This window comes from Leptinotarsa decemlineata, unplaced genomic scaffold (genome assembly GCF_025532065.1).
Source record: "Leptinotarsa decemlineata unplaced genomic scaffold, Ldec_3_MD MMD2_P_RNA_scaffold_9, whole genome shotgun sequence".
Taxonomy (NCBI): domain Eukaryota; kingdom Metazoa; phylum Arthropoda; class Insecta; order Coleoptera; family Chrysomelidae; genus Leptinotarsa; species Leptinotarsa decemlineata.
Window position 1 is genome coordinate 2,769,965 of NW_027412536.1, and position 144,179 is coordinate 2,914,143.

Here is a 144,179-nt window from a genome sequence, read left to right on the forward strand (position 1 = left end):
CACGTTTTGGAAGCCATGCTTTAAAAGGAGTATCACTTTCCTCATCCAATAAAACTACTTGAATTGATTTACCATATCGTGTGGACATTTTTTCAATTTTATATTCTTTATCAATAACCAGAGCGTTTATAGGTTTCTGCTCTAAAGCTTCACTTTGTTGAATTATAGAAAAATTAATTTTTTCAATGTCAAATTTCAAATTATCCATATTCATAAATATAGTGAAATTACGGTTAATTAAAATAAAATATATATTCACCTCACTGACGAAAACGCCCTCTCGGATGGGTTGATACTCGTTGTCTTCACTTTGGAATTCGACAAATACTTCTGTTTACCTATTTGGGTATTTTAGAGTGTCTAAACTGAATGTGGAAGCATGATATTCTGAAGTTATATAGGAATTACCAACAAGGGAGGGGGCAACGCCGAACCCCACTGTTCAAGGTTATATTCTGTGCACGTCACGATTTCATTCAAGGTCAACATGCAATGCCACAGAGCAAGCTCAAGGTAGTCGAAGTGTCGAACGTCAAGGTCAAACCCCACACTCAAGGTCAAACACCGCATTCAATCTCATACTATGTGTACGACGTTCAAGGTTAGGTGACATCATACGATATTCTGAACTTATATAGGAATTACCAACAAGGGAGGGGACAACGCCGAACGACCACTGTTTAAGGTTATATTCTGTACACGTCACGATTTCATTCAAGGTCAACATTCAATGCCATGGAGCAAGTTCAAGGTAGTCGAAGTGTCGAACGTCAAGGTCACCCCCCACACTCAAGGTCAAACACCGCATTCAAGCTCATACTACGTGTACGACGTTCAAGGTTAGGCGACGTCATTCAAGGTCGTGTGACGTCTCAAGGTCAAAAGGGGTGGGGGGAAGCGTTCAGTCGGCATTAGCACCCTACTTTTGGCCCTTCTACGCTTTCGTAGTTTTAATATTTGATAAACGGGTTATTTGGGCTACTTTATTTATTGTTACACAGAACCCACGACAGAAAGTTCCGTACACCACAGTAGCGACGAGGTGTATAATAATAAACTGAACGGAATCACATGATAGGTTAAACAGAAACTCATTGAACAAGACGTCTGTTTACACATAAAATGGCGATGTCGTATATAGGCTGTTTAACCTTTCAGTAGTCGCGCGATTTTTTGTAACAAGTTTATTCGCGCAGTGTCTCTGAGACCGGGGTCCGTAATTTTTTTTTCAACAGTTTTTTTTTCATGTGAATGTTCAATGAGGCATAAATAACTTAATTAAATGATGTTTAATGAGTTTTGAGTTGATTTTTTTTTCTCGTGTGTTAAAGGACAACTGAAAAAAGGATCTGAAAAATATAACATTTTATTGAAATACATAAATGAAAGAAAATAAAAAAAAATCTAAGAAAATATAAAAAGAAACGAATATTCTTAATCACATTTGACACGTGTAGCACTAAAACATGCAATTATTCAACCTCCATCGGGGGTTGTTTACACCCTGAACATAGTGGTGTAACATGTTCCAAACATATATATTTCCTACAAAGATAACAAAAAAATCTTGTTTTTCTATTTTTTCGCCATCCACATTCCTCACATTGACCTGGTGGAATATTGACTTCAACAGCAGTTGATTCTACGCCTGTGATTTCTTGCGTAGGCGAAGCTTCAGTATCCGTGGAAGACCTGTCAAACATGCCCGTGCAGCTGAATGAGGTTTAATCAGATCATTTGCTAAATCGCGTAAAAAATTTCTTCTCAAAATGTTGATGGTCGGATTATTTGCACAAAAAAATACTTGGGAATTAATGTCCCCTATATTCAGCATCAAATAATAAACGACCATCGGCCATCGCCTGGTCCCTCTAGCACAATTGTACGAAGCACAGAGTTTGTCCACGGTATCTACGCCTCCTTTGGTCTTGTTATAGTCTGTTATCATAACTGGTTTATTTAGATTATTTGTACTTTCATCGATCTCATATTCTTTATGATAACTAGAAACCAGTAGTATATTTTTATTCTTTATGGGTAAATAGGAGACTAAAGTACAGTTTGGTCTGAATCCAAACATACTGGAGTGTGGTGGTCTAGGAACTGGTTTTGTAAATTGCAATGGCAGGCCTCTTCTATTTTTCTTTATTGTACCATATGAAGTTAATTTGAAATTTATTTGTAACTTGTCAACAAGAGGAATCGACATAAACCAGTTGTCCATAGTTACGTTTCTTCCACTGCCTGATATGTGACTGCACATCCTGGTAACTACATCTTCTGAAGCATTGGATACTTTATATATTCCCTCAGGTTGTGTACCAACGTAAACCTCCAGATTGCTTGTGTAAAACATTTTTGCATCGCACAAGGCAAATAATTTTATACCATATTTTGTTGGTTTTTTTGGCATATATTGGCGAAAGTCACATCTTCCGCGAAAAGCTGGAAGCATTTCATCTATAGTTACGAACTCAGAATGCTGATACCCTTTTACACAATGGGATACAAAGAGGTCAAATATCTTACGAATTGGTGGCAATTTATCCAACGCTCTTCTCTCTAGTCTAGTCTCAACATTGTCAAAATTTATATTTCTCAATAAAAATCTAAATCTTTGTAAAGACATCGTCAAATAAAAGATTTCAATTCCGTATCCATCTTTTCTCCTTAGATCTTCTAGGTTCAATTTATTTCCTTTCATAATTCCAGCCATATAAATTAATCCCAACAAAGCACGAATTTCAGTGACATCAGTTTCATTTGCATCTCTTTCCCTCGTATATTTAGTTTTTATTTTTTCTATAAAAAGGTTAATGCACATAACAGTTTCCGAAAGAATTTCTTCAGTGAAAAAGTGGTTCCACATTTCTGAGGGTCGCTTTAAAAGCCTTGTTGATTGTGTGGGGCCAGGTAGACGTTTTATAATATTTTCTTGTCGTGTTCTAATTGCTGTCCTTGGAGGTTTATGCTTTTTCCAATAAGTGTTGTCTTTAGCTGTAACAAAAAGTACCAAACGTAAGATAAAAAAAATATAGTTAATTTTTGTTACCTATAAAAGATGGACCTGTCATCTGGTAGTTATCATTATTTTCATCAGCATTGTCAATATCTTGTTCGGAGTCACTACTATGTTCAGTGACTTCCTCGTGATCGGATTCATCTATGTCAGATTCATCGAATGGGACTTCAGCATCATTAGTTTCCAAATCATCTGATAATGTTTCCTCCAATAACCGTTGCAAACGTTCCTGTTCTTTTTCATAAGAGGCCATGGCTAGAAAAGTGAAACAATGAAATAAATAACAAAAAAATAAAGATTTCAGTTACTTACTTCACCCGTAAAAATTGTCACGCGAGTGGTCGCGCCGGACTGGGACACCGGTTTAATTTTTGTAGTCCGATACACAAACTCCACAACGATCAAACTTATACTGTTGATTCGTTCCTTCCGTCGCTACAGCTACTGCGAAAGATGCGCCGGTTCTCCCACCATCTCCCTCGAATTGCTCAAATAGCTCAAAACCCGGTCTCGTAGACAGGTACGCGACTACTGGAAGGTTAAGGGTTTTTAATCCAAGTGAATGTGATTGGAGAATCTATAAAGGACAATTAGAGCAATATTTTTCAATAAACGGAATAAAGAAGGAAGAAAGACAACGTAGGCTATTGTTAAATATTTGCAACGAAACGGCATATCAGCTAATAAATAGTTTATGTTTTCCGAACAAACCGTCAGAGAAACCATTCAAAGAATTGATAGCGCTATTTGACAAGTATTTCACACCAGCTAAGTTAGTTTTTCCAGATCGAGAAATATTTTATTACGCTTCGAAAAATAAAGATAAAACGGTACCAGAATGGGCAGTCCGAATAAGACAGCAGGAAAATGCGACTTCAAAGATGAACTCTCAGTTGTAATGCGAGATTCACAGGGGACAGGCTTTTTGAAGAAAAAAGGGAAAATTTCACATTCGAGAAAGCCATCGAAATAGCTTTGGTGCAGTCAAAGAAGTCAAAAGGTAGTCATTAAAAGTGAAGCCCGCCCAGAGCAGGAAGTTTATCACTTAGGGAGTAGGAAGTATTCAGGTTCAACAGGAGAAAGGAGGTTGGAAAGCAGTAGCCGTCCTCCGCAGCGAGGTAGGAGCAACTTCAGCAAGACGTCCGTCCCGACGGCAGCAGGAACAGAAAGAAGTGTGTGGTAAAGTACATCCACCACCATGCAGGTACAGAAATTGTACAGAAATTGTACATATATTGCAGTAAAATGTCCTAAGTTTAAAAGTAGTTCTATATCTGGATTTAGAAATAATAGAAATAATTATTTAGAATCATCTGATGAAGTTTTTGATTTATACAATCTCAATCAGAATTTGAAAAATTTTCAACCCATTATGGTAGATGTTATTATTAATGATATTTATTTTGAATATGAGTTAGATACTGGCGCCTCTGTGTCGGTGATTTCAAAAGAATTCAAAAATGCTCATTTTTTCAATATTCCATCAGAAAACACTCAGAAAGTATCAAGATCTTATGATGGAAAAATTATTAACCCTTTGGGAAAAATACTTGTATATATTATCTATAAAAACAAGAGTCAGAACTATTCTCCTGGAAAACTGTTTTAATAGTAGGTACTCAGGATTATTTAAGTACTTCAATTAAGCCGATTTAGATCTGATTTTATTTCATCTGATATGTGAAGCTCATGTTAATACATAATATTTGTTTTTTGACTGATTATTGTAATGTTCAAAATTATCTTTCATTTTATTCACAATTTATGATTCAATATTTTTAACTTGTGACTAGTTTTTTTTTCTATGTATATTTTAACTGACTTGCAACAAACGTTCAAATGTAAAATTGTCAAATAAATATATCTATCTATCAATCTATCATGAATGACAATTTATATTTATACGTTGTAGATAAAGGAGGGCCCCCATTGTTAGGTAGAGACTTTTTCAGTAAATTTCAATTGTCAGTTAATAATTTAGAAACAGATTATGCAGAGTATTTTCAAAAATAATTTCCATCCGTCCTGAATTCAGAGATAGGTTGTTTCAATAAGGGTTGTATTAGCTTAACTTTGAAAAAGGGAGCTCAGCCGAAATTTTTCAAAGCACGTACGCTGCTATTCGCACTAAAAGAAAAAGTTGAGGCTGAAATTGATAGACTAGTTGAAACACAAATTTTATCACCGGTAGAATACAGTGAATATGGAACACTAATAGTTCCCATAATAAAACCAAATGGATCAATTAGGTTATGCGGTGATTACAAAATAACATTAAATCCAGATCTAGAAATCGACAAATTTCCTTTACCACGTATAGAAGAGTTATTTGCTAAATTACTCGATATTGAAAAAACGGTAAAAATTGCAAATCGTGTTCATGTTTAAGAAATAATCCCCCTAAAGCCAAATTGATAAATTGGAAACACCCAAATAATTGTTGAGAAAGAATCCATATAGATTATCTAGGCCCAACAAAAAATATATTTTTGTGGCAAAAGATGCTTTTTCAAAATGGTGTGAAGCTTTCATCGTGAGTGAAATAACTTCAACGTGTAAAATACAAATTTTAAGGAGTCTTTTGCACGATTTGGCATTCCTCGCATTTTAATTTCAGATAACGCGTCATATTCCGTTTCTTCAAAATTTCAAAATTCAAAGTAATGGTGAAATAAAACAAAGTCCACTTTTTCATCCCGCTACGAATGGCCTGGCTGAAAATTCAGTAAAAACGATTAAAAAAATCTTCAGTAAAAAGTGTACATTCAGGTATTTCCGATTTGGATTTATTGTTGAATCGATTTTTGATGGATTACAGAAATACTCCACACTGTACTACTGGTATAAGTCCCGCGGAGATAATGATTGGTCGTAAAACTCGTACTAAGCTAGATTTGTTATTGCCAGAAACGAAAAAGGGGAAAGACGAAAAGAAGTTTTCTTAGAAAAGTGGTTGAAAGTTTGAAACGTCAAAAAAAGTATTATGGGGGAAAAAGAGTAAAAACTTTCTGTAGAGGAGATATAGTATCAGTTGAAGATTATAGAGAAGTGAAAACAAAATGGATTAAAGGAAATATTGAGAAGAAAATTGGTCCCCGAACATATTTAGTTTGTATACCAGATATAAAAAAAAACTTGGCACCGGCATCTGAATCAAATTTTAGAGTATAGTGGAATGAGTAGTGAGAGTGAACGTTTAGAAACTAATCATAATAACGATCATCTGGAAAGTGATGAAAATGAACAATTAGCTTTATCAGATTTCTTTAGATCACCTGAAACCCAAACTGAAACTGAAAATGACACAACAGAAACTATGATCCGTAGGGGTACTCGTCAACGTGAACCTCCAGAAAGATTGGAACATTAGTTGTATCATTTTCAAGATCAAAAAGGGGGAGAAATACAATATATATATATATATATATATATATATATATATATATATATATATATATATATATATATATATATATATATATATATATATATATATGTATATGTATATATATATATATATATATTTATATATTTATATATATATATATATATATATATATATATATATATATATATATATATATATATATATATATAAAATCGAGAAAGGTTAATGCAGTCAAGCTGCTGGAAAATAATTCCATAAAAATCAAAATATGAATAGATAAGTACTCTCTGATCATTCCCATATTGATTTCAATTTAAGAACCACCACATAGTTAAAAATAAGATTTGGAAATTCCGAATGACTGCGATGCCTAGAAAAAAATGTATTCGAGGTCAAAGGTCAAAAATCTCCTGGTATTTCGCGATTTTCAGAAAAACGGTGAGTTTTATCATAAAATAACCTCCTATAAAAATTGTAGATCATAAAATTCTCTACAAAAAATGTATCAATACTTTTTTTCTCAAAGCCACCGTTTCGGAAATTCGACGAGTCAAAAAGTTGTAGAAGTTGTAATCGTCATTATATGCATAAGTATGCCACGTATATACATCTCTGAAGTTGTAATTTAAGTAAAAATAGTTTTCTATTGGTATACATAAGTATAAATATAAGAATATCAGGTAGAAAGAAATCCAGTCCCTTAATTTGTACGCTAGTGTAACCTTGAGCCAACATCTGTCTCCCTGTTCAATTGTGCTGCTGTAGAACAACGTCGTCGAATTTTAGCAACATCTTCATCTTCCGATATTCTATTTGATGAACTTAGGACAGTTTCTACCAGTCAACAGAAATTTCTTGCAAATTCTCACAACAAATCTCGGATCATTTCAATGTTGAAGGATAAATTTATTGGTGAAAATATATTGGTTAAACAGGCTAATAACGATACCGACGTACTGATTATTGAAACAGCTATAGAGCAATTTAATTTGACAAATACAACTATCATTGTTGGTGTGAAGATGTAGACTTACTCTTACTTCTTACTGCTCGAACTCCACCAGAAAAAACTATTTTCTTTCTAAAGCCAGGAAAAGCTCAAAATCAAACCGAAATATATTCGTCAAAAAGTTTATCTACTTTTGCAAAGAATCAAAATCTTGTACTATTTTTACACGCAATAACTGGCTGTGATACGACGTCTGCATTTTACGGGAGGGGTAAAACAACAGTCTTCAAAATGTTTGAAAAACAAAATTTAGTTCAATGTGCTGAAGTTTTCAAAAAAAGTAATTCGACTCAACAAGAAATTATCACCAACGGGATTCAGTTTCTTCTTTCTATGTACAAAGCTCCGAAAAAAACTACCTGCTTAGATAAGTATCGATATGCATGTTTCGTAAAAAACACTGAAAGTAAGAAACAGGTGCAATTAGCTTGTCTTCCTCCAACCTTAGTTGTTGCTCATCAACATCTTTTCTGGGTATATTACCATGTTCAAATGTGGCTTGGTTATCAGCTAGACCCAAAAGACTGGGGTTGGAAGTTGGTCGACAATGCATGAGAACCTATTCAGACTTTACTCCTACCTGCGCCGGAAAAACTGCTGAACACAATTTTTTGCAACTGTAAAAAGGGATGCAGGGCTAAATGTGGTTGTGAAAAAGTTGGACTGTTGTGTTCTCTGGCATGTACACATTGTCAAGGCCAGTCATGTTCTAATGTTGAATCACCAATAGTGGAGGATTCATTTGATACCAACGAGGAAACATCATCACTCTTGACGCAGTTTACCTACACCCAGGATGAATATCAACAAGAAGAAGACCAAGAAGAAGAACGACAAGAAAAAGTATTTGAAGGTTGTGACTCAGATGAATACATTTTTAATTTTTTTTAATTTCAATCGCTTTTATAATTTCCAACCCTTCCTAATATATTTTATTATGAAAGTTTTCAATTTGACAGAATCACAACAGACATGTGGAATAGGCCTACCGGGGAAACCACGTTAAAAAAAACGCGCTAAGTACACTACCTCATAGGTGGCGTGGAAACGTGTGCATATAATGACGATTACAACTTTTACAACTTTTTGACTCGTCGTATCTCAGAAATGGTGGATCTAAGAAAAAAAAGTAATGATACATTTTTGTAGAGAATTTTATGATCTACAATTTTTATCTAAAGTTATTTTATGATAAAACTTACCGTTTTCCTGAAAATCGCGAAAAACCAATTCGAGATTTTTGACCTTTGACCTCGAATAATTTTTTTTCCAGGCATCGCAATCTTTCGGAATTTTAAAATCTTATGTTTGACTATGTTTTGAACAATTACACGTGTTTGCAGCTTTTTGTAAATGTATGTACCTTCCAATGTCTAGATTGACCGGATTATCATTGATCGATCCATTCATGAATTAATTCTCATCTCAGATCACCACAATTTGTTTTATCTGTACAAATTAGCCTATTCATTATATTTGTTCGAATTTATTTATATTTTCTTATTAAAATATTTTGCCCGTGCTTTCTTCAATATTTTCATAGTCCGAAACACTAACATTCACCAAGAACCACAATCGTACAAAAGTTCACATTTTTTATGTATCGTTATAACCTGCACCATCCCTCAGGTCTTGGATGACACATTACTACTCTTCGCGAGTCTATTTGTTTCCCAATAATACGATTTTTTATCTTAAAATTTCCTTAATTTTCTCTAAGTTTCTGCAAATGCCCTGATTTTCTATTGTTGTTACAACGCTATTCTGTGAAAAGCCCTCTATTATCAACCCTAGATCCTAAAGACGATTTGATCGCGTTTATAGAGTTTCTCTCCAGTTCCTCCTATAGTGATTGTGATATTATGTATAGCGCAGTCATCTATGCAGTGTTTATCATTACTTGCCTACTCCCAATAACTACATTTGAGAGTACGTAACACCGTCCATGCAGGTCTATATTCAAGTCTATTTAACAAATTTTTTGGGGATTGGAGATGACCCATATAGTTTTCTGGGTTAACATATTTGAGTGCATGTTTCTTTCACCAGTGAATTTCTTTAGGTCATACTTCCATTGTCTAATACATAAAATGATTTGAAATCACTGAAAAAACCAATACAATTGAGAATTAAAATGGGTAGCTGGAAAATAACATTTTATCAAGCAAAAAACCTGAAATGAACTTACAATAATATGATATGCTTAATATGATTAATATTTCTCAGCTAATCATTTTAATTTTCAATTTTATTGATTTTTTCAGGGATTTCCAATCATTTTATATCATATTAGAGAGAATGTAAGTAATTAAATTCACCATGAAACATTGTCAATAACCTTCAAACAAACCGTTCTTTCACCATTAATAAACTGATAAATTAACAAACTGCTTATTACGTGTGCAACTCAACTTAAAAAGTGTTATCCTGAGAGACATCACCTACTTTCTCAGAAATTGAATTTCATTCCAAATTATTTCATATTATTATACCAGTATTGAATATTTTGGTATGAAAAAAATTGAATTGACATATAAAATAAAATGGATATTTGGAACGTTACAATTTTCTTAATTTGGTTATGTACAGTTTCTTCACGTAGTGAGCATTCTTCTACTACCGTTGATAAGTGAATGACTGCAGTTATTTGTAGCTTGTTTGTATATTTTGTTTTAACATCTTATTGAACACTCAACACCCTTTATAATTTCACAGAGTATGAACACTTTTGAAAGGTGAGAAACGTGTCACTGTCAACTAATCATCTCATTTTTTTGTTACTTTTTCTTTAATTTTTGTTGATGCTCAACGATAAACAAGATATCACCTCTGCCCAATCTCGATTTACTGAATCTGTGAAGAAAGATAGTCAAACGATTATCAGAAAATTTATCACTTCAGCCATCTATGTCGAAAAACCAATAATGCCTCCTTTGAGGAAGAAAAGTCCGATTTCTACTACAAATTTTGGTGATGGAGACTATACTTCTAGAACAGTCGTCACAGATAGGTCAGTGAAAAGGTGTACTTGCATATCTTCCCCAAAAAACTGCCCTTGCCATTTTTTCGATGAGAAATCCGCCCCAGATGCTTCTTGTGATTCGTCATCTTCAAGTAGTGATGTAGGTAGTCAAATAACAGTAAAATCAAAAAAAAATGTAAATGATAGTGAGATGAAACTTTCCCTGACATCCCTGCACACAAACAGAACCGACCGAACAGTCGATATTGACCCAAAGGAGAAAGAAGAGATAATAAAAAACTGGCTTAAGAAGAAAGACCTTGAGAAAAGAAAAAAAGATTTGGAGAAAGCTAAACTCATAGAAGCTAAAGAGAAAGAGAAGGAGCAAATGTTAGAAAAAGAGAGGGGGAATTTTAAAAAATGGTTGACCAGAAAAAAACTCGAAGAAGAAAAAATTGAAAGAGAAAAAATGCGGAAGGAGGAGGAGAAGAAGATGAAAGAGGCTGAAAATGAAAAGAAAAAAATAGTAAACGAGAATTCATACCAAGCATGGTTGAGAAAAAAGAAAAGAGCTGAACTAGGTACGTTCAATCAAATCAAATACTATTTCAATGAAACGGGGTTTTATCTTTATTATCATGGCAACATATATCTAGGAATAGGAATGAATTAATCCAATTTAACAATGAAAAATTAAAGGAATTTCTAAATTTCTCAAGAGAGAGCTGTTATCTTGAAAACCTTTTAAAATATTATTCTATAGGGCGCATCATAGCTGTTAACTTGACTTGACTTGAATGTGATACTTTTATATCGTTTTGTAACATGTATCACATGTTAAGTAATACAAGCTACAATCGAATGGAATTTTAAAAAATCTGGAAAATATTTTTTTATTCTGTTATAAAATTTATAAGAGTTACTAAACATCTTTAATAACAACGTGCATTAGCATTTTTGACAGAGTTATTGAAAGTGACAAAAGTGGCACAAGCATTTACGTGGAGATGGAAAAAATAAAGATCAACTATGGATTTTCAAATATTGCTACATTTCTGGTTTTGAAAATAAGTGATAAACTTTTTGGTTGCCTTCCTTCTTAAAATCATGCTTTTAATAATTGACATAAATAAAACACAACATGAAAATGTTTCAACATGATACCTGTATTAGATTATTCAGAATTGTCGTATATTTCACCAGATATCTCCTTTATATAGAGTTTCGAATGTTCCAGTATTAATGCTAGAAGGGTAGAAAATAATCGAAGGCGGATTTATTGGGTGTAATTAAACCCTCGACATCAACTCTCTTTGTTAACCTAATCTCCAAGAATTTTTATCGACATATCATTATTTTATCACAGATATTCTCAATCAACATAATTTATAATTCTCAGTAGTTGTTTACAGCTGATTCTCGGCCTCCCCCCACCACTATGACGTATTAATTGCTTTTTTTATTGGTTGTTGTTTGGTGAAGTTTTTTTGTTGTGCAGTGAAGTCAAGGCATTGTGACCTTGAAGTGTCTGGTGCATGGATCGTTCAGATTTTTTTTTCATATGAGATTTTGTGTGTTTATGTGTGTGTGTAGGAGAATGCACGGTACAGGGTTTCATCATGTGCTTGTTTGTCTATGTACAAACATACGTCTGCATACTTCGAAGATCCTCCAAGTAATAAATGCTCCATCGGTGTTAGGGCACCAAGTTAGTAGTGGAGTGACGTCACAGCAATAACCGTTCAACGGCTAGAGAGCGACATGTTCACTCCACGACGTGTGGCAGAGTAATGCGTATTCATCGGTCTGCCCTCACCTCTCCTGAAGCGATGAAGGTTCGCTCTAGCCCCGCTATCGATGGTGACACAACGGCAGCCGAGGACTGTTTGCCTAGCGTCTACCCTCTCCGAGACCGCAACGACCACTGCTTGCTCGTACCGGCAACTGTTATCGCATCAAGTTGGGAGATGGGCTTGGCTGTGACGTCAGGCATCTCTAGTGGATAGCAACTAGCAATGTGAATCTTTCACGGTTTCATGGTGGGGGTGACTCACACTGTTTAATATAAAAGAAATGCCTGGCACACTATGAAATCAGTAGACGAATATATCTGCAGCAGTTAGCAATTGGTAGAGTGTTATTCAGTTCGTAATAGAAGGAAGACGGTGAGTGTATTTGTCTGTTGGAAATTGTTTATATTTTCATATATATTTTCATCATGTCCGTTTCAAAAGTAGACTTGAATAAAATTAATAATTTGATTGTACAGGAGGTTGAAATACTAGAGCAAAAGGCCTTATCATCATTGCCAATTGATGAAGTGTACATAATTAAAAATATGTCAACTTATTCTACACGATTTGGTAAATCAATTTTATTAACTTTGCAAGATGTGAGCAATGATAAATTATTTAAAACATGGCTACCAAAACGTATTTCGTTGCAATTCAGTGATGACGATATATCTTGTATCAACTCATCAGGTGGTAAATATACGATGATGTATTTAGGACAGAGCCAACAAAGTTTTGCTGGCATGAAAACGCGATCTCTAGTCAAATTCAATATGATTGAATAATAGTAATAATTTATAGTGAATTTCTTTAGGTCATAGCTTACAAAGTTTTTTTTTGGTGTGAAAACGATAACTCTAGTCAAATTCAATATGATTGAATAATAATAGTAATTATAATGAATTTCTTATTGTTTTATTAATATTCATATATTAGATGATAATTATATGGAAATATAAACATTACTAACTTAGTTGAATACACTCACTTTGTAACTACAAGTAAAATGGGAATGTGAGTATTATATCACTGAAAAATTGGAGGTTGCTTATTGTTTTTTTTTTGTTCGATTTCAGTTCCACCATTTAAAGATGTGGATGCAGTACGCAAGTCAAGATTGGGTCGATATTGTAGATCTCAAATCATCGGTTCAACATTTGTCGTCTAAATTGAAGGTGTTGGGTGATGGAGCCGAACATGCAAGCGTTTATGATATGAGTGTATGCTATGATGAAAAACAAATCGAATTATGCCTTCGTGATGCTGAGAACTATTGGAGTGGTGCAGAAGTTTGCAACAAATTTTTGGATAATGAATTGGAATTGTGGCAACTTTGTGAGGTTATGATTGAACTGAACCTAAGAAGATTCCTGTATAGCCTCCAACCATACTTGCCAGAATGGATTATTCATCACTTTGAATTGAATGATGAAAATCGAGAGGAAATTGAAGATGGTCGCGAAAATGATGATTATGAGGAAGAAGTTATTTTAGATAGTCTGTATGTTCCTGTGAATCATAAATAATGTCAAATAAAAAACTTTGTATTATTTTCATGTTTTATTTATTTAAATCTGATGAAATACAATAGAAAATGATTACAAAACAATAAATATGATATAAAATACAATACATGATATAAGTCAGTTACAAATAAAAAAAAAAGATCATAAAACAGTACATGATAGAGTAAAAAAAAGTGTCAATATCTGCTATGAACTGAACCATCCAATGCATTGTATGTTAAAACTGTATCATGCAAAATTAATGCATATACTTTAGTGTTGTCTGGAAACTTGGTCTTCCTCGTCTCAAACTCAATCTTTATATCAATAGTTGATGATTTTGTTGCATTCGGTTGATGGGAACAATCGATGACGAATAGTGGATTCTCTCTAAATTGTCCAATGTCCATCAGAGGTTCACTCATATCTTTATCATAATAACTTCGCTGGAAACTCTCAAAAGCATAATAAGCAGGAGCATCAAGTTTTTTATCGAAATTCAAATTCCAACGCTCATATGGATAAACTTCAGAATTCAAGTATACTCGAATACTATTGATATCAGCAGTTGTGAATTTTGTAATATCTTGTGTTCTATCTTCAGATGTGGTAGTACTTTGGAATGCGATGATGACAAAACGAGGAGTTTCCAATGCGTTAGTTGTTTTGATGGCCCATATGTCTGAAGAAGTCCCACGTAATGATGGTAGTTCATAGAGGTCCCACATACGATACGCCAACTTGATTTTGGCATTCAGACCGCTTTTGTTTATTCTACTCAAAAGTTTGAGCTTGTGTTTATCATCTGGTACAATATGCCTTATTTTCCATTCGATTTTATTTATTTCCAAATCAGCATCAACCTCACCTATATATGAGTTTTTGAATGATCGAGCGATAATCAAAATCAATTCCTGTTTGGCATTCAAGATACTTTTGTTGTAATCTTCAGCAAAACCCATCAAATATTTCAGTGGTAGTTTTCCACTAAAAACATGACTGTTTGTATCCAAGATATCTTGCTTCAATTGTGAAAGTCCCCAACCAGATGTCAATAATGTGTTAGCATGAGATTGTCCAAATGATATCATGGTTTTCATTGTAGATGTTATCCCAGGTTTTCTAACAACAGCCACTTGTTCACCTCCCATTTCATAACGAATTTCGTCAAAGAGAAATGCAATTGCATTATTCGAGAGATAGCATGTTTTCGCTACATCTTTGGGGGTGAATTTACCTTCTATGTAAATGAAGCTCTCGGCAATATCTAGTATAACATCTTGATTATTGATTGCAATTCTGATTTCATCCGAATTCCTGAATAGCGGTGATCCATAGGGCTTATATGTGTGCTCATGTAAACTTATGAGAGAATGATCGAGCACTGGTTCATTGAATATATTCAACTTTTCATTGTTTGTTTCGAGCACCATTGTTATTTTCTCACTTTCAATCCAATCGATTTCAAAAATTTAAGATCACTCACAGACAGAGCGTTATGTGCTAACTGTTTAGCATACACTTGTGGAATGAGCTTCTTTTTATGCACACCTTTCTTTTTGATAGTGCAACTCGTTTGGGATTGTTCAATGCGATTTTGTCTATTATAAATGAAACCCATAACAACAGTTATTCGATTTTCTTCAATTCCAAAATAATGAAAATCTCTTCTTCACTTCCAAAATCGATAAGGTTATTTTTTTCATCCAAAATACGCACTGTAATGTTGTGAATCAATTGACGACCTTCTGGACTGACAGGCATATATATAATACTGTGTGGTTCTTTAGTAAGATTGTAGCCAGGTTCAACATCAATATCGAATGAGAAAAGAATGTGGGATTCTTCACCATTTATATATGAACCAGATATTATATTGCAATCTAAGCGGATAAGTCTCACAGTTGTAATGTTTATTGGTAATGATGATTCATGTATCTGATTTGGTGGAAATATTTCATGAGCGAACCCCATCATTTCTGCTATTGAATTTGGATGTGTCAGATCAATTTCATATTTGGATCGCATTTCACATTTGAATGTATTATTATTGGCGTGAAGATAGAAAATATCATCTGCAACGACATCATTTGGTTTTTTATCATGAAACAATCTGAACATGATATGTTTCTGTATGACGGCATTGATCTCTTCTATTTCATAAGCACCACATGGAATTTCAATTGTCAACTTTTGGGGTATCGATGAGTTGTCATTACTGATTCTAAAACTAACTAAGTTATTAGCTTCAGTTATATTATTGATTGTATTGCATCCATAGAATCCCAAAAGTCCTAATCCATAACGACTGTTCCTATCCAATTCAATTGGTGGAAAAAAATCCGCACTCAAGACACTTGTCCCGACAGCTTGTAGCTCGAACTTTCGTGACATGACTGATGAATATTTTGAAACACATTTCAATTTATTATTGTACACAGCAACAGCACATTTGAGACAATTTACACTTTTTGGAAGGTGTTGTATTGTAATAAGTATCATTTTTATTGATACCAATATTCACATCCTCTATATTACAAATACAACACATAGATTTCCGAGGTATAGGACCGTCATTAACATCCGATTCTGAATTTTGATCGTGGTGGTGGTGCTCATAACAATATCTATGTTTCATTATATCGATGTCATCTTGCAGATGCTTAGGCAACTTTTCCCAAACATATGCAATCTCATGTGCAACACATGCAAGTATCACTTCCTTAGGCATATTTGCAAGCATCACTTTATCCATTTTTTTCAAGGTACCATATTTTGAAAACATTCTAAGTGAAAACCCCATTCCCTTGATAGCCTCCCGATCCAGTTTTGGTGTTGAATCCATTTTTATTTGGAAAATTATTTAGAGAGAAACTGCAAGCACAAGTGACCACAGAGAACTGTATTAAATTTCTGTTGTCGATCATAGTTATATTTGATTTTTACATTCGAACATTTTCGAAAGAATCGAGTCAATTCCAATGGTGGGGGTAGATCTCCAAAACTATCGAAATATGTGACTTCTTTCCCACATTTTTTATATGCCACCCAATGTGTTCCTGGTCCACTTATTCCATCTAAATTAACAATAGCTGTCTCGTTTTGTTTTGGACCTGAAGATGGTAATCTATCACGCATAAAAACACCACGAAAATGTGGAATTTTCATTTTTTGTGCATAATAACTGAGATCGAGATCAGTAAGAGGCCTCTGAGGTAGGGGTTCAATTAGTTTTTTGTTTTGTTTGTGGCTTTGTATGGTTTTAAATATAGTCCTAAACCTTTACGGTATGGTTTGAGATATATTCCACTTCCGCGTTTGCCTAATGCTACAGCCTCCATGGTTTTATTGTGACGATTGGCTTCCATTAAAGCCGCTCTGCTGGCTTTTGCCGAATTCACGGCCTTGGTAATACCAGCAGCAGCTCCCGCCAAACTTCCTAGTGCGGATAGTCCAGCAAAAATTGGTATCAATGGTAAAAGTCCACCGATCTTGGGAACAGGAATTATGCGTGGTGTGCGGATTTTCTTCTTTCCACCGGCAGCTTTAAGGTATTTACGTGCCGCCTGCAATGCCACAGTGATAGCTTTTTTGCTATTATTCGTCACAAATTGATTCCCACCAGCTTTCTTCAATACATTTCGCACTTTATGGACTATCCCAGCACCAAATGCAACTTTTTTAATTTTATTTTTCTTCGTTTGTTTCCTCTTACATTTTTTCTTATTGGTACTACAACCCATGCCCATATGTCTTTTCGCTTTCATAATGTTCTTTGTCGGCTAAATGTCTTGCTGCAAGATCGGATGGATGCTTAGAATATTGAATATCGTGTTTTTTGCATTCAATATCTAATTTATTGATTCCAGGGTCGTTACGAGCTAAACGTTGTTTCAATTTTGTACCCGGTCCACAGTATTGATAACCTCCGGTAGATGTAATTCGAAAGGAAGTTTGTTTATTAAATCATTAACAAAACCACAACCTCTTTTAATTTTACGATCACTTTCAATACGTCCGTATCGTTTGATGGTACACATTGAAATGAATAAGCTAATAACATTTATATAGTCTCCAACCACGGCACGATGCGCATTGTAAAACAGAAAGAAAAGTTTGCTGTAGATAATCTAGATGAGAAATTTGGTTGTGGATTGAATGGACAAAGGGTATTCAGACATGGTCCACTACTTCCATCATCAGTTCGAGGACTCATTATAGGACCTTCAAATTGTGGAAAGACGAATGCAATGATATCACTATTAACACATCCACAAGGACTGAGATTTAGAAATGTGTATCTCTATTCGAAATCACTCAATCAACCTAAATATCAGTACTTGCGAAGTGTTTTGGAACCTATAAAAGGATTAGGTTTTTATACATTCAGCAATAATGCAGAAATAGTGGAACCCTCCGACGCTAAGCCTAATTCTGTTTTCATTTTCGATGATGTGATATGTGAAAAGCAAGATATTATTAGATCATATTTCTGTATGGGACGTCATAAGGATGTTGATTGTTTTTATCTAGCACAGACATATTCACGGGTACCCAAACAGTTAGTGCGTGACAATACCAATTTCATTATAATGTTCAAACAAGATGAGACGAATTTACATCACATTTATTCAGATCATGTTTCACCCGATGTAACATTCAAACAATTCCAATTGATGTGTGTTAAATGCTGGGAGGACCAATATGGATTTCTAGTCATTGATAAGGATAGAAAAATAGATGAAGGTAGATATCGCAAAGGATTCGATAGTTTTATATACCCATGATCTTGTTTTTGGAACTTATTCGATCACTGAATATTGTAGTGGTCACTTCACCAACGAATTAAGCTTTAATTCAAAAAAAAAGGGCATTATGAATACAAAAAAAGATCCTGAAAATAAAAACAATGAAATAAATTTGAAACGTCAACTAGTAGAGACAACAGAAGCTGTCAGGCAGAAATTCAACTCTATCAAGAATGATAATATTGAAAATCGTACGACACTTGAAAGATTGTATGAGCCCATAATGAAACCATTGAATGTTTTATCATCAAACGCTACTTCTAAATCACCAGTGTTATCACCAAATCATGGAACTGTTCAATCTACTTCAAATTATCCCATGAGTACTCCAATAGGAAGAAAACAATCTTTTGGTAGTGTATCATCTGTGAATAGTGACACGAGCACACTTCAAGACGATATGAGAACAACTCTATTCGAAACACCATCATCGTCCCACATCGATTCCTCGGATCCTGACATCTCACCTGTTATGAATGAAAGTGGTGAAGATGTTTTGATGAAACATTTGAATAATATAAAATCTAGAAATCCAGCATATGATGGAACATTTGGCGTACGTATGGATCCAATTACACAAAAGCTGAAAATGGGAAGTCTAGTGGTAAATTTCAAAGATGGAAACATTTCATTTTGGGATGCTAATAAAGTGAAAAAATATGAATGCGCAGGTAGTCCAGAATTGTATGATATGATTTTTTTGAAGAATCCACAAGATGTTGATAATGAAGAAACTCGTCAAGTATATTCCAAAATATTGAAAATAACGAATGCTCCATATAAACAATATCATCTGAAGAATGGTTTTAAAAATACAAATTCTAAAAAATTTCGTGAAGTTATCAAACCTCTATTAGACTCACGACAATATCCAATAAGAAGTAGAAGTAAAATTGGTGGAGCACTCAAACGAGTGAAAATGGAGAAAATATATAATTCTAAACCTGTGAATTATGTGTACTGGAATTCACCGAAAGAGTTAGTTGCTCGCCTACGACTATTGGTAGCTTCAAAGTCAGCCGGACATACCGGACATGATAATGAAATAATTTCAATAATTGAAGAATTACGTGAAGAAGGTATAATATATTAACATATTCACATGTAATGATCACTGTCACATCATCATTCAATGCAGTAACATTATCACCTTTTCTCTTTAATCATATTGAAATAGAATGACTAATGAAATAAGTGATGTCAAACGACAAGTTGTTAATGAATTACATAAACCTGCAAGACGTAATTTTCGTAGAAGAATAACCACCATCAAAGGTTTTGCAGATCTATGGCAAATAGATTTAGCTGAACTGCAACCTTATGCAAAAAGTAATGAAGGATACCGATATATACTTGTAGTGATAGATTGTTACTCCAAATATCTGTGGACTGTAGCAGTTAAAGATAAAACAGGTAGTACAGTAACTAATGCAATGAAACATGTACTGAAAGAAGCCAAATACTCCCCCAAACACATACAAAGCGATCAAGGGAAAGAATTTTTCAATAAAAGCTTCTCATCTCTCATGCGAGAATATAATATCAATCATTATTCAACATTTAGCACAAAGAAGGCAGCTATAGCAGAAAGAGTGATTCGTACAATAAAGGCATGGCTCTACAAGGAATTTTCGATGAGAGGTCACCACAAATGGCTTGATATTCTTCCAATTATAACTAGTAGATATAATAATAAAGTTCATCGTACAATAGGTATGGCACCCATCAATGTTGATTCAACAACAAAATTAAAATTCAAGGGTATCAATGGAATTGGAGGAAGACAAAGTAAACCCAAATTCCAATTAAATGATATTGTACGTATAAGTAAATACAAACATATTTTTGAAAAGTCTTACACTGCGAATTTTACCACGGAGCTATTCAAGATTGTTAAAATTAATAAAACCATCCCAACGACTTATAATCTTGAAGATATGAATGAACAGCCGATTAGAGGATGTTTTTACGAAGAAGAGTTATTACGAACCGAGAATCCTGACGTATATCTGATTGAGAAGGTGTTGAAGAGAAGAAAAAATAAAGTATATGTAAAGTGGTTAGGCCTTCCTAGCGAACAAAATTCTTGGATTGATGAATCAAATATGGTTTAAATGTATATAATAGTGACTTTTATGAATAAAGTAATATTAAAGTTCATTATTGTTTTCATTTCAATTATAAGTATGTGAACTGAAAAATATTGCAGCGGTAAACATTGCCCCAGCCATTCGCAATGTTCTGTGTATACCAAACCAAATTAATTGTATACTCCATTCCCGCTTATATTTTTCAACTCACGATATTGAAAACACATTATCATTCCCAAAACTAATCGCCGTCACTTTGAAATGCAGTATCCAACTCTTTTTGCCAATTATCTCTCACTGATAATGCTGTCTCATAAAGCTTAGTCGACTCCTCAAGCTCAGCCTGAGCTTGCATTCTCGAACGTTGATGGAATTGCTTATCTTTACCAATTTTTGAACGGAGTTCATCAGCATCTTTAGACATTCTAGCCAATTCAACCTTCGCTAATGCAATCTTGGCATCTAATGCTTCAAGAGTTTCATTATTAGCATTAATAGCTCGCTCACTCTTTTCAAGTTCAGCAATAGTCATCTGTGCCTTTACAAGACGGCATTTTGCTTTCCTTTTCATTTCCCCAAACCGATGGAGGGGGCTGAAAGAAGATAGCGGTTCAGCTTTCAAATCACTCTTCATTTCTTTAGGAGTACCTTTTGGCTTCCTCTTCGATCTGTCACTTTTCGTTGCGGGTTTTTTCTGTCGCACAACACTTTTGGATTCTTTCTTTTCTTTAAAGTCAGTGACAATCGATGAAGATGCCTTAGTAACCTTCCTCTTGATTGTTCTAGATTTCTTATCAACACCAAGAGGAAGGGTAGATGAAGAGTGTTTGAGTGATGATAATTGCGAAACGATCGGATTTTCAATAATAATTTGCTCATTTGGTTCTGGCACATCTGCAAAGTTAACGAAGTCGTTAATATCAAAATCATTTATCGAATCTTGACTCGATAAATGTAATACTGGAATATTTTCAAAATCAGTCTGATCGATATCAACAAGTGGTGAACCATCTTCAGCAATCAATAGCGGCATAGAGCTCATGATTATTAAGGTCTGAGGAATGATATGTGATAGCAATAGAATGTGGATAGGAAAGGTGATGATGTTACTGAGACCTCACCATTTATAGAAGAAAATAAACTAGCGCATGCGCTCTTTCATCAACTGGCACATGCGCTCTCTCACTAAACTATTCACGCATGTAACAATCTTTGTCATTTAAGAGGAAAACTTTGTGTTGCATGCATGTATTTTTAAATGTTAGAAAATAATACAAATAAATTCAAAATATATATATTTATTAATAATAGAGGACAATAACGATAATAAAAAATGAAAAATGTTAATATGTCTCTGTGGATGTGGAACGTTCTTTGACTCTATTCCTCAATAGTTGTTGCTCGTGCGTCAAACACCAACATTGAAAAAAATGGATTCTCCTATTGGGGTAGAGTTGACCAACCTTCTCACACAGATCCCAAGTACTTCTACATGCATTGCATACATGATTCCAACAATTCATGGAATATGTATCACAACGCAATCAACGTTGCAGTGGAGTTGGAACGGCAGCACAGGTACCACAAATATTTCTACAGATACCTATATTGTTAAATATTATAGGTTCGGAACACTTCAGACACTGTAACTGTTGTTGACGATAATCCGATTTTGTTCGCTTCGGTGGATGAGAAGGAGGCGATAGTTGAATCCGCAACACGCAATCACTACACATACCAGTACATGGATTGATTGAATCCTTAGGTCTACTTATTTGACAAAAGTAGCACACAATAGCCCCTGCAATCATCATTGGGTAGACACACACTTTTGGTTTTTCATTCCACTCTTTTGGAAACGGCATTTTACTAATTCGATTAGAAATATTAAGAGATGACTTACAGAAACTCTGAATGCTCTCTCCTATACCTACGATCTCTATTTATACGAATCAACATCATGTGGAAGTATAGTGGGATAACTTCTCCTACTATTCCACTCTAAACGAGTCAAGTGGGAGTCGCATCACCTCCTATATAAGTTGACTTGCAAACCTAGAGTTCATTCATTCACTCTCTACAACTGTGAGCAAACAACAACAAGATGAATTCTGCAAAAATAAATGCTGCATTAAATAGAATAGCTGCTGTTGATGAAAACAATTGGATAGACGAATCAGATGATGAGGATGTCAATGTTCCGCTAGAGGAAGTGATAGTTGAAGCAGAAGATGTTGGAGTCGATGAAGATGAGATAGACGAAGTTGAAAACGAGGCCAACCAAAGCGACGAAGATGATGACGTGATGGAGTTTGAGAGGGTCATGGATGAAGAAGGAGATGATGAAGGGATAGAAGCTGACACAACTGAAGGTGATGGTGCTATGAGGATCGGTATGCGAACACTCAATGTCAGTGAGACACTGGAAGATCCCTTGGATTTGTATTGTGCATTGGATGCATACGTATTGATCAGCACAATAGATGGAGAGAACAAAAAACTATGTTGGTGCTGCTTTCGGTTTTATTCGCATAGAAACAATAATGGAGGGTGGTATGCCCATGTCAACACCCACAACACTGTCTCAATTATGGAAATGGGACAGAATTGGTGTGAAGCTTGCGAGAGGCCACTAACAAACTTCACCCGAGTATCTACATGTATTATATGTAATAATGTCCAACCTGTGGCACAATAACCGTGGACCTACTGGTCAAAAAAAAAACAACAGCCCTTTTCAGGGCTACATTATTCACACAAACAGTAGTTAGTTGTATTAGTATTCATAGATTATGTGACAAATGAATACTTTGACTAATAAAAGTCTAAGTTGGAAATTTGTTAGTCTTTGAATATCTATACATTATATGACAAATAAATTACTACTTTGACTGAAAAGTCGAAATTTGGAATTTGATAGCCATTGAATATCTATGCATATGATGAGTACTACTTTAAATGAAAGTTGAAGTTGGCATTTGTCAATCATTCATATGCATATAATGATGAATACTTTCACATACATATATTTCGTTTGAGATTATAATGTTAACATAATGTTAACAATGGTATGAATCTGTTTCTGTTTGAAAGTATAATGGTAGCTCTGAAAAGAGCTATTTTTTTTATTGTTTCAGTCTTTAATTGTAGCCCTGAAAAGGGCTGTTATTTTTTTATTAATCCATGCAATGATATGGACTAACGCTCCTCATCATCAGAAACAATAATTATGGTATCGTCATCTGAATCAGATGATATACTAATGATATCATCCTCATAGTAGTCATCTGAATCAGATGATATACTCATGATGTCGTCGTCGTCATAATCAGCTGAATCAGATGATATACTAATCACATCATCCGCATTATTATCGTCAACAGCATCTATGTCGTCCTGAATACCTTGTTCCACTCGTTCTGCGAAATCATCAGGAAGATCATAGATTCGCTGCAGAAATTGAGCGAAGGTTGTACTCAAATGATCAGACGTTGAATCTATTTCATGTACTTGGATGGGTCCTGTACTCGACATTGTGGAAGAATGATATAGAACTGGGATTGTTGCTATATTTATATTGGAAGAAATGAAATGGAGGGGGTGAAATGTAGAACAGTGTTTGAGATTCGAAAACATCAAGAATGAAACTCTGAGCGATTATTAGGAGAAATTCTAGTGATTATTATGGAAAAAAAAACTAATAAGAGGGAGAGGAAGGGAGGAAGACACTGCCCCAGCCTCGCAGTGCCTCGTGTACACCAACCAAAAAGTGTGTACTCCGTGGAAGGAAAGGAAAGGAAATGATGGACGAGTAGATGATTATATGTCATCATCGGAATTGAGGACATCATCATCGATTAGGATTGGGGATGGCGGAGGACTATCCTCGATGAGGATAGGGGATGGTGGAGGACGTCTAACGTCAAGCTCGTCATCAGCATCATCACCAGAGTCGTCGTCGTCATCATCATCGTCGTCGCTACTCATTGGGACAATGTCATCATAAGCAGGGTCCCACCATCCGTCAGGATCTGGATATTCCGAGTCATCCAAGTGTCCTTCGTCACTGCCAGTGACATGTTGAACTTGCATCCTGATGTCGTGATCCCGGTATTCGTATGGCGGACTGTGGGGTTCCGTGGTGGAAGAGACTACCTGTACCTGGCTGTTATCCCAGTAATTGAAGTTGTACCCCTGATCCGGGCAGCTATAGGGTTCGGAGGTTGAATCGGGTTCCATCTCGATGCTAGCTGATCAACTGAATGTTTCATCAGATGATTTCTACTTTTATACTTTCGAGAGGGAGTGGGAGAGGAGTGGAACATTGAGTAGGGGTAAATTGTAGTGTGACATAAGACATATTCAATGAGTAGGGGTAAATTGCAAAGTGACATAAGACATATTCAATGAAAGAGATACTTGAATGGATAAAATACAAATGAAATATACTTGTCGATTTCACTATGAAACATGTCTATTTTTTATTTTTTAAATTTTCTTCACATGAAATTATTTACAAGTGATTAGAGGACACAAAAATTGATGTGAGGTATTTGTCTAGAAGAACTTGGAATTGAAATAAAAAAAATAATAATAATAATAAGAGGAAGTGAAGAAAAATGCTCCAACCATCGCATTGTTCAATGTGTACCAAACCAAAAAACAGTGTACACCCTTTATTTCACTTCCTTTTCCTTTATTCAATATAAACTTAACAAATATAAACTTAAAACTACCATAATTAAATACTCCTAACTAACCTAAAACTAATCTTACATTTACACTTCATCTACAAAAAGAGTGTCCATAACTGTCACTATTTTTTTGTACAGCTTTATCGAAGAGGTCTCTGCTTTACACCTTTCCTGCAGAGATGCATAATTGGATTTCCCTCCGTCGGTTATCCATTTCAGCCATTTGTCGCTTCATGGTAACCAACGCGGCCTCGCTAGATCGGGCAGCTCGTTCTGCTTTCTTGCATCTCTGCAGAAAAACACTCATCTTTTCACTAACCTCTCCGATAGGCTGTGGCACCAACACCTCAGGATCCGCCGGTGTCGCTGGCAGCGGTGGTAGTCGCGTCACCAACGGCGACAATATCACCAACTCCGGAGAAGGACTCCTCGGAATTTCCACTGCTGCTGGTGCTGCTGCTGGTGTGGAGGCCCTCTTACGAGAGGTCGAAAAACTACCTGCATAAGGATTAGTCCTATTGCAAGTAGCTCGGTACTTTGAAATAGGACCAACCTTTGCTGCAGGTCGTTGGCAAACCTTCTTCACAGCCCTGACTTCCTCCTCCTCCTCGAATAAGTCAGGGCTAGAAGATCTGCACCTAACTCGCGAACGCGAAGTGGTTGGCTGGTCAACCGTCACCGCTCTCGAAGATGCTGCCTCCTCCTGGTCAGCGGACACCGGCAGAATAGACGCCACAGCATTATTCACCTCCTGTGTATTGGTTGCCATTCTGAAAAAGAAGAAATAATACAAAGTTAGTTGATATAAAAAATAACATTCCTAATTTACTTACTCAAATATCAAGTTGGTCGTTGGAACGTACTGCCTTGTTGTGGAGTGGACTGCTCTCGATGAGATGACTTCTCGAACTGAATGTTGTGGAGTGCTCTCCGGAGGGTATCGACTTCGATGCGTGAGCGGTGGGAAAATGGTGGGAGCGCACATGCGCGATGAGGGTAGGGGTGTACATGCGCAAATGTTGGGAGTCGGGGGGCGGGGCTTCGGGGAGGGGAGGGGCGGGGCTTCGGAAAGGGGCGGGGCTTCGGAAAGGGGCGGGGTATCCGAAAAGTTGGTGGCGACGGGGGGGGGCGTGGCCCTAACGGGCCCCGCCCACTGCCTGGGCTCCGCCCAGGTGGGTGGGGCCTCCGGCCCCAGGTAGGCGGGACATCTGGAGAGACATCTACGCCCTCTTCGCGCGCGCGTTCGTAACATAATATGCAACCGAACACCTAACCTAACGTATTAACGTATTAACGTAACCTAACCTAGTACGCTAACCTACCGCTATGCAACCGAACACCTAACCTATCGTATGTATTAACGTAACCTAACCTAGTACGCTAACCTACCGCTATGCAACCGAACACCTAACCTAACCTAACCTAACCTAACCTAACCTAACCTAACCTAACCTAACCTACAGTAACTATTAACCTAACCTAACGAGGGAATACTAACCTAACACCTAACCTAACGTAAGTATGCAGCTAACCTAACGTAGCTATTAACCTAACCTAACGAGGGAATACATTCACCATGTTGGTTCCATTAATACATCATCAGTTGGTTTTGGTTTTGGTTGTATTATTCTATGATTTGGATTAATGTTCAGTCCTGGATATCCCAGTCCACCTGATGATGATGGCCTGACTTTATAGTTTCTCTCCAAAACTTCTTTATGGTTTTTCTCCAATACTTCAACTCTCTGTTCCAGTACATCATACTTTTTCATTGTAGTCCCTGTTATGTTTGACATAGCATCAAATTTTTTATTTGTAGACGCTGTTATGTCAGACATTTTTATGTCTACATCACTTGTAAGTTTGTCAAATTTACGAGTGAAAGTTATCCGAGCCTCTGCAATTTTATCGTCAAATGCTTGCCGGGCGTCCCGAGCAATATTGCCTATTGTGGATTGTATTGCAGCTTGTAGGGCTAGAAGTATAACTTCCTTTGCTCCATTAATTTCCCCCTCAAGATATGATACAGTTACACAATCACTCTTGTCAATTGGTTCACTTGTATTTTTCAATATTTTCCTTTGCATGTCATAATGACCATCTTTTGTTAATTTAAAACCATTCCCAGGAGGACCTCGAATGACATTACCACCCCATTTTCTTTTTCTACCAAACTTATCGATTGTTTTAGACATTGTGCACTCTACGATGATTCTCTTCAAACTGATATTTCTGTCATTTACATTATACTATATATTGCAGTAATTGATTAGGGAAATAGAAATAATACAAATAAAATTTTAATCATTTTATATTCATTACAGTAATACATATACATACATACATAATACATTAATATCACATTACTTCTATCATATATTATTAATTATAAATGGCTACATAAATATCAATATTGAATTTTCCGGTTTTGAAGATATTGAATGATATTTCAATCATTGATCTCGGCAGATAATAAATTAATCAATTGATCCAATGGAGTCTCCTGAGATTGTGATTGTTGAATAATATTACTTATCCAACGAATGTTCTCATTTGGATCGTTTTCATAAAATTCAATATCATTATGACCCCAAGGAAGAGTGTGGGTAGTATTCGGAATGATAAATCGTTTATCATCGTGATATGATAATGCAACTTTATTTTTTAATTCAGTATACATATCATGTAACACGCTTCTAAATGAATTCATCTTTCTGAATATCATACCACCTTGTTCGACGATTTTTTGATAATCTTCGCATGTCAATTCATTCTTTATTACAGATCGTTTAACCCCTTTGGCTTTCTTAAATTCACCATCAACAGATTTCACATAATATGCTTTAGCACCTGTACCATAAAAACTCATGATTGGATCATTTGGAAATTCATCTTTGAAGTTACCCAAGACTGAACTTGTTACTGGAATATTGAATTGGTTAACTATACTGTAATTGGATGTATCAAATCTACTTATGTTAGTTTTTATGAATTCATAAAAATTTTCTGTGTTTACTTTAAGAATGAGCGAGTCGGTATCTGTGTAAAGTAAAGAGACATTTTCATCAAAGTGTTGTTTGATGCATCCATAGAAAAAGTCATACATGACTGTTTTAGATAATTCTAATATGGAAAATCCCAAATATAATGGTTTATCGTAATGAACCTTCACTCTACCCAATTGAATGGCAACGAAATTATCAGTGAAAATTGAACAATTTTTGAAATTTGGTTTGGCTATGAGAGTGCTGGCACCTATATTTTTCTTTATATTTTCCCAATGTGTAACGAGTCTAACATCAATTCGATTATCTACATTCTCCATTGTCTTTCCATACACCGCATTATTCATTAGTTTATAGAAATCTTTAACAGATTTGTTGTTAGACCTATTACGCATTTCAGTATTAAGATCTATATAGGGTTTCATCCAGCATGATTGTTTGAATTTCAATACTCTATGTGTATTCATTACAATCAATCCATTTTTGACAGCTTGCTGTAGATTCCTATAATGAACAATATATTTTCTTTTATCATTCAAATTTGGAATTAATTTGGGAATTTTCGATTGTGTACGAGGTGGTATTATTTTTTCGACTAAAAATGGAAGGTCAGAATGTTTATCATGCAACTCTTGTGGATAATGAATGTCCACTTCAAATACATACCCATACGGACTATCAGTACTCACATCCATCACATCGAGATTAAGAATTTCATTTGGTGTCAACCATGTAAATTCACTTGTTGGTAGAGGTTGTGACATACTGTGACCGTATAGATTTGTTGCACTAAATATGTAATGAATGTGGAAGGTTCGTTGGGATTATAATTGGGTAAAAATCTATTATTTGCTATATGTTTCCTCTCGCTACATTGACTAATTCCACCTCGTATACCTTTTTGAAAAAAGTGAATCATATCAATGTCAGTTAGTAATTCCAATTCAACATTAGTGAACTTCAACATGGCATCCCATGATAATCCAGGTGCAGTGTAATATTGTGCCGGATCTAAGTTATATATCTCTAAACTTGTGGTGCGGAAGTTTTCAAAAATATCACATAGTAGCAATACATCCGACTTCAAATACAAATCAGAGTATTCCCCCAAATTCTGACACTCGAATAAATTCCAAACTTTTCTAGCCCTATCATAATCAGTTTCCGATATATGTTCACAATTGAGTGTGTCATAAAACTGATTTTTTGTCGGAAGTAATGGATAATTCAATTTGTCAATGTCATCAACAAAACTATATGGAAATACACCTTTCTGTCTCATCAAATTGAATTTCTCAATTTGTGGGAAATGTTTGTGCATCTCCAAACATTGATCGGAGGTCAAGTTTGCACCCAACTTCTCCAACGAATTAGTCATAAATTTATAACTATCGATAAATCTCATTTTGAGATAATTCTTCCTAACCACACCATCTTTATCGGTATAGCTGTGTGTAAAGAGATGCTTCGTGAAAGATATATATTTCTCTTTAGTTTGCGGGATAACATCAACTTTCTCTTTATTCCTATACAATTCTTTTATGAATAAATGACAATCATAACCACTTAAATTATGAAAAATGATAGGTATGAAGTTTGGTATTTTGAAATTTAAATTACATTTCGAGTGAGCGGCATGTGATCTTTTCTTTCCTGTGACATGACAATGATCTCTTACTTTGACGTCACCATCAGTAAATGCTTTATTACATATACCACAAGTTCTGGCTGCAACAAACTGTTCTTCTTCTTCGACAGTTTGTGTATCCATTGGTTTAGGGTTTCTGAGATGATTTTCATGTATCTCTTTCAAATCATCTTCAATGCTACTCACAAATTTCTGAGCTGCATCTACACCCCTATATGTAACAAATTTTGTCAAATCATCATTATATGAACACTTTATCAAATAAGCAAATGAATATGGGGCATGTTTGAATGTTTTAATCGTGTATGAACTTCCAGGATTTGGCTCATTCACATGAATCGGTTTAAGCACTGATTCAAAATCAGCATACACTACAAATGGCACCCTCATTTGCCTCTCAAAGTTTTCAAACATTAGTTTATTTTCCGCAACCATTCTACCATATTTATTGATCTTTAAATTAGTAGTTGGTGTTGTGGTACTAATGTGATTACAATCATACATATTATGACGTAAAAGCAATCTCTCATCAGAAAAATATATCAAACATCCGTCACAAAAATATTTTTTCTGTCTATGAGCTGATAGTTGATTAGAAACTAATCTTGAAAGATCTTTGATCCAACAATAGTGACCATTACCGGAGTCATCAGTTATAAACAACAAATTGACATGTCTCCGGAGTCTTCTCTGTGAGTATCGCAATGGACCAATCACTTCATACTTCATTTTACTCTTCTCAAATGTACTCTCTAAACCGTAAACATTAATTGAAATATCATTCCTATCTTCGAATATTTCGATACTCTTATTATTAACTTTAACCGGAAAATCCATACCTGTGACATCTAAAACAGTGGAAAAATGTGGATATGACGTAAGTTCGGACACTCGACTATCTGCAGGATATAATGCTGATGTTATAGCCCAAGCAAAACAATATTGATCTTCATTACGAACATTCACAACAGCTTTCTTCCATTGAATACATTGAGGCAGCTTCACATATGAACGTCCTTCCAGTGGACTGTATTTATTAATGTTGACCTCGAGAAACAATATTTTTTCACAAGTCCAACCTGAATTATAAAAAAAAAAATATTACTATTCAATCTTATTGAAATTTTTAAAAAATAAATACCTGAGTCACGATCCTGGAACTCAGTCGTTTGAGCCACAATTACATCACGGAATCCATCAAAAACAGCATTCAAATCTGAAGATTGGTCCACTATTTTATTTTGGGAATTAAATGACTTCGTGTCCCTCGAATCATCAGTCTGAAGAATATAATTCCCAAAAACTTCCATATTCACCTTGATGCTTTTATGGATCCTGATGGCTGATTCCAGTAATTCAATGACCTTCTGCCTAATCTTATTGAAAAATGACATGTAGTCACTGGTTACAATCGAACTCTCCACCCTGTATGTAGCAATGCGGCAATTGAATGCATTCGTTATAATTTGAACACCGTCAGACAATTGAACACATGCATTATTTTTATGACTCATGGTTCTTCGGTGAGAATTCACTTGGCTCATAGGAATTGTCACATTACAACAATTGCACGTATACATAGGTGTTGCATTATCCACTCTCACCCGTTTCACTGCAGGCCCTCCTTGGCAACTCTGGAGCTGATGCCGACGAAGATTATCACTACGAGTGAAAGATTTACCACAGTCACAGGAATACATTTTATATAATAGTTCTCACTAACTCACTTGATGTAAACTGACATAGCCAACACTCGTACGCTTCTTAAATACACTCTGATAGGACCCGTCAAGACGTCATAGCCAACCCCACTTCTCAACTACATGCGCCAAGATTACCTCCCAACTGAATGCGATAACAGATGTCGATATACGAGCAAGCAGTGGTCGTTGCGGTCTCGGAGAGGGTAGACGCTAGGCAAACAGTCCTCGGCTGCCGTTGTGTCACCATCGATAGCGGGGCTAGAGCGAACCTTCATCGCTTCAGGAGAGGTGAGGGCAGACCGATGAATACGCATTACTCTGCCACACGTCGTGGAGTGAACATGTCGCTCTCTAGCCGTTGAACGGTTATTGCTGTGACGTCACTCCACTACTAACTTGGTGCCCTAACACCGATGGAGCATTTATTACTTGGAGGATCTTCGAAGTATGCAGACGTATGTTTGTACATAGACAAACAAGCACATGATGAAACCCTGTACCGTGCATTCTCCTACACACACACATAAACACACAAAATCTCATATGAAAAAAAAATCTGAACGATCCATGCACCAGACACTTCAAGGTCACAATGCCTTGACTTCACTGCACAACAAAAAAACTTCACCAAACAACAACCAATAAAAAAAGCAATTAATACGTCATAGTGGTGGGGGGAGGCCGAGAATCAGCTGTAAACAACTACTATTCTCGACATTCCTTTTTTATCAATATATAGCCATAAGAGGACCAGAAAAGTAAAGACGACCGAAATCGACCGCCGAATGGGATTCGTTCTGTCTTTCACTGCAATTTTTAGAGTAGGGTGAACGCGAACAAAACTCGGGCAATGGGAAGCACGATATCTTCTCCGGCTAGGAAAATGAGGATTTCTGAAAGGGAGATCGACTGGCAACCGCGGTATGATACACCGAAGGCTCACTTGGATCTCGCACGCATCGCAAATGCAAGTTCTAAGATACAAAAGCGGATTTGAAATTTGTAACCCTCAATGAACAGAAAATCGAAACCCGACCTTAAGAACAAGGCAATCTACAACACGAAATTCAAGCCTGTATCATCTATGTTTCAGGCATGTGGGAGAGATTTCAAAATAAAGTACTAAGGATAATAGTAAATGCTCCGAGGTTCGTGCAAAATGAAGCTACCTTCAGAGATTTGTAGCTGCCTTCAATTTAGCAGTCCATCCAGTCAAGGAATCGGCAAATTCTCGATAACGCGGAAACTCACGATGGTTTGTTAGTCAGGGAAGCTATAGATCAAGCTGAAGACGACTCCTCCCGTTATAGAAGGCCCCGACACTCAGCCGTGCGAGGCCCTCATATCCTCCGTTAATGGTTGAAAACACCCCAGTCAGGAAGGGGTGCACCGTGATGGGCGGTGCGGATGTCCAAGGACTTTCTTACCGTAACATAAGCTACAGTTCGGCCTCGTTTGTCCTTCTGACAAACAGCACGCCAAAAGGGTAGGGGAGTTAGGCTCCATCCTGAACTAACTCAAGATTACAATCGGAGAAAACATTCGTGAATACTGACACCACAAATAAGACCCTATGGGAAACAGTGCTGTCTGGTCTTAAATCACGGATTATTTTTGTTTCAGCTCTGGTTTCAATGAGCGAACCACTCATAAAATCAATAGAATATCCATGGCGTGATTGCTCAGACCCCTTCTATGTAAAATATTTTGTTGAAAACTCTCAACCTACCGCACTCTTGATGAAGAAATGATGGAAATATCCGAAAAAGTTCAGCTTTCAATTCACATTGGTGCTGAGTACACCTCAAGTGACAATGCTTGACATTGTTAAGTTAAATTGAAAATATTTATTATAATTGGGAATAAATTCATATTAGGTGAGAGATTTTCTTACATTATGGTCCATGAATTAAATATCTGAACAAAATACGCGCGAATAATTTTAATTTTTGCATCACCCATCAACATGTGTACAAAGTTGGGACAATCTATTTCTCACTTTGAGAGTTTTTGACAAAACAAAAACGAACCGGGAAAAATACTGGGGTTTCTACGCATCTTGGTTGTGTATATTGTAACGAATCTGAAGCCGCCCCTGACCGATATGCCGGTCAGCGAACAAACACATATGACATCACCGCAAAAGAATGCAGTCGGCAACCGCCGGTAAAACTCTAGTCGAGTACCGAATCGACTACAGATTTCTAGAAAGAACCGTTACATTATAAAAGCCCGGCTTTCCGACCCAAGGGAACAGTTCAGAAAGCGAATCGAGCGGCTAAACAAGAAATTCTGATAGTGGAAATAAATTAAGCATTAGTTGCTAAGTGTTGTAAATAAATTAGTTTGTGATGAGTGAAATATTGTTGGAAATAAATTTTTTCAAGGCAGTTGATTCTTTAATTTGTTACAATATGTATTTTCCAGTAATCGCTCAAGTTTCATCTATTTATTACAGGTAGTTTTAACGAGTTTTGTATATTTTATACAGGGGTGCGCCAAAGTCCGGAATAAAATTAATATCTTTTTAACCAGTATTTTAAGGAAAAAAACGCTGAAACACGTCAGTTGATTTCACGTTGTACGCATTGGCAATAAAATGAATTTTTTTTTCAACCCCTTAGCTGCAACCCTCCACAACTTTTTTTTTCAAATGCAAACCTATGTCGTGTAAGGGCTCATTGAAAAGCTCGTAAAAAATGGATTCTGACCATATCCTTTTTCGTTGGTTACAACGAAATGAGAAAAAACTCTTTTGAAAAGTTACAAATACCTAACTTAGTGCTATCTACGGATGAATTAACGTAACAGATACTGAAATTTGCCTCCACCTTCTACTTGGTAGGCTCCTAGGCGATGGTAAAACCCGTCAACAGAATTCCGAATGGCCTCAGCCGGTATGTTATGTGATTCCATTATAATTCTGCTTTTTAGATCTTCAATATTAGCCGCCCTATTTTGATAAACATTGTCTTTCATATATCCCCAATAAAAATAATCTAATGGCGTCAAGTCTGGGGATCTTGTCGGCCATTCAATTGTACCACGTCGTCCAATCCAGCGTCCTGCAAATATGTCATTGAGATATTCTCTGACATTAATACCAAAATATGGGGGAGCGCTGTTCTATTGGAAACAAAGTGTTTCAGTGGGGATATCTGGATCTGCTTCATTGGGAAACATAACATCTATAGCAGGAACTAATTCAAAGCGTAAAAAGTCTAAGTAGCGTGCAGCTGTGAGGTTTCCCTCAAAAAAGTATGGCCCTAATATTCTGTTGTTGATGATGCCTGCCCATACATTTACTTTCTGAGGACGCTGCGTACAAGTTTCGCATATCCAGTGTGGGTTTTCCTAACTACAGAATCGATAGTTGTGCCTGTTAACTACTCCATGTAAATAAAAAGTAGCTTCGTCCGAAAAGAGTATGTTGAGTGGAAAACCCATTATTCTCGTCACATCGCCTCATTATTTCCTCACAAAATTGCAAACGCCTGTTACAGTCATCTTCCAAGAGCTCTTGGACAAGACATACCTTATATGGGTGTATTTTTCTGTTTTCAAAAATCTCCCAATCGTACGTCTAGACGCAGGATTGTTTTGGGCTAATGAAACCGTTGACAAATGTGAATCATTCTGCAGAGATACGGCAATGTCCAATTTTTGATCTTCGTCTAAAACATGTGGCCGGCCACTTCTGAGCAAGTCCTTCACTGTACCTTGTTCTTCAAATTTGTGTAAGATATTACTCACAGTAGCCTGGGAAATGTGATTTTCCGGATATTTTGCATTAAATAAAGTACACTCCTCACTTTGACTCCGCATTCTATCCCCACATCCCAACAATATCAAGACTTCGATACGCTGCCTCTCTGACAATATCATTTTTGTTTAGCAAATTAAAAAAGAATACTTTGAAGGTACCCAATTAATAAACTGAACATACATATTTTCAATTTCACCCAGAAATGCCACAATTTCAAAACTGAGTCATCAGGGCATTCATTTTGGTACAAAAAATGCAACAACCTTTTTCTCTTTTTGAGGTACACTGGTCAACAATTTCTTGGGATGGAATTATTTTATGTGTAAGTTTTTGGTGAAAAAATAAAATCCACAGAATGTTGATGCTACATTACGTTATCAGTTTTACACATAAATCAATAAAATTTGTTGTGATGCCTGGCCCGGTTGGTCTGTTCTGAAAATTTGTAAACTTTTAGAAAGTAGAAAGTAGGTACTGGTGATCCTTAGCATTTGTTGAGCAATGTACATCATCACCACTTATTTGTTTTTTGCAACGTTAATTCACCCGTAGATAGCACTAAGTAGGTATTTCTAACTTTTTTGGTTTTAAAAGAGTTTTTTTCTCATTTCGTGGTAACCGCATGAGTAAAAAAATAAAGGGTATGGTCAGATTCCATTTTTTACGAGCTTTTCAATGAGCCCATACACGACATAGGTTTGCATTTGAAAAAAAAAAGTTGGGGAGGGTTGCAGCTAATATTTCATTTTATTGTCAAACAATGCGTACAACGTGAAATCAACTGACGTGTTTCAGCGTTTTTTTTCCTAAAGTACTGGTTAAAAAGATATTAATTTTATTCCGGACTTTTGCGCACCCCTGTATAACAGGCTGGTTTCAGTCAAGACAAGCTCAGTTGGTGTTGACTCGGCTTGTTTTGACTCAGTTTGTTAATTAATATTATTAAGCTTAGTCATTTTTATTGTCAGACAGCTAATCATTTGTCACTATGAAAGTACCTACTTTAGTTATTTAAGTAATGCTTCATAGTAAGATTTTCAATTAACAGGTTCACAGGTTCATACTGTAGGAAAAAGCTCAAGAAAGTGGTGTATTGTGAAACACGTGTTGCGATTTTGTGTTCATGATAAATGAGAAATAAATATTTCTATGATTTTTTACCGCTTGAAGGTACTCAACAGGTAAACATAACTCAGGTACTCAACTTAATTGAGTGCCTGAGTTTTGTTTACCTGTGACAATGCACGGGTACGCTAATTTGAAAACCGATGAGAAAATTAGATCGACTTTATCATTTTGCAGGTTATATCCGCAATGCTTATGAATTTCCAAGGATTCCCAAATAATTGAGTTTCCAACCATTGCTTGCATAGTGCAAAATTTCCGTATCATTTAGATTCAGGAACTAGTCATTGCATTTTAAGATGAAATGGTTTGAAAACGTTCTTTCATGTTCAGCGTACTGTCTTGAGGAATTTCGGCCACATTGTCCCACATAAAAACACTATTACACTCCGGACACTTAAGCATATAAAATCCAGATTTTTCCATCTTGTCTACTACATCTTTGAATTTCTTAGAATTCCAAATAATTGAGTTTCCAACACTTGCTTGTATAGTGCAGAATCGTTATGACTGCCATCATCCGAAGACGATTGTGGATACTAACAATCGAAACGTCGTGAAGTAAGCTGGCTTGAAATGTTTTAATTTGTAATAATTTTTAATTGTTAAATTTTCAATTGTTGCTTGTATTTTAATTCATTCTAATTTCTTTTAGGGTTTTTTGCTTAATATAATTATTATTTTCAGGGATTTCAAATCTTTTTATATCATAATAGGCAATGAAAACTCGCGTGATAAAGATTTAAGCCACATATTTACATTTCAAATAGTTTACCAAATTCGTATTATTCTCAATTGTCTTTTCAACAATTCTACGTATAGAAACATTGCAGGTTTATTAAACTGATATACCTCGACCTAATTATGTATTACTGCAACTGATTGCAGTTCAGATATATAACAAATAGATAATAAGTTATACCAATTTGGTATAACTCCGATTCTAACGAGATCATTAGTGTGCATGTACTGAAGTTCGATGTAAGATGTCAACTTTGATAGGAATAAAACGGAACTCTTGGTAATGACTGGTTTCAATTAAACTACCTGGAAAACTCAACATTTCATCCGAATTAATGAAATGATTCTCGGGGTTTCAATCGGGAAAATTACAAAGAAATTTCTGCATAGAGCGACAGCTCTGTACACTCGTGTCGTTCACAGTTTCAGCTGTTTAGCATGTTTAGTATGTTGGTGAGAGGCATACAAGTCAGAAATATTTGGCGTGTTCGACGATTTTCTGCTATTGAAAAATGGATCAAATAATTTGCATCAAATTTTGTGAAAAAAATGGAATGGTGACAGTGGCATACGGTGATTGTGCTCCGAGTCAGAGGTACAAGCTTTTCACAAAATGTCGAGAAGATATGAATGACTACGCTCGCCCTGGACGCCCCAGAACATCAACAACTGAGGAAAATGTTGGGAAAGTGAAGAAAATTAATATGGAGAACCGTCGAAAAATTATTAGAGAAGTTGCTGAGGATGTCGGCATATGGGTTGGCTTATGTCATGTATTTTTTTGTAATTTTGGGCATGAAGCGTGTGGCAGCGAAGTTTCTTCCAAAATTGCTGAGTTTCAACCAAAACAAAACCGGCGCATGATCATCGCTCAGGAATTGTTGAATGACGAAACGGCGATCCAGATTTGCTTAAAAGGATCATACTTCAGCCACCGTATTCACTAGATTTAGCCTCCTAAGACTTTTTCCTGTTCTCAAGTTTTAAGAGACCCGTGAATGGACGGCGTTTCGTGAATGTTGCACATCAGAAATGCTTCGAGGATTAGAAAAAACGCTGACAAAAGTGTATTATATCTGAGGACTACTTTGAAAGGGACGAAATAGAAATTGATGAATAAATGTTTTTTTAGAAAAAAGAAAATTCATCTTATTTTTTTAACAGACTAGGTTCAGTTTTTCATATCGATATAGATATACTCACCTGCGATTTATTTCATTCTACAGAGTGTTCACTAAGTTATTATATCTGAAAACACTTTTTATTTTATTTAAGTAATACAAAATCGCAAAACATGTTTCGCTACACGTTTTCATAATAATAAGTTAGTATGTGTTGCGGTTTTGTGAACTGTCTAGTTGAAATATCACAATGAAGTGTTACTTGAATAAGTTACAAATGTTTATCAAGTACCGGCCAATTCCATCAGATAATTCTTATTTGTTTTTCATTAACCTTCCACATTTTGAAAAAAATAGGAACTAAACAACGATATCCTCCACAAAAAATGTATTTTCTTCAATTTTTATTTGTTTATGCTCGTTCAATATTTTTGTAAATAATATAATAGTTTTATTTACTTCTATTCAGTACAGTTCAAATGAGTACTATAATTTATACAAGCATATAGTTTGAAGTACTCATAAGCATACATTCAGAATCAAATCCCCCCCTTGAAAATTGTGGAATATATCTCAAAAAAGTTTTCTTCTGGAATTACAGGCTTGTAATATTTATCGTTTCACATTAATTTTATTTCATATCTCATTTGTTTGTAAATCAACTCAAGTATTTCACCATCCATCTTAATCCCCTGGTCAAATTCTATCACATATAACTTAGATGACGAATTTCATGACAAACTGAAGAGTCATACTTTTTTCAGCACTTTATCGGTAACTGAAAACACTATTTCTAACGAGACTTTCAGACACCTCAGCAAATTTGAGTGCTTTATAAAGCTCAAATTAACCATTCTTTTCAATATAAAAAATATATAAGAGTAATGAATATTACTGGAGTTTTTTCCCAACACCAAACCGTTATTTTACCACCTCGACACGTGTTTCGATCACCAAGTGATAATCTTCAAGAGGAAGATCAAACTAATCATACTTACAAAGCTATATAGTTACCTATTCTAGGTTTTGAATGTCTTTAATTAATTTTACAATTTGCCTTATCTACTTGTCCTAAATTATTTTTACAATGTGACCTTATGTAATAATCAAGTAAATCTAATAATTAAAATAATTATATAAATAATTATAAAATTATTTTCATATATTGCCTTACCTACTGGTGTTAAATAAATATTACAATGTGTCCATATGTAATAGTAAGGTGAATCTAATAATTGAAATATTATAAGCTTTATTAAATTAATTTCACAAATCGCCTTATCTAATAGTTAGGTAAATCTAATGAATGAAATATTATTTTAACAAGCTATATAGTATTGGTTCACCATCATTATTCATATTATTATGTTTACTTATTTCTACACTCTCATAGGCATCTAGATGCCTGTGGTTGTTAACTTGGAATGGTTTTGTTACAAAATATGATGGGCGACTGCTGATTTTTCAGGTCTTCCATATTTAAAGTGTGCTAAGTGTTCCTGATATCTTATTTTAATAGATCTTTTTGTATGTCCATAATATTTTGCATCGCAGTCCTTATACTTAATTTCATAAATTCCAGACTTTTCCGAATTCTCGACTTTGTCTTTTGGACTTCCTGAAAGGCTCTGTAGCTCTGCTTCAAAAACCACCTTCTTACCTAGTTCCTTAAAAATCTTTCCAAAATTCTTCATGTATTGGTGGTATGGAACTGAGATATATTTATCTTGGTTTTTGTCCTTTCTAAAAATCGAGATTTCGTTTATTCTTAACCTAAACTTCTTGCTTATTATGTCATCTACAATAACCCTCGAGAAACCGTTAGTGGCAGCTATTTCATGAATTGTACGTTTTTTCTTTGTGAACCTCTCATGTGTCAGAGGAAGAGTCAAAAGACGATGCACTAGAAAAGTCTAGTGCATCTTCTTGTCATCTACAATACCCCTCGAGAAACTGTTAGTGGCTGCTATTTCCTGTATTGTATGTTTTTCTTTTGTGAACCTCTCATGTGTCAGAGGAAAAGTCAAAATACGAAGCACTAGATAATTCTAGTGCATCTTCTTTTGACGTTTCAATTGATGTGCTAGTGTACTAGCAAATTTTATTGCATCTTCTTTTGACTTTCCACTAGATGCACTAGTGTACTAGAAAAGTCTAGTGCATCGTCTTTTAACTTTTCCTCTGACACATGAGAGGTTCACAAAAGAAAAGCGTACATTACAGGAAATAACAGCCACTAACTTTCGTTAATTCATTTTATTTTCAATGCGTTGCTAGCATTACATAATGTATATTGAGTTGCGGTGTAAGTTAGAGAGCACCTAATTTTTGACTTCGGTACCTAAAAAGCTACCTGTTTTACTTCTAATTTGTTATTCATTTCCTCTATGTTAGTGATTATCTCTAATATTTATCGTTTTTTTATTTAGAATTATTACATATAAGACCAAACAAATGAGTGTTCGAAATAGAACCTGTGTCGCTATTCATACAAATCATTCCGCACTTTTTGATTTCTAAGCTTTCAAAGGCATCCAGAAACCTTTTGTCATGTACCGGTCTCAACATTTTAAACATTTCTCAATTATTCTATGGTCGTTCTCTATGGCATGTTGAGCGACACTAGAATTCTCCCATCTATGAAACCAAATATGCGAAACATGTTCTTTGTAGGGATTGACCAACATGTTTCTCATCACAATTCTTGCAGCTTATTTCGTAAATCCCAGACTTTTCTTTTTCCAATGTTTTGTCTTTCGGACAATGTCTTTGTCTTGTAGTGTATGTGCAGTTTTGAAAGCCACTCTTATATTCAATTTTTTCAATGTTCGGACCAACCCATTTGTGTATTTATGTTCATATGGAGGCACTATGAATTTTGAATCTCTCTTTTCGAATATTCGAGGCTTTACAAAGATACTCCCTAAATTTTTGTTTTCTAATTAATTTATCCCGTATGTTTGATGGATATCCACTACTGTCTGCCACCTCCCTAACAACTTTTTTCTCAATCTCGTACATTTCTTTGCTCAAGGGAAATGTGAGCAGTCTATGGAAAAGAGATTGTAGTCCCCCATTTTTTGTTGTGGGCAACGATGAGAGCTGTCAGGTATATATGTGAAAGAGCTTATATTCTTTCTATATACATTGAACTCTAGACTTAATAACTAGTACATCCGAGAATGGTAGTTCTACTCCCATTTGTATTGATAAATTGCAAATACATCATCCACGTATCGGATCCAGGTTTGTAGAAAGTAATCCAACTCTTTCCTTGCTTCCATTTCAAATCTGCTCATGAACAGATTAGCCATGAAAGGAGACAACAGGTTTCCCATTGCCATAACCTCATGATGCCCCTAAAAACAGTTAGCTAAATGTAAGCAATTTTGTTCCATGCAAATTTTGGTAAGCTAGATGTACTCTTTGACTACTTCACCACTTATTTGTTGGGAACGTGTTTTCAATAGATTCATTTTACACCAGAGGTTCCAGTACTTGTTCATGTTCGTAAAAAAAGTAGTGAGTGAAAGAAAAATATGCATCTTCAATTGATTCTATTTCAATTGTGTAAGCAAACCATTTAAAAGAGCTCAATCCAAATTTATATTACTTTCGACAGAAAAGAAGATAAAGGAAAAACTAGCACTGCTTCAACTTTACGAAGAAAAACAGAAACGTATGGAAGAAAATGAAAAAGCCTTCATGGACTGGTTGGAACACTCAAAAAACAGACCTAAACCTGTTCCCCTGAATCAAGGACTAAAAAGTAATAACTTATACAAATACTTAAAAATTAGGACATTTAAAGAATCCTTCGATTTTTTCAGGTTTGTGTTCATCTATGTCAATCACATATATAAATCCTGTTCCTTGGGTTCCAAATTTGGAAGAATCACATAAACCAGCATCTCAATAAAAACCCATGCAATTTTCTGTTACTTATCCTAGATAGTAAAGAAAACACCATTAAATGGGATAATAAAACAATGCTTGCATTTTATTGTCAATAATATGCATTGACTAATACCTAAACTTAAAGTTGTATATAGGGTTATTCCATGAGAAAATATTTTATAAAAATTACACATTCATACCGAAATTGGAAATTCTAATAACTTGTCACTAATTAAATTTTCATTTTAACATTTATTTGTTGATTATTTCTAATACAAAGATTCAGTTGCATTGGATGTTCTAGGTTTTTTGATTTTGTCAAGGTTCTTCAGTACAATGTCATGTAGAGCGCAATATCTATTGCGGATCTCAGACATAACCAACCATAAGCTTAGGTACTCCTTCTCATCAAGTTCCTGAACGGCTCTCCTGTAGTCGTCTATATGGGGATATTTTGCCACTTTAGAAATCAGTTTTCCTACAAAAGAAAAGTAATGATATTTGAAAAAACTATAGGTAATGATTTCATTAAGTTTTATGCACAATAATTCTATTAATCATATGTGATCGCAGCCAAAGATAGTAAAATGAGTCGAGCGAATTAAGACGCCATGGCACAAAAAAAATGTGTCTAAATTATTATGAATGAATTGGCCATCTTAATCGAAAAATGTGAACTCTCTTGGCCGGAGATAACTGTTTGAAGGCTATTTTCCGGGTTTTCTGGCCGTGGTCTGCAGGTTTTTATGACGTTTGGTCTACTGCTGCGGTAAACATTTTCAAATGCGATATGGTAACGGTCTCAATACCCGAGCTGGTGCTCCGGTTCTGGTTCCTATTGTATCCAACGCATTAACTACTATTTACGTACTGGGCGCTCTATTTATATCGTTCTTAATTGTATTACCTTACTAGGCGCTCTATTTATATCGTTCTTAATTGTATTACCGGTTCGTGTTTGTGTACCTCTAAGGACAGGTAGCCAGCTTTTATTAATATTCGTTGTCCATTCTTTTCTATTGAAATTATCCCTATTGCCTCTCTATATATTCTTGGGTAGTAATTTTGGGTACTGTCAAGTATTTTTGTGTCTTCGAATGAGATAATGTGGGTACCTTCTGCAGACCACGGCTAGAAAATAGAAAACCCGGAAAATAGCCTTCATATAGGTAATCTTAGTTCACTAATATAAAGTAATAATAATTGAAAGAAGTGTAGTGCTGAATGGGTATCTACAGTATGCTGTGTAATCCCCACTTTAAGTGGTTCCACTGTTAATCAATACTGCATAAAGAATATATCGACCAAGTGGCTATTTGCTGCATAATTCATTCCTAAAATTTCAGGAAGGATGTCGATGGTAACATTTAGCTTACCCCAGAAACTTTCTGTTGGAGATGATATTTCTACGTGTATTACTAAATTTTAAGGAAAAATTATGAATAGATAAAGATTCTTTTGTCTTCACAAATCGATCACGTCAGTTTTTCGTCTCCTTCCAGAATCTCTTTTGTAAAGAAATCCAAGCATTGTGAGTTAGTTTCAGTTTGTTAGTAATTTATGGTATGGAAAGAGACAAATTCCTGGGGCCTAATTCATGTGTCTAGGTAACCTTTTCCAATAGAAACTGACGTCATATTCTCCAATAATCAACATCCAATTACTGTATCCACAACATGTGCAGTCAATTTTTCGTCGAGACTTGATTTAGTGTTTGAGACAGTTAAATCAAGCATCAAATACCAAAAGGTATTTGAGGAACTTCTGTACATATTTCATCTTACCTGGAATAGGAGAGGTTCTATTCTTGAAATGTACATGTGACCACAATAATGACTGTGGATTAGATACTACAGATTCTTGTATAGCATTGAAATAACTATCTTATGCAGCTTTGATTTGGTTTTTGATGACAAGTCTAAGGCTCTTAAATTCACAAGTGTACTTCATATTACCAGTTTGCTTGTACTCCTCGCGTAGAAATTATTGACAGCTAAATTCACATCATAACATTTCTGAAGTAAAGGGCCATTCATGGAAAGTAGCAAATTATATTTAAACTTATTTTTTTATTTAATTGATATACAAAGATACAGATAAGAATAAAAACACTAACAAAGAGACAGGTATAAACAGTAATTGCTGTACATAAAGTAAATGTTGTTTATCATCTAAGTGTCTCAACACCTGTGTTGTGCTACAAAGTATTACTAATTAATATAAAATACAGTTGTGTACAGAGAGTAAGGAAACAATTTAGTGAAACTGTTTCTATGGGTATTCTAATATTTTGATAAATTCAAAGTAATTTTCGAATATGAATTTTTTTGATACTATAGAGGTTTCATAATTTTTTATATGTTTTATTCTTAGGGGTAGAATATTACAAAGTTTAGTTAGTGTGTAAGTTAAAAAGCAATGACAAATATTTTTATTGAATTTTGGAGTGGGTAGCAATTTGCTTGTTGTACTTCTAGTAATAAAAACTGTGGGAACATAATTATGAAATGTTTTGTTTTTGAATGCATACATACATAAACTGTGAAATTATAATGTTCAAATATTGCTAAGATCTTCTGAATATATAAGATTAGTGTGATATGTTCTTCTTTTTCTTTGAAATTATTTTCAGGATATAGTTCTGTATTACGTTCAGTTTGTGCAAGGATCTCTCTCTTATACATTGCTCCCCTCACCGGAATACCATAACAAAAAAGTGATTCAGCTGTAAAATTTATATAGTAGCTTTTTCACTTTTTTTTGTCAGATAATCAACATGATTGTTCCATTTCAACTTATTGTCAATAATTATGCCCAAATATTTGACTTCGTTTATTTCTTTGATTTTCTCCCTGGAACTTTAATATTATAAAAATTAATTCTGTTTGCTAATGTAATAAAGAAAACAATATGTGGGTTTTACTAGTGTTTAATGAAAGACGATACATACTCAACCATTTATGAATTTTTTTCTATGCTTGACTATACAGAATTTTTGGTTTCAGACCATGTAATTTCGTTGAAATGACAATACATTTTTTTTCATTGAGTCCCTCTAATATACCTCTGATAACATTATACATAGCATTAGTAGTAGCTATACCAGAACGAAAACCATTCTGGTAATCATGTATGAAATAATTTTCATCAAAAAATTCTACTAATTAAGTTTTTAGACATTCCTCAAAGATATGACCAAAACTGTTTATTACGCTGATAGGTCTGTAACGAGCCTTTTTCCTGAGAATAGTACAGCGAACATGTCACGAGAGGCAGCACTAGCAGTAGGGACAAACATAAACTATTCACACGTAAAACAGTGTTACTTAAGTAATATTAATTCATTATTTAAAAATATAAAATTGATATAAAAAATTATTTTGTGCTAGTATAATGCCAAAAAAGCATTGCTGTTTTGCGAATTGTACGTCGGATAATCGATATCCGGAAGAAAACGTGTTTTTTATACCATTTATAAAACCTCATATTAATGAGGTTAGATAAAAGAAATTGATACATGCTTCGAGGAGAGTGGGTTTAACAGTGCAGAAAATAAATAAATATTCATATGTATGCTCTAAACATGAAATGAATAGTAAACTTTCCATAGTTAATTACCATTGATTAGAATGAGAGATAACCTCAATCGTTTATTAAATTATATTCATTTATTATATTCAATTAAATTTATTTCATTACCATCTATATTTGATTCATATTTCACTCGGAAATAAATCTTAAATTCATAATTATTTTAAATTTCTTTCATTACAGTTTGAATCTACTGCTACTCTTTTACTAGAGTCTGTATAGTAACCTGTCTATTAATTCACTTTTTTTCCAGTTACTTTTCAATTACGGCATGCAAGCTAACGTTTTAATGTTACAACACTGTTATCCTTTACAGTTGCGAATTTTAGTTTTGCTCCAGAAACATTTTCTTCTTGGGAAAGAAAGTCTTTGGCTTTCTACTACTCCATCTTGATACAAAAAAAGGGATGAGGAAATCTTCCAAAGAAAGGAAGGAAGTAATCAATTTGAAAATAAGTAACTCTATACATGGATGTGTAGATCATGCAAACAAGTAACGTTCAGACACAAACTGAAAGAAAGTCCTCCTGAAACAGCTACTTAAGAACTACAAATCTACAAATCAAAACACAACAGGACCTAATATTCAGTATATTGAACAAATCAATATACACTCCTAGAAGCAATGAACCTGGAGAAGATTTACGGTTTATTCTGAACACTATGTAACTTTCGGAAAAATATTCATTAGTGGAGACGTCAGATGATAAATTAGATTCGCATAAAGCAATAGTATCGAATTCCCCTTGACTCGCGGCAGAATACAAAGCTTTACATTTTGAATGAATTGAAAATCTACACATTTTGAAAATAGCAGGTGACTCTATGGATACTGTTGGGCAGTTTTAATTTTTTGCTACAATTACAAGAATATTATTTTTAAACCTTAATATCAGGTACGATTCGCCAGGCTGTATACATTCATTTAGTTTGTCACGAGTTTTCTTGTACAATTCCTATTGGTGTGTGGTTTTATCTAGGGATGATCTGTTTTATTCTTGAATGTAGACTTTACAAGATTTTTTATTATCCTGATTAGTCTGCGCTCTAAGTTCAGATCCGTGTTAAATGGACATACTTTTAGTAAAATTTAGTGGTTAGGCTGATTCGCTCCGGAATATTGTCTAGATCATCGTGGAAAAAAAGTAAATTATTTCATAAAAAAAACTAAAAGTTATAAACAATTAAAGACCCTAAAAAGCAGTGTTCGGTTTTGTTATTTTTGAATTTTGAAGAAAAGATCCTTAAAGAGGAGGAAATTTACTAAAAAAAGTTCCAACTCCCGAAACGGTATCTCCATTATTTATAATTTTAATTTAACGCGCCATTTTTAGGTTGCGCGCACGGGCCTCTAAGCGAGTACGTAACTTGAAAATAATTTTTTTAAGGTACTTAAAGTAAATAGAAAAATTTAAAAAAAATTATGATATAATCTAAATACCATAGAGAAGAAAAACCACAATAATGTTGTAAAAAAAGTTTTTTCTTTATTTATCATTATTTTATCGGTTTTATGTCAATAAAAGACATTTATAAACTAAAACAAATAATTTTTATCTCCATTTGTTTATAAATTTGATATTAACAAATGGACTATTTCAATATAAAAAAAATACAACTTTATAGAGAACTGTCAATTATGCTTGAAAAAAAATCTCAATAATAATATTTAATTGTTTATAATATGTTTTTTATATATCTACTGTTTAAATTATTAGTTAAGGCATTTTTTTCTTTCCTAAAATCATAATTAACAGTTAACTACAAATTTACAAAATGAAACATTTTTTTTATTAGCAATTTCATTGTTTATTAACTTAACAATTTGTTATAAACAAATTCTCTACTTAGCTTTATTTTTTTCTTGAAAGTTATAAAAATTAGAAAAACTACCAGGAGATAAAAATACCAAAAAAAAATTTTTTACATTATTTATTCAATTTTAAAAATACACGTGCTACAAAAGTTACAGCAGCTGATCCATTTGTTGACTTCAATGCTTATATAACTTTTAAACTGACAATAAACATTCAGGTCATTTTTATAGATAATTCAATTATCCTCCAAATGTCATCTTGCATATATTTTTTAGTTATTGTTAATTTGTTATTTTGGGCATTTGTTGATAAAAATTAACGATTTGCTCGAGTTTTTTCAACTTTTCAGGCTTACAGCTCAGTAAATAATGCGAATTCGGATATTGAACTTCAGAGCAATTTTGTTAAACTATAAATTATCTTAAAGTTGCAGTTGGTTATTTGTTTATTTGTTCATTTTTTTTATGAGCTATTAATGAATTTTACTAATACATCTCCGAAAAGTTCATAGATTATTTTTTTTCTTCTACTTCCACATGATTTTATAATATCCTTTTCTTACAAATCATTACAATGTACCCAAATTTTCGAGATCAAGAAGAAGAAGAAGATGAAGCAGAAGAGAAAGAAGAACAAAAAATCGAAAACCCCCGGGTAACAAAGGAAAAAGAATAGCACGTTCGTTTCCAAACCTAGATATTGCAAGTACTTCAAAAACGTCTTCCCCTCTAGAAAACGAAGGAAAAGACAAAATTAACAAAATAAATTGACTGCTTCATTATTCTTGATATTATAATAATAACGAATATTATCGACGCTAATTGTAATATTACGATTAAAATTTTGTATTTTAAAGAAATAAACTACTTTCAGTTATATAAATATCATATCTGCTCAACAATATTATTCTAACCTCGTGTCCTTATATTTTTTAATGAAATGATTGCATGTTTAAAGCATTTTTTACAAACTAGAATACAGTGAAATAGTAGTAAGCAATTAGGTAGGAATATAATATATCGCAAAATTTAGCGAAATTCATCAATAGCTCATTAAAAAATGAACAAATAAACAAACAACCAAATGCAACTGTAAGATAATTTATAGTTTAACAAAAGTGCTTTGAAGTTCTATATCCGAATTCGCATTATCTACTGAGCTGTAAGCCTGAAAAGTTGAAAAAGCCCAAGGATGTCGTTAATTTTCATTAACAAATGCCCAAAAGAACAAATTAATAATAACTAAAAAATATATGCAAGATGACATTTGGAAGATAATTGAATTATCTATAAAAATGACCTGAATGTTTATTGTCTGTTTATTGTTGTATCTCTAACAGTTTAAAAGTTATATAAGCATTAAAGTCAACAAATGGATCAGCTGCTGTAACTTTTGTAGCACGTGTATTTTTAAAATTGAATAAATAATGTAAATAATTTTTTTTTTGTATTTTTATCTCCTGGTTGTTTTTCTAATTTTTATAACTTTCAAGAAAAAAATTAAGCTAAGTTGAGAATTTGTTTATAACAAATTGGTAAGTTAATAAACAATGAAATTGTTAATAAAAAAAATGTTTCATGTTGTTAATTTGTAGTTAACTGTTAATTATGATTTTAGAAAAGAAAAATTGTCTTAACTAATATTTTAAACAGTAGATATATAAAAAAACCGATGATAATCAATTAAATATTATTATTGAGAATTTTTATTTATCATAATTGACAGTTCTCCATAAAGTTGTAATTTTTTTAATATTGAAATAGTCCATGTGTTAATAAAAAAATTATAAACAAATGGAGATACAAATTACTTGTTTTAGTTCATGAATGTCTTTTGTTGACATAAAAACGATAAAATAATGATAAATAAAGAAAAAAAATTTTACAACATTATTGTGGTTTTTCTTTTTTTGTTTACTTTAAAAAATTATTATAAACAAAGTATTAAAATTTTCATAAGTTTTATAATGCAATCTTCTTTTGTATGTATCTAACGAAGCGAAAAATGTTTACGGTAATTATTTAAATATTTATTTTACTTTGAAACGATAAAGGAGGTTTAAGAAAATTTTGTTAATTAACAGTTGTCTAGATTGTTGAAAAAATAACTTTAATGAAAAATTGCAACGGGAATCAGTTCTCTATGGTATTAAGATTATATCATAAATTTTTAAAATTTTTCTATTTACTTTAAGTACCTTTAAAAAAATTTTTAAGTTACTTATTCGCTTAGAGGCCGTACGTACAACCTAAAAATGGCGCGCGGACGGCTATTTTCAGCGTTAAATGAAAATTATAAATAATGGAGATACCGTTTCGTCAGTCGGAACTTTTTTTTAGTAAATTTCCTCCCATTCAAGGATCTTTTTTTTAAATTCAAAAATATTTATGGCTTACGAACTATAGACAACAAAACCGAACACTGCTTCTTAGGGTCTTCAATTGTTTATAACTTTTAGAATTTTTTATGAACTAATTTACTTTTTTTTTTCACAATGATCTAGACAATATTCCGGAGCGAATGAGCGTAACCACTAAATTTTATTAAAAGTATGTCCATATAACACGAATCTAAACTTATAGCCTAGACTAGATATCCTGAACAAGCTTTTCATTTGCAAGACTAATTCTAACAGCCCTTTTTCTTGCAGAATCAAATCATTCCAGACGAATAGGTCTTAACGATGAGATTGGAACCTTTGGTGTGAAAGTTGAATAACTCTTTTCGAGATCAATTGCCCTAACACCAAACTGATTATTTCTTCTCCTGAGGATGCTAACTTTGTTGGCGAAACGCGCGTCGAGTGCAGTTAGGTGTTAGGTCAATTGATCTCGAAAAAAGTTATTCGAATAGGTCTTAGTTCGGATATATCAATGTTAGGTTGAACAATTTTAATGATCTCCGACCTTTCAACTTTGACACTGTCTCTATGATTCCCTCCTTGTTCATTTTGATCATGTTCGTCCAAACCAAAAATGATTAGATTAGAGGGACGCTTTGCCTCTTTCTTCTACTTCAGCTACACTTTTCTCTAAGGTTTGACAACCCAAATCTACTTGAACAGGATTATTCATCCTTTAATGCCTTGAATTCATCTTGAAAGGCACTTAACTGTCTCAAGATTGCAGGAGAACTTTTCATTGCAGTACGACAATCTTTGCATAAAAACATTGATGATTGATTCTGTAGAATGACAGCCTGATATTCGATTTAACCAAGATTGGTACATTTTTTTGCTGCTATGCAATGTTAAAGACAACAATCACAACAAACAAGTTTATCATCGTCTTTGAATTCTTCTTACAGTGAATTTGAAATTATTATTGAAAAAAAAACCATCAGTTTATTTATTTTAAAGACATACTACCACTCTTTTTAATTTGATTGTCATGTGGAGTCCCTACATCGACACATACTGTGGAAAAATAAAAACATTTTGGTAAAATTAATTACTATTCCTGTGGAAAATAATCTTCACAACATGCTGAATAAAAGTATTCACAGGCAGAACTTTCTAGTAATTGATGGTAACTATGATAACTAGTAACTAGTGATTGATGATAACTATAGACCACTCGCTTTGCTATCAGTGATATCAAAAAATCATGGAGAAAGTCGTAAACCATATCCTCAATTATTTGGAAAGCTTCAACATCTTGAGTGGTCACCAATATGGCTTTCGGAAACAAAGATCAACAGGTGACCTACTATCGTATGTCATGAATAACGCAATCGAGAATCATGGAGAATCAAAATCTGTTGCACTTGATATTTCTAAGGCTTTCGACCTTGAGTGGCATAAGGGGTTTGCTGACCAAACCCTCTTTTTATTGTATATCAACGACTTATTGAAAAAACCAAAAATCCCATATATTGGGTTGCTGAAGACAGCACATTTGTCTCATCATTCCATTTGGATTCCAGGACATCGGCTACGGAGGCACATCTTCACCAGCAGCAGGAGGTTGCATATCTTAATGAGGATCTAGAAGTGATTTCAAATTGGTGTGAAAGTAACTAGGTTCAATTCAATGCCACAAAAACCCAGGAAGATGAATGTCTCCGAAACGGATATAATAATGTCAGATCAGACAATTCCGCTTTCTGCTTGAACACCAATATGTTTTGGCACAATCATGTCGCTGGAATTGCAAAGGCTGCTTCTCAAAAGCTTGGAATACTATTCCGAAATAGAAAACCGTACACACCTCAGCACCTTTCGATACTTTATAAAGCTCAGATCAGACCTTCTTTGGAGTATTGTTCTCATGTATGGAGCTATGTCCCCAAAAATACTCTGAAGTTGCTGGATTCCATCCAGAAAAGAGCCATCCGGTTGATTCGAGACGCGAACATCACGTGCAACTTTGATAGCCTGAAACATCGAAGAAGGGTTGGAGATTTGTCTTTCTTCTATAGATACTTTCACGGGAAGTGTTCAAGTGACTTGGCAAATTTGATTCCACCAAGAGCGGTACACATACTCCTTATATATCACCTTGCAGTTGTTGAATCTTTTTACTTATTTCTTTTAGGAAGATTTCTTGTGCTTCAAATAACCTTCTTTCTACCAATTGTTATATTCTTCTAGCTGTTCTAATATTTTGCTTTCTTGTTATTTATTTTTTTTGTCTCGATGACTTAAAGAGTGGAAGATATATGCCATCTCCGCCATAAGATCTTTCAAAAATAACTTTATGTCTGTGATTTCACCATACACCATCAATGTTGAATTTTTTCAAATAAGTTCCTCATTCGGGAATCACTTTTGGTTTTCTAGTCGCTTGTTTTGCTCACGATGTCTACATCAAAACTGATCATTTAACATATAAAAGCTTTGAGATTAGTTTTGAGCACATCCATCATTACCTGTACAATCATCTGGAATCTTATTGGGTAAAAATGTTTCTGATATGAGAGGAGCTATACTTGCCCATTAGCAAAAATAACATTGGTCTTCTGATATTATTCTCAATGAAAATAAAGTTTACTATTTTCGTCGATGAAATACATGAAGAAATAATGATATACCAACCTTCTTTGGGTTATCTAATGTTTAATTGGTGTCTATGTGCCTTGTATTACACAGACCAAAAAAATTAAATAGCAGAAAGTTTTTACATTATTTTGAAGATCACAGGTACAATAATAATTCTACCAACTCTTCCAACATCTTAAAAGTGAATAAATCAACACAAAAATAAGAAATACAAATACTGTAAAATACTATGAAACCCTGTTTCTATATTATATCAAAATTAAAAATAGTAATGAAAAATACTTTGAGGAAAAGTTTCAAATTATTTTATTCTGACTTATAGATAATAAAGGTAGGTGTTTTATTAATACCCATGAAAACTCAAAGTGGAACTGTTTGTAGTCAAGGATTGGTAACCTCTGAAGAAATTATTATTTCAAAGCCAGAAAAAACACTGTAAGATGAAAATTTAGAAAGAAAATGAATAACACTGTTGTTTGATCCAATACAAATAATCAAATACAAAACTAAAGCTCCTTATTTACTATCAATTCAATTGTGAAATATGGTAGAGCTATAAACATGGGTTTAACAGTATTACTATTATACTCATGTAAAAATTAACATTTGAAAATTTTACTATTCTATTTTCTCTAAAGGTTATTGCTCACCTCTTGATATAAAATAACGGGAAATTTGGTCAAAAAAAGCTGCAGCTTCTGATTCAACAGACTGTACTTCAGCCAGTGTATCTTCTTGAATGGATACCCCAAAATTATTACCATCTTCAATCTTTGGAATCATGAATGAAATCCACATTTTCATCTAAAAAACAAAGTGATACATTATAAAACATTTATTGACATAATAACATTGGATCATGTGGTGTACAATCAACTAAGTCATATTCAACACTAGTACTACAATCCACTAGAATCATAAAGTTTTCTCGACTCAAGTTTCATCTACCAAGTTAATCATAAATTGATAGATGAAGACGTTAGTTACTACGTATTAGGAGATCATCATAAAAAATAAAACTTTCTATGTTTTTTTACCACAGTTTCGTCTTAAAAAGACATTTTCAAACGAAAACTGAAAATAATTGATGTTAGCCCTTATATATCTAAACAGCATTGTAGGTAATAACAGAAGGTAGTTGAAGGTATCTGAATTTTGTTCACCTGTGACAATGTGGGAACACTAATTTGAAAACCGGTGATTAAACTAGATCGTATCAGCCTCTCGAAAACCAGGCCACCAAATTAATGAAATACACCATGAAACATTGTTAACCACCTTCAAATAAAAATATATCGATTTGATCATTTAGTAGGTTACATTTGCAATGCTTATGAATTTCCAAAGATTCCAAATAATTGAGTTTCCAACCCTTTCTTGCATAGTGCAAAATTTCCATATCGTTTAGATTCTATCCACATGATTGGTAAAATTCACTTCAAGGAGGGTGTTGTTCTGGTATGTGGAGAAAGTATCAGTGTCAGATTAATTCTGTCAGAGGTTGCAGTACTAGCTTTCAACTAAAAAGACAGTTGCAAGGATATGATGGGTGGATTGATCAGTTAAGCATTCAAGTATATTTTTGAAAGATTTGTTTGTACTGAAAAATACATATCCTATTCTTAAACCTGCATATGAAGAAGCTACGAAAAAACACCATTTATTGATGAAAGAAAAGAAGAAACACTATTATCAAAACAAAATATTCAATTCATTGAATAAAAGTTGCTCTTTGTGGAAAGTTGTATCTGAGACCACAAATAAAAATAAAACACAAGTGGATATTACACTAAATATAGGTGATCATATAATTGAAAACCGTAATACAATCATATCTGAATTTGATAATTTTTTAATTCAAGCTCCCATTGATTTGGTAAGTCAAATCCCTTTCAATACAAACTTTTATTTTAAAAGTGCCTTCAATCCCTTTACTTTATTTTTGAATCATTTCACTGAGAGTGATTAACAAACTTAAAAATAAAAAATCCAGATGACATTCCAATGTTTATATTAAAAAGAGTTCTTCCTTTATTATTATTATTACGCCTTGGTCAAAGACAAAACGTACTGGTTTAAGTTTGACGATAGTCGTGTCACTAAGTGTTCATGTCACTAAGTGGCAATGTATTGAATTTATTGGAGCCTCTGGAGACACCCTACATTTTGTTTTATGAGAGAGAGCATTGGCAGATCAAGATCTTCAGATGATGTGGTGCTGCAGGTTTTTCCAGGTTTTCCTGCAGATGAAAAAGCAAATGCGCCACTGGAATCAATGAAGTCGCCCCGGAGCGCCAAATAATTTTTGGTGTTGTTATATAATTCCATGATTTGTATTTTGGAAGTGTTATTATTCCTACCTATTCAATATAAGTTGTAAAATACAACCATTAACATATTTAATCAATGTATTAATGCAAGTAAGTGTCTGGCAGTACTTCTGTGTGACTTGAGCCGTGCATTTCACTGTGTCAATCATGAGAAACTGGCTTCAAGATTGAAATATTATGATATAAGACGTGTTTCACTCAGTTGGATAAATTCATTTCTAGAACTGGGATCAATTTATGTCATTGCAAATGATGAGGATTCAATGATTGAACACATTTTTTTTCTCATTTTTGTTAAGGAAACATGATATTTTATCCATTTCAACCTGCGAAGTTTTGACTTCCGAGTATTGATGTTCATAAGAATTCAGCTGGTTAATAGAAAAACAGATTTTTCCTACATAGAATCGATCTTTATGAAATCAAGATTGAGTATCCTGCAAACAGTCATTACAAAAAGCTGATCTCCTAGAGATATAATAATTTATTTTGAATTCATCTTACTTTGAAATTTCTTTCTTGAAGTTATTGATCAAGAAGTTTAATGTTGTAACTGTTTTTGTTATAACTTTTGAACCTCTATATTTTTACCTATAAAACACCATTTTTGAAAAAGGATTTTTGAAAATGAATCAAATTTCGAATCAGATATTGAACGTCCAGTTGAAATGATTATGAGAAATTTATTTTGGAATTTCAACACAGTTTTATAAGAAAAAGACACTCCATATGGGTTTTCAATGAAAATGAAATACACCACAACGGAGACCAAAATTGACCAAAAATTTAAATTTTCAAACACTTTCTACAAAGCAAGTAGAGTTCTTTCTGACCAATAAGATGAAAGAATGTAACCTCCTAACTTGTTACAAAAAATGTGTGTTCTCGAAATATACCTAATTTTTAGTTTTGTTGAAAATTGTTGAAAAAGTGTTGGTATTGTTGAAAAAAAAGAATTATCTGAATGCTAAAATTACCAACTCAGTTAACATCCATCATGATGACCATTTAAATTATTATTTTTACAAAGCATCATCCCAAGTATTTTCAATGAGAAATTTAAAGGAAACTACACATGATGAGATTTTCACAAGACATTTTACAAAATGTCCACAAGTGTTTCACTTAACAATAGCTTATTCAAGCATGTTCAATATCAACGCCTGATGAAGATATTGTTTAGTGAAAAACATGTCGCAGTTTTGTATACCTTGGAAAATCTAACAATGAAGTGTAATTCAAATATAGTAATGATGGATTTTTACCTAGTATCAACCAGTTTCATCAAATAAATAAAGGAAACAAATATCAGTATCTGTTAACTATTGGTCTTCAATAGATATAGTTGAATTAGTCAAAATAATGAATATAAAATTATTTCTTGATTTTTTTTATCAATGATAACATCAATGCAAAAATATCAGTATATTTACAAGTGATCAAATGAATTATCAAATGAAAGTTAAAACATTCAACCGTAAAACTTACCAAATTAGAATCCTCTACAAGCTTTCTTATATGAGGCTTCACTTGTTCTATCAGGTCTACCAGGTGCTTATTTGTGGAAACAGCTCCAGTTGGTAAAACCATAACTTTGGTTCCATCTTGAGATAAACGGTTATCAAGTTTTGTCTTCTTTGCTGGTGGCAATTCAGTGTGACTATTCAGAACAATTGGCTCTGGCACTGGTATGTTCAAGTCTTGATGTACCTCTGAAAACTGTCTGTTTTTGAATTGAGCAGTTTCCAGAATGCTATTCAAACTAACGATGGTTTCGGGAAAACCTTTAAGTACTAATTGTTCTGCTTGTTTCTTAACTTCTTCTTTATAATCCTGGACCTGTAAATGAAGTCTGGACTTTATCATTGAATGAGATGAATAAAAATATTGTAAACCTGATTAGAGTTGGCTTGGTTTGAACTATCAAATGAATAAGTTGAGGAGAACATAACAAATTTGTGTATTCTAGTTATTATTTATTATAGACAATCATAAATTCATTGAGACAGTTACTGTCAATTTCAGAAACATGGTTCACATAAAATTTGTAAAGTGTGCTTCTTTTATTGGAATATCAACAATTTCTATACAACTCATAAGGAATATAAGCGGTACGTACCTTTGCCGAATCTGCCATAATAATTTAGTAAAAAAAACTTCAAATTGCTTTCAAACCAAAAATGTGAGGAAACTATGAAATAGAAGCAAACTTAACCTAAAACTATTATGTTCCATTCAGATCGAACAAAGCGGTTCTATGAATGCGGTCAGCAGACAAGTTGGACACATTAGGGCACAGAATATCGGAACTGGTAGTTCCGATATTCTGTGATTAGGGTTAGAAATCCGGACCGTCCTGGAACCGTCAAAAGAAGTCACAGAATAGTTTTTCATGAGTTCATTCTCAACAGCTGTGTGACTATTTCAAACCGTCCTAGAATCGTCCCAACTGCGAATTCGAATACGCCTATGAATAAATACTTTATCATAAAAATATATATATATATTTATCAGTTAGGCGACTAAACAAACAATTTTCAAGAATTGATCCTTATACATAGCATAAACCCAAAAACCACCTCGTGGAAAAAAATCAAATTTATTTTTACCAATGGTTATTAATAGGTTTTTCATTCTGACTTCAAACTTTTAGGAAATTGATGTATCTACAAGATGTGCGGTTGAGGTACAGATCGGATTGAATTTTGGATTAATCGAGTTTAACTCGAAACTCTAGTATTTCCTAGTTCGATACCAAGAACTGGGGCAATATTCTTGAATCATTCGAAGTTCTGAAATCGTTCGTGCTAACGCTTTCTCAAATCTCAAATGAATACGAATCTACGAATGTTAAGGATACCAATTTCTCAAAAATCGTTCGATGTGGCGTCCCCTGGCATTTATAGTGTGAACTTATTCATAACAATTTTTGTTGGAAGAAATATTTTTTTTAACAACACATACTTTATCAAAGATTTAGATGAAGTTCAAGTTCTTGTGGAAAATCTCATCCCATTGTCAATGGAAAGAATGTAAAAATTTATAACTTTCATTATTCTTCACAAATGTATCTAGGTTTGTTACATATAATATATATTACCTACTAACTTGCTAGTTTTTTCAAAAGTAAAATTTTCATATTGATAGTCGATAAATAACTTATAAGTCAGTTCATTTCTTGAAATACCTAATATTGAATATAAACATCTGAATATTCATTTCAAAACGTCACTTCATCAAAATTCAGTTCTTTCAAAAAATACAAATATTCGAAAGCATGCACGAATCTTCAACTCTTCGACACAGTTGTTTTTGGTTGATTCAATGTAATTCAAATAAAATATTTGAACTTGAATTTATTCTGAATTATCGATCCATTTGTATATTTTTCAATTTCTACTAGATGTTCTAACTGTTTTGTGGATGTAATAAAAACACTTTTTCCAATGACGTTTCCGTCAATAATAATTTGAAAACTATTCTCATTTTTCAACATCGAAAGAAAGTTGAACTAGAATGGATTTTTCCCTTAACCAATCAGAAACTTTTCTGCTCTTGTCCGAATACTGTTCGCAACGCTGCTCTATAGTCAAAAATAAAATTTTCTTCTACAATTATGTCTCACATTATAGTTTCTCTCTATATATTATTATAATTCACTCACGATCTGAAGGTCGTGGGATCGATTGCTGCCTCGACCAGATATTTTTCTCGAGAGAATTAATCTGGTTGAAGCTGGGATGATTTTGCAACCGTGTTAGAAATCACACGTTAAAAGGTACGACCTCGTTAGTCCTCAGCTCGCACAAGTTTCCTAACTTCTGGGAGTTGTCGTTCGTATGGGGGCGACAGCTGATAAAGGATAACGGGAAAAACAGATTTTTTAAACAGAATTCTAATCCAAATTTCATAATCTAGCCGAGTTCCTGAACTCAACAAAAAGATTTCAATGGATTGCCTGAACAAATAGAAATACGATATTTCGATTGTACTAACATCAGATGAAAACATCGGAGCAATCGAAAGACTCCCTGATGAACTCGATAACAGGCTATCTACTTTTCCGGTCCCAAAAGGTTCACCATCGCGCCGTCTGTCCAGCCATGTTACCAAACTTTTTACCCACTATCCACAACAATAACTCATAATTTTTTTTTGTTAAAAGGGTGAACTCTCCAAGTAACCGATGAACTTTTCCACTTCGCCTATTCTATCCTACCTCCACAGATTGCACATGTACAGGATTTGCATCTACTACTGAAAGTTTGTTGCTACAATCCAACGAATATTCTTAGTGCACATCGCGCGACGCTATGCATTTTGAGTAATAGTAGTACGGGAAGTTGCTGAAGGTTTTCTTTTTACTACTTGGGAGCCGCCTGACTTGTTCATTTTTTCCAAATGTCCGATTAACACTGCAGCCTCATAGGCTTATTGCATTTTCCTCCCATATTTTTCATGACACCCATTTCAACATTTTTTTATACTGGTTGGTACATGACTCTTGCTGGATGTAACGTCATATTCTCTTGGGCATAAGTGGAGTTCTTCATAAACTGTTTGCCTCCTGTGATCCAGTGCCTTACATTCGAATAAAATGACAAACTATTTCTGCCCCTTTGTTTCATTTCTTACAGCTTCGGTCTTCATTGTACAGCTCTCTTTTGGACAGTATCCAGTTAGTGGATCTGTAATTATTCTGAGCCGATACTTGCCTTATTGAAATAGTTCTTGAGTTCTCTTTCCGGGTATGTTATCCCAGTACTATTTGAATTTCACACAGATCTATTTCTCAATCTCATTCCATACCAAAGATTTCGGTATTCCCACAGCTTATTAAGAGGCTATATTATGGAGTTAATGATCTGTGACTGGCACTCATCATCTTTTTCGTTGCCTGCTATATTCTGACATCCAGTATATAGTAAATCTATTTTTGTCTGCCAGTTTCTCCAGTTCTTCACGGTATTCCCAGACTAGTCTTGATATCACTTTTGGGTTTATCGGCGACCCAAGGACAACTTGCCTGCCTGTGAAAATATATTGATACGACCATTTCGTTGAGGCCTCAAATTAATATTTCTTGCACATCGCAAGATTGCATACACTTCAGCTGGGAAAACTGTTATCTTCGCTTTTTTTTTTAGCTCTTTCTAGATGTTGGTTCAAGGACAGCCCGAATCTAGTATTACTCCCAGATATTTGACTTCCCCCTTTTTTAGAGGAAATATGTGGAAATATCTGCATAATTATTACTCATTAATGACTATTAAATGAAATGCCGGTAAAAGAAAATAATTCGCTCTCAGGTATTTTTTGTTGGATATTCAAAATTCTTGTGAAATATCGGTTTTATTAACGTTCATAATACGTAAATAAATATGACAATCCAAACTGATTTCAGATAATAAGAAAATCGACGAATCTCAAGAAAATTTGCTGTTAGACAAACATATAGAAAAAGATCCCATGTGTCTGTTTGAAAAATGGCATACCATCGCAAAAAATGATCCAAATGTAGTTGGAGCAAATCACGTGTCCTTTGCTACTGCAACGAAGTAAGTATATCGATACTCATCAAATGTACTTTTTTAACTATACAAACTCCAGGAAAGGAGGGGGGGGGCAGGCTGATAGAAAAAACTTTTTATACGAAACTGAAACATCACTTACAAAGTGGTCAAAAAAATTCCAATGAGATCGAACAGGCATGGGAACATACTGTAAAATTCTTGATCATGTTATTCGATTCTTATCAGAAAATACGTGATTTGCTAAAATGTAAAAGTACTACTAGTGAATTTGGTCTTCGAAGAGTTATAAATTCGTCAAAAATGGGCTTGTTCAAAAAAGTAAATATCAAATCAGTTTGGTTTTCGAAGTAAACATATTTTTGAATTTCATTGTCGAAATATCTATAAAAAAACAAAAAAAATATTTTGAGGTTCAAGTAGGTATGTTATTTCTTTCCCTACATCTGAAAGGAATCTAAAACAAACACTTTTCCTAATCACCAGAAATGTAATTGGGTATAGTTATCGCTTTGGAATTATTCTACGCCAGGTTGTAGTTTTACCTTTCATCGAGAAGTGAGCTCAACATGATTAGTCATCGTGGCCCAGCAGGAACAGGTGAAAAATGATCGCGAATGTTCTACTAGGGAACAAATTATTACTTAATGAATATTTTTGAACTATCTGATCATTCACTTTGCAGAAAATTGAAAAAAAACACCTCACGTAATTTATGGACGCCCCCCAACCAAGAAGAAAGTGACTGAACTATTTCAGAAATGTTCTAATGCCTTCGATTATTATATATGAAATTTCATTTATTCAGTTTTGCCTGAGTCGAAACAGCGTTGGCGAACGATACTAAACAAGTATATAAAACAATTAATATAGTGAAACTAACGAGAAAGTAATTACGACGAGATAGCAGCAATGACTCAACTTCCAGAACAATATCAGTTGATCCAAAAGTAGGAATCTAAAAAAGGAAGACAGAAAAGAAGAAGAAATCAAGAGAGATTTTGAAACTGATAGAATAATGAAAACTGAATAGGAAAAGTGAGTTCTAAGAACAAAAAATCATTGTAGACAAAAAACAGGAAAAACAACAAATAAGACAAGAACGAAATGATCAAGATAAAAAATAAATCCACCATATAAAACAACATGAGATGAAAGAAAAAGAAAAACAGTAACACCAAGAATTGAGAATATCACATAATATAGAAAAGCAGAGAACTTCTCAGAAATTGGTAGTGACGTCATAATATAGACTTGCCATTGAAGAGAGAACATTGCCTCCAACAACTGATGAAAGATGAAGAGATTCACGTCTTGGTATATAAGTCATTCATATAATTAACGTCAGATACAACGTCACTATGTTTTACGTGTTGCATATTTCCATCGTGAACATTTTGGGAATGGATTTGTCACATGGTGCTGTGACGTATGATTCGCAGGTGGTATATATAAAAGTGACGTCACGGCCAGTCCATATTATCATGTCTATGACTAGAGCAAGTTACGGAAGATTAGGAACGACGTTAGTTGTCATGAGGAAAACCAGTAAGTCGAGTTCCGTTTCCGATATGGTCGTGGACGGACGTGCCGATAGCGATCGTCCATAAATAAGGTACGCGGACACCATTGTTGGAGACGGAATTCATTTTTTGTTGTGAATGTCCGCCGTTTAATAACGAACCAGCAATCGTAAAAATAATAGTGTTAATAAAAATAGTTTTTTTTTTAAATGAATCGTACTCCCATTCACGCCGGTTGGAGGCCGGGGGACCAGATATCCATGTGGGAGTACTAAAGTGTAAAATATATATAATACCTGCTCCCATTCACGCCGGGGTGGACCGAATGTCTACGTGGGAGTAGGATCGCAACAATAATATTTTATGAAGAAGACGATAGTTTTATTACCAAGCACAGTAGACCTATTTCGGACACAGACTTGCAAACTGCAAGACAGTCTTTGTCCCCCGACGAAGCTTTTGTTTTGTAACAACCAGTTACGTAACAGGAGGAACATTGGTCAAATGTGCCTGAAGATAAGAAGCAACGACCATCTAAAAAATATATATAGAGAGTGAAAACCAGCAAGTCTCCAGCACGAGAGACATAAGTTACGGGACGGGTTAAGAGTGTACGCATTCAGTCCAGTCTAAAGTATGACGGTGTTATCAAGCGATAGTAAACAAGTTAACTTATTGCAAAGTGAGATGTAGATTCAGTGTTTCAGGCTGTGATATGAGCGATTATATAAAGTTACTAATTTATAAAAAACTAGATACTTAACAATATTGTTTGACTGTTGACCTTTTCTAATATGTACTTCATTATTGAATAAGACTTTCACTAGATGATATTATGTTTATGTAATGTTAAAGACTGTATTGAAATCCACATATTCCGATTTTTAGGTCTGGAATTCCATCAGTTCGAATAATGTCGTTGAAAGAGTACAGTGATAATGGATTTGTATTTTTTACTCACTACAAGAGCAGAAAAGGAGAAGAAATAGTTAAGCAAAAATATGACAAAAGTGCATGAATTCATTCATTTGATGGGTTTCTGTTTCAGGAAAAGAATCCAAATGTAGCACTAGTTTTTTACTGGAGCCAATTCAGTAGATCGGTAATTATTTATTGTTGAACCTTAAGCATTGGTTGATATAAACGAGGGTAGTTATGATTCTGAAAAGTAAAATAATTGACAAAATATATTAGGATAGTTTGTGGTTTTTTGGCAAATTTTTATTTCAGTTGAAAAAGATTATTCTTTCCAATAGGTTCATCAAATACTTTCTGAACTTATCATATATTTCATGCTGAATGACTTTCTTAAGAGTTTTCAAAGTTACCCAGCAATTGTTCTTACATGATTGATTAGATTACTTCTTCATGGAGTTTTTTCCTGAATTGGTGATTACATTTTTCATTTCAAAATTCAAGTCAATTTGTGATATAATCATGGAAGTATCACGAGAGTACACAAAATTTGGGCTATAGGAAGCTCTGACAAGGTCAAGATAATAGTTTTGCATACCATTATATATATTTTTGTATTTTGATATTGATGAGTTGAATCAAATTAGTGGTTACTAAATTTTTTGGGTGAATTTACTTAACTCATATTGGTTATCATTGAAAATGTTGTTACACGTTACCTGAATGCCCACAGATAAAGTTAATCAAAATAATTTAATTTTACTTCTCAAATAAGATTGAATACTTCAATTAGTAGAATACTTTTTTCACTTGATATACATACGTCTGCTTGGCGATACTATCTTTAAGCTGCACAAATTGAGCGCGTGTGAGCTGACCTGCAAGAGACGCATGTGTCGTTACACGCGTAGCGTGGATGATCCTCAAATTTAACGCATTTTCGAAGTACGCAATTTCCGATTGAGTTTGGAATCAGAATTCGACAATGATGCTAAAGACGAAATTTTGCTTTATTGTTTGCTCGTTAATAATAAAGTAAAAACACCCAACAAGAATATTTTCTTGGAAAGGGAAAAATGTGGACAATTTATGAGTTCAAAGAAGGTGAGTAATGGTGATTTTAGTAAGTACTTCCGAATGAATCGAAACCGATTTGCAGAAGTGCATGGGATGATCCAACGAGGCATTGACACAAAGACCTATTCTTATTGAATATACAAAGCCTTTGGCGACACGCAAAACAATTGGCACGAAAAACTGTCTCAAGTCTCAACCACTGTGCCACGCGTCATGCTAGTCGGGCCACCTCGTGTCCGGGCGCCAACTTGCGCTGTTCTATTGGTTTTTATGGATTATTAAAGATCGCGATGTGCGGCGTCAGCCCACATGCAAGCCTCACGAAGAGAATTGCGTTTACATTGATTTATATTCAATACCTATTTTGTTATATTATTGTTTCGCAGATAAATTGATTGGCAAAACGATGAACGCACAATGACCTAACCTCGATGTTCGTAATAAAAAAATAAAGTTACCTTATCATCACTGTTTCTCCGTACCGGTGCAATAAGAAAGGATTTTCAAATATTACAACTAAGGCGCCAGTCGCGGGGAAAAAGGCGCGTTCATAAAATAAAGTTACCTTTTCATTACTGTTTCTCCATGCCCTTAAATTTCCGGTGGGTAAATTTATATTTAGTATCAGCATTGCATCCCTGCGGAGCCGGAGCGGATCACTAGTACAAAATATATGAAATTATACCTACGTATTACTTTGAAGAATGAAATCTGACTTACTCGGGATGCGAAGCTTCGAAGATCTCTGCTCCTGTGAGAATTGTTGTGTCAGCATCTGGAACTGAGTGTTGGTACTGCTCGATTCAACTATCCGGCATAGTGGGGTAATTGAACAGTAGATAGATCGGTTCCTTCATTCATTACTTGCAGTCGGTTCGCTTCTTGACCTAGCTTCTTATTGGTGCAAAATCGAAGTAAATTTTCTCTATACAAGAAGTAAACTGTCATTGATATGATCGTTAAATAAATTACTAAATTTCATATACTCCGTGATTGTGAAGTCCGCCTTGGTTGAATGTTATTTCAGGTTCGTTTTCAATTAGCTGAATTTTCAGGTTTTGGAGTTCTTTCAGGTCAACGTGTCCCATTGAACGCTCATATTCACACTTTTTGGAGGGTTGCGATCTTGTTACAATATTATTTGATTGATGTTGATTACCATTTCTTTTTGTTTTACAAAAACCGGTTTTTGTAAAACCCTTTATAGTGAAAATCATACAATAAACTGTATTAATTAGTTTTCCAATATGGATTTTCATCATGTGGGTGCAGAGCACCCACAACGGTGAATATCTAAAATAATTAATTTGGCTTCTCATATTATTATTTTTTTTAGATAATAATTATCCTAAGACGTAACCAATATCTGTGCCAGATTTCATCCGTTTTATAGACGTCCTCTCAATTGTAAGGCTAATAAATATCACTACATTGTATGAAATAAAGTCGCTTCCTGTTGTCTGAACATATGTGTGACTCAGTGGCCGTGGCGGTATCTTTATACAAGCGAGTGAACTAAGACGACAGACAAAAAATGATCCAAAATATCGACCGCAACTCGTCTTTCGTGGGAATATAGCACACACTTTGTTAAGATATGGTCTACAGTTACGGGAGAGTTACACACTTCACACATAGGGCTGGTGTCGCTGTCAATGAGTTATCCACGGGTGACGCGAGTGTGGCCTATTCGCAGACGAGATTATATGACCTGGGTTTTCCTACTTATCGGGAGATGTATCCATGGAAGTACACTTTGGAAGTACACACTGCAAGACACATTCCATTGATGTTTGAAGGTGGTTAACAATGTTTCGTGGTGTATTTCATTAGTTCGGACTTCCATTGTCTAATATAATGTAAATTGATTTGAAATCCCTGAAAAAAACAATTAAAAAGATTAACCGAAAATAACAATTTTATTAAACAAAAAACTGAAATTACAAAGAAATAACATTCAAGCAACAACCAAAAAAATAAAAAATAGAAATATTAATAAAAGCTGAAAATTAAACAAAAAATTATTAACACAAAATGAAAAATTAAAAGATTTCAAACCAAGTTACGTCACGACGTTTCGATTGTTAGTAGTTGGAAGTATCCACAATCGTCTTCGGGTTACCGAAGATTGTGAATACTTCGGTAAACCGAAGACGATTGTGGATACTAACAATCGAAACGTCGTGAGGTAACTTGGTTTGGATTTTTTTCATTTCTTGTTAATAATATTTTTTAATTTTCAGCTTTTAGTAATATTTCTTTTTTAAATTTTTTTGGTTGTTGCTTGTATGTTATTTCTTTGTAATTTCAGTTTTTTGTTTAATAAAATTGTTATTTTCGGTTAACCTATTTAATTTTTTAATTTTTTTTTCAGGGATTTCAAATCAATTCACATTATATTAGACAATGGAAGTCCGAACTGATGCCATAATTCAGTGAGGATTTTCTAATAGCATGATTTCATATCTGTAAGGACAACATATTTTTCTGTACTGTTTAAAGGACTGATAGTGGCTTCTTTAAACATAATTTTTCTCTCATTGATTTTTCTTCGACATTCCAATAGTAAGTTCTAATATAAGTTCAGTTTACTTTTGTCTGATCTGTAGTTATTTGATATGGTTGTTAGTGCTTTTCCGTTTCTCGCGATTGACAAACTCTCTGGAATTTCACAGTTATGTATCTTTTGATAAGAATACTTGTTTATTTCGAGGAAGTATGACAATTAGATTTGAATCATTTTTTGATACTAAGATAATACAATTTGATTTGAATTAGAGAAGAAGTTATCAATACCTAACAATCCATGAAATGTATTGTGGAATTTGATTTCAGTTTCCAGCACCATTAAATACTTTCGAAATGGAAATGAAAGCACATGAGCTTGATTTGGATCAAATTCAATGAAAAATTTCACTCTTAGAATTATCTTGAATATTTTCGAAATTTTCACACTGCCTCTGGACTTGATTTTAAAATCTTGTGAATAATATTTGCCATCATTTTTTTCAGTATTGAAATTTTTTTCTGAAATGAAATCTGTTTCTTGGGGACTACTAGGAAATGAAGGACCTGGTTGATTTATGTTGAACGTTTGCGTACTTCAAACACTCATGGGTGTCGATTGGGATTGGGTTCGAAAACGTTATGGTTATTGGTAGGTTGTTTGAAAAGTTTAAAATTTAGAAAATATTTCTTGAGGAACTTTAGTTCTTGGTTGAATATTTATCGGCTGGGAAGGAAAATTGTTTTGTGGATGAAATTGATTGTTTGGAGATCTATTTCGCGTAAATGTTTGACGATTTTGGAATTGATCGTTTCTTATATTATCATTGGAAGAAAGTCTTGGTAAATGGGATGAGTGATTTGGATTTTGATTGAAATTTGACCTTATTTGGCTACTATACGATCGGAAAATTGCTTAAGTTTTGTTTCATCATATTCATGTCTCTATTTAAATAGGCTTCATTACGTTGATCTACAAAATTTCTATACACTGTGTCTTTTGATATATTTCATGTTGTGACATTTTGAATATTAACTACTAGTTTTACGTTTCCTGTTAGTGTAATAAAGTATAAGTTAGGTATATTATTTTTCGTCAATTATTGATTACCAAAACACATGTGTTTTCGTAGAAGAAGGAAACCTATATCAGCTTTCAGTAATAATCTTAAGGTCAACCAGAGTCAAGCCATTTAACAGAAAACTCATTAAAATTAACTGCTTCGATGTTTTATTAAGAACTTTGATATTTTATACAATCAACATCAATATTCAAAAGGGTCGAAAAAATATAAAAATAAATATCAAGAGGTACTTGAAAGTATAATAAATATCGAAATTTATTTTCCAAGAGTTCAGAGTGTTATAGACGAGACTAAACAGCGTTAACGACATGATGAAATTGATGACTCCAACTGTTAACTTTCGAAATGAAAATTTTAAAATAATCTTTGTTGTGACATCTAGAAAGCAGTAGCAGGATTATGACATTAGAAATATCACGGACCAGTCGGTAATTCTTGCCGACTTATTCGCCGGACCATGAGATGGCAATAAGAATATACCAGTCTTGGAAACACTTTCAGTCATTCTGATTGGTTGAGAATTTCCTGGGGGAATTTGAACTTCATTCTCTAACTGAATGAAGTTTGAAAAAGAGAAAATACATTAAGGCAGTCGTGCACAGAGAATTGGTTAGATCAGTTGAATTTTCTACAAAGTTTGGAAATACTTGAGGAAGTTTCGAGTGAATTGAAATATTGACATATTTCAAGTCACTGTTTTGAGAAGTGATATTGGATTTGATAATTATTCGCGGTTTGATTCAGTTTAGATGATTGAGAGAACATTTTCGAATTCCTGGTAAGAGTTTGGAACCGTTTTTGGGAAAAAGTGGCTTTTGTCGGAGACTTCAGGAGAGTCCATCTACGATTAGTTGGTTAGCGTATCTTTAAAATTCTAATCTGTAGTGTATATGTTATTGCATGCTTATGTGTTTTACATTTTCGAATTGGTACCTAGGGTATTGCTGAAAGTCTATTGTATATCTGCGAATTGGGTTCCCTATTTCATTATCATATATCATAAGTAGTATATAGGGATCGCTAATCCAGACTCGACGGTCATTTATTACATTAGTTTACTAATCAACCTTTTCAATAGATATGTATTTTGGAAATAATTAGATTTTCGGCATCATTAAAATTAGTAATTGAGCTATTACAAGTACTTGGGTTCCATCGAATTGAGAAACGCAATTTAAATATTTGGGTTTGAAAACATTTGCCATTTCTGAAGAGTGATTGGTTCTTTAATTTGGGTTGGAATTAGTTGAAGACAATGATTGAAAAATATTTTATAGCGACATAAAATCAGAGTTTCAAGAATTAAAGCAGTATTGTGTCCATCGCCTTCTTAACCACTGGTTTAGCAATTTTGTCTTCTCCAAGTGTTTCTTCCTTGCAGAAGAGGACGATGAAGGTTCTCTTCTCGAAAACAGCCTCGTTACTTATTTCCTGCAGGTGTTAGATTATCTGGGTTTCCCGAAGTTCTAGAAGTCTCTCTGTTTTCAACATCAACTTATTCTGTTCACAAAGTTTCGATTGCCAATTAATCGTTGAAACTAAAATCAATCGCACGATATTCGTAATTTTGACAATCCTACTGTTGACTGCGCCAATTAACTATCGATAGCACTCGTTTAAAAAATACATTTAGTGTTACAAAAGTCCAAAATTATAGAAATATAAAATATTTGAAATCATACGTGTTGTTACTTTGAAGAATGAAATCTGATAGACTCGGGTTGTGAAGCTTCGAATATGTCTGCTTGTCAGCATCTGGAACAGGGTGGTGATACTGCTAGATCAGCGGAATTGTCCTAGGTGGTGAGATGATTCACGTTAAAAGTAGGACCTCAGTAATCTTCAGATTGCACGAGTTTCAACTTTTGAGTGTTTTTCTTCGTATGGAGACAACCAAGACTATTTTTCCCAAGGACAATTCGTTGGAATCCTGAGGGGGCGTATGAGTAATGAACAATTTAAAAACTTGTGTTGGTGCTATGTGGTCATTACACCGTCGCACATTGCCAAAAAGTCAAAAATATTTCTACGATTTCAAAAATTCACGTTAGCCGTCCTACGTAATGGAAGTGACGATTGAGCGCTGAGGAACGATGTTCCTGTTTTGCAAATGATTTTCATAGGTGTGTAATAAATGACCGTCGGGTCTGAATTGGCGATCTCTAAATACTACTAATGATATATAATAATAATCGTAATTATACTCGCACAAGAAAAATACACCCCTCTGTATATGGGATCGTTCAGTCGAAGGTATTTATTTTTTAATTTAGTTCGGTAGCGCGAGAGTTGCTGCCACCAGATCAGAAAAAGTTTGAAATCCGTCCTGATCACACGGATTGAGAATTAGTGGGCGACTTGGTCAACAGGTGAATTTTTACCTTTCTACCTTTATAGAGCAATGGCTTGATTATGCCAACCATTATATCCTCAGAGACTGGATTCGGCCACGACTTGAATGCGTGGTCTTTTAGGGGTTTGAGGAAATGAAATAATATTAGCAGAGTTTTCACAAACCAACTTCATTGATGAATAAAGTCGGCGGAATAATCGGATCAACAATTGATAAAATGAAATTAACAAAATTGATACTGGAGTTTGATCTACGCGAAATAATATCGAAACTATTCTTTAATAATATGTTTTACTGAACTTTATTTGAATTGTGTGCAATATGAAAGAAAAAGAAATATATAATTGTAACCATGTGAAAAATATGAATAAACTACTAAAACAAAATGACAGGATTATTCCTCTGGAAATTGAAATAACATCACCCAGGACATATGTATGCCTTGCCTGAATTCTACTAGATCTGCTGGAAATCAAAACGAAATACAACTCTGAGAAACTTTTAAGAGACCCACTTAATCGCTCCTCCCTGTATAACATAGGAAAATGCTATGACCTAATAATGAAGAAGGAAACCCGATTCGTAGCTATATGATAAATTTTCAACAATACCCTAGGTGCCAATTCGAAAATATAAAACACATACGCATGCAATAACATATACAATATATATCAGGATTGTTTTAAACACGCTCACCAAATTAACGTAGATGGACTCTCCTGAAGTATTCAACAAAAGCCACTCTTTCCCCAAAAACTTTCCCAAACTCTTTCCAGGAACTCGAAAATGTTCTCTAAATCAACTAAATTGAATCAAACCGTGAATACTTTCAAAACCCAATATCACTTCTCTAATCAGTGACTTATGAAATATTTCAATTCACTCAAAAATTCCTCTAGAATTTCCAAACTTTGTGGGAAATTCAACTGAACTAGACAGTTCTCCGCGCACGACTCTCTTTACCTCAATTCAACTAAACTGCGAATATTTATGAATCCCGAAACACCTCGCAAAACGGTGACCTGATCTACCTCGTATTTCAGTACCTCCAGAATTCACTCAAAACTTCGTAGGAAGCCCAATCGACCTACTTATGAGTTCGTACGCTCCCGACTTTTTACCTCAAGTCAGCTAGCCAGCGAATAACACCCAAATATCGAGATCACTTTTTGAAACCGTATTTCACTCTATTCGAGTATTTCCCAAAACTGCAGGAAATTCAACTGTCCTACTTCTGACTTCGTACGCTTCTGACTTTTTACCTCAAGTCAGCTAGCCAAATAAACCGCGAATATTCCTCACTACTGGAATCCCCTCGCGACCCAATTTCTCAAAACACCGAGCACCTCAGTTTTTTCAATAGATTTCCCAGCAACCTCCCCAAAGGGGGACAACAGCCCCGGGCAAAAGGCCCCAAAAGACCCTGGGGTCAGCGCACGACTGCCTTCATTCTTTCCCAATAACTTTCCACCTTAACTCTGTTAGGGGATGTAATTCAAATAATCTCATAAAAATTCCCACCAATCAGAATGTCTGAAATTGTTTCCAAGACTGGTACTCTTAACGTCCTCTACATGTCCAGCGAATAAGTCGTGAGCTTGTCGTGAGCCGGCTACTAATATATAGATGTCACTGCAAGGGTTATTTTGATATTTTCTATGTCTCGAATAATGTAGATTATCCCAGACATCATGTCGTTAAAATTAAAGCTGAACAATCATAAAATAAATTTTCATATTTATTATACTTTTAAATACTTTTTGACAGTTATTCTAAATGGGGTACACAGACTGAATAATTTCGACCCTTAACGTCATGATAATGAAATGAATGAAGAGGTTGAATGTTCTGAAATATCAGATTTCTTAAACATCGAGCAGTTAATTTTAACGACTTTTCCTTTGATTGGCTTGGCTCTGGTTGACCTAAAATTATTTCTGAAAGCTGATAAAGGTTCCCTTCTTCTACAAGAACCCATATGTTTTAGTAATCAATAGTTAACGAAAAATAATATACACAACTTATTACAGGTGTTTAACACCAAATTATGAAATTAGTTACTTTCAAGCTTTTTTTCCGCATGCTTATTGTTGTTTACAAAGCAATCGTAGAGAGGTGTTCTCAATAGTTGAGTTCTCAACAAAATTTTAATTCAATTTAATTCACTATATTTTTCAGTTGCATAAATGCCATTTGTAACAAGGAATTAATTGTTATTTTTAACTTGCACTGTTCCAAATGGATTGTTTTCTTTTCATGTATCTTTGCATATCATTATTATTTTCGCAGGTAAGAATTGAAGGTACCGTAGAAAGAGTTTCCTGCTGCAAGTCAGACGAACTCTTCCGAGAAAGTTCGTATGATACTCAGATTGGAACCCTCCTCTGTGAACAGAGTACTCCCATCGAAAGCCGATCTGCATTATTATGTAAAACTAATAAGATGAAGAAGCACTATCCTGAAGGAAAAGTTCCACGTTCTCCCCTTTGGTTAGTTTTCAATATTATAATAGGTTTCCGCGGTCAGTAATTCTATATAGGTACTGTTGTCCGGGTTGAACCGCGTCTGTAATTTTCATCGTTTCGGCTCCCGCTTTGGAGCCATTTTCAAGAATCACTTAGATTTGTACTTACACGACTCGAGGAGGAGGTCGTAATTTCCCTTGTCTCCAAGTCTCGTTACTAGTTCTATGTTTGCTGTATTCCACTCTAAGTGGAGGTTCGAATTTTTTCTGTCGAAACTGTTCAACCTAGTCGAGATTTATGTCTGGGGGACCCGACCTGCAAAATGTATTTGAAACTTTTTGAGAATTGTGAAATTTTTGGGTGGGGGCTCGAAATTTTTCTTGTCGAAAATAAATAATCTGGTCGAAATTCATGACTGGGAGACCCGACTTGCAAGAATTTCTGCCGACCTGCAAAATTCATTTTCAATTTTTTGAGAATTGTGAAACTTTTTGGTAGTTGTTGGAAAATTTTTCTGTAGAAAATGATTAAACTGGTCAAGATTCATGTCTGGGAGACCCGACCAGCAAGAATTTCTGTCCTACAAAATAATGAGAAAAATTTGCTGACCTGCAAAATGGTTACACCCATGAAATTGCGAGTGAAAAGGACGTATCCTTCTCCACTTCTATCATCTTTCAAATAATTGAGCGGGTGATAAAATTTTTGAATCAGATTATGTCAATTCGTACGTGAAGTTTATCGTTAGCTTTTTTTTTTGTATGCACAAGTTAGATTAAAATACTTTTTAGGGGTGGTTATATAATCAGACCACACACCATCGAGTTTTGGCAAGGTCAAAATGATAGCCTTCACGACAGGATCAGATTTAGAAGACCCAAAGAAAAGGAACCAGATGGAGTTTTGACACATGAAGGAGAAAATGGATGGGTGTATGAGAGACTATGTCCACCCTGAAAATAATTTAATAATGGCATTCTACCTAGTCGGAAGTCAACCCAATTCATTCTGTGAATTTTGTATCCTATTTTGGTGATCTAGTGAATCATGTAACCCTTTATAAATTTATTACAGTAGTAATATTGACGACACGTGAATTTATTTCAATTTTTGATGCATTTTTCTACTATCTGACTGGTAGTGAAACAGATGACTGAAAAATTATTTCGAGTGTTTCAAGAAACGGGGATATAGGTATCACATAATTTTTCAAGTAACGTCCTTATAAACCTAACTCATTCATAAACTTTTGTTTATGAATATATATATTTAGCAAGCGTTATTTTATTTAACTATCAGTATCTGAAAGGTTACTAAGAAAAAAATGAAATCTACAACAAAGGCAACGTTTTTAGATCATTTTTTATAATCACCCAGAATGTTGTTTATACTCTTGAGGTGCAGAACGACTATATACAATTTTTTCATACAATATTTGTACCTACAGAATATCTAACCTTTGGCAGAATTCTTTTGAATAGATAGATATAACTTCTAACTTGTACTTGATCTTCAATGAGGTATCCCTTCAGTCAACTGTTAATCTATTAAGGATTTTTATAATAATGTGTCAAAAGTAGTATTTATTCATGAAAAATTAATTGAAGACATTTTGAAAAATTTTGAAATACAGTTGTGGAATACATTAATTTAATGACATTTCATGTTTTGAAAAACAGCCCTTATTCAAAACTTATGGATAGTTACAAATCGTATCGGTGTGTATTCCACAACTTTATTTCAGAATTTTTCAAAATGTCTTCAATTAATTTTTCTTGGGGGTAACTTTTGACATATTATTATTCATATCCTTAATAGATTAACAGTTGACTGAAGGGGATGCCTCAGTAAAGATCAAGTACAAGTTAGAAATTATATCTATCTATTCAAAAGAATTCTGCCAGGGGTACAAATCTTGTAAAAAAAATGCATTTCATCGAGAGGGTTATAATGAATCATTTGAGTATTGCAAAGTTTTCCTATCTCGTTCAATTTTTGACAAACAGAAATTTATATATATTGACGAAATAAGGGCGGGACCACCCTCTTATTATTAATCAATATGAATGGTATTTATTTTCATGATATTGGTGTTGTTTCCTTTATGTTCTCATAAAAGATTTTCGTGGATTTCGATTTTCTCATCAGAAATTGACCTGAGCAGGAATTTCACATTAGCGGTTGAACCCTCTTTAGTCTATTAACTATTATAATGTGCATTCTATACAGAGAAACATTTTTCATTATTTGACATATGAAATGTCTACCAATCTCGTCATGTTTTTGGTGGAGAGATATCAATTACCCACCAGTAGAAATTATAATAACTTGTAGAAATAGGGGTAAGATCACCCTTTCTAGGTTTATGCAGCCTAATTACCACTCAATTTTCACTAAAGCTGTCATTTTGCCTTATTTTGTGTTTTAAATTCAAGTATATCTCGACAAGTGTTTGCCAAACTCTTTTTTGAAGATATTTCTATTAGGGGAGTGACTCGCCCTTTTGGGGTAATCTTTGATATGAATCCCAATATGCGTCATACAATCATGCATTTCTACATCCAAAAGTCATTGTGAAGTAGACATATTTCGAGAAACTATCATTATGAGCATTATTCATCTAGTCAACTGTAAAATTGAAGGAATCAGATTTAAATCTAAAGCTAACTTCGGCCACATCATTAAATATGGAAATTTGAATAAGGGTAACTCCTGATTTACTTTTGAAAACTCATTCAAACGTATAGATAGAACATAATTCTGGTTAAAAAATATTTTTAATAGTAGCTATTCTATTTTAAACACCTTCACTTGTTTTTTGGAGATATTGTTCTTCTTTGAAGCCGGACATGCCACTTTTTCTTAATCAGTGAATTCAGCGAAATATGGGTTGCCTACTAGTGAGGTTATGTGTTTACAATCATAACTCTGAATGTCGTGATTTTCAAGGTTATCTTTTCTATATGCTCACATGTTGTGAGCATTGTTCAGTGTTTGATAAATTCAGAATATAAACGTTTTATTGCAGAAATATCTCCATAGTATATTGCTATTTCACAAATATGGATGTTAGTGGTGAGGTCCAAAGTGAAAACTTACTATACAGAAAAAAAAAACATGTTTTTTTCCAGGAATGAGAGCAGATTATCATAGCAAACAGGACCTATTTCTAGAAGAAAATATTCAAATAAAAGAACCTTTAGACTTGTTTGATAAATGGTTTAAAATAATAAAAAATGATTCAAGGACAATTGAAGCCAATGCTATGTGTTTATCAACTGCTACAAGGTAAGTACAAAATTGCTCAAGTATATTTTTTGGGAAAAAAAAACCAATGAAACAACTCATCTTTTTGTTAATTCCATTTAGCAATTAGTAATATTTAAAGAAAAAAATGTTGAAATCAATTTCTTGCCCGGACAACCCTTATATTACATCTGCCACACATTTAAAACAATAATCTTCTTTCAGCATATAATTATAAAATATAAAAACATTTTTTTACCACTTCACAGTTGCTTTTCTATGAGAAATCTTAAGAAGTCCTCAGGATACCTAAACATATAATCCCAGATTTCTATCTCTTATAACATTATGTGCTCATTTCAAACTCATAAGAAAATCAATACTAATGGAACAAAAAATATTATATAATTACTACATGTCATTTAGTCACTGATGTCATATGTATTTTGAGATGAGATGTTCTTCATCATCTTTTCGGTAAGCATTCGTTAGGTCATTTTAAGAAAAAAGTTCCTATGAACATATGCCTGGAGTTGCTTCGTTTCTAAGATAAGTAAAAAAAAACAGTATTTATAAAATATCATAAATATCCTTACACCATTTTGGTTGGGATTTGCTACAGTTATTTGAAGTAATAAGATATTTATTTAGCCTGAACTAGATTGAAATTATTACATCCAGTGGCGTCTCAGTGGGCATAGCTTCTTCTAGTTCAGGCATTGTCACAGTTTCTGGTCTTTCACCACCTGCAGGTTTATTAACTCTCAGTTTCACATAATCTTGCACATAGCTTTCTAAGTGTTTTAGCACGTGGCATTACTCTGTTAAGATATCTGTTGTGGAAAATTCTTCCTGCTTATTCCGCATTTCTATTTGCTAATACATAAATAAAGTGCATGTCTGCCATTTCAGAGTTAGTAAAATTATTTATGTTCTTTTATGCTAATTGACAACTCTTACTTTCACTGATATGACAACACTATCACTGTCAGCTGGTCTCCAAAGTAGGTTTTCATGATATGCAGTGGCTTCAATTTTTTTCTCGAAAACGAAACTAGATATAAAGATAACACAGGCGACGAAAAAGTTTAGTTGATTAATCTAAAAAATAAAAAACTACAAGTCAGTGGCGTACTTTTATTCCTCAATATTGTTGGCTGTGGTGCCCACTGAGACTCCACTGGACCTAATAATTTCAATCTAGTTAGAGCAAAATAAGCGCCGAATTACTTCAAATAACTGTAGCAAATTTCAACCAAATCGGTGTGATATTTTATAAATACCGTTTTTATTTTTCAATTCCAATGCTTTGTATCACAAAAAGAAGCAACTCCGCACATGTGTTCATCAGAACTTTTTTTCTTAAATCAACCTAAGGAATCACCCTCTGAAGTTTTGTACCGTAGTTAGCAAACACCCTGTATATTCACTCACCAGTCCAATGTTCAAACTTTAAACGAATTTGACAAAAAAAAGGAAAATATCTCTAAACAAGTCCATCAGTTAATAATGGTTTTGAGTTGTAACATTCAATATTTCAGAATTAAGAACATTTATTATATGATTTATCAGTAAAGTTTTGGAATTTAGCGACATGGATTATTTGCTTTATTTAGTACAAAATGCATTAAATGAACAGTTGTTATCTGAATGTCACAATAAAATGTATTTTTAATACATTATAATGGATTTTAATCAAGTATCAACACTCCAACTGATGAAACTACCGTAAACACTTTTTATTTGGTTAAACCGGCTCGCTTTTAGAAGTAAACTTGATAATGTAAATATTTTTTGTTTTTTTTTAGGAGTGGTATCCCTTCAGCAAGATATGTTTTACTCAAAGGCTACAGCAAAAATGGTTTCATTTTCTTTACTCACTATACCAGCAGAAAAGGGCAGGAATTGGTAAGAACTACTCGAAGGTATTCAAAATCCATAGTAATTTCTGAATGTTTTCAGGAAGAAAATCCAAATGCAGCACTAACTTTTTATTGGGAGCACTACAGTAGATCAGTATGAAAACCTAGTAAATGAAATGAATAGCACATGATAAACTTTGTATTTTCAGGTGAGAATAGAAGGTGTAGTAGAAAAACTACCCTTTTCACAGGCAGATGAATATTTTAGTAAACGTCCTTATCAAAGTCAAATAGGTGCTCTTTGTAGCAATCAAAGCAAACCAGTTGCTGGACGTCAAATACTAGCATGGAAAGAAAAAGAACTTAAGAATACATATGCTGAAGGAAAAGTTCCCAGACCGCCACAATGGTATTTACCTAACACTTTTTTGAAGAAATTCTGTCTTATTGATATTGCAATAAAGTATATTTTTAAATATTTTTTAGGGGTGGCTACATAGTAAAACCCTCTTCTTTTGAATTTTGGCAGGGGCAAACTGATAGAATACATGATAGAATAAGATTTCGCAAACCATTCAACAATGAGCCAGATGGAGTTTTAACACACCAAGCAGAAGACGGATGGATTTACGAAAGATTAAATCCTTGAAAAAAATTATAAAAATATAATATATTGAAATTTTACAATCTAAAGAAATTGTATTTTTAATATCTCTCTTTTCACTCCTTCCATACATTTCCAGCATGAAGTGTACTTGAATATTTTATGCTTGTCTATAAAATCTTGAAATAAAAACAAGCCACCTCCAACTCCAAAATAAAATGATTTTGCAGCTAAAAATCTGATATTTTAAGGAAAAAAGACTGTAAATTTTATATGTAGAGTTTTTTACATATTCCAAAAGAATCGGAAGTACATAGAAAAATCTCAGAGGCAATAAATACTCATGTAAAAAATATAGAAACTAATTCAAAGGATACATTACACCTGTCTTCTTCAACAGTTTTTCGAACACTTTGTGTAGCTTCGGATAAGATTCTGTATTATAAATGGTTTCGGATGTAAATATGTAATCAAATTTATTTTGTTCATCTCCTGAAGGCTCGTCAACTGTGTCAACAAAAAAATCCCAGTCACCAGAGTAAAACTTGCAGTTCTGTATTCTATCTCTAGAATTCAGTAAAACGTTGGGAATAGTTAGGAACTGAATAACATCTGAATTCTACAAAAATATCACATTTAATAAGGGCTCGAAACAGTTGAATCAGATAGTTACGTAGTCTTGAAACCAGCAGTTGGCTCCCTTTAGGTAAAGCGTAATACCTATAATTCCAGCACCACACCCCAAATCCAGTACTTTTTTGTTAGTGAAATCGTTATCACATTCATTAATATATGAAAACAGATCATATGTGCACTCCCAAATTTTCAAACCACCTGTTTGTTTTTTCTATTAAAATTAATGTAAGAAATAACTAACTTATCTAAAATACAATATTCAAATACCTTCATATACAGCTGGAACAAGATCCGAATGATTTCGTTCAGCTTCTAGAACTGAATTTTCGTTCAAGTTTTCAGCATTGTTCAACATTTTCAAGATTTCCGTTCTTCGAAAATATTTGATTTCACTACCATTTGAAAATATGCTGTCAGTGTGAACGTGTTGAAAAATGTCTTCCACACATTTATTACCTGCTTCATATAAAATCTCTTTACATTTCTTCCATAACTTTTCTCTATTGGCTTTCTCTGTTGGGTAATTAGTTTGGTTATATTTGGATATTTACTTTTGAAGTACTATATTTACCTTCATCGTCGGGGTCAGTATCTTCACTGGAAAAATTGAATTTGAACATATTTTCTATAATTATCCAACTATGAACTATGTCGTTAACCGAAATTTGAAAAGTTTGAAATTCAATTATTTAATATTTACAAAGAGTTGTAATCTCCTCTTCGAAATTTATTTGAGTAGGTTATGTTGTTCTCAGCTCAGTGCTGCTCCAAGTTGTTCTTCTTATTGCAGTGTTGCATACATCGACATAACCTATATCGGTTATGTCGGTGGTTGCATGGGGTATTAAACATTTGGGAACTATTTCTTCCTATTACTATTAATAGTAATAGGAAGTAACATATTTTTAGGGTATCGATGGGCCTGACGCAGACGAATTTTTTCAGAAATCTTACTGTTCGTCAAATATCTACAACTTTTCGAGGCCAATTAACGTTAAATCGATCTCATCTAGATTTCTTTCTCAACTTATTGTTTTCTGAGTTGGTTACTATATTTATTTGTTCTTATTCTTATTATTAGTGCCACCTTTATTAGTGCTCACAACTACTTGATTGATTGATACTTTTGTATTATCTCAATGAACAAACTGCAAATAAAACTCAAAAATGGAAAATATCACCAGCGACATGTCCTACAAGAGATCCTAACGGCAATTATATGAAGTGACCAAATCAAAAAGATATTCAAATGAAATTGTTTTATGCGGTCCATTAATTTTTGGTCGAGAATTACTTTTTGTATGGTTAGTTGCAGATTGTATCGTCTTAAAGGAAGTTTTTTGGTAGCATATTCATAATATTATGAGCTAGAAATACGTGTATCACAAAACATCTTTTAGAAGGTCATGAAATAGTTTTACCGTGTTGTCACACTGGAAACCTTTCTATAAGTTACTAAATGAGGGCTCTTTCTGTATTACTTAATTTGAAAAATGGTTATGAATATATATTTCTTTGCCTAGAGAGAGTTACAGTTTATATTTGTGTTGTGTGCGATGACTTGAATCAGGAACGAATTCCCATTGCATCGTTACACAGAACACCAATATGTCATGAGTTCTGTGACCATGAACCGAAAAATCTCTACAACTCTTCTTTTTACAAATAGTAATAGATTACGTGTTCTTTTTGTATATAGTATTCACTTTTGGCGCGAGGTCCAACTTCAAAAAATTACAGTCGTAATAATTATAATAATACAAGTACTTTATTGGTGAATACCAAAAGGCCATCAACTAAATCTTCCAGCCAACACAGTCATATTATCACAGAAAAACATCAGCTACTATTTGTAAATATCAATATATCTACAGCACATTTGGTATTCATTTACTTGATGCAGTTACTGCTTGTTTTGTATTCTGAGATGAATGAGAAAACATGTAATTAATTGATTTGCTGATTTTTATATAAAAATTCATATCAGATTTATTGTGAAATAATCCTAAATTAATTCATATGCAGGAAGTATGTAACAAGTTGATATAATGGCAGTGAAATTGTTCAGCTCAATTTATTTCAACGCCAGAGCATAGACAGTTTATTATTGACTTAGAGAAGAAAAGTTGAAAAATAGTAATATGAAAAACCCAAATTAAATCAACTTTCATTTCAATACACGTAACTATATTGTGTAGGACTAAAGAAAGAAAACTCTGAAAAAAGTAGAATCTGCACAACTCAAAAAACAACTTTCTGATAATAAAAAATAAATCTATAAAACAAAGTAATTCTATTTAAAACTAAAAACTCTGGAAAAGTAAAAATTCAACATTCAATGGTTTCTTAAAAAAGGGTAATATGAAAATTCATTCATTTTCCTCTACAATATTTTCAACTAAAGGGTTTTGTAAGTTAACAAGAGAACATATAACTTAAAATATTGCAGAAGAGAATTTCTTCATTGAACCAGGAATTAAATTCAAAATTCTAAAATGTTTGCATTTGTCCGCTCTACGTGAATTCTGGCTCTTGCTATCTCTAATGTCCTCATGGAATCACTTTCAGTGAACTGATTGATCATTGGAAATGGAGGCACTCCAGGCTTTAAAACATCCTGGGTCTAAATGATTAATCAATTTACTCATCAAAAATATTTGCTTGTCTGACGTTGAACCAGGAAACATGTTACTTACAAATGCTGTAACGCCATTTGGAGTAACTCCCACCAATACTTTATAAGTATTTGCATGATTATAATTGCTGTAAGTTTGTTTCTTCATATTCATATCCTTTGGATTTGTAATGTTTACCTCTGTACAGGCAATAATAAGCCTGCAGTTGGTAAATGATGAGAAAGAATTAGGGAGACATGTTATAATTTTACATCTCGATGGGAATTTTGTCATGAACTCACTGTAAAGTGTTTTATGTATAAGGAGAACCCAAGTAAAAAAAAATATTTGTGATAGTTGTTGGGCTGCAATTAAATCGAGTGGCAAGATCTAAGTGGGGAAAATTCATTCTCAACTTCATGAGAGTTATTAGTGTTTTTATATATTTTTGCTTATTTTTCATTCCTTGGAATTGAAAACATGTTGCAATTGCTTGGATACCTATGGTTACATCCAGGAGCAAAACAATGCACCATTTTCAGATTTTCGAAATAACATTTTTCCAGCTAAACTTTGTCGGTATTAACACGTTAATTTTAAATATCCCGCTAACTTTGTTGCTCCACCACTCTTCAATCTAAGACATGCGTTCCATGAATTTTGCAATGCATTTTTATATTGACAAATTCATAGAAAATTATACATATTTTTCAATTATTCTGTATCAAACAGGTAAAGGAAACTCCATTCCATCTTTTTTATGTAAAATCAGTTCTAATGAATAAGATTGAATACCTGAAAAAAGGCGACAAAGTCGAAGAATTTTTAGTCCGATAAGATTTACATGGGAAATTGAATGACAGGTTTCCGTGATAGACCTGAGTTCGAATTTCGCGCTCGAAAAATCCTGACATAACCCAAAAGTAAAGTAATAGATCGAATACAATATTAAAGACATGTGCAACAATGTCTTCTAGTAAAGTTTAATTTACTTTGGATATGTATCCAGACTCAAGAATAAAATTGGGTATATTATCGGAAGGTAAAATGGTAACAAAATATGTTCCATAAGAACCAGTGGGAAAACTTTTCGGTGGACATGAACAAAACATCGGTGAATTTACATACTTGCCTAAAATAATATTTGATATATTTAAAAGGGACTACCTGTGGTTTGGTTTACCTGTTTTTTAGAATATTTTTTGAGAATCATATTTTGATGTGCAAATGATAACATATTTGAAACTCAGGAAAAGGTAATTCGTTCTATAGCTGAAAATATGCAAACCTTGGTTAATTCCAAATTGAATGTTCTGAAACTACACGTACAATATCACCTATTATACCCGAAGTCAAAATGATACAAACACCCAAACATAGATTCGAAACAGAAGAAATAATTCAGTTGAAACATTCAACTAACCACCAGTTTCGATAACAAATATGACTGTTAATATGACCTTAAAGTTCTCATCTTGTTATCTACGTTCATTATGTCATCTCAAACTTCAGTACGACTAGTGGTGAGTTTCGTTTCATATGGTATAAGAATTCAAATAGTTATTTATGTATCAAGGGAATTAGGAGGGCCTTAATTACCGATGGCAAAGTTTGCGTCCCGAGGGCCTCTGGCCCGAGGGACAGCAATTGCCTGAGGTTATTAAGGCTCATTAATTCCCGTGGTACATAGATAATTTTATTTCTGAGCAATTTCAATAATATTTTGTTCATTTTTGAAACGGAAAAATGTACCAATTCATTACCTTCCCGGTTATTTGAATCAGGTACCGTTGATTATAGTAGAGTTTTCTTGTTGCTAGGTTGTTGCTATGTTACTTGTTTATAAACAGAACTTTGTTATCAAGCTGTGTTTGCGGTGAAAACGTGTTTTCTACCCCAAATATAATGGAGGATATTTTGAAAAAAGCTGAACAAGCAAGAGAATCATTAATTCCATCGAAAAGTGAAGCCATATACCAAAAAGAATACAAGATATATCTGGACTGGCTGACACGGAAAAATGTTTTGCCAAAAGATTTCACTGAAACTGTATTTCTGGCATATTTTCAAGAACTGGTAAGGAATTTTCTATGTTTTTCGGTAGATTTGGTAGTAATTGTGTTCATTCGTTTCAGTCAGAAACGTATAGTCCGAATTCTTTATGGAGTAAATGGTCAATGCTAAAATCGATGGTGACTATACATGAGAAACGAGATATCACCAAGTTCAATGAACTACAGGCTTTTTTGAAACGGAAGAGTAAGAGTTATAAGCCGAAAAAGTCTGCTGTTTTATCTTCTAAAGATGTAAGTGGAAGTTACAGTGGCGGAAGTAATTTTCAGGGAACATTTCAAAATTGTACATTTATTATTTGTAATGACGTGAATAAATAAAATATGGTTCAGTTTTCATTTCTATTTATTTTTACTTGTGAAAGGTAGAGGGAATTATAAAATCTATAATGTCCCAAGGGAGTTATGACCCTCTTTATTGATAGCGTAACTATGACGATATAAGCTTATAATATCCCGGTCAGAAATAAATGATTTTATTTGAGAACTCTTTCATCTGGAGAACTGCGTTTATGTAGAATAAACTTCCTGAGAATGTTTTTTCAAATTTGATCTCCACCGAATCAAATCCAATGTGAATTGCTACTGTCGCACAGACACCGCTCTGAGAGCGCCTTAAGGATTTTTCTGCAGTGCTTGTGTTTCGTCCTTAAAAAAAGAACTAAGTTTGACAAGAAATCCAATCAACAGTATCTTGTTGGATATGATGGTTACGGTCCAAACTACAAGGTTTATGATCCGCATTCGAGAAAAATTACTGTGGCGAGAGACGTGAGTTTCCATGAAGGTGTTTTCATCAAATAACTTCCACGTCCCCACTATGCATCATTCGCGATAGAAAACCTGCAGAAAAATGATTCTGAAAGGAATTCCATCCAGTTCACTGAAGAGAAAACTACTCCAGACGATATCTCTGGAAACTTAGAAATCGACTCCAACTTGCAAAATCAAAATAGTCGATACCAGTTGAGAAATGGGGACCTATTACAAAAACTACTAAAATTCAGTGAAATGCTATGTTCGGCTATTTTCGATGAAGCGCAAACTCACAAAGAAGCGATTGAAAGTGAAGAAAGAGAAAATGGCAGGAAGCAATGAAGTCCCTCGATCATAATGAAACATGGGTTCTAGAACCATCACCTTCCAATCGCCAAGCTATCGGTTGTAGGTGTAAGTAAAAGTGAAAATGAAATCAGATGGACAAATTGACAGATATAAAGCAAGGCTATGTGCTAAAGGATTCTCGCAGAACCCTAAACTGGATTTCAATGAAACATTTTCTCCAGTAATCATGTTTGAATCTATTAGAATACTTTTCACATTAGCAGCTGTCAGAAATTTGGAGTTTCGTCAGTTTGATATCAAAACTGCATTTTTGAATGGAACTTTATCAAAAAATATATTCATGAAACAACCTGAAGGTTTCGAAAGTGAAGATGGTACGTTGGTCTCCAAACCGATGAAATGTATTTATGGGTTGAAGCAGTCGCCACGATGCTGGAACATGGAATTTACAAAAATCCTTGCTGAATTTTCGTTCAAACAATTGGAAGCTGATGAATGCGTTTTTTATGCAAAAATTGGCATTTGGCATCCAACGAAGAAGATTGCTATGCACCATATCGAGAGGCTGTTTAATGTTTTTGGCAGTTGTGTCACGCCCAGACATAATGTGCTGTCGGCCAAGTGAGTAGATTCTGCAGTGTCGGGTTAAGCCAGCGCGGGGCCTGTAGCAAATTCTGTCAAGAGGCCCTTGGTTTGCTATAGGTTCTCAAGTTAAGGGTATTAATAAAACAAAACTGTTACAAATAAACTTTTCTGGATTTAATATGGGTAAATTCAGAGATGACACTTTCATATATCGACTTCTTTGGGCAAATCATATTGTATATTCATCAAAGTGCTATGATTAGAACGTTCTTGGCTCATCGTGTTTCAACTTAACGTTGAACAATAACGTTCGCCACTGCAGTTAGTGATCATGAGAGACAAGTAAATACGGAAGGCAATTTCTACGTTTGAGAAACATGATTCTAAGGAGTTATTTGATGAAAGTTTATAAAACTGCAGTTCCAGAAGCTCTTGTTTCTTGCTGTCAATACAGTAGGCAGATCTGTTTTTAGCAGTTCAGCGAACTGCACTAATTCGTCGCCTAGCTTGTTCTCCAAATCGTCTTCGCAAGCACTGACCATGTTTGGGGCGTTTTCCAAAATCTCTTCTGTTGTAAGGGATTTTAGCTGTCGAAATACCCCAAAACCACCAGAAATGTTATGATATGCTTCCATACGTTCAGACAAAGCAGACAGTACTTATTAATAATGACAATAAACACATGAATTTCAAAACGTTGTTCAGGTGTTTCATTTTCACCAAAGTCGTCGACTGGAGTAGAGCCGGTGTAATGGTCGTACTCTGTATTCCGCTTGCATCGTCTTGAAGTCTGTTGCTGATATTCTTCATAGCCGGTCAGATCTTTGGCTTTTGCCTCCATATCTGGAAATATGGATCGCATTGCTCGGACGTAGCTAGTACACGAAACAATATCAAAACTCACATATGAAGTGAATTCAAATTTTTTTTATGTTGTGCCAAACGTAAATGTACAGCATTTCATTATTGTTTAATCGTTGATAGAATCCTATTTCATTTGATCGTGTTGTTACGACTAGCTCATTCGATGACAATATTACGGAATTTCCCTATTAGTTTTGCAGTGCTGCCAACTTGCGTATAGTGCAGTGCAAGTAGAACAACGCATAACTTTTGGTGTGGTCAGCGCTTAATTTTAAATTATTGTTGTATATTTTGATACCAACGTTTCTCGTGGTAGGTACTATACCTACAGTGAAACATCTTGATATAAATTAATTGTCAAAGTACCTACCGTCAGTAGCACTCAATAATCTCGAAACATGATCGATATGATATTCGATTAAAAAAAAGGTCAGCTATATTCATTCATGAAAATTATTCTATATTTTATAATAAATCAAGTAACCAGAGATCATGACTGAGTTAAAAAAATAAACATAGGTCACAAAATTTTGGTCTTCCCATAGGAAATTAATGGGCTGATCGGCAATTTTCTATGGGAGACCGCAAATTCGTTTAAATTTTTCGACATCAGTTCATTGTGAAAAGTTGTTTAGTTTCATGGCCCGAACACGTCCTTAAAATATTTGCGCTTACAAAAATATTATCTTATATAGTAATCGATTATAATTAACGCAATTTTCAAAAAGGATCTGCTCAGGAGTATTACCAAAAAAATATTTAATGGGAGTTGTAGTGTTTCCAACCCCATAAACATTAAGACATTAACGTTAAAAGTTGGTAAAATTAACTATTCTTACATGAACGTGTTAATTGATAGACTTAAAAACGTGCCAATTAATTAATTTTCTATCTAATAAATATATTTTTATACAATATAAATGATTAATGTTAGATGAGATTTAACGTGACGAAATCTAGTTATAGATTTTCAGGTGGCAGTGAAGCATAGCCTAGCAAAATATTTTTACACTCCTATCTAAATTGATATTTTTACGGTCAGACAGGTGTTGGACCGCGGGGCCCCTCGAGTCGCGGGGCCTGTAACATTTGCTATTCTTGCTACGTTGTTAATTCGGCACTGAATTCCTGTCTAATCCAGAAAAGGACCACTGGAATGCTGGCAAGCGTATTTTCAGATATCTTAAAGGTACTGACTTTGCCGGTGATTTGGATACCAGAAAATCAACAACCGGGTACTAAACGAGTATAGCTGGAGCTCTCGTGACATGGTCTCCTCATATTCAAAATGCGTTTCACGATCAACTACAGAATCCGTATACATTGCCGCTTCGGAAGCATCTCAAGAAATGTTGTGGCTTCGAATATTTTTGCAAGTTCCTACCAACCTTTTTTTAGATAATCATAGTGCAATACAGTTAGTTAAAAACGCCTAATATCATAAACAAACTGAGCATACATCACTATATACGTGGATGTGTAGAAAATGGTTTCCTTTCTGTCTGCCACGTCCCTTCAGAAGATCAGCTAACCGATATTCTTACAAAGTCACTTCCAAAAGAGAAATTTGTAAAGAACAGAGAATCCCTTTTTATCGTATAAAAAGTTATCAAAGAGTGGGAGTATTAGGTAAATTTTATTAGCTTTGTCAACTGGTTTTATACCCAATTTGTTCGGTATTTAGGTGACAGATGTTTTGTAGATAGTTGAAATAATAAATAGTATTGTTACTTTGAACTAGAAATTACGATTAGAAACTCGAAATTTCGAAATTAAATTCGAAATTTCGACTTTCAAAGTTATATTTCGATAAAATTTATTATCATCTTCGAGGAAAAGTGTTAGTGAGGATGATCGTGTCGAAAAGAATGTTACATTTGAACAATTAAAACATGTCAACTAGTTCTCAATATAAGATTAAAATGACTGAAGAAAAAAATTATTGTCAATGTTCTAAGAAATTCTAGCCAGACTTTACTAATCGCCGTGTATATTAGGAAACAAATAACAATTTTACAATTAACAAATAAATACTTTTTTTTTCTTGTGGTTATAACAATTATTTCATTTTCAGTGAAAGCACAGGTTATGAAAGAAAAACATGTTTATAGTGTATTTTATTTAATTACTTAACTACAAATCCCAGATATTTTTACTGAAACTTTGGTAACTTTGGAAAAACGGTATATGATAAAACTGTACTCGAAATTATTATGACATAAACGAGTTGCATACTGAAGGAAAATGATTAGAAATAAAATAAGTTGATTATGTGAAAAAAACCAGTTACTTCAGAGAACTATTTTTAAACGTTATATTCGAAAATGATTTTGATTTCTGGTAATGGTTTTGTGTAACTACCTTAATTTTCAGTCAGTTTTCATTGAATAATAAATTTCCGTTTCATTCTTTGTTCTATTACTTTTTCACATTCACATCGTTTTGGTGCTTTACGATTTTTAATATTGTAATGAATCTGAAACCGGCCCTGACCGATGTCCTAGTCAGCAAACGTATGACGCATCGCGGAACAGCGCGAAAAGCCCGGATGGGTCCCGAAATCTCCAGAGAGATCCGGAACGTTCGTTGACGATATAAAAAGGTCGCTCTCCGTCCCGAGGAGTAGTCTGTACTTAGAAAGTGAATCGTGCGTTTAAGGAAAGGAATCTAATTGTGAAGATAAATTAAGCGTTAGTTACTAAGTGTTGTATATAAATTAGTTGTGATAGTGAAATATTGTTAAAAATAAAATTGATTAAGACAGTTAATTCTTTAATTCGTTACAATATCTTCACTGAAGAACTTTTTTACTACTAGATTCTGATCTTCAGTCCGTTCAACAAGAATTCTTTGTTTTTTCTAAATTTTTGTTGACACGAAGCTTCTTTATTTTCTTGTATTTCTCGAGCATTGGGGATATTATTGTGATTTTTATTTCTGCCGTAGACATTGAGTAAATTACCCATTTCATCTTCTGGGTTGTTTTCCTTCTCATCATTCGAAAGGTTTTCTTCAAGATCAATTTCTATTTCATCAAGACTTTCCCTTGAAGTTACTACTACGTCCATCTTCCGTGAGAACCAGTAGTTTGGAGATTTTAGCTGTCTGATACATGTCGTCAGGCAGCCGATCGGAACTTTTATGTACCCCCAGTGTAGGCCCCATTAATGAAGCTAATTGTTCAATTTCACTTTCATTCATAATAAAAAGTTGGGTTAGTATGGCTAGATTTTTCTAAATCTTGTAGAAGTCTTTGCAGTTGGTTTTTGCGCTCCACAACTCGAAGCATATTTTTGTAAAGTTTTTTATCCATATAAAGGATTGATTGTGTTTTCTCTGAAAATGAAATACTTGTTCAAATTTTCTATACTCACAAAAAAAGTATTCAGTTTTGAATTGTAAAATTGTTGTGTTTGTTTCCTAATATACACGGTGATTACTGAAGTGTGGCTAGAATTTCTTAGAACATTGACAACGAATGGACAACGTGCAACCCCTGGCACCGCGACATTACCCGAGGAAGTGAAAGGCATCGTAAGGTGTCTAGCCACTCGGAAAGCCCCAGGCCAGGACCAAATTCCAAACCGGATACTGAAGGTCTTACCAAGAAAGAGTATAGTGGCAATGACGAGTATCATCAACGCTATACTCAGACTACAACATTTCCCGTAGCCGTTCAAGAAGGCAACGGTCATTCACATCACGAATCCAAAGAAGAACCACCTATTTCCGGAAAACTATAGGCCAATAAGCTTAACCCCTTCCATAAGCAAAGTGGCAGAACGAGTCATCTTGAAAAGACTAGAGGACCAAACCAGCGATCTGGGAATTTTACTAGACGAACAGTTCGGTTTCAGATCCGAACAGTCGACAGAGCTACAAGTCCTGAGGGTAGTAGACTATGCGACAGTAGGTTTCAATCTAGGCAAAGGATACCACACCGAAGCGATAATCCTAGACGTCTCCAAGGCGTTCGACACAGTTTGTCACGACGGACTACTCCAAAATGAGCAATTTTGGCTACTTGAAACAAATGGTAGGAGTAATCGACAAAAACTCTCCACTAAGCGATTACTGGAAGCAGGGTTCCCACAAGGTGCAGTCTTTTCGCCACACTCCTTCTCGGTATACACAGACGACGTGCCCAAACCAGAGAACAACTTTAACAAGTTGGCACTCTACTGGCGAGATCAACTAGCCATGCGCAAGTTACCAGACACTTGCAACAGCAAGCGGACAGATCGGAGGAATGGGCCCCCGGAGGGTGGTACACCCGGAAAGAAACGTCATCTTCAACGGACAAGATATTCCATGGATAAACGAAGCGAAATACCTGGAAGTCACTCTCGACAGAAGACTGACGTTCAGGGCCCACATACGGCAGAGACTAGGGCTGGCGAGAGCCGCCCGACAAAACTGCTGCTAATCAAGACCGTACAACTCCCAATCATCCTGTATACCTGCACTGCCTGGGGTCAGTACGAGGCGACATACAGACGTAATATTCAGGCGTTTATGAACGCTTGCGTGCTAGCCACCGTAAACCCGGGACCGCTCTGCAGAATGCTAGATGGTCGCTTGAAGGGTAGATGGTAAAGGTTGATGGTGGAGGGGCAATGCATCCTGGACGCAGTGAAATGAAGCCAGTATCCAATTGACAGCGGAAAAGTAACAATCACGCCTCTCTTCAATGAATAAACAAAATCATTGAAACTAAACGTTAGAACATAAATGTTAAAGAAATGAGTTACATATTATGAAAAAAAAGGATCTTGCTGTTGAGTTGTAGATGTTCCACCATACGAATCTAATGATTGTTGTTCCATCGAAAAGCATGAAACATTAGTAGAATTTGACAATGATGAGTACTGGGTACGACTATTATACTCGTGGCCAAATTGAGGGGCTCCCACAGACAAATTTCTTTTTCATATTCATTCAAGATAAGGTATTGAATTTTCCCACGGACTCAGTCTATGGCCTGGGCTTGATTCCCGCATATATGGGAGTAAACTTTTGAAGAAAAAAAAGAACAAACAGGTGAAATAATGCTGCAAGAAATCTGCTTATTCAAAGTTTACCTTCATATTTTGTGTAATGAAAAAAATACAAGAAAGTAAAATAGAAAAGTTTGAATATATTTGCTGATGAAAAACGTTATGTTTAAAAATCTGTTTTTAAAATCTGTTCTTCTGTTAATCAGCTGTCGCCTCAATACGAACGACAACTCTTAGAAGTTGAGAAACTTGTGCGAGCTAAGGACTAACGAGGTCTTACTTTTTAACGTGTGATTCCTAACACGGTTGCAGAATCATTCCAGCTTCAACCAGATAAATTCTCTCGGGAAAAATATCTGGTCGAGGCGGGAATCGAACCTACGGTCTTCCGATCGTGAGTCGGGCGCACTACCACTGCTGATGAAAAACGTTATGTTTTCCCAAAAATTTATGAATATAGCATTGGGTGTTCATTGATACTCCCTACATTGAGTTATTCCATTTGAAATCGTTTCTAACATTTGGTTTTGGGTTTTAGCATATTGTCAATTTAATAACTAAAGTTGGTGAAAAAAAGTTAACCCTCAAGATCCGGGCGATTATAGTAGGTACATATTATTACATAGATTGACATAAATTTCAGTTTGAGTCGTGACAGTTTTCTCTTGTTTCTAGCTACTGGAGAGTCATTCAAGTGATAAATTTACGAGTTTTAATAGTTATTTACGTAACTAGGAAGTGAAGAGGGTCTTCATATGTGAGAACAAAGAGTTAATTAGCAATTTGCTAAAATTAGTAGTTACTAAAAGTAATTTGTTCTTTTTACTCCCGAGTTGCGTACATTTTTCCTGAAGAATTTTTTTTAAGTTGAAAAAAGTAAAATTCAATTATTATAGGTACCAAAAGAGCTGACTGAACAGCGGAAATTTTCGCGCTTCGTCACCCACTGGGCGGAGGAATCATAAGTTCTACGATAACGTTGAACATTGGGGTGAAAATCAAACCTTCGAAATTTCAAAGTCCTCTTGATAAACTAACAAAGTTCTCTCACTAGTTTGTAATTTTTTATTTATCAAATGAATAGATTTCGGCTAATAGAACATTATATTATTTTTTTATAATAAGTAAAAAGTAATTTACTTATTATTATTTTGATAAGTATTTCAACAAGTAAAAACGTAATAGTATTTGTCACTAATAATCAAGTGTACTTACTATCTGATTCGACTTTGAAGGCTGCCTCTTCCCACAGTGTCGTCAAAGTTTTTGAATTTTTCCTTAATGGGTCTATTGGGTCTCAAATTGCCCTTCTTTTGTACACAGAACTTATTACGCTTTCCTCCTGGAATATCAAACACGACTGATTAGGTTGGATAGACGCCTGGCGTACCTTCGGATGGTTTCTGGAGGTAAGATGGTAGTGGGGGGCCACTGCGGCTACCGTCGTTCTGTTACTCACATTTATAAATAGCAGGATGTTCGCCAGGCAGCTATCTACCATCCACCATCCTACCAATCTTCCTGCAGTGCGGCCCCAGCTTTAACGCTCCAAGATATATACTAAATAGATTCATATAATGGGACCTGGACATCCACTACGTAGACGCGTATATGAGAGAACACACCGAAAAAGTGATCGAAAGAGTTCAATCACACATCAGTCCAGCGCTGCGTGATCTACATGAAGCGCTCAACATGGAAAACCCTAGATTCCAAAAAAGAGACAAAACACAAGACGCCAACAAAGCAGAACCAGAGACCGCCCCCGAAACTCGCTGTCAGGCGGCTCCGGTAGGTATAAAAACCCTATAAACAGACCTAACACTCACTTCTTCTTCATATACACCAAAAATATAGTTCGCGACCAAAATACACTAATTTACAGCTAGTTTAAGGGGCCCCATGCAAAAAATCACATTTAGTAAAGTCACGATAAATAAAAATAACAGATGATGAAAGTACAAGCACCTAAAGGCTGACTTTCGATCGCAGTAGGTCAAATGTCAATCTTGCTGAAGTGCCTATCAGCAGATTGAGATCCACTCAGGGATGAGTGAGGGTGGATCAACGAGATTCTAGCTTCTATCTCAGGGCACTCAGCCCAGGGAGGGCATGGGGGGAAGCTCGTCAGTATTACAGTTTACTAGCGAACAACCGATCTTCTAAGGGTGGCAGCTGCCCCTCTCTGTCCATACCTCGCTAAGCCCTTGGTCTGTACTTTATGAACAAAGCATTCATCTGGACGATTTCACTTCAAAATTTAGGATAATCAAATACTGATTACAGTCTAAAGCACTTTCACAAAAATTATTCACAACAATATTTGTATCAACAACAGTGAAGTTGTTGTGAATTGAATTATGATTAATAATACATGATTATTGAGTGATGAAGGCAACTATGAGGACAAATGTATTCAGTTATGTTTTCAATATCACTAAATATTCAAAAATAGCGTTCCTACTTCAGTAGCTGTACCGTAAACAGTTTAACCCTTTTGTATGGATCTTCCTGGGAATTCTCACCTTCCAAAATCTGAAAAAAATTGTAATTACATTGTAATTACAATAGGAAGCTAAATATTCCCAGAAAGATTCACAAAAACCTTTGATTTCCTCTACATAAAATGACTTTCGCTGAATGTATAAACCTATTCTTCATCCTACCTCTTCATTTCGAAATTTACTTTGAATATATTTACGATCAATTCTGATTATAGCTGACAATTCCAAGAAATTCGTAGGTTTCAGTTCGAATTCCATTGATTATATTTGATAAAATAATACTATTCCACGTGATTCTTGCAGGGAAATTTTCAAGAGTAAGAAAATTATGACAGTTTGCTGCATTTATATATAAATAAAATATAAATGTTGCTTGCTCATTAAAAAACATGAAAATGAGCTGATGAGCTGATGAAAAACAATTACCACCATCAATATTGCATTAGAAACGCTTCAAATTTAATAACAATGACTCACAAAACATCCGCATTTGAAAAATCATCAACTTATGCTGGGGTAAAAATATATAATAAATTCCCTAATCTAATGAAGGCCTGTAATACTCCCGAATTCAAAAATATTATTTCAGTGATTGAGTTTTTTGTGGATATCTGTGTGTAAATAATCTCATTCTTTCATATTTTAATTTTACATTTTTACACTTTTACATCTATACGTTCTTACATTTTAATTAATACATATATATAAAGTCCTGTTTATATGTGTTGAATGTATATTTACATGTTTGTTTGTTTACATATTTATCAATATAAGTTGACATGTTCGATACCATGTAGTTGGTCCATGAATGAATACATTTCTTTCTTTCTTTCTTTCTTTCTTATATTCTATACTAATATAAATTTGAAAGTTTGTGAGGATGGATAAATGTATGTATGTATGTTTGTATCTCTTTCACGCCTAAACAACTAATTGGATTTTGTTGAAACTTTACATAAATACATCTTATACTTCTGAATAATATATAGGCTACAATTTATGAGGGTTTTGTGTAATTTTGGTCATATATAAGTATTAAAATGAGTCGGAAAAATTCTTGCTCTCTGAGAGCTATCTTGGCGTGTGCTACCTATACCTTGAGATTGTTTATCATAAATAGTTGTAAATAAAACTCCGTGATAGCATATATCACTTTTGTGGTATTTCTTATGTGGTAGCCATATATGCAAAATACTGAGCCATAAATACTGTGTTAGGAATCACACGTTATAAGGTAAGACCTCGTTAGTCCTTAGCTCGCACAAGTTCCTCAATTTCTGGGGGCGACAGCTGATTAACGGAAAAACAGATTTCTTTTCAAAAAGATAAATACAATTAAATTGGATACTTCTTTTACAATGCACATTTTAGAATAATTGTCAAATTCTTATAAAAATTTATACAATTGTCGTTTTAAGTATTTAATATAGATACACTTTTGTCTTTTACACTAAGTAAAAGTTATGACTTAATTTGACGCAACGCAGTAAGCCATTATGCGTCGCATCTACTGTAAGACGACGAGGGATGATGCACGGGGGTAGAGGGGAGGTCTAAGCACCGCCATCGCCGAGAAGGTGACCCGAACGCCGGCAGACACGTGCGGGCAGTCGTCTTTAACGGTTGTGTTAGTTTTGCGAAATTTCTCTATAGGTAACATAATTCGATTCTTGGAGCTATTCATTAACTAGTGCAATTACTTAGTATATTTTTAATTTACTGTATTTTTAAAGTAAATATATAAATTACTAGCTGTTGCTCGCGGCTTCGCCCGTGTAGTATTTGGTTTGTCACATGTAACTTTCATGACAGACCATTTTAAACAAATAGTTACAATATTTTTTTATCAACCCAAAACTTCAGATTTCTAACTTCAAAACTAACGAAATTCAATATAATCTTCAAACCCCTACTTTTCTTCCTTGGGGTGAAAATTTTCGATGCTTATTTACGCTCTACAAAGAACCTACCTGCATATTTCAAGATTCCGGGTTCAGTTGGTTCGGCTGTACGTTAATATGAGCGTCAGTCGATCATTTGGTACTCACTTATACAATATTGGATAGCATCAGCAAATAAAACTGAAAGGATATAGGTATATAATCAACATACCAACAAAACGCGCATTTATATAAACGTTACTAGGACAATACATCAATTGGAAACAGATGACATAATTAACAAAAATAATAAATAAAGCCAAAATATAAAGTGGCCCGAGAAAAAAACCTTGAAAATGAAATATATAATACCTATGTACCATTGGATACTTTTTAATATTCATATAAAATATGTGTCTACTGAAATCTTAACTTTATTGTGAAGTACCTTATCATGTTTATTATAACAACTGATTACATTGTATTCATGTTCAGATGCATTTGTCGCAAGAACATTTAAGTTTTCAAAATATAAATGGAAGTGAGGGTTAGAAACTTTTTTCCTATACAGATAGATCGGCAGCTACCCCTAAAGTTCATATGGAATATCAACCTCAGGATCCTTTTTGAAGCCACAAACTGCTGAAATCTCTTGCCCTTCCTGAAGCCACAATGTTCAAGCTAAGAGTAAACGATTGCGTAATAAATACTGGAATCACACGTTAAAAGGTAAGACCTCTTTAGTCCTTAGCTCGCACAAGTTTCTCAACTTCTGAGAGTTGTCGTTCGTATGGGGTCGACAGCTGATTAATGAAAAAACATATTTTAAACAGATTTAAACAGATACTAAGCAGGCCAGCTCCATCTCGGTTGGAATTCATCTGCCGTATAATAACACAAGAGGCTTTGTTTAGATTGCACACACTTGGGTGATTTGTTTTTCCCAACTCAGGATGGCGTCAAGATGGGTTCCCAGAAATTTGCCTGTAGACGTTTAAAAATAACCAATTTCGATAACGATCTGCCATTTACGTAGAACTCCACAGTCAATGGTTCAGAACAATTGAAGATCAGTTCATTTCTCTGTAATCAGTAGTTGATGACATCGATAACGATTTTCATTTGGGAGACAAAGTAATTAACAATTGAACCTGATACTGTAATTACTGTTAGGAGCAAGAGTAGCAGATTACAGCCGGTTCTTGGCCTCCCCCCACCACTATGGCGTATTAATTGCTTTTTTTGTTGTTGTTTAGTAATATCAAGGCGATGTGACCTTGAAGGGTCTGGTGCAGGGATCCTTCAGAATTTTTTTTTTCATATGAGATTTTTGGGTGTGTGTGTGTGTGACATAGTGACGTAATTACATTTGATTGGTGTGTGTGAGAATGCACGGTACAGGGTTTCATCATGTGCTTGTCTATGTACAAACATACGTCTGCATACTTCGAAGATCCTTCAAGTAATGAATGTTCCATCGGTGTGAGTCCACCAAGTTAGTAGTGATGTGACGTCACAGCAGCATCCGTCCAACGGTAAGAGAGCAAGATGTTCACTCCATGACGTGTGGCTGAGTAATGCGTATTCATCGGTCTGCCCTCACCTCTCCCGATGTGATGAAGGCTGTGACGTAACGCATCGCTCTAGCCCCGCTATCGATGGTGACACCACGGCAGCCGAGGACCGTCTGCCTAACGTCTACCCTCTACGAGAGCGCAACGACCACTGCCTGTTCGTATCGACATCTGTTATCGCATTCAGTTGGGAGGTGGGCTTGGCGCATGTAGTTGAGAGGTGGGGTTGGCTATGACGTCTTGAAGGGCCCGATCAGACTGCATTTAAGAAGCGGACGAGTGTTGGTTATGTCAGTTTACATCAAGTGAGTTAGTGAGAACTATTATATAAAATGTATTCCTGTGACCGTGGTAAATCTTTCACTCGTAGTGATAATCTTCGTCGGCATCAGCTCCAGAGTTGCCAAGGAGGGCCTTCAGTGAAACGGATGAGAGTGGACAATGCTACACCAATGTATATTCGCAATTGCTGTAATGTGAAAATGACGCAAGTAAACTCTCACCGAAGAACCATGAGTCATGAAAATAATGCATGTGTTCAATTGTCTGAAGGTGTTCAAATTATAACGAATGCATTCAATTGCCGCATTGCTACGTACAGGGTTGAGAGTTCGATTGTATCCAGTGACTACATGTCATTTTTCAATGAGATTAGGCAGAAGGTCATTGAATTACTGGAATCGGCCATCAGGATCCATAAAAGCATCAAGGTGAATATGGAAGTTTTTGGGAGTTATATTCTTCAGACTCAAGATTCGAGGGACACGAAGTCATTTAATTCCCAAAATAAAATAGTGGATCAATCTTCAGATTTGAATGCTGTTTTTGATGGATTCCGTAATGTAATTGTGGCTCAAACGACTGAATTCCAGGAACGTGACTCAGATAATAATTTTTTTGTAAATTCCAACGAGATTGAGTAGTAATATTCATTTTTTTGTAATTTAGGTTGGACTTGTGAAAAAATACTATTTTTCGAAGTCAATATTAATAAATACAGTCCACTGGGAGGACGTTCATATGTGAAGCTGCCTGAATGCATTGAATGGAGGAAAGCTGTCGTGAATGTTCGTAACGAAGATCAACACTGTTTTGCTTGGGCTATAACATCAGCATTATATCCTGCAAATGGTAGAGGGTCCGAAGTTACGTCATTTCCACATTTTTCCAATGTTTTAGATGTCACAGTCACTATTGTTGGATCAAAGATCTTTCAAGATTAGTTTCTAGTAAACTATCAGCTCATGATCACAAAAAATATTTTTGTGATGGATGTTTGATATATTTTTCCAGCGAGAGATTGCTTTTACGTCATAAGATGAATGATTGTAATTTCGTTAGTACAACAACACTAACCACCAATTTTAAGATCAATAAATATGGTCGGATGGTTGCGGATAATAAATTAATGTTTTAAAATTTTGAGAGACAAATGAAGGTATCATTTGTAGTATATGCTGATTTTGAATCAGTACTTGAACCAATTCACGTGAATGAGCCAAATCCAGAAAGTTCATACACGATTAAAACATTCAAACATGCTCCATATTCATTTGCTCATCTGATAAAATGTTCATATAATGATGATTTGTCAAAATTTGTTACATGTAGAGGTGTAGATGCAGCTCAAGAATTCGTGAGTAGCATTGAAGATGATTTGAAAAAGATATATGAAAATCATCTCAGATACCCTATACCAATGGATGCACAAACCCTCGAAGAAGAGGAACAATTTGCTGCAGCCGGAACTTGTGGTATATGAAATAAACCATTTATTGATGGTGAAGTCAAAGTTAGAGATCATTGTCGTGTTACAGGAAAGAAAAGATCACATGCTGCTCATTCCAAATGTAATTTGAATTTCAAAATCCCTAACTTTGTACCTATCATTTTCCACAATTTAAGCGGCTATGATTGCCATTTATTTATGAAAGAATTGTATAGGAATAAAGAGAAAGTTGATGTCATCCCACAAACAAAAGAAAAATACATATCTTTCACTAAGCATCTCTTCACACACACCTATATCGATAAAGATGGTAAGGTTAAGAGGAAATATCTCAAAATGAGATTTATCGATACTTATAAATTTATGACTAATTCGTTGGAGAAGTTGGGTGCTAACTTGACCTCTGATCAATGTTTGGAGATGCATAAACATTTCCCACAAATTGAGAAATTTAATTTGATGAGGCAGAAAGGTGTATTTCAATATAGCTTCGTTGATGACATTGACAAATTGAATTATCCATCACTTCCAATAAAAAATCAGTTTTATGACAAACTCATTTGTGAACATATATCAGAAAATGATTATGATAGGGCTAGAAATCTGTGGAATTTATTCGAGTGTCAGAATTTGGGTGAATACTCTGATTTGTATTTGAAGTCGGATGTATTGCTATTTTGTGATATTTTTGAAAACTTTCGCACCACAAGTTTGGAGATTTATAACTTAGATCCAGCACATTCTTACACTGCACCTGGATTATCTTGGGATGGTATGTTGAAGTATACGAATATTGAATTGGAATTACTAACTGACATTGATATGATTCACTTTTTTCAAAAAGGTATACGAGGTGGAATTAGTCAGTGTAGTGAGAGGAAACATATAGCCAATAATAAATTTTTACCAAATTATAATCCCAATTAACCTTCCACATTCATTACATATTTAGATGCAACAAATCTATACGGTCATAGCATGTCACAACCTCTACCAACAAGTGAATTTACATTGGTGACACCTAATGAAATTCTCAACCTTGATGTGATGAATGTGAGTGAGTTGTGTACAATCACCTTGTACACAATCGAAAATTCCCAAATTAATTTCAAATTTGAATGATGAAAGAAAATATATTTTTTTTATGGAAATCTACAGCAAGCCATCAAAAATGGTTTGATTGTAATGAATACACATAGAGTATTGAAATTCAAACAATCGCGTTGGAAGAAACCCTTTATAGATCTTAATACTGAAATGCGTAATAGGTCTGACAACAAATCTGTTGAATAAACTATAAACTAATGAATAATGCGGTAAATGGAATGACAATGGAGAATGTAGATAACAGAATTGATGTTAGACTCGTTACACATTGGGAAAATATGAAGAAAAATATAGGTGCCAGCACTCTCATGTCCAGACCAAATTTCGAAAATTGTTCAATTTTCATAGAAAATTTCGTTGCCATTTAATTGGGTAAAGTTAAAGTCCATTATGATAAACCATTATATTTGGGATTTTCTATATTAGAGTTATCAAAAACAGTCATGTGCGACTTTTTCTATGGATGCATCAAACAACACTTTGCTGAAAATGTCTCTTTACTGTACACAGATACCGACTCACTCATTTTGAGAGTAAATTTGTAGGTTTGATACATCCAATTACAGTATAGTAAACCAATTCAATATTCCAGTAACAAGTTCAATCTTGGGTAACTTCAAAGACGAATTTCCGAATGATCCAATCATGAGCTTTTATGGTACAGGTGCAAAAGCGTTTTATGTGAAATCCGTTGATGGTGAATTTAAAAAAGCCAAAGGGGTTAAACGATCAGTTATAAAGATTGAATTGACATGTGAAGATTATCAAAAAATCGTTGAACATGGTGGTATGATATTTAGAAAGATGAATTCGTTTAGAAGCGTGTTGCATGATATGTACACTGAATTGAAGAATAAAGTTGCGTTATCATACCATGACGATAAACGATTTATCACTCTTCCTTGGGGTCATAATGATATTGAATTTTTTCAAAACGATCCAAATGATAACATTCGTTGGATAACCAATATAATTCAACAATCACAATCTCAGGAGACCTCATTGGATCAATTGATTAATTTATTATCTGCCGAGATCAATGATTGAAATATCATTCAATATCTTTAAAACCGGAAAATTCAATATTGATGTTTATGTAGCCATTTATGATTAATGATATATGACAGAAGTAATGTGATATTAATGTATAATATATGTATGTATATGTATTACTGTAATGAATATAAAATGATTGAAATTTCATTTGTTTCAATTCTATTTCCCTAATCAATTACTGCAATGTATATAGTATAATGTAAATGAAAGAAATATCAGTTTGAAAAGAATCATCGTGGGTGCACAATGTATAAAACAATCGATGAATGTGGCAGAAAAAGAAAATGGGGTGGTAATGTCATTCGAGGTCCACCCGGCAATGGATTCAAATTAACAAAAGATGGTCATTATGACATGCAAAGAAAAATATTGAAAAATACAAGCGAACCAATTGACAAGAGTGATTGTGTAACTGTATCATATCTTGAGGGGGAAATTAATGGAGCAAAGGAGGTTATACTTCTAGCCCTACAAGCTGCAATACAATCCAAAATAGGTAATGTTGCTCGCGATGCACGTCAAGCATTCGATGATAAAATTGCAGAGGCTCGGATAACTTTCACTCGTAAATTTGACAAACTTACAAGTGATGTAGAAATAAAAATGTCTAACATAACAGCGACTACAATGAAAAAATATGATGTACTGGAACAGAGAGTTGAAGTTTTGGAGAAAAAACATAAAGTCAGGCCATCAGGTGGACCAAAACCAACAGATGATGTATTAATGGAACGAATATGGTGAATCTACTCCCGCGTTAGGTTGGGTTAGGTTAGATGACGTATTAATTGAACCTACATGGTGAATTGTGGCGTAGCGAATCGGGGCGGGACCGCGCGTAGCGCAACCGACACCGGGGGGCGGGGGGCCGCGTGTAGCGCGTCCCCCCCCTCCTCCCACTCTCAGGGGGGTGGCCCCACTACGCTCGCGCCGGCGCGATCGTAGCAAATCAAGGGCGCGCGGAGCGCGGCCCGCTTTTTTTCCACCATTGCTCGCCCTGCCCACTTCCCACCATTGCTCGCCCAACCCCATTCCCACCATTGCGCATGCACGCCCCCACCTCATTCCCTCCACTCCCAACGATGTTGATACCCCGAGGAGTACGCTTATCAACATTCAGTTCGACGACTCCAGTCATCCAGAGCAGTCCAGCCATACTCAACCAGCAGCAGTGTACTATACGTCAAGGAGCCAAGTTTGAGAAAGTTAACAATGTACTTTGATTTTTTATACCTACTAACTTTTTATTTTTATCATTTTCAGAATGGAAGGATACACTCAGTAATTGACCGATGCTGTGGCCTCGATAATGCAGGAGGAGGGTGCTGTGGTGCGACCATTCAGCCCTGACTTATTCGAGGAAGGAGGCAGGGTTGAAGCAGCCGTTGAGGAGAAGGCGGCAACTTCGAGGGGTGTGCGACGAGCAAGCAGCCCTTGCTTGTTTGAAGAGTCTGTCGCGAAGCGAGCCAAGCGGCAATCCGCAAAGGTTAGTGTTATTGACAAGTACAGGAGCACTGGCGCTAACACCAGCGCCACAAGTGCCAGAGCTTGCCGAAGAGATCGCGCCACCAGTGCCAGTGTCAGTGTCGAAGCCTATCGGAGGGGTGAGTGAACTCTTGAAAACTTTCTTTCGGAATTGCGAGAAAGCAGAAGATGCTTCTCGATCTGGTGAGGCCGTAACGGTTGACATTTCTCGCAATGAGGTGAGACTTGCCAGCCGACGAAGTGAATTGTTGAAAGAATTGGCCGAAGTAGATCGGGAGATTGCATCTCTGGAAGAAATTCGTAAAGTGGCGACCTCTTCGATAGAGCGATATCGAAGAATTACGGATATAATTTATAAAATTGATTTTGTAGGATAGATTTAGATTAGTTAGTTAGTTAGTAATATTATGTTAGTTTTAATATATATATATATATATATATATATATATATATATATATATATATATATATATAATTTTATGAAATTTTATAAAAATAAAAAAGAAGTGAAATAAACGGTGTACATCGTTTAGGTTTGGTACACATTGAACAATGCGATGGTTGGAGCATTTTTATTCACTTCGTCTCATTATTATTTTCTTTTTTATTTCAATTCCAAGTTCTTCTAGACGAATACAGACAAATACCTCACAACAATTTTTGTGTTCTCTAATATCGTGTAAATAATCTCTTGGGAAGAAAATTAAAAATAGAAAAGACACGTTTCATAATGAAATCAACAAGTATATTTCATTTGTATTTTATCCATTCAAGTATCTCTTTCATTGAATTTTTCTTATGTCACTTTGCAATTCACCCCCACTTAATCCCCACTCCTCCCCCACTCCCTCTCAAAAGTATAAAAGTAGGAATCATCTGATGAAACATTCAGTTGATCAGCTAGTTTCGAGATGGAACCTGATTCAACTAGCGAACCATTCAGCTACCCGGGGTGCCAGTTTAATTACTGGGAGAACTACCAGGAAGGATTTGTTACTTCCACCACATCACCTCACTCGCTTGAGCCCGACTTCCCGGATCATAATTACAGGGTGCAAGTGTTACACGTCACCGGAACCGAACAAGCAGACCTTTCGGACAGTGAGTACCCGGATCCTTCCCAATCGGCTGAGGATCATCATGAGTTCTGGAACTGGTATGGGGTTGACGAGTTCGATGAGTGGGGCGACTCCTACGAGTCCGATGAGGAAGATCCTCCTGACCCGCCTATCCTTATCGAGGATAGTCCTCCACCATCTCCTATCCTAATAGAGTAATTCCCTTACCCCTAATCAACCCCCTAATCAATCCCTAATCCTTTCCTAGGAGTACACATACTGTTGATTGGTGTACACAAGACACTGCGAGGTTGGGGCAGTGTCTCTCCCTCTCCCTTTTTCTTATTAGTTTTACAACATTGCATAGCCCCCACCTATCCCCACCTACATTTGAATAGTATAAATGTAGGAGTTCCTCAATCTAATATTCAGTTGAGTAGTTATCGCCAGCATGTCGACAACTCAGGAACCTGATTCCACGACCCGACCCCAGTTGGGACCCGAGTCGATACCTAGAGATCCCAACTTCGAAGACAACGACAATGATTCGGATGTGGACATGGACATGGAAGTCGATTCCACAACAGAACCACATAGATATCCTTCAACGTTGGAAAACTTCGATTCCCGAATTCAAGTGCTTTATGTTACAATCACTGATGGTAGGGAAAGGGAGTCAGACTTGGAGTATCCAGACCCTAATATGGCCCCTGGTTCAGTAGCTGCTGAAATTTGGTCAGAAAGGCGAGCTCTCATGCACAATTGGGAAATATTGAATTCTGATGACGACTTGTAATCGTTTCCTTGTTTCTCTCTCTCTCTCTCTCCCACCCTTAATCCTTTCCTTCCTCGGAGTACACACTTTTTTGGTTGGTGTACACGAGACACTGCGTGGTTGGGGCAGTGTCTTTTCTCTCTCCCTTATTAGTTTTTTCTTTATTATCACTCAGAGTTTCCATGAAGATTGTCATTCTTGATGCTTTCGAATTTCAAACACTAAATTGTTCTACATTTACACTTCACCCCTCCACTTTTTTTGATATAAATATAGCATCAATCCCAGTTCTACATCATTCTTTCACAATGTCGAGTGCTGATTCCACTATCGAACCGATGAGTGTACCAGAGTATTCTATATCAAGTACAGGACCCATCCAGGTACATGAAATAGATTCAACACTTACTCATTCCAATACAAGCTTCACAGAATTTCTGCAACGCATCTATGATCTTCCTGATAATTTCCCAGAACGCGTGGGAGTACGTATGCAAGAGGAATTAGATGTAGAGTTAGACGATCGAGTGGATAACGAGCTACACGATCATGCGGATGATATAATTAGTATATCATCTGAGTCAGATGAATATGAGGACGACATCATCAGATGATTCAGATGATGACACCATCATCATTGTTTCTGATGATGAGGAGCGCTAGTCCATACCATGGTATGGATTGATAGGAAAAAAACAGCCCTTTTCAGGGCTACAATTAAAGACAACAAACAAGCATTTTCATAGCTATATTATACTTTCAAACAGAAATAGATTAACATTATAGTCAAAACTTGTGTGAAAGTATCATCATCCCACTCTGTAGTACTTATCATTATATTCATATATATATATATATATATATATATATATATATATATATATATATATATATATATATATATATATACGTTTTCCTTACAAGATGAGATCTTATTAAAATTAAGACAACCCGAGATCTACCTGAAAGAGTGTAAATTCTGAAGTATATTTTTAATTAGTAGCATTATAATGACTCATCAAACCTCTACCTATATATATATATATATATATATATATATATATATATATATATATATATATATATATATATATTTTCACCGTAGTGTGCTCTCTGATCAGGCCTTATCCCCCGAAGCCCCGATACATTCGGGAGGGCGCGCCAGCATTATCAACCAATGATCACTCCCCACACCGTGGGGTAAGTGATCATTGGGTCCGAGAATCATGTGCCCCGAGCAAGCGCAGTGAGCCAAGAATGACAGCCTTCTGCATCTGTGCGGCTAAAATGTCTGCCTTAGTGCGGCAAGCCGGTATGATTTTAAGATGCGAGAGTAGAAAGGACATCATTCCACCAAGGACTCCAATAATCAGAACAATCATCTTGACAGAGTGATCTGGATAGAGTCTGCGGAGTTCGAAGAGAAAATCTCGATATTTTATCCGTTTTTCCTCCTCTTTTCTGACGATATTCGTCTCGCCAGGAGCTGAAAACTACACGACAAATATCGTTTTGGTCTGGTGGTCGAGAAGGACTACATCAGGCTTATTAGCTTGTATGAGCCTGAGGGTGGGGAACGATTAGTTCCAATAAATTTGGCACTTCTCGTTCCCCACAACGGATTCAATATCCCCCGGAGTGTAGGGCAACACCGGTGTCCCGTCAACACCGTAAGAGTGCCGTAGATGGTAATATAGCACTCTTAGGGCCGCGTTATGTCGAATATAATAATAATAATAATTATTATTATTATTATTATTATTATTATTATTACATTCTCATCACGAAATTCTTGTATTGTCATTGGTTCTTGATATGTGTGCCAAATTTTATATTCTTCAGACGATTGGAAGTGGGTGAAATTAACTTCCAAGATTTTATTACATTATTTGTAGTTACAGGTGAACCAAACAAAAGCGTATTAAAAATAGAAATAGTTTTTTGCCACCTAGCATGGGTTGATAATGAGTAGCACATCGTCGACTAGAAGAGTGTTGTTCAACAGGAAAATAATAGCGTAAACTTTTATGAAATCAACAAAATGTGATTATATTACTGCAGTCATAATTAAACTTTTTTTTGAATATTAGAAATCCTTATTTAGACACATTTCATATTATTCCTCGCATTCTCTTGTAAAAGTAGAGTAGAAAGGTTAAGTATTTTAGTCGATGATGAAATGGTAATAATTCTCTAGACTGTAACGGAGTAATAATATTCTTGGTGAAAAGGAATAACACAATTATAGAAACCGTCTATTTCCTTATTTGTTTCCACTTGTCATTCCACCAACTTCACTATATACTTTCCTCGCGACATTTCGCAGTTGTCTTCAATATATCTTTAAATTCGATTGTGTGTTTGAGGGCAACTAAAATTGACCTGTTCCGATGCGAACTAATGTCTAGCACGTGGTCTTTTTATCAAGCACCTGCTAAGGGTTCGCATTTTAGCGCCAAATTCAACAATGACTGCGCACTACCGACGGATCTCACGTTGGTGTGAGTTTACAGAACATACAAATCTAATACACACGTGGACAACTTTTTCTATGGATCTCGTTTCGAAACTTTTTTTACAAAAACCCAAAATTCAAAATTGTTTCCCCTCTCAAGGGGTAGAGGTTTGATGAGTCATTATAATGCTACTAATTAAAAATATACTTCAGAATTTACACTCTTTCAGGTAGATCTCGGGTTGTCTTAATTTTAATAAGATCTCATCTTGTAAGGAAAACGTATATATATATATATATATATATATATATATATACGTTTTCCTTACAAGATGAGATCTTATTAAAATTAAGACAACCCGAGATCTACCTGAAAGAGTGTAAATTCTGAAGTATATTTTTAATTAGTAGCATTATAATGACTCATCAAACCTCTACCCCTTGAGAGGGGAAACAATTTTGAATTTTGGGTTTTTGTAAAAAAAGTTTCGAAACGAGATCCATAGAAAAAGTTGTCCACGTGTGTATTAGATTTGTATGTTCTGTAAACTCACACCAACGTGAGATCCGTCGGTAGTGCGCAGTCATTGTTGAATTTGGCGCTAAAATGCGAACCCTTAGCAGGTGCTTGATAAAAAGACCACGTGCTAGACATTAGTTCGCATCGGAACAGGTCAATTTTAGTTGCCCTCAAACACACAATCGAATTTAAAGATATATTGAAGACAACTGCGAAATGTCGCGAGGAAAGTATATAGTGAAGTTGGTGGAATGACAAGTGGAAACAAATAAGGAAATAGACGGTTTCTATAATTGTGTTATTCCTTTTCACCAAGAATATTATTACTCCGTTACAGTCTAGAGAATTATTACCATTTCATCATCGACTAAAATACTTAACCTTTCTACTCTACTTTTACAAGAGAATGCGAGGAATAATATGAAATGTGTCTAAATAAGGATTTCTAATATTCAAAAAAAAGTTTAATTATGACTGCAGTAATATAATCACATTTTGTTGATTTCATAAAAGTTTACGCTATTATTTTCCTGTTGAACAACACTCTTCTAGTCGACGATGTGCTACTCATTATCAACCCATGCTAGGTGGCAAAAAACTATTTCTATTTTTAATACGCTTTTGTTTGGTTCACCTGTAACTACAAATAATGTAATAAAATCTTGGAAGTTAATTTCACCCACTTCCAATCGTCTGAAGAATATAAAATTTGGCACACATATCAAGAACCAATGACAATACAAGAATTTCGTGATGAGAATGTAATAATAATAATAATAATAATAATAATAATAATTATTATTATTATTATTATATTCGACATAACGCGGCCCTAAGAGTGCTATATTACCATCTACGGCACTCTTACGGTGTTGACGGGACACCGGTGTTGCCCTACACTCCGGGGGATATTGAATCCGTTGTGGGGAACGAGAAGTGCCAAATTTATTGGAACTAATCGTTCCCCACCCTCAGGCTCATACAAGCTAATAAGCCTGATGTAGTCCTTCTCGACCACCAGACCAAAACGATATTTGTCGTGTAGTTTTCAGCTCCTGGCGAGACGAATATCGTCAGAAAAGAGGAGGAAAAACGGATAAAATATCGAGATTTTCTCTTCGAACTCCGCAGACTCTATCCAGATCACTCTGTCAAGATGATTGTTCTGATTATTGGAGTCCTTGGTGGAATGATGTCCTTTCTACTCTCGCATCTTAAAATCATACCGGCTTGCCGCACTAAGGCAGACATTTTAGCCGCACAGATGCAGAAGGCTGTCATTCTTGGCTCACTGCGCTTGCTCGGGCACATGATTCTCGGACCCAATGATCACTTACCCCACGGTGTGGGGAGTGATCATTGGTTGATAATGCTGGCGCGCCCTCCCGAATGTATCGGGGCTTCGGGGGATAAGGCCTGATCAGAGAGCACACTACGGTGAAAATATATATATATATATATATATATATATATATATATATAATAATAATAATTATAATAGTAATAATGATGTCTTCGACCATCAAAGTAAGACGATATTCGTCATAGAGTTTTCGTCTCCTGGCGAAACGAACATCGCATCGTCCGAAAAGAGGAGGAAAAACGGACAAAATATCGAGACTTGCTCTTTGAACTCCGCAGGCTCTACCCAAACCATTCTGTGAAAATGGTGTTTCTGATCATAGGGGTTCTTGGTGGAATGATGGACACGCTGCTCTCCAATCTAAAAATCATACCAGTTTGCCGTGATGCAGCAGAAATCTTAGCCGGAAAAATGCAGAAGGCCGTCATCCTTGGTTCCCTACGGCTACTCAGGGCACATGATTCTCGGACCCAGTAATCACTAACCCCACGGACGTGGGGAGTGGTTATTTGAGTAAATGATCCAGTGCAGCCTCCGGATGTATCGAAGCTCCGGAACTAGGGCCTGACTGGGACATCCTTTTATGAAAAAAGAATAATGATGTGCTTCCAATCTTCCGAATAATCTAAAATTCGGCTTACACATCAAGGACGGACGGCAGTACAAACATTTATTATTATTAATAAAGTTATAATAATAATGTTGAGAATTTTGAAATTAAATTTTTAGCCTCATCCAATCCTCCGAATAATCTAAAATTTGGCACACATATCAACGACCAATGAAAATATAAGAATTTCCAGATTCCAGATATTTGAAGTTGAATAAGTGTATTCGTATGTTGTATGGATACTCATTAGTTGATATGTAAGTTTTTCTATATCGGTAAATTTTTGTAAACAAAATCCCTCAGAAATGCCAACAATTTTCTAAATACTTAAATTCATACTCATTGCAAGGTACGAAATCTGTTGGTTATAATGTTATAAATAGTTACCTACACATTCCTTTCAAAAATCAGGACTTATTCAACGCACGCACTTATTCAACTTAAAATATCTTGAAAAGCGTTGATATTTGTGAAACGAAACTCATTCCTTTTTTGTGTAGGAAATATTCGGGATTGAGAAAAAGAAGACGAAATCGATATTAATCCAGTGGCGTGAAATTTGGGGAGGGGCGATTAGGGGCACCCACCTGACGTACGCTCCTGTTTGAAGTTACGAACACATGATTTGCATTGAAATTTGGAACTGAATGCTGTCATGTGACATACCAAATTTCATTAAGAGAAGTTGAGCCATTATGGAGTTAATCTGGAACACTTATATTTTATGTCACTTTCAACACCCAGTAACTCGGTTATTATTCATCTTAGGGTATTTGTTTATTGGAACTTTTAGCCCTAAAATAAAGTGAATATTCTATCATCATAGTTTGTCCCCTTTATTGTGGGACACCCTGTATATGAGCATACAAATTTTACCAACGAGGAATACATTCTGATACACTAAACAAAAATTCTGTTGATTGCACGGAAAATCATATCGATAATTCAATAAACAATCCACAAGACAGAATTTTCAATTAGAGGTGACCGACATTCAACAACGTTTTTGGCCGACCCTGTAGACACACGAACCAAATAATTCTATCAAAAAGTTCGATCAGATTTGTCTGAAGAAAATGAAATCCAGAAATCAACAGAAAAGACGCATGTGTAGACAAATTTCTTGATATATATTAGACGTTCAATACTTTTTGTGGCTCGCCCTGTCCAGTTACAAAAAACTTCTGCGAACTAAAATTGCTTTTCTTGATCACTAAAATAATACCTATATCTAAAAATTCCGAAAATCTGAAGACCTACAGAATTGCATGTATCAAGAGTCATGTCCTTTTCAGCATTTAGCATACAAAACGAGATCCGAAATATATATATATATATATATATATATATATATATATATATATATATATATATATAGATAGAGATTTTATCGAGTGTGTATGATACAAATCAAGAATGAAATATTTCGTGGACACAACACTCAAAAAATAGGGGCAAACCTATATATATATATATATATATATATATATATATATATATATATATATATATGATTGATAAATTCCCAACTTTGACTTTTCAGTCAAAGAAGTACTCATCATATGCACAGATATTCAATGATTAACAAAATCCTAACTTCGACTTTTTTAGTCAAAGTAGTCATTTGTCACATAATCTGTGAATTCTACTGTTTGTGTGAATTATGTAGCCCTGAAAAGGGCTGTTGTTTTTTTTTGACCAGTAGGTCCACGGTTATTGTGCCACAGGTTTGACATTGTTACATATAATGCATGTCGACACTCGGGTGAAGTTTGTTAGAGGCCTCTCGCAATTCTGCCCCATTTCCATAATAGAGACGGTGTTGTGGGTGTTGACATGATGATACCACCCTTCATTGTTATTTCTGTGTGAATAAAAACGAAAGCAGCACCAACATAGTTTCTTGTTACCACCATCAATTGTGCTGATCAACACGTATGCATCCATTGCACAATATAAGTCCAATGAATCTTCTAATGTCTCACTGACAATGAGCATTCGCATACCGATCCTCAAAGCACCATCACCTTCAGATGAATCAGCTACAATCCCTTCATCGTCTTCTTCTCCATCCACAACCCCCTCAAACTCCACCACGTCATCATCTTCATTGCCCTCATTTTCAACTTCATCTATCACGTCTTCATCGACTCCAATATCTTCTTCAACTATCACTTCTTCTAGTGGAATGTTGACATCCTCATCATCTGACTCGTCTATCCAATTATTTTCATCAATAGCAGATATGTTAATTGATGCAGCAGCTATTTTTTCAGAATTCATCTTGTTGTTTGCTCACAGTTGTAGAGTGAATGAATGAACTTCAGGATGGTAAGTCGACTCACATGATTGAATAGGAAGTGGAAGTGGAAGTGGTACGACTCCCACCTACCACTTGACTCGTTTTGAGTGGGAGAGAAGGATAAGTTTCCCCACTATACTTTCACATGATGTTGTGACCAGGGGGCGCTTCAAGGTACCATGCGTTGTTTTAATTGTTGCTACCCTCGCGACTTGATCATCACCAAAATGCAATTTGGAGATACGACCGAGCGACCACTTGCATGGGGGAAGGTTATCAGTTTTGATAAGTACAAGAGTACCGATGCGAGGGGAAGTACCGCCATCCAACCACCTACCTCTTTGCTGCAAAGTGTGCAAATATTCTTTATGCCACCTATGCCAGAAATCCCGATGTAGGCGTTGTAATAGTTGCCATCTCGTTAAACGATTCAGGGGTATATTAGAATAATCAGGCAGCGGTAGACTGGAGACAGTCTACCGCTGTTAAAAAATGGCCGGGAGTGAGAGTGTTGAGATCATCAACATCGGCGCTCATGGGCGTTAAGGGTGGCGAATTCAAGATGGATTCAATTAATGTTAACACGGTATAAAATTCTTCGTAGGTGAGGATTTGTTGGCCGATAATACGAGCCAAATGTGATTTAACGCTCTTTTCTCCGGCTTCGCATAACCCATTGAAATGAGGTGCACTTGCCGGAGTAGGATGAAAAACAATATTCTCGTGAGACGCTGAAGATTCGAGCAAACGGAGTAATTGACGCTGGGCACCTAAAAAATTGGTGCCACAGTCGCTATAAATATGGGATACACGTCCACGACGTGCAATAAACCTTTCAAAGCTGCTAAAAAACTGTCAGTAGAAAGATCGCTGGCAATTTCAAGATGAACCGCCTTGGTAGCGAAACAAACAAAAATGCATAAATGCATAAATATGCTTTTATTATTCAACGAAAGTCATTTTTTGTGGAGGAAAAAAATCAGTTTTTTATCGACCTTTTTTTGGGTAATGGTTACCTTCCACAATCTGAAAAAATATAAAAATTATAATGGAGAACTTTATACAAGTGTAGAAGGGCAAACTTTTTAGTTTACCCCGATAAGTTACTGCGTAAAAATCAAAGTATTTTTCACAAAGAAAAATCTTCTATTTATCAGTAACTTGTCGTATTTCACAATTTTGCCTATCAAAAAAATATTAAGAAATTATACTTATCTTTTACGTTTCGGAGGCCAAAATCTGCCTCCGTCTTCAGAAATGGATAAAAATTCGAATAAATATGCAGTTATTCCTTTTTTGAGAGCTTATTTCTTTACTTCTTCGACAGATGTCAAAGAAGTTTTGAAATATGAAATTATGTCAATGTTGTTGATTGACAACTGAAATATTCGATGTAATACAAGGTACTCTCCGATATCAGTTTGTTGCCATTTCGCCACTATCCAAAGTTTTCTTCAAGATGGGTAGCCAAGTACGATCTATTTCTAAGGAGCTATTCAAGATACAATTCTCTCCAGACATGAGAATATACGCTGATTCTTTTAGCTTACGTCTCTTAGAATGAGGCTCATTGGTAATCTTTCTTGTCCTATTCCATTCCACCCGATGTTCACCGTCTGATTTTAAAATGTGTTCTGATAATTTTGAGAATGAACATCGCGATTATATAAAAAATAGACAATTGACAGGACAATTGACAGATGCATCTGGTGAATCCGTGAATTTCATAAGCGATTGCTTGGGAGTTTGTGAACATACGCGGAATTTTGAGACTGGATAAAACGGTTAGATCAGTTTGATACTGAATCCAGATACGAATAATTTCATTATTGGGAATATCATCCCAACCAATACCGGACAACCATAGCTGTTGAATGAGATGTTTGCAAAAAAATGTAACTGGAGAAATGAATCCTAGGGGATCATATATGCGAGCTAATTCGGATAAAATTCGTTCGTTTAGTACAAGGACGATTTGGAATTGCAGAGACAATGAAAGAAAAACAATCAGCAGAAGGATTCCAACGCAATCCCAAAATTTTAGAACAAGAATCGATATCTTCAGAAAACGTGTGCGGTTCGTTGGACAAATAAGAGGGAGGCAAATCAGAGAGCAAAGAAAGGTCATTGCTAGACCACTTTCGAAGTTCGAAGCCCCCTTTTCGTAATAAGGTAATAATTTCAGTTTTGAGTTGGTGAGCCTTTTCAAAGGTAGGAATAGACATCACGAAGTCGTCAATATAGCAGGTGGAACTGAGTGCGAGTGAAGCAAGCGGAAAAGTATCACCTTCATCTTTAACTAATTGTTCAAGTGTTCTGAGCGCAAAAAAGGGCGAGCAGTTCTTACCGTAAGTTACAGTACGAAGACGATAATCTTGTAGCGGTAATTTGGGATTCTTTGAAAATCTCGATGAGAAGGATTAACAAGAATCATTCTATACATTTTTGTCACATCCATACACAATACGTAAGGATGAATGCGGAAATTGACGATAATATTGAAAAGATTTTGTTGCAACTTTCGACCAGTGTATAAATTATCATTGAGCGATATTTGATTCGAAGACTTTGCTGAGGCATTGAATACCACTCGCAATTTCGTAGTCGTGCTATCGGGTTTCAAAACACAATGTTGTGGAATGTAATAACATGTGGATGGAATGTCCATACTAGAGATCAGCTCCATGTGATTAAGATCTGAATATTCTTTCATAAACGCAGAATATTGCTGGTATAACTCCGAGTTTTTTATTAAGCGGCGTTCTAATGATAAAAACCTAGTGACAGCAAGGTCACGAATACCTTGGTATTGGATCGTTTCATTCTTCAAGGGCAATGCAACTATATATCGACCGGTTTCATCTCGAGTGACGTTGTCGACAAAACTTTTTTCGCAAGCAATATCATCAGAGGTATCGTGTGGAGTATCAGGAACAGACTCTACTTCCCAAAAAGATTTGGGAATTTTTTCTACATTGTTTGGCTCATAAGCCTCACAAAAAAAAGAAGAAGTTATGGCAGGCGGGTGGTTATTGGTCTTTCCTATTAAAATATAACCTAAAACTGTATTCAGAGCATATGGTTCATCACACTTCCCAGATATTTTTCCATTCAATATGATCTGAGAGAAGACGTCTGCCCCGAGAAGAATATCAATATTTCCTGGACAATAAAATTTAGGATCAGCAAGTTGCAAATTCAAAATATGATTCCATGATTTGTATTCAATGCGAAAATTGGGAAGATTGTCACATATTTTATCAAGAATAATAGAATCAGTGTGGAATATTTTTGAATGAGGGCTTGAACGAAAGAGAAACTTTTCCTTCAGAAGTCGAGGATTTCATCGAACCCAACGCTTTGACTTGAATAGAAAAGGCTTTTTTTGGCAATCCCAATTGCATTACAACTCGTTTCGTGATAAACGAACTCATACTTCCACTATCAATTAAACAGCGAAAGGTTTGATAATTTCCTGAGTTGTCCACAATTGTCTCAATCAGATATACGTCAGGATTTTTGGTTCGTAATAACTCTTCTTCGTAAAAACATCCTCTAATAGGTTGTTCATTCATATCTTCAAGATTATAGGTCGTGGGGGTGGTTTTATTAATTTTAACAATCTTGAAGAGCTCCGTGGCAAAGTTCGCAGTGTAAGAATGTTTAAAAATATTTTTGTACTTGCTTATACGTACAATATCATTCAATTGGAATTTGGGTTTACTTTGTTTTTCTCCAATTCTTTTGATACCTTTGAATTTCAATTTTGTTGTTGAATCAACATTGATGGGTGCCATACCTATTGTACGATGAACTTTATTGTTATATCTACTAGTTATAGTTGGAAGAATATCAAGCCATTTGTGGTGACCTTTCATCGAACATTCCTTGTATTGCCTTTATTGTACGAATCACTCTTTCTGCTATAGCCGCCTTCTTTGTGCTAAATGTTGAATAATGATCGATATTATATTCTCGCATGAGAGATGAAAAGCTTCTATTAAAAAATTCTTTCCCTTAATCGCTTTGTATATGTTTGGGGGAAAATTTGGCTTCCTTCAGTACATGTTTCATTGCATTAGTTATTGTACTACCTGTTTCATCTTCAACTGCTACAGTCGACAAATTTTTTGAGTAACAATCAATCACTACAAGTATATATCGGTAACCTTTTTTACTTTTTGCATAAGGTTGTAGTTCAGCTAGATCTATTTGCCATAGATCTGCAAAACCTGTGATGGTGGTTATTCTCCTACGAAAATTACGTCTTGCAGGTCTATGTAATTCATTAACAACTTGTCGTTTGACATCACTTATTTCATCAGTCATTCTATTTCAAAATGATTAAAGGGAAAAGTTGATAATGTTACTGCATTGAATGATGATATGATAGTGATCATTACTTGTGGATATATCAATATATTATACCTTCTTCTCGTAATTTTTCAATTATTGAAATTATTTCATTGTCATGTCCAGTATGCCCAGCTGACTTTGAAGCTACCAATAGTCGTAGACGAGCAACTAACTCTTTCGGTGCATTCCAGTACACATAATTCACAGGTTTGGAATTATATGTTTTCTACATTTTCTTTCGTTTGAGTATTCCACCAATTTTACTTCTACTTCTTATTTGATATTGCCGTGAGTCTAATAGAGGTTTGATAACTTCACGAAATTTTTTAGAATTTGTGTTTTCAAAACCATTCTTCAGATGATATTGTTTATATGGAGCATTCGTTATTTTCAATATTTTGAAATATACTTGACGAGTTTCTTCATTATCAACATCTTTCTTCATTATCTTCATTATCAACATCTTGCGGATTCTTCATAAAGATCATATCATACAAGTCTGGACTACCTGCGCATTCATATTTTTTCACTTTATCAGCATTCCAAAATGAAATGCTTCCATCTTTGAAATGTACCACTAGACTTCCCATTTTCAGCTTTTGTGTAATAGGATACATACGTACACCAAATGTTCCATCATATGCTGGATTTCTAGATTTTACATTATTCAAATGTTTCGCCAAAACATCATCACGACTTTCATTCATATTAGGTGACGAGTCTTGATCCGAGGAATCGATGTGGGACGATGATGGTGTTTCGAATAGAGTTGTTCTCATATCGTCTTGAAGTGTGCTCGTATCACTATTAACAGATGATACACTACCAAAAGATTGTTTTCTTCCTATTGGAGTACTCATGGGATAATTTGAAGTGGATTGAACATTTCCATGGTTTGACGATAACATTGATGATTTAGAAGTAGCGTTTGATGATGAAACATTCAATGGTTTCGTTATGGGCTCATACAATTTTTCAAGTGTCGTACGATTTTCAATATTATCATTCTTAATAGAGTTGAATTTCTGCCTGACAGCTCTACTAGCTGACGTTTCAAATTCATTTCACTGTTTTTATTTTCAGAATCATTTTTCGTATTCATAATGCTCTTTTTAAATTATAGCTCAATTCGCTGATGAAGTGACCTCTACAATATTCAGTGATCGAATAAGTTTGAATAACAAGATCATGGATATATAAAACTATCGAATCCTTTGCGATATCTACCTTCATCTATTTTTCTGTCCTTATCAATGACTAGAAATCCATATTGGTCCTCCCAGCATTTAACACACATCAATTGGAATTGTTTGAATGTTACATCGGGTGATACATGATCTGAATAAATGTGATGTAAATTCGTCTCATCTTGTTTGAACATTACGATGAAATTGGTATTGTCACGCACTAATTGTTTGGGTACCCGTGAATATGTCTGTGCGAGATAAAAACAATCAACATCCTTATAACGTCCCATACAGAAATATGATCTAATGATATCCTGCTTTTCACATATCACATCATCGAAAATGAAAACAGAATTAGGCTTAGCATCGGAGGGTTCCACTATTTCTGCATTATTGCTGAATGTATAAAAACCTAATCCTTTTATAGGTTCCAAAACATTTCGATATTTAGGTTGATTGAGTGATTTTGAATATAGATACACATTTCTAAATCTCAGTCCTTGTGGATGTGTTGATAGCGATATCATTGCATTCGTCTTTCCACAATTTGAAGGTTCTATAATGAGTCCTCGAACTGATGATGGAAGTAGTGGACCATTTCTGAATACCCTTTGTCCATTCAATCCACACCCGAATTTCTCATCTAGATTATCTACAGCAAACTTTTCTTTCTGTTTTACAATGCGCATCGTGCCGTGGTTGGAGGCTATATAAATGTTATTAGCTTATTCATTTCAATGTGTACCATCACACGATACGGACGTATTGATAGTGGTCATGAAATTAAAAGAGGTTGTGGTTTTGTTAATGATTTAATAAACAAACTTCCTTTCGAATTACATCTACCCGGAGGTTATCAATACTGTGGACCGGGTACAAAACTGAAATAACGTTTAGCTCGCAACGATCCTGGAATCAATAAATTAGATATTGAATGCAAAAAACACGACATTCAATATTCTAAGCATCCATCCGATTTTGCAGCAAGACATTTAGCCGACAAAGAACTTGAATACAGCGCTTGGGATAGGGTTAAATCGAAGGACGCGAGTATTGGGGAAAGAGCAGCTGCATTACTTGTCACCAACATTATGAAAACAAAAAGACATATGGGCATGGGTTGTAGCAGCAATAAGAAAAAAAACGAAGAAAAATAGAAATAGAAAAGTTGCATTTGGTGCTGGGATAGTCCATAAAGTGCGAAATGTATTGAAGAAAGCTGGTGGGGATCAATTTGTGACGAATAATAGCAGAAAAGCTATCACTGTGGCATTGCAGGCGGTACGTAAATACTTCAAAGCTGCCGGTGGAAAGAAGAAAATCCGCACACCTCGCATAATTACTGTTCCCAAGATCGGTGGACTTTTGCCATTGATACAAATTTTTGCTGGACTATCCGCACTAGGGAGTTCAGCGGGAGCCGCTGCTGGTATTACCAAGGCCGTGAATTCAGCAAAAGCCAGCAGAGCGGCTTTAATGGAAGCTAATCGCCACAATAAAACCATGGAGGCTGTAGCATTGGGCATACGCGGAAGTGGAATATACCTCAAACCATACCGTAAAGGCTAAGGACTTTATTTAAAACCATACAAACACGCAAACAAAACAAAAAACTAATTGAACCCCTACCTCAGAGGCCTCTTACTGATCTGGATCTCAGTTATTATGCACAAAAAATGAAAATTCCACATTTTCGTGGTGTTTTTATGCGTGACAGATTACCCTCTTCAGGTCCAAGACAAAACGAGATAGCTATTGTTAATTTAGATGGAATAAGTGGACCAGAAACACATTGGGTGGCATATAAAAAATGCGGGAAAGAAGTCGCATATTTCGATAGTTTTGGAGATCTACCCCCACCATTGGAATTGACTCGATTCTTTCGAAAATGTTCGAATGTAAAAATCAAATATAACTATGATCGTCAACAGAAATTCAATACAGTTCTCTGTGGTCACTTGTGCTTACAGTTTCTCTTTGAATAATTTTCCAAATGAAAATGGATACAACACCAAAACTGGATCGGGAGGCTATCAAGGGAATGGTTTTTAACTTAGAATGTTTTCAAAATATGGTACCTTGAAAAAAATGGATAAAGTGATGCTTGCAAATATGCCCAAGGAAGTGATACTTGCATGTGTTGCATATGAGATTGCATATGTTTGGGAAAAGTTACCCAAACATCTACAAGATGACATCGATATAATGAAACATAGATATTGTTATGAACACCACCCTGATTAAAATTCAGATTCGGATGTTATTGATGGTCCTATACCTCGAAAATCTATGTGTTGTATTTGTAATATAGAGGATGTGAATATTGATATCAATAAAAATGATACTTATTACAATACATCACCTTCCAAAAAGTGTAAATTGTCTCAAATGTGCTGTTGCTGTGAACAACAATAAATTGAAATGTGTTTCAAAATATTCATCAGTCATGTCACGAATATTCGAGCTACAAGCTGTCGGGACAAGTGTTTTGAGTGCGGATTTTTTTCCACCAATTGAATTGGATAGGAACAGTCATTATGGATTAGGACTTTTGGGATTGATTCTATGGCTGCAATACAATCAATAATATAACTGAAGCTAATAATTTAGTGAGTTTTAGATTCAGTAATGACAACTCATTGAAACCCCAAAGGTTTACAATTGAAATTCCATGTGGTGCTTACGAAATAGAAGAGATCAATGCCGTCATACAGAAACATATCATGTTCAGATTGTTTCATGATAAAAAACCAAATGATATCGTTGCAGATGATATTTTCTATCTACACGCCAATAATAATACATTCAAATGTGAAATGCGATCCAAATATGAAATTGATCTGACACATCCAAATTCTATAGCAGAAATGATGGGGTTTGCTCATGGCATATTTCCACCAAATCAGATACATGAATCCTCATTACCAATAAACATTACGAATGTGAGACTTAGATTGCAATATAATATCTGGTTCATATATAAATGGTGAAGAATCCCACATTCTTTTCTTATTCGATATTGATGTTGAACCTGGATACAATCTTACTAAAGAACCACACAGTATTATATATATGCCTATCAGTCCAGAAGGTCGTCAATTGGTTCACAACATTACAGTGCGTATTTTGGATGAAAAAAATAACCTTATCGATTCTGGAAGTGAAGAAGAGATTTTCATTATTTTGGAATTGAAGAAAATCGAATAACTATTGTTATGGGTTTCATTTACAATAGACAAAATCGTATTGAACAATCCCAAACCAAAACGAGCTGCACTATCAAACAGAAAAGTGTGCATAAAAAGAAAAGTGTGCATAAAAAGAAAAGTGTGCATAAAAAGAAGCTCATTCCACAAGTGTATACTAAACAGTTAGCACATAACGCTCTGTCTGTGAGTGATCTTAAATTTTTGAAATCGATTGGATTGAAACTGAGAAAATAACAATGGTGCTCGAAACAAACAGTGAAAAGTTTAATATATTCGATGAACCAGTGCTCGATCATTCTCTCATAAGTTTACATGAGCACACATATAAGCCCTACGGATCACCGCTATTCAGGAATTCGGATGAAATTAGAATTGCAATCAATAATCAAGATGTTATACTTGATATTGCCGAGAGCTTCATTTACATAGAAGGTGAATTCACCCCGAAAGATGTAGCGAAAACATGCAATCTCTCGAATAATGCAATTGCATTTCTCTTTGATGAAATTCGTTACGAAATGGGTGGTGAACAAGTAGCTGTTGTTAGAAAACCTGGGAAAACATCTACAATGAAAACCATGATATCATTTGGACAATCACATGCTAACACATTATTGACATCTGGCTGGGGACTTTCACAATAGAAACAAGATATCTTGGATACAGTCATGTTTTTAGTGGAAAACTACCACTTAAATATTTAATGGGTTTTGCTGAAGATTACAACAAAAGTATCTTAAATGCCAAACAGGAATTGATTTTGATTATCGCTCGATCATTCAAAAACTAATATATAGGTGAGGTTGATGCTGATTTGGAAATGAATAAAATAAAATGGAAAATAAGACATATTGTACCAGATGATAAACACAAGCTCAAACTTTTGAGTAGAATAAACAAAAGCTGTCTGAATGCCAAAATCAAGTTGGATTATCGCATGTGGGACCTCTATGAACTTCCATCATTACGTGGGACTTCTTCAGACATATGGGCCATCAAAACAACTAACGCTCTGGAAACTCCTCGTTTCGTCATCATCGCATTCCAAAGTACTACCAAATCTGAAGATAGAACACAGGATATTACAAAATTCACAACTGCTGATAGCAACAGTATTCGAGTATACATGAATTCTGAAGTTTATCCATATGAGCGTTGGATTTTGAATTTCGATAAAAAACTTGATGCTCCTGCTCATTATGCTTTTGAGAGTTTCCAGCGAAGTTATTATGATAAAGATATGAGTGAACCTCTGATGGACATTGGACAATTTAGAGAGAATCCACTATTCGTCATCGATTGTTTCCATCAACCGAATGCAACAAAATCATCAACTATCGATATGAAGATTCATTTTGAGACGAGGAAGACCAAGTTTCCAGACAACACTAAAGTATATGCATTAATTTTGCATGATACAGTTTTAACATACAATGCATTGGATGGTTCAGTTCACAGCAGATATTGACACTCTTTAAATTATTGATACTATTTCATTTTTCCACTCCATCATGTACTGTTTTACGATTTTTTTTCTTTCATTTGTAACTGACTTATATCATGTATTGTAATTTTTTTCCTAATTCATATATATCATATTTATTGTTTTGTAATAATTTTCTATTGAATATAATAGGATTTAAATAAATAAAACATGAAAATAATACAAAGTTTTTTATTTGACATCATTCATGATTTACAGGAACATACAGACTATCTAAAATAACTTCTTCCTCATAGTCATCATTTTCGCGACCATCTTCAATTTCCTCTCGATTTTCATCATTCAATTCAAAGTGATGAATAAACCATTCTGGCAAGTATGGTTGGAGGCTATACAGGAATCTTCTCAGGTTCAGTTCAATCATAATCTCACAAAGTTGCCACAGTTCCAATTCATTATCCAAAAATTTGTTACAAACTTCTGCACCACTCCGATAGTTCTCAGCATCACGGAGACATAATTCAATTTGTTTTTCATCATAGCATACACTCTATCATAAACGCTTGCATGTTCGGCTCCATCACCCAACACCTTCAATTTAGACGACAAATGTTGAACCGATGGTTTAAGATCTACAACATCGATCCAATCTTGACTTGCATACTGCATCCACTTCTTTGAATGGTGGAACTGAAATCGAATAAAAAAACAATAAGCAACCTCCAACTTGTTTCCATGATATAATACTCACATTCCCATTTTACTTGTAGTTACAAAGTGAGTGTATTCAACTAAGTTAGTAATGTTCATATTTCCATATAATTATCATCTAATATATGAATATTATTAAAACAAAAAGAAATTCACTATAATTACTATTATTATTCAATCATATTGAATTTGAGTAGAGTTCACGTTTTCATACCAGCAAAACTTTGTGGGCTATGACCTAAAGAAATTCAGTATAAATAATTACAATTATTATTCAATCATATTGAATTTGACTAGAGATCGTGTTTTCATGCCAGCAAAACTTTGTGGGCTCTGTCCTAAATACGTCATCGTATATTTACCACCCGATGAATTGATACAAATTATATCATCATCACTGAATTGCAACGAAATACGTTTTGGTAGCCATGTTTTAAATAATTTATCATTGCTCATATCTTCCAAAGTAGAATAAGTTGACATATTTTTCAATTATGTACACTTCATCAGTTGGCAATGAAGATAAGGCCTTTTGCTCTAGTATTTCAACCTCCTGTATGATCAAATTATTAATTTTATTCAAATCCACTTTTGAAACGGACATGATGAAAATATGTATGAAAATTTTCAACAGACAAATACACTCACCGTCTTCCTTCTATTACGAACTGAATAACACTCTACCAATTGCTAACTGCTGCAGATATATTCGTCTACTGATTTCATAGTGTGCCAGGCATTTCTTTTTTATTAAACAGTGCGAGTCACCCCCACCATAAAATCGTGAAAGGTTCACATTGCTAGTTGCTACCCACTAGAGATGCCTGACGTCACAGCCAAGCCCACCTCCCAACTGGATGCGATAACAGATGTCGATACGAACAGGCAGTGGTCGTTGCGCTCTCATAGAGGGTAGACATTAGGCAGACAGTCCTCGGCCATCGATAGCGGGGCTAGAGCGATGCGTTACGTCACAGCCTTCATCACATCGGGAGAGGTGAGGGCAGACCGATGAATACGCATTACTCAGCTACACGTCATGGAGTGAACATCTTGCTCTCTTACCGTTGGACGGATGCTGCTGTGACGTCACACCACTACTAACTTGCTGGGCTCACACCGATGGAACATTCATTACTTGAAGGATCTTCGAAGTATGCAGACGTATGTTTGTACATAGACAAGCACATGATGAAACCCTGTACCGTGCATTCTCTCTCTCACACACACACACACACACACACACACACACACACACACACCAATCAAATGTAATTACGTCACTATGTCACACACACCCAAAAATCTCATATGAAAAAAAAATTCTGAACGATCCCTGCACCAGACCCTTCAAGGTCACATCGCCTTGATGTTACTAAACAATAACAAAAAAAAGCAATTAATACGTCATAGTGGTGGGGGGAGGCCCAGAAACCGGCTGTAATCTGCTACTAGCAAGCACTGTGACATGGCTTTTTGTTACATATTAAGTCATGTTAATATATAATAAAAAAATTGAGGCTGTCATTAGAGATCCTTGTAGAACACCAAGTTTCACGTCATGAGTGTCAGATAGTATTATCACAAGTGGCATTCACGGTTCTTACCTTCATGTAAGGTTTGATCCAATTTATGATGTTGGATGAAGAACTGCAATTTCCTATTTTGTTCAAAAGGAATTCCTCATACACCGTATTAAATTATTTCGCTAGATAAAAAATAATGATGGGATGTAGTTATTATCAATCTGTCTAATTGTGATCAAGAAGGTGATAGGAAGTTATTTCAGTGGATCTCTTTTTCACAAAACCGTGCTGAGAAGTTGAAAGTATGTTGTTACATTCTAAATGATCGATTATTCCATTTGCTTTTATTTTTTTTATCAAACGGATATGGAGCTGAACAGTGAAATTTGTCTAAAATTATCAGTTTCTTTTGAAATCAGTTTCTGTGTGAATATATTGCAAAAATTTATTTCAGAACATCAGAAAAAAATCCTTGTACCAAAGACTGAATCTATTAAAAGAATGATCATGTCCTGCCAAAAAATTGTTTGACATTGTAATATTCAACAAACAATTCTGCCATCACAGTTGTGTAGGATATAAGTCTATTATTTTTGGTATGAAAAAATACCACTTTTTGGATGACTATTTTTTCTTCTTAGTTCAAAATTATTTATATTTCAAGTCCCTTTGATTTATTTGCTGAATTATTTATTTTATTGCTGAAATATGTTTGTTTTACCAATTCAACTAACTGCCTGTGTTCTCTAATTTCGCTTTTATAACTTACCCAACTGAAGTCATTTTCTTGAGAAGTGGTGAAGAGCCATATCTCCCTTAGTCTCTTTTCTTCCTCAATGATATCCTGTGATATCCACTTTTCGTTCTGTCTTTTCTTCAAAATTATTTTTGACTAGACATAACAATAAAACAACATACCGAAGCATTGAGAAAGTATGAGAAATCATCATGGTGCTACTTTTCTCGTACATATTCGACTAGGTTTTTAGGTTTCTGATGTAATATTTACAGGGGGTGTCTAATCAATACCATATAGAAATGTCAGTTGGTGATTTAACTTTCGAGGATCCTCGTATTAGAGCTCTATATAGACCTAACCTGATTACGAAACATTTTCAGCACTTCTTCAAATTGCTGTTTTTATAATCTTATCAGTACATTATTCAATGTTTTTTCATTTTATTTTAAATTTTTTTCATGATTGAGAAATAGAAGCCCTAAGGGATAATTTTCAATAATTGTGATCATTAATGATTCATTTCTTGTTATTTATGTTCATCCGTCTTACTGATGAAGCTAGCTTGTAGCGAAACGCGTCTTAAATGAAATTTATTGTGAAAATTTTATAATTATCATCGTGGATAGTGTTATTAGTTTTCATCGAGTAACGGGTCAGAGTATTCATTATTTATGTTATTGTGACGTTAATATTGAACAGTTTATAACTGGTTTCACGCTTGAAAAATTCTTTCAATAACAATTTGAACGAGATATTTATTTATTTCGAATCTACGTGATAGTGATCAATACATTATTTATAGGCATCGTGATTCCCCAGCTCGCATTGTTTCATTGATTTATCATATATTCTATGTCGAGTTGGAAACCCCCAAGAATGAATATTTTCATAGAGGGTTACATACTCGTAAGTACAATGACATTTCTAATTGAGAATACTCAGGGATTCCCAAAAAATATTTGTTGCTAGTGCTATTTTGTTGGAGTATATAATGATATATAACGTACAGATAAAAAAGAATACATACAAAAATGTCAGCCAAAACATTACATGAGAGTAAAATATTTCACAGTGATATTTCGTGAATATGAGTCCTCAAGGAAATGAGTGGTTTAATTTTCTTACAGAGTCAGACTGCACTCTGATGAACCCGAAAGCGGTCTTAAGATCGGTCTGGGAATACTGTGGAAAGCTGATAGGAGAAACTGGTGCAGAATATCCATGAGCGAGTTGAGCGTGGAGTTGATGTGAATTGGCCACTGAGACCCCGTTATACTTTTTCTTGTGTGATTTTCTCAAGTTGCAGGTATATGCGAATAAGCCATAATACATAGCGGTCTTCAAAGCCAACATAACCCATGCCATCAGTCAAATTCTACCTGATTTATGCTTCAAAGTCATGGAAAATTGGACGTTTCGGATGCACTCCACCCAGAGAAGCTGTGGCGGAAATTTGAACGATATTATATAATGGCATCAAAAAGTCTTTTAAATGAATGGAAATATTCGATGATATGTGGCATGAGTAAAGGTCGCCAAGTTCTTGAACATTTCAAGATCTTTTCTTGATATTGTCTTGATTTCAAGACAAAACCAAGACAAGAAGTAATTTTAGATTTCAAGACAAAACAAGACATTTTGTGTTTGTAAAACGTATTTGTTTGTGAAGAAGAAAATATATTTTAACGTAACATACCATATTTCAATTCATTGAACACTTTTTTTGCTAAAACGATTCACAAAAATGTAAATTGAAAATGATAAATGATATTTACCTTATCCCGTTGAAATGAAAATTACAAAATACATTTTATTTTGAATAACAAATTTGGCACATTTTCAAATTGGAATTAATAAGCTGTGAACTAAGACACATACACGGTCAACGGTTAGCCGATTTCTTGACTTCATTATTGTTGAATCCGCTCATGAAAATAGCCTTTCCGCAGGTATAGATGTTGCTGGCGTTCCGAGAAAATCCTTGGCTGTTTTCGATAATGACGGGTAGACATTTTCGTGTTTTCTCCACCAATCAAGTATATTCTTAAAATCTTCTAACCTAGCCTCAGTTGAGTATTTTTTAATATCATACTTTCAAGCTACATTAAGCCCCTTTTCCTCCAATATCTACCCCTGAAAGTAAGTAGTATATAAACTATTCTATTGAATATCAACTTACATTCTCTGACTTCGGTTCATTCAATCTAGAATACTATTACTTCCACTGTCACTTGATGCAGAACATTGAAACTTGCTTCGATCAGGCACCCCTTGAGAAAACTCTTTGTCAAATAACATCCCATGCTTTGCTTTTAAGTGTCTTTTCAACCCCGAAGTCCCAGAATATTTCATTTTCAGGAAAAACTTTTATTATGTTTTTGAAAACATGGTATACATTTGGTAAATTTATCATTTGTGTTTTTGTCATTGTTACTGGTGTCCACCTCAGTTTCGAAAAGTCACAGAATTTATTTCTGCCTGTAGTGCCAGTATCGCCACTGGTACTACTACTACCGTCAACCGGGGTTATATCGGATGGCAGGGGTTATATTGGACGATGTGGTTGTATTTCAAATTGAGCGCACTACAGATGTTGGGTGACAGTTCGGTTACTAAACAAAAATGTCCCTAGATCAATGTATAACCTACCAGTCGCACATATGTTTCGCGATCGATCAGAAAATCAAGGTGAGCTCACAAAATATTGATTATTGGAGTCCCTTTTTTTTTTTTAAATTGAGACAGCCAAATAGTGTCCTCTGGCGTGTGAACCCTGTGCACGATAGCTACATGGTGCAATGGGATTAATATTTGTTTTTAATCTTTTAAAGAACCCCATAACCTCAAAGTTCATTTTGCGTCCTTCTTTTCTGCATAAAATCGAAATAAACTGAAAGTGTGTTTTTAGGAGTAATATCGGATATGCCACGAAAACACCTTCATAAGCTGGGAACGCCTTATCGGCGGAATTATTTCCAAGAAAGCATGGAAAGAGCATTGAAGGCCGTATTAGATGGTGGATATTCATTCAAGCAAGCAGCAGAAATGCACGGGGTACCAAAAAGCACCCTTTATGATATTTACAGAGGTGAGCATTCTGACAAACTCGGGAGGCCTACAATTTTGTCAGTGACTGAAGAGCGTTGGATAATAGTAGATGCCATGACTACAGCAGAAAAATTCGGATATCCTTTTGAGAGGCAAACAATCAAGGACTTCGTGCGCCATTATTTGAACAGTATGGGCGTAAATATACAATGTTTTAACGATAATAGACCTGGATTGAACAGTTTATGGGGCGACACAAGGAGTTATCACTCCGTAATTGTGAAAATATTGAACGAGTGAAGGCTGAAATCACAGAAGACACGATTAAAGAATACTTTAAGCACTTGAACAATCCATTGGGTTTCACCTGAAAATATTGTTAATATGGATGAAACAAACCTATCAGATGATCCCGGTAAAAAACTAGTTTTTATTCCTCGTGGAGAGAAGCATGCGCGAAGGATAATGGATTTTTCCAAAATGTCATCGTTTGTTATGTTTGCTGCGGCTGGAGATGGCACTTGTTTACCTTAATACGTTGTGTGCAAAAGTACAAATCCTATCCAGACTGGATAGAAGGTTGTCCCGAAAACACGCAATATAACAGAACACTAAGTGGACGGTTCGATACTCAATGTTTTGAGGACTGGTTTCTCAAAACAGCCCTTCCCTATCTGAGACGAAAAGAGGGCAAGAAGGTTCTTATTTGCGACAACCTGGCAAGCCATCTTTCCTACCGCATTATCAAAAGTTGCACAGAAAACAATATTCGGTTTGTTTTTTGCCGAAGAATTCGACACACCTATGTCAGCCCCTGGACATTGCAGTTTTTGCACTTCTAAAACGGGTGTGGCGAGAAATTCTGACCGAATGGAAACGGAACCATAAAGGAGTTGTGTCAAAATCTGTATTTCCTTCGTTGCTGAAAAAGCTTCTGGAAAAATCGAAGGATAGCATTTCGAATAATATATAGTCTGGTTTCCGAGCATCCGGCATGATCCCATTCGATCCAGAACAAGTTTTGAAAAGGATTCGGAAACAACCAGCAGGAGGCACACATGATGCAATTAGAGCGTCATTTACAGAAGTGATGAACGCGATTGATGTTCCTTTGGATCAAACCATGACCAGACCCAAATGTAACTCAAAGATTAACGTCCTCGCTGGCAAATCGGTGGGTCTTGAAGATCTACGCGAAGTGAATGGTGGTACGTCAACGGTATCTATCTCTCAAGCAGATATCACTGATGAAAACGCATCAACGTCTCAACAAAATGCCAATAATGATAACCTGCCATCTTTTTAGAAAGTGCCGGACGATGAATCCACGTTGGAAGTACCTAACGTTAAACTTCCAGTAACCTGTGATACATTACAAGAAGGCTGTTTTGCTATAGTTAAATTTTTGTACAATGAAGGGACCAAGAAAGAAACGATCAAAGAATTCGTTGCGCAAATCGAAATGATTGCAAAAAGGTATATTAATTTGAATTGCCTCAGATCCTATAAAGGTCACAAAGATTCCTTTGTTTTTCCGGACGTTGAAGACAAGATCAAGATCAAACTTGAACAGATCCACAGTGTTTTAACTGCACCTAAAATTTATCGCGGTATTTTTGTGTTTGAAGGTCTGCAGTTACAGAGTTAAGGGATCAAGTAGGTATACCTACATACTTACGTTTTCAGAATGTTATTTTTTGGTTTTTATCTAATGTTTGAAGTTTTTCTGTTTTATTTTTTGACGTTCCTACAAGATTTTGTTTTATGAATAAAGACGTTTATTTCCATTATATCGATTTTTACTTTTATTTTTACTACATCACCCTGTATCCTGAACCCTACATGGTCAATTTTTTTTAATTGTCCGATGATGGTTTTTAACCAAATTTATACCGGATACCAAGCTCAACGCGTTCTTTTTCAATGTAAAAATGGAATCGTCCGATATTCCCCCAAAACCGGTGTTATATCGGACGCACTCTAAAAAAAAAATAAATATAATCGTGACAATTTTTAAAATATTTTTTTATGTAAATATGTTTACTAGGTTAACTTCTTATTACAGAATGTATTAGTTAGCATTAATTTCGTATAATAAAAGAAATACAGACAGACAATTAAAAATATCGTCCGATATAACCCCGGTTGACGGTACCACTATCCTTCAATGGTAAATGCTGCTGTTTTTTTCCTTTTGCTGCCACTTTCGCAGACAGCTACAGTCTCACTGGTTTCAGTTTTGTCATTTTCAGTATTCACACTCGCACTAGTAGTCGCGTTAGTCTCACTGATTATTTCATAGTTACTCAAATCGTAACGCTTTCGTTTCTGTCTATTGCTTTTTGGTAAATATTCTGAGCCAGAATCGGAACCAGGAGCTAAATGACTCAGCAGACATACTATTTACTGAAGAGTCACTGTCACTCATGGTAAAAAAATAAGAGATAATTTCAATATAATGTACTTTTTATCACCAATATTCACAAACTCGCATCAGAAATATAACAAAACCGGTACAGACCACCATTTTATATTAACCTTACTCAACTAAATGGGATAGAGCATGCAACTGCACATCAATTTTGCGTTCGTTAATCACCGGACCGGGTAATCACGAAATTTCAAGATCTTGAAATCTCTTGAATCAAGACAAGATATAAGATGTCAAGAAAATGTGAAGACAAGATTTTTAAAATTTCTTTATTTTTTTCTCAAGATAAGACAAAAAGTTGTAATCAAGACAAAAATTCTTGTTTTGTCGACGTCTAGGCATAAGCTGTGTGGCACGTAGCGCCGTCCTGTTGAAGCCACATGTCGTTAGTGTTCAGATCATCTAATTCAGGCCAAAATAAGTTGGTAATTATCGACCTATAATGCTCGCTGTTGACAATGATGGCCTGACCAACGTCGTTCACAAAAAAATATGGATCGATGACGCTGCCAGCTCGAAATCCACACCGAACAGTGACTATTTGGGATGCATTGGACATTCTTGGATCTTATGTGGATTTGTATCATCCCAAATTCGACAATTTTGTTCATCCAGAAACGGACCTCATCGCTGAAGATGATTTTTCGATGAAAATTAGGGTCAGTTGCCAAATGCTTCAGAGCCCATTCAGCGAACACACGTCGTTGTCTATGGTCGTCTATGGTTGTCTATAGTTCAGTTCCTGGGTCAGTTGAATTTTGTACAAGTGCAGGTCCAAGGTTTGATTCCGTTAGACTCTTTTTGTGGAGTTTTCTCAAGTTGCAGGTATATGCGAATAAGCCACAAAATACAGCGGTCCTCAAAGCCAACATAACTCATGCCATCAGTCAAATTCAGCCTGATTTATGCGCCAGAGTTATGGAAAATTGGACGTTTCGGATGCGGTCCACCCAGTGAAGCTGTGGCGGACATCTGAACGATATTATATTTCACACATAATGGCATCAATAAGTCTTTCAAACGAATGAAAATATTCGATGATATCCCACACACACTTTGTTCTACTTAAATTTTGAGATAGGAAGCCCTTAATAAAAGAAGTATGAATTCCCACTGTGTTATCTAATTTCAAGCAGAATATTTTTTATTCTGACAATCATATCTACTAGCTGAAAATGAAAGTATCGAAACAACTGTGACCAGTATCGTTATTTCGAACAAAGATGGAACTAAAAAATGTCTTATCAGATTTTCAATCACATAGAAAAAAAATTAATCGTCAAAGGCGAAACGGACTGATTTAAGTTTGACGATAGTCAAAGTGTTCTGGCGATGCATTGAATCTATTGGAGCCTCTGGAGACACCCCACATTTTGTTTTATAAGAGAGAGGACATTGGTAGATCAAGATCTTCAGATGATGTGGTGCTGCAGGTTTTTCAGGGTTTTTCTGCAGCTGAAAAAGCAAATGCGCCACTGGAATCAATGAAGTCGCTCCGTAACGCCCAATAATTTTTAATGTTGTTTTCATTTTTATCGTTGTTTTGATAAATTCTAAATATAGATTCGCAAGTGGGCAAATTTGTTTCAAAAAAACTATAACCAACACTTATGAACCTCTTGTCGAACTAACTCTGATATTCCATTTTCTAACTTAGGTCATAGAAAGGGCATTTCGCTTTTTCGTGTAACATTTTGTGAATTGATTTGTCAAACTGATACAAAAATATTCAACGATTTTTTTGAAGGAAAATCTCCGAATGTAATATAATGTTTAACAGAAAAAAAATTTCCTAAATTTTCATTTCCTGAAAATTTAGGAAAACTCAATTCAATGAGATACCGTACAGTTCGGACGTAAATAGTTGCTCCCTCTTAACTTCCGAACTGGAAAAGATATTATAGTCGAATAGAATTTACGTAAAAATGTATCAGTATCAAAAATTTTCAATGAGACAATACTGTTGTGCGCTGCTTTTTTAATGGAAAGGGGGGTCTTGTAACGGCTTATTTAATGGGAATTTTAATTCTTTATAGAACATTTTTCATTTATAGAATAATTAGTAGTTTTATACAAATGCAAACAAACGGTAAATATAATAATTTATAGAAAAAAATTATTTATTGAAAATGTAACTTCAGTTCCGGTAAGAATTTGAAATAATCACCATTCACTTCCAGATAATAATGAAGTTTAACGAATTCATTTCATACATTATGGAATATAAGTGGGATAATTTCGTTACAAACACTTCTTTTTTCGAACCATGAGCACTGAATAGACTGCGGTTGTGAAACATATATTTAGGTTTCACGAATCTCCACGGGTCATTCTAAGTGTTCGTATATATGAGTATAGTCGAAGTAATCTTTATTGCGAATACATGAAGCAATCTGCATCTCAACAGCCAAAAATACCAATACAAAGAAATAATGCCGCTACGAACAAGTCCACGTGGACTGAAAAATTGGAGGTTCGTATTGGATAATTTTACTAACCGAATTTTGTGATTGGCTAAAGTCACGTTACGTTGACGAATAGAATGTGGGGATGAGTATCACCGTTGTATCGTCAATCTTCAGTTCAGGAACTGATCGCGATTTGACTGTTGAAATTCGATATAGGTGCAGTTATGATAACTGAAATTTTTGTTATCTGTTTAAAACGTGGCGTCCTTGGACAAGCACTAATAGTAATAATGAGTGTGATAACAACGCAGACATTTTCCTGTGTAATGATTCCAATAGCGCTGGTTAACAATGCGAAAAAGAGATACCAGTGAAGAAGATTCGGATGTATTTGAATATTGAAACACAGAGAGTATGTTTCAATCTATATAAGAATCTACATCTCAAGTTTGGTTTCGAGGGAAACAAACTATTACAAGCAACATCAGATTTGACCGAAATTCCTTTCTCGACTGTACATAAAATAGACAAAAACAAACCTTATGAACGCAAGACGCGATGTGATACGGGATTACCAAAACTTTTAGAAATTGAAAACTTCCGGCCATAACGTGAGCTGCTGTCACAAAACTCTTCAGAATTGGATAAAGAAACTAGGATTTATATTTAAAATAATAAACAATAGTCAAGCAGTTATGGAAAGCAGAAGAATAGTGGAATTGCGTAACAAATACTTAAAACAAATAACTAAATATAGACAAGAACAATGGCAAATTTTCTATTTGGACGAAACTTGGTATGAAACTCACGACACAGTTACGAAAGGGGGGACTGATGGTTCGAGAATCTGTAGGCCTAACATGCCTGCACACAAAAGATCGCGACTAATCATTGTGCATTGCGGAGAAAGTAAAGGATGTGTTCCGAATTCTTTGGAATTATGTGGAAAAAAACTTGAGGACTGCAATGTTTACTATCATAAGAACATGGAAGCTAATTTTTTTGAGGAATGGTTTGAAAACACATTGATCCAAAATTTGGATGCCAATAGTGTAATAGTTTTTGACAACGCTTCCTATCATTCGTGACAGCTCATTAAAGTACCGAATAAAAATTCGAGGAAAGATGAAATACAAAGTTTTTAAATGGATAACAATTTGTTTTTTGAAGACTACTATACCAAAAACCAACTACTTGAAGTTTTACAGACAGTAACATTCGAAAAAGTGTATGCCCTTGAGAGTATTCCTGAAAAGTAGGGACACACCATACTGAGACTTCCCCCCTATTTTTGTGTTTTCAATCCTATCGAGTTGATTTGGAGAAAATTGAAACAAAGCATCAGGCGTGAAAATAATTTTCCAAATAGTAAGAAGGTAATAGAGCCAGTTAAAGAAGAGGTATCTAATATTATCGTAGAAGACTGGCAGAAAAGGAATAAAAAAGTAATTTTGGTTTGAAAAGACTATATGGAGATTGGACACTTCCATATTAGTGGTGAAAATAAATTCATTATATATATATATATATATATATATATATATATATATATATATATATATATATATATGACTGTTGAATTTATGGATGTTCAAGTTTTCCCAAATGTCCATGCGGTTTCCCTTTTTGATTTGTTTTATTAGTTTTATGTTCTCTGGTGGAGGGAAATTATGTTTGTTTTGTATGGCGTGTGTTGCAAGGTTTGATTTATATACTGTTGGATTTATGTATGCCTTTTTGTGCTCATTGTACCTTTGGATCAGTTTTTTCTTGGTTTGGCCGATATAGAATTTGTTGCATTCCGAGCATTGTATACTGTATATCCCGTTTGGTTTGGTGTCCTACGTACGTAAATGCTGTCCATTGTTGTGTTGTTTTGTCTGTTGGGGTAGCTTGATCCTTGTTCTGTATTTTTCGTTTGATTCTGTTTTCTAGTTTATCTATTGTCTTTTGGGTGTATCCGTTTTCGTTCGCTATTTGGTATATGATTTTCCGTTCTTTGTTTCGAGCTTCATTGCTGAGTGGTATCCTTAACATTCTATATATGAATGCGTTATGCGGGTATGGTGGAGCTTGTTTGTGTAGGTTTCCTGTATATTGCCAATTGAAATTGTGTTTTGTTGTGGTTATATCCTATGGTTATGTCCAGGTAGTTAAGTTTTGAGTTGTGTTCTTCCTCAATGCTGAAACATAGTTTTTGTTTTATTTCGTTAATTTCTTTTGTTATTTGTTCTATTTTTATTCCATTGTTTTGTGATATGTACAGTCGATCGTCAACGTATCTGAAGCATTCTCCTTTTTCATCATGTGTTCTTATTATTGTTAAGATTTTCTCATCTATGGTTTGCAGGTATATTTCGGATATAATGCTAGATAGTGGGGATCCCATCGCTAGTCCATCTGTTTGTTTATAAATTTTCCCTTCAGATTCGAAATAATTTTGATTGAGTATTGTATTTAGACTGTGTTCCATTTGGTTAATGTAGGTTTTGTCTAGTTTTGTCTAGTTTTGTTGTTTTAGGTTCTCAGATATGATGTTTATACTTTCGTTGACTGGTATGTTGGAGTGCATGTTTTTTATGTCGAACGAGTACAGTTTAGTGTTCGGACTGACATTTGTCACATTAATACAGAAACAAGATAAGGACACAACAACGAAGAGAAAACACCACTCATTCCATTCGAGGGTCATCAACTTAACGAATGTACATTTCAACGATATAGAAATACAAACACTCGAACTAGGTCCAAAATTCAGTCCATACCAAAAAATCACGCCACAAACCATTGAGAACCTAATTGTAGACACAGAGATGGCTTTGAACCAAGTAGAAGCATCAAAAGTAGACGAAATCAGATCAGAAGCAATCAACACGCTGAAACAAATAATCAGAAAACCAGAAAAAACTCCGAAGAAACCAGCAATCACGAAAGCCATCAAATCAATAAAAAAAAAGTTGATCTCCAACAACCTCACAGCAGTTAAAGCCGACAAAAGTGACGCCACAGTTATTATTGAAAAACAGGAATTAAGTATGAAAGTGAACAAATATATAACGGAAAACGATTTTAGCACGATGAATCACGATCCAACCACAAAATATGAAAGACAAATTAATAGCCTAATAAAATCCAACAAACAGATCTTTAACAACAAATCATTGAACAGATACACAGTCAACAACCCAAAAGCACCAAAACTCAACGCACAGATAAAGATACATAAGGAAAATAAACCTATAAGACCGGTTATCAATTTCACCAGAGCACCTTCATACAAAATTTCTAAAATCATAGCCGGCGAACTGAAAAACAAAATCAACAGGAACAACGACCACAGCATCAAAAATTCAATGTACTCACAGACAGAATCTCTACGACAAATGTCAGTCCGAACACTAAACTGTACTTGTTCGACATAAAAAACATGTACCTACTCCAACATATCAGTCAACGAAAGTATAAACATCATATCTGAGAACCTAAAACAACAAAACATAGACAAGACCTCCATTAGGAGAGTCATAGTTACGACCGCACCGGGGGCCTGGGGGGCTGGTTAGGCCCCCCAGACGTACCCTGGCATTGGATGCGATCGGGTGTGGAGGGGTGGATTTTCGGGAAATCCTTGCGGGTACCGCCCCTCACCCCACACCAACAGGATTTCGCAGGGCTTCCTCCCGCTCACCAAACCCGGAATTGCTTCCTTACATCTACTTAGTGTGGCTAACCAAGAGACAGGACCATCGGCAGCGTTCGACCGAACGTTCGTACAAGTTAACTAAGCTCCTCTTTCGCCAGAGAGTGCTCGCGTCGCACACCTGCCCCCGCCAACCATGCCAAATCAATTGGGAATATGGTCCCGGAAGTGGCCGGCCGGGGTCCTAAGCTCGGATACTAGTAGCTCCGTCCAACCGGGTTCCGACACCTCAAGCGTCTGCCTTGGTGCCCTCCAAGGCTAGACTCGGATACTAGAGCCCGGAAGGACCGCAAGCCCCGACACCTCGAACGCTTGGATCCGTACAGAAGCAGGCGAGGATCACCGAACAGCATTAGCCGTCCAGTGCCTCATAATGGGGCTGCAATGCACCCATGAATGGATTACCGCAGCCCTGCATCCCTTTACCCGCTAGCGGAGCCGCTGCCCCTAAGAGGCCAACGCCAGTTGGAGATGAGGCTCACTAGCCTCCAGCCGTGAGCGGGCACTCACCTCCCCCCTAGAACTCATGTTAGGAAAGTTCCCTTTCCAACGTTTGATGAGTAACCGTCGAGGACTCTCACGAGCATCCTCTACCACACATCATATGTCGAAGATGTCGCGCCCATTACCCGTATAGGTGCGGGATAGGGCGGTTCATCAACAACTTTTGGGTGTACGCCGTGTGGTCTGCACCGCATACCCTTACGTTACCCCAAGGGGCACTCATGTTAGGAAAGCTACCTTTCCAGCGTTGGATGAGTAACCGCCGAGGGCTCTTGCGAGACACCTCTCCCACACATCTAGCTTGAAATCGGTCAATGCCTGTTGCCCGCAGATGCGGGATAGGGTGGTTGACCGATAACTTTACTGGGTGAGTGCCGTGTGGTCTGCACCGGGGGACTGTCAAACACCCATAAGAGAGAGACAGTGATCCCCCGCCACTCACCCCGAACACAGTCTAAATACAATACTTAATCAAAATCATTTCGTATATATATATGTATATATATATATATATATATATATATATATATATATATATATATATGTATATATATATATATATATATATATATATATATATATATATATATATATATATATATATATACATATATACATTTGTCAAACCAAAAAACTCCATTAATGATGAACCAAAGATGAGGCTCCCTGAGGCGGTCGGCTGCGAATTTGAGTTTCGACATCAACCGCGGAACGAGAGTCGTTCTCTGTCTTTTACACCAGCTTCCACTGTAAGGCAACTAGATGAAACCAGAGCTCAAAACAAAGCATGCTTTGTTTTCGGGCTCTGGTTTCAGGACAATGAACAAATCTCGTTCGTCGGTCGATGTCACAGTTTGGCTTTGCAACTGGCCTTCTTCAGGAACGTTATTTATCTTTCATATTCACGAAATGAGTCTTCTGTCCATCCCATAGATGGAATATTCGTGAAAGTTGAGTCCAGCATGCTTTTGTGCCTCAGGCTATCACCACTGATAAGACCTATGGCGAGTCTAGTGTTGAGTTATGAATACCTTGTTTTTGGGCTCAGGTTTCAACTAGTTTCCTTGCAATCAAAGCTGCTTAGCGATATTATCACCTCTACTTACTCAGGCAGTTGAGTCCAGCAAACCATTCATTGTTCTGCCTACCACCACTGATAAGACCTATGGCGAGCCAAAACAGCGCTCATGAGAGTGAAAAAATCACGTATTAAGTTCAAGAGAGAAACACAAGCAAAAAAACAAGACTCTGGAATAAATATGAAAAACCAAGCGTTGCAAAACCTCGGTAATTTATTATCCATTAAAACAGGAAGAATTCCATATGGTAACTCTGAAAATTTCAAATCATTTTTATTAGTCTTTATTATCTTACAATCAATATTAAGTCAACACGAAATATTTGTCTTTCATTCAAATGATAAAACGTCATACGAAAGTAAAAGTATATCTTACATCATCATTTTTGCCTTGACAATGTTGCATAAAAAATATATTAATGTATACAGTGCTCCATTCATGAAAGTGAAACTGCGTCAAATACTACAGAGAGAAAGAAAGATACCTATCTGAATTCAATCAATAATCGTTTGTCAAGTGTTTCCTATATAGTAGCACTACCTACGAAGAGTGAAAATCCCGAAATACGTCAACGTGTTTCAGTAATGCCATTGTTTGATTTAGTCACGGTCAAAAGAATGAACAATAGAGATACTGAAGTCCTGGTCAGTGACTGTTAATTTCCTGAAATGATTTTGGGTTTTTGGAATGCGATCTCAATAGGAACACGTATACAACGGCTAAGAACCGTTATAGTTCTTGCAAGCATTGGTAATTATTCCGAAGTGAATGGTTCTCAGATGAAAATAGCATCTGACTGTATCATTCATCATCTATTAAGACGATACTTCAAATTAATAGTAAAAAAAACCGTAAAAGTGATTACCAATTACTTCATACGACGTACTTCTGCTAACCAAGATGATAAGTAAAATTGGAACCTCTCGCGTAAAATGAATCTGAAGAAAACACTTTTTCCATACCGAAACAAAAACACGGTCTCTCGACGCGCGTTTCGCTAACTAAGTTGGCATCATCAAGAAATTATAAAAACTGAATTTTACATCTAAGGTAGGCCAATTTATCTATCATTATCTCAGATAATGAGGGTTATTAAATAAAGTCCTTCAAATGAATTTCTAGTATTATGTTAGTTTAACCGATGTTTACCGATGTATTAGTGGTATCATTTTTTTATCGACACATTTAAATTTGTATACGAATAGTTATCACACTTAACCTGATACCTAAAGTAAAACTACATAAAGTCACACGAATGATTCAAGCATTATTATTGAACTCGGGACATATTATGAATACTTTGTATTTTATATAACATTATATTGTTACTTTTTTGATAAAATAACAATTGAACTAGTCAATCGTGACAGGTAATTGACTCGATGACTGTTTGTATGTATCCAAATATAAAATTCAAGAAGTCCTGAATAGATAATTGAAAACCCTTCAGCTATTACCCCAAACGAGTTGAAGGTTTAGTTAAATAATTTTATTGAGGAAGTGTATTTTCATATATAAAGAAATTATCTGTTTCAGAATTTTTCATTTGCGTTCATAATTTCGTAGAAAATGAATTTATCCGTTACTTTAGAACCTCACTGTACGAAGAGGCCTATCTGAGATATAAAAATGATTACCTGCATTTTCTGTTACATTTTTCTATACTGGAAATCACATGAGGAATATCAGCAGATGGAATGCTGTTAAGCACAATGAAAGAAACAAAATTCAATTCAAATTTAAAAATGAAATACAAAACAAACGTTTGGAAATGTAGTGCATGTGCATATTGGCCACAATATAAAATAACTTAACGAGTACTCTACCTGAAGCAGAGAGCCCATTTTGAAAATTGCACCACAGAATTTTCATTATGATAGGTATATTACAATCGCCTCATAATTCAGCCATGTAACTAAATATAGATTTGGGTCAGTAAATTTCAATTAGATGAACCATATCTCATAACAATACGTGATAAGTATTAGTAACTGCAGAGCAGACTAGTCTTATAATATCCAATTGTCTTTTGTTTTATTTGAACAAAATATGAAATATCATATTACGAAACGGTAATATCTAAATTTATATTCAGAAATTTTATATGCAGGTTGTCGTACTATTCTTATCCCAGAGTATACTTATGGAAATTTGGCATCGAGTGGTCGATAACTTGTATGGAAATTATTTTCTTTTTTAACTCCAGAAAAAGCGAAAAACATCGAGAAGGTATGTCTAAAAAAGACAATAACTCGATAAAATCAATAGATTCATGACAATAATGTCAATATGGAAATACTGAAAGAGCAGGTTTGTACATTTTCTATTACTTCTTGATGATTTCAATCATTCATTAAGAACTGGAATGATATTACACTTCTTGAGATATTTTTGGTTTGTAACCTTGGACAGACCAAAAAAAAAATTGTGCGACAGATGAAAACTCTATATGAGTGTTAATCATATTATCGCTATAATATAAACAGACATTTACCGAAAGTAAACGGTCGAATTTAGTAAAACAGAAAAATTGTTAAAACGACTGATTTCCTATTTTCCCAGTTTTGCGACTACAATCTGAGAGAGAGAGAGAGAGAGATAGAGGGAGAGAAATGAAATAACAAAAAATGGAATCATTAGGAGCGTTCTCTGTTTTTGAGGCCATTTCAAAGTCGGATATTTTCATTATCACCTTCTCTGTTTTTTTAGGTTTTTCATTCTCAATTGCAGAATTTAGTTGAATTTATAAACAACCGGATCATACATTTATTACTGCACGAACTGGTGAGAGTTTATTTAATCAATTTTCCGCCAATGAATACATTCGTTTCTATTTGTTTACCTATCATGAGTAGAGCAAAATATATTGAGAGGTAGTGGGATTCAAGTTTATCGAATTCTCGAACTATTTCTACTATTTTTGTTTTAATAGCTTTTCAGAATAAACGTTCGGATGTCTGAAACTTAATGATGCGTCTTTCTATCTGGAAATACATTTTTGTCATTCAGACCCAGCATTATAATCTAACGGAAACAATTGTCACCTGACCTCAATTTGAACATTCTTGACTTAGGTAACTGTCAACTCTCGAATTATTAATTCCAACTGGAAAAATTAAACTATGGAACTACCTTAAAATATTACAAAACCATTTTTTAATGTTGTTAAATTTTGTCAGTGTATCTAATTATAGACTTGAATATACGCGTAGTATAGATACTTGCAACAATTGAACGATCATTTTCAGAAAATTCAAGTTTAAGGAAAAAATAGGTTGAAAATATTTTTAGACGTGGTTCGACGTGGGTGCTTTGTTCACTCACTCGAATTGACTGCCGTGTTGATCGGTGGTTCAAGCCCTATTCTGAACGATCGATTTTCACTTGCTATCGTCCAACCCGTGTTAGGAATCACACGTTGAAAGGTAAGACCTCGTTAATCCTCAGCTCGCACAAGTTTCGACTTCTGAGCGTTGTCGTTCGTAGGGGTGCCACAGCTGGTTAACGGAAAAACAACTTTTTTTTTATAAAATAAGACAAATTCTTAGATGGATGGGTTTCAGGTATGAAACTCAAGGAGAAATGTACAGAACATATATATATATTATGAAATAAGTGGATTTACTGAATTTAATGTAATCCTAAAGATAATTACTATTTGGTTCATGAAAAATTAACTACCTAGGTTAAAACAGGTTCATTTGGACAATTATCAAGAGAAGTATATAAAAACCTGGTAAACTTGGAGCAAATCAAGTAGAAACTCAGTAAATTTTGAATTAACAATATTGAAAGACTACTTATATAGTATATAAAAACCTGGTAAACCTAGCGCAAACCAAGTAAGAACTCAGTAAACTTTGAATCAACAATATTGAAAGACTACTTTTTGGTTCCTAGTAATTTTCTTTGTTGGTTAAAAGCGATTAAGATGTTATAGCGTCAGCAATATACTTAAGGAATTTAAATTGAGAGAATTATTTCTGGAAAAGAAAAGTTTTGCTTTTTACTACTCCATTTTCATACAAAAAATGTGGGAATTTTCTAAAGAAAGAAAAAGAACTATTTACAGGATCGCTGCACAATATAGTTTATGAAAGAGGTGAAATTTTACTTACATGGAACACTGACATTCTCAGTGGTGGACGAAAAAAAGGAGGCAATACATTTTCAAATGAACTCTCAACAAATATGTGCAGATGAAGCAAAGAAGTAGTTTTCAGACACAAACTGAAAGAAAAAATATTAGAATAGTCCATCGGAATTAGGCTTTTTTCAATTCCTCACTTTTAACTATGAGAAACGAAATGAGTCTCATAAGTAAAAAACTATAGTTACACTAATTTGTGAAGAAAATAAACTATAATAATCTGAAATGAAAAGGAATACTTAAATGGATCGAATAATGAGTTAACGTCAATAATCTGTAAACAATGAAAATAAACATGAACAGTTTATCAACCTAAGGCGATTGTGGATACTAACAACGTTATGAAGTAGTTTGATTTGAAGTATTTATTCTTATTTTTTTGAATATTTAGTTTTCACAATTTTATCCTATTTCAAATTGTTCACATATTTTCATTTGTTCCAAAATATTCAATACTTCCTCTTTTACCTAGCTCATTGTAAAATTTTGATCCAGGCATTTTTAACCTTCATTCACACATTTTTTATTTTTGGTTCTTAAATATTTCAAAATGTAAAATGCATTCACAACTATTTCTGTTAGGATACATAAGAAATCGTTTGTAACTAGATTACAGTACTTATCACATCACCACTTGATACTTTTCGTCCTAGTAACGCCAGTTATGAAACTCCTTCAAAAGATTTCTCAACTCTTGGTCGTATTATTCAAAGAAATTTATTTCATCCGTAGGCAAATAACGAAAGAACCAAGAGAACTGATCCTATGCCCCTCAGTGCCCTCTCGCAGTGCGGCAAAAATTTTCGTGGTTGCACTCATTATGTGACCGTTCCTTGGTCGGTTAGTATGAAAAATGATTCATAAGTCACACCTTCGAACCAATTATAGTTGACCAGATTCATGAATCACTACCTTACAGGCATATCACTGATGAACAAATTCATAACTTGAATTTGAAAAAATAACAAAAATATGCAAAGTTTTCGAATGACTTATTGAGGTTGCTTCTTGTTATGACATTTGATGGTGTTATATACTCTGAATCGGAATATTCGAACCCATGAATCTTATTTTACAGTAAGTATTCTACTAACCAGAAATACCTTATCATTGATTGTTTGAGTGGTTAGGACAAACTTTATTCTTACGAGTAATGGCCAACCACATTTCGCGCTTGTTGAATATTATAGAATTTGATAATGAAGTTATCTCAACCCCTGTGATATTCTTACATACATACATACATATACGATCAGATTTTGATAGAATACTTGTAATTGTTTTAATAAGATAAAGATGTCATGAAATTAAATAACTACAAATCAATTTTCAACAGTTATTACAAGGATTTGAATAAGAAGAATTCCGGAAAGTTTCTCATTCATTTGAAAACCATGAAACTCAACAGTGGAAAGACGTTGTGACTTTTTGAATCAAATGAAACTATTATTACTGATGTAGTCAAACCACTTGACAATTTTTCAGAAACAAAATGAATATTGGGTTATCAAAATGGGAACAAAATAATTTTAGTAGGTCATTCGGGAATTTTTCAAAAGTATAATAAGTTGACAAAATCCTCAGACTAGGGTTAATTGTTTAAGAAGATTCAACAGAGAACCAAAATCCATCATCGGATGAGAAATATGCTTGTGTTATAACCCAATCTTTTTGTAAAGCAGTATATTCGACTTTTCAAACATCAACAATGTTTCCTTCACAACTTCCTTCCTTACTCTACATGACTGTATTTAAACAGTCAGATACATGTTCAACGTAGGTTGAGTATGTAGATATTACTTTTATGGTGAAAACAATGAACACGTTAAAAGTGTGGGCCAGATATTTTTATGAGCTGACCATTGACGCTTACAAATACAGTGTTTTCCAAAACATTGGCACATGAATTGTTCAAGATGAACTGCTTGGAACATACCCAAATTTGCAATTTTTTGTACAGCAAGTCTAGAAAATTACCTATACGAATAGCGATAGTCTAACGAATAGTTAGATATAGTAGTCGAGTAGTGTGGTATATTGAAGCCTGATATGGTAGGTAATTACCACACAAAAATAATAATACGATTGAAATCAAAATAACATGGTGGGTAATTACCACACAAAATAATGATACGATGGAAATCAAAATAAGTCTGATGACTGTATCGAGGAGAGATACGTGCTTATTAGGAAAATAAATATGTCGAAATGAAATTTCGAAATATTTACTTTTCTCATTCCAGGATCTGTTAAAT

General features: G+C 34.8%; 6 protein-coding genes across 10 annotated transcripts; 2 read left to right on the forward strand and 4 right to left on the reverse strand.

The window, feature by feature from the left end:
* Positions 1 to 1,465: 1,465 nt before the first annotated feature.
* LOC111516601 (piggyBac transposable element-derived protein 4) lies at positions 1,466 to 3,559 on the reverse strand. 2 transcript variants are annotated; one of them, XM_074170424.1, is made up of 3 exons: positions 3,335 to 3,559; positions 3,053 to 3,277; positions 1,466 to 2,997 (listed from the first exon to the last, which is right to left on the reverse strand). In XM_074170424.1, the coding sequence occupies exons 2-3, from the start codon at positions 3,273 to 3,275 to the stop codon at positions 1,643 to 1,645; spliced, it is 1,578 nt and encodes a 525-aa protein (XP_074026525.1). In that variant the 5' UTR covers positions 3,276 to 3,277; positions 3,335 to 3,559; the 3' UTR covers positions 1,466 to 1,642. The 2 variants fall into 2 exon arrangements, with proteins under 2 accessions (XP_074026525.1, XP_023028517.2); XM_023172749.2 differs by having other exon boundaries at positions 3,053 to 3,559.
* Positions 3,560 to 10,135: 6,576 nt separating this feature from the next.
* Positions 10,136 to 73,554, forward strand: LOC111514384 (pyridoxine/pyridoxamine 5'-phosphate oxidase-like). 2 transcript variants are annotated; one of them, XM_074170426.1, is made up of 7 exons: positions 57,022 to 57,125; positions 60,162 to 60,323; positions 60,419 to 60,572; positions 62,957 to 63,056; positions 63,117 to 63,170; positions 72,293 to 72,492; positions 73,260 to 73,554. In XM_074170426.1, the coding sequence occupies exons 2-7, from the start codon at positions 60,293 to 60,295 to the stop codon at positions 73,423 to 73,425; spliced, it is 705 nt and encodes a 234-aa protein (XP_074026527.1). In that variant the 5' UTR covers positions 57,022 to 57,125; positions 60,162 to 60,292; the 3' UTR covers positions 73,426 to 73,554. The 2 variants fall into 2 exon arrangements, with proteins under 2 accessions (XP_074026526.1, XP_074026527.1); XM_074170425.1 differs by lacking the exons at positions 57,022 to 57,125; positions 60,162 to 60,323 and adding an exon at positions 10,136 to 10,962.
* Positions 25,432 to 26,330, reverse strand: LOC141480596 (uncharacterized). The gene is made up of 2 exons (XM_074170786.1): positions 26,105 to 26,330; positions 25,432 to 26,041 (listed from the first exon to the last, which is right to left on the reverse strand). The coding sequence occupies exons 1-2, from the start codon at positions 26,254 to 26,256 to the stop codon at positions 25,432 to 25,434; spliced, it is 762 nt and encodes a 253-aa protein (XP_074026887.1). The 5' UTR covers positions 26,257 to 26,330.
* On the reverse strand, positions 42,355 to 57,301 carry REG (Proteasome regulator gamma). 2 transcript variants are annotated; one of them, XM_074170431.1, is made up of 4 exons: positions 57,134 to 57,301; positions 56,503 to 56,853; positions 53,335 to 53,488; positions 42,355 to 42,755 (listed from the first exon to the last, which is right to left on the reverse strand). In XM_074170431.1, exons 1-4 carry the CDS (start codon positions 57,149 to 57,151, stop codon positions 42,547 to 42,549), a joined length of 732 nt encoding a protein of 243 aa, XP_074026532.1. In that variant the 5' UTR covers positions 57,152 to 57,301; the 3' UTR covers positions 42,355 to 42,546. The 2 variants fall into 2 exon arrangements, with proteins under 2 accessions (XP_074026532.1, XP_074026531.1); XM_074170430.1 differs by lacking the exon at positions 57,134 to 57,301 and adding an exon at positions 56,910 to 56,978.
* A 1,829-nt stretch (positions 73,555 to 75,383) lies between the features above and the next one.
* LOC111514382 (pyridoxine/pyridoxamine 5'-phosphate oxidase) lies at positions 75,384 to 78,273 on the forward strand. The gene is made up of 6 exons (XM_023170619.2): positions 75,384 to 75,543; positions 75,600 to 75,756; positions 77,523 to 77,622; positions 77,677 to 77,730; positions 77,786 to 77,985; positions 78,063 to 78,273. The coding sequence occupies exons 1-6, from the start codon at positions 75,531 to 75,533 to the stop codon at positions 78,223 to 78,225; spliced, it is 687 nt and encodes a 228-aa protein (XP_023026387.1). The 5' UTR covers positions 75,384 to 75,530; the 3' UTR covers positions 78,226 to 78,273.
* Positions 78,228 to 79,581, reverse strand: LOC111514383 (histidine protein methyltransferase 1 homolog). 2 transcript variants are annotated; one of them, XM_074170428.1, is made up of 5 exons: positions 79,388 to 79,581; positions 79,084 to 79,329; positions 78,854 to 79,014; positions 78,558 to 78,799; positions 78,228 to 78,410 (listed from the first exon to the last, which is right to left on the reverse strand). In XM_074170428.1, exons 1-5 carry the CDS (start codon positions 79,434 to 79,436, stop codon positions 78,341 to 78,343), a joined length of 768 nt encoding a protein of 255 aa, XP_074026529.1. In that variant the 5' UTR covers positions 79,437 to 79,581; the 3' UTR covers positions 78,228 to 78,340. The 2 variants fall into 2 exon arrangements, with proteins under 2 accessions (XP_074026529.1, XP_074026528.1); XM_074170427.1 differs by having other exon boundaries at positions 78,228 to 78,418; positions 79,388 to 79,580.
* Positions 79,582 to 144,179: the final 64,598 nt, after the last annotated feature.

Excerpts from the sequence above, each read along its gene's own strand:
- LOC111516601 (XM_074170424.1), bottom strand. The coding sequence starts at position 3,275 with ATGGCCTCTTATGAAAAAGAACAGGAACGTTTGCAACGGTTATTGGAG. Across the intron at positions 2,998-3,052 it reads GACAGGTCCATCTTTTATAG|CTAAAGACAACACTTATTGG; the intron begins GTAACAAAAATT and ends TTTTTGTTACAG.
- LOC111514384 (XM_074170425.1), top strand. The coding sequence starts at position 10,221 with ATGCTCAACGATAAACAAGATATCACCTCTGCCCAATCTCGATTTACT. Across the intron at positions 10,963-60,418 it reads AAAGAAAAGAGCTGAACTAG|ATAATAAGAAAATCGACGAA; the intron begins GTACGTTCAATC and ends AACTGATTTCAG. Across the intron at positions 72,493-73,259 it reads GTTCCACGTTCTCCCCTTTG|GGGTGGTTATATAATCAGAC; the intron begins GTTAGTTTTCAA and ends AATACTTTTTAG.
- LOC141480596 (XM_074170786.1), bottom strand. The coding sequence starts at position 26,256 with ATGTGCGCTCCCACCATTTTCCCACCGCTCACGCATCGAAGTCGATAC. Across the intron at positions 26,042-26,104 it reads ACGACCAACTTGATATTTGA|AATGGCAACCAATACACAGG; the intron begins GTAAGTAAATTA and ends CTTCTTTTTCAG.
- REG (XM_074170430.1), bottom strand. The coding sequence starts at position 56,963 with ATGTTCTCCTCAACTTATTCATTTGATAGTTCAAACCAAGCCAACTCT. Across the intron at positions 53,489-56,502 it reads TTGTAGAGGATTCTAATTTG|ATGAAAATGTGGATTTCATT; the intron begins GTAAGTTTTACG and ends TTTGTTTTTTAG. Across the intron at positions 42,756-53,334 it reads CCGTTATTTTATATCAAGAG|GAAAACTGATTTCTAAAGTG; the intron begins GTGAGCAATAAC and ends TTTCTTTTGTAG.
- LOC111514382 (XM_023170619.2), top strand. Across the intron at positions 75,757-77,522 it reads TGTTTATCAACTGCTACAAG|GAGTGGTATCCCTTCAGCAA; the intron begins GTAAGTACAAAA and ends GTTTTTTTTTAG. Across the intron at positions 77,623-77,676 it reads GCAGAAAAGGGCAGGAATTG|GAAGAAAATCCAAATGCAGC; the intron begins GTAAGAACTACT and ends GAATGTTTTCAG.
- LOC111514383 (XM_074170427.1), bottom strand. The coding sequence starts at position 79,436 with ATGTTCAAATTCAATTTTTCCAGTGAAGATACTGACCCCGACGATGAA. Across the intron at positions 79,330-79,387 it reads TACTGACCCCGACGATGAAG|AGAAAGCCAATAGAGAAAAG; the intron begins GTAAATATAGTA and ends ATTACCCAACAG. Across the intron at positions 79,015-79,083 it reads TGTTCCAGCTGTATATGAAG|GTGGTTTGAAAATTTGGGAG; the intron begins GTATTTGAATAT and ends AAAAACAAACAG.